Here is a 103,096-nt window from a genome sequence, read left to right on the forward strand (position 1 = left end):
AATGTTTATTCTAAGTTTATCATGTAAACTACTCTTCATTATAAAACTCATAGGTATGTATGTATGTATGTATGTTCTTATTCACATATCAAGCATGAATGTTTTTTTATTTTTTTACTTGCACATTGGCAGGTGTTTGATTTAGTTTTAGATTTTTTTATATATATATATATATATATTTTTATAGCAGATACAGAGATTGAAATGGAAAATACGAAAAAACAATGAATAATAAATTCTGAATTCTTCAACAATTGTAAAACAAATCATAGAAACAAGCTGTGACACAACTGAGACCATTAAAGTTTTTTAATTGCTGAAAAAAAATCAAAGAAAAATAAAAATGAAAATACCAGAAGTCAAAAATAAAAAAAGAATCAGATTAATGCCAAAAACTAGCAAAAAAAAAAAAAAAAATGGTGTTTCTTCACAGATGATTTCAGTATGATAAACAATGAATTAGATGTGATATTCTTATGTTTATAGATAATAAGGCGAAATAACTATATATACATTTATACATAAAAATATTATTATTTAACCTTGAAATAAATGTATAAATGATGCATTCAAATTTACGATTGTCCTTGCATTATATTAAAATTTGAAATTGAGTTTAAATTAAGATGATCTCTACATTTTTATTAGATCTAAATTGTTTAAAAAGAATATTAACATGATATTAAAAAAATACATGTGTGTGATTATAAACATTATATATATATATATATATATATATATATAAAAATGTAAAATGTAAAAAATATGCAAATTACCAAATATAGAATAATAATAGTGAGATTGATTTTTTTATGAACTTAGTAAAAGTTTAAAAGTAAAATTTGTTGCTTTTTAATATTTCTTTGTTTATGAGAAGTACTCAAGTATATGAATTTCACTATTGATTTGGTTGGTGGCGAAATTTTGATTTTGATAGCATCATAGAAGCAACAAAACTTTGTTTTTTAACTTTAAGAAATAGTTCTAAGGGCACTCATTAGAATTATTATATTTTTACAAACCATTTGAGAAAACCAAACACTTTTGTAATAAAAATAACCATTTTGAAGTGAAATTGGATGTTTGGTATATAATTACACTATTTCATCAAAATGCAAATTATCATTGAACTGTATACACAATGTTGGGCTGGAAATTGATCTTTTCAATGCAAAAAGGTGGTTCATCCTTCACAAGTCAAGTGTACAGAATAGTCGTTTTTTTATCTTTCTTTTTCCCAGAGAAGTGCATCTTAGAGGAATAAATTCAAGAGATTTTTAACATGACGAGATTTTAAAAGATGGTCAAAGGAAAAATGTACTAAAAGTAGAATATGAGAGCAAAAGCAGTTCGTGTATTACATTCACTCTAGTGCTGTGCAACATTGCTCCTTTTAAGAAAGAGCGGGTGTCGAAATATGAAGTGTTAATCGCGTGGCAAGTTCTTAGTAATTTTATTTCATACATGTCATTCATGCTGTAATAAGTAAATGAATGACACTCAGATAAAATACACTAAGAAGCTCGAAGCCAGAAACATAGTAGATACACGATCTTTCAAAGGCTTACAATGCCTAGTCGACCAAATCCCTATTCACATATGCCTAATCAGCAGGTTGATTAGGAATTCACAGTTTGTATTGCTGAAACAAACCGTGATTTGTGAAAACTAGGGTTCGATACTATACACCGACAAAGAGTTATGCAAAAACGGTTGATTGAAGAGAGTGAATACTCTTTGATCCACTCACAAGTCATTCAGAAACTATCTTTTTCCGTTGCCCTTCTACAACGACCGATTATAGATACAATAAAATGAGGAAGATGCAGAAAACTGCAGGACTTGCACGCTGATTATTCCACACCTACATAGACATCGGTACAGACAGAATGAAGACGAAGGAAAGATCACGGGAAGCTATCAAGGGCTCCGGTGAAGAAAAGTAGTATCTGTTTGATGACCCATTCGTAGTCAGTTTGCTGGGACAGAGTGGTGAGGCCATGCTCCACAAGCTGCTCGGGCACCCAGAGCTTCTCCCGATCGTATCCCAGCAGCTTCTCCAACACCTCTGGATTGTGTGAGTATTCAGGGTGCCTGAGACAAACCGCCAACGTTTTTGTCAGTCTGGATCCGCTCACTTGAAGAGGTGAACCAGAAGAACATCGCCCAAATGAGCTCCTAAATCAGCATCACTGAACCGCGTTCATTGGAAGTGTCTCCAGTGATGACAAGAGAATGGTGAGTTGAAGGCAAACAAACGTGTGCCCAGGGGCGTGAGAATGAAGACTTACCCACAGAATGTCAGGAATTGCTGTCGTTTGTACTGCAGTCAAGAAAGAGTACAAAACAATTAGTATGAGCTTTGGCTAACATCCTAATCAGCTTGTAGCTCTATCTGGTAAGAAAGTAGAGAGGAGATAACAGCAGCTGAGAAATTGGAGGTGAACCCCTAGTTTTCGAAGACGACAAATCATGTGAGGGAAATGGAACCCACAGTTGATTGAAACTCTGTTACGTTGTTGGTCGCCAAGTTCAGAAAACCCGGTGGCAGCGTCAAGATGGCGTCATTGTGGTGGTAATGTAGGCGAAATTCTTTGAAGGTGGGCAAGAAGACCCTGGCCCCTTCTTTTGTCACTTGAGCTTTTCTCACAGAAACCTCCGAACCCTACAAGAACACAAGCATGCGCGATCTCCATAAGGAGACCAGTACAAGAGCGAAAACGCGCGTTCCTGAAGTGCCATTCGCGCAAGCAAAATTCGACACCGTAGTGTTGCGGTGAACCAATCCGATCATGGCACAATGGACAATACCTTTGGATTCCGACCTACGTGACCACCCAGTGCCTCCGCAATAGCTTGGTGTCCAAAGCTTATCCCCACTGTCTTCACTTTCATATTGTCCAATTCACGGATTACCTGCGGCAAACGATCACGTCCAAGTCATCCAACGCTCAGCTCCCTCTTCAGCACATCATCACGCACAAATTCTCCCTCCCACCAACCATTCCATGCGACTCCACAGCATGGACGTTCCTCCCACTCAATGCTACAAATCCCAAGCAAGAAAGAGTAACTGAAGAGGTGTCTCACATTTAACAAGCGCTGAATCCAAGCATCACCGTCATACACTCCACTCAAGGACCCGGTGATCAAAACCCCGTCAAACGCCAAGAAATCTTCAGGATACTTTTCGGCCTTCACATCAAATGCTGCCACAAGCAATTCCAAGCACACAACCATTGGGTCCAAAGAAGAAAACTCCAGCTGAGTGGGATTCAACCGCACAACAGCCGCATATCCAAATTGCACCAACCAGCAGAAACACCATGATAAGAGCACCCACCTGTGAAGGAAAGCGTCGGCGGCACAGTCATCTGGGGATGCAGAACCCTAGCAGCATTCTTCAAAACTTGGTTGAAGGCAGTCTGCAGCAATTTCGAGTAGCCATCACTGTTCCCCCCCAGGTAATTCTGTAATTGGTCGCATTCCAGCACCGCGAGCCTCAAGGACCCTCTCCCCATTTCGTCCCCGCACACACACACAATTATGCGACAGAAGAGAGTTGGGATGCACGCTGCTTGGATATGTGAGGGGGGTGTATGAGAGGTGGGGATGGTGATGGGGGGGTTGAAATCCGGATGGCGTTGCGGTGCGTTGCGATGTGCTGCTGCCGCAGCTGCGTTGCTCTTCTCGTGGGCGGGCGGGGCCTGGCCACGGCACTGGCTGGGAGAAAGCCGAGCCATTCTCGACTGAATCCACTTGTTGGTCCCCTGGATCCTGTTGGGGGTATTGTGTGCCACGTGGCTTCTCAGGATTGGCGCGGATGTGTGCGTTAGATATTATTGTTGGGATCCAATAAAAGTTTCTTCATTGAACTTTGCACGATTGCAATGTTTATATTTGTATGTGTGTGTGTGTATGTATATATATATATATATATACATACATAACTATTATACAAAACAACTTGGCATGATTTATTGAAGTTATTATGATTCTCATGTTGTTATCATGATTTTTATATAACTATTGTATAAAAAAACTTGGCATGATTGTAATATTTATATTTGTATGTGTGTATATATATATATATATATATATACACACAAATATATATATAACTATTATTTCTTTATATAAAGCAACTTAAATATAAGATAAAGAGATAAAGATACATTTTCATTAGTTATTGAAAAGGGAACTTTGAGAACTTAAAAAAATGCAAACTAATTGGAGCTTCAATATCTCCAAGAATTTGGTTCCTGGAGTTGTTGGGATCCAATAATAGTTTCTTCATTGAAATAAGTTTTTGTAATACAAAATTTGAAGTTGCAAGTTCTAATAAGCTTAGTGATTAGTTTTAAACTTGCACTAAGAGTAGTAGCCTCAATCTTTTGTCTTACTAGGGTTCTCACAAATATAGATCCAACAATCTTTCTATTAAAAACTTTGTTCTTGAGCCTCAACTCCACATCTTCCTCCTATACTAAGCAATGCTTTATGATCTATTATTAATATATTTAATGGAATAAGAGATGGAATAAATAAGTCACTCAAGTTGCATTAGTTCAGCTCTTATGTGCCCTTTATCTTGAATTTTTTCCTATATTTAGCCAATTAATTGTACATGTTGGTTGCTTGCATCATTCAAAGAACGATGTTGTATTGCACTAAGTTCCTTTCATAAGGTAGTAAGTTGACAATTTTTTTGATGATGAAATAATTCATGTCCTAATCCACATGACATTGTGTAATCTTGTGTTGCTCTTAGGTATACTTATCTCTTTTGGAAGATACATCATGACCTAGGACTCTCTAATTGGAGACAAAAAATTGTGAACATAGGATGCTTCTTCAATTGGTGAATTCAATCAACTTCTAAATATATGGAAAAAATCCTTGGGAGAATTTTTGGCAATCGACTTGAATATTTGAGATGCAAATGTGAAACATGACCAGATTCTCTAAGGTCTAAAATCTTACAAAATCCATAACAACAAAGATCTCAACACAATGTAAGTCCAAGCACACCAAAACAAAATTAAAAGTAATTAAATAGAATGGAATATGAAAGACAAGATTGAAAAAAAAAATAATAGAAGTAAATAGAACCAAACAAAATAGAATAAGAAAACCAAACTTTATTGAGAAAAAAAGATTGAAGCCATACTTCACTAAATGCCCAAATGACCTCAACTAGTCCTATTTATACTTTGTCCAACTAGCTTAGAACTTTTTAGAATTTCTCTAATTGTGGGCTCTATCAAGATAACTGCCCTTCTAAAAGATTCTAGAGATGGACTCCAATTACATATCTCTATGTGCAAATAATACAAATATCTTATCCATACCCTATTACAACTAATCTCCTTCTACTAATGCGGAATGTCTTTGTTTCACTTCCAATAGTATTTCCAAATGGTTTTTTGAAAATGAGTGAGGTTTTGTATAGGTTCTCATGTTGCATTGTAGATAGGATAACCTTTCCAAAGAACTTTTTACTAAAGTTGCAGACATCTATTGCCATGGCAAAAGTAATGAAGCTCCAATATACTATCCACTTCATATTCTTATTGGTCATCAATCTCAACTAATGGTGGTGGTAGTGGTTGGTGTTGGTTGTGAATGTGCCTTAATTCAACATGAAACTCCTTGAGCTACAAAATATGGAAGATTGAATGAACTTGGATATATGGCTAAAATTCAACGCAATATGCAACATCAGAAATTACTACAAAAACACAAAAAGGTCCAAGCCATTGAGGCGCTAGCTTATAGATTTGGGTTGATGTAGCAAGTAAAAGGTTGGCATTAGAGAGTATTATCTAATCATTATTCTAAAAGGTCTTGTGATGCAAGTGGTTATCAATATATTGCTTTTGTCAATTTTGTAGAATAAGCAGATGGTGTCATGCCTCTTGCAAGGTTATTGTAAGCCATTGTATAAATTCTTCTAATATCAGATTGTTAGTATCAATGGGAGAATAGAAAGTTGCTGGTATAATCGGATGCCCACTGGTGTTAACGAAGAATAGTGAATGATTGGTACTTGATGAATACTATCATTATAAGCAAACTCTAAGGGCATCAAATATTTATTTCAATCATTATGGTGAATTGCTACAAATATTTGTAGCATATCCTTTAGGATCTAATTTGCATGCTCTATTTGTCTAACTATTTGAAGAAAAGGTCATACACATGGCAAGTTGTGTACCCAATAGTTTAAATAAGTCTTGCCAAAAATTCTTTGTAAAGTACGGATTTCAATATGAAATAATGACACGAGGTAATCCATGGTGATAAAAGACAATGTCAAAGAAGATTAGTATAAGTGCTGAGGCATCAATATCAAAGCGCATTGCAACAAAGTGGAGTTTTTTTAAGAGTTGGTTTACAAAGATAGCAACCTTAGTGTAATTATAAGGTGTCTATGCCAAACACCTAATAAGATCCATAGTCACATACTTCCAACATACCATAAGTAATGAAATTAGTTGCAATAGCCTAAGAGATGTTGCATTGCATCCTTTGGTATATTGGCATGATTCATAAGAATGCATAAAATCTTAAATATCATGATCCAAACCTCCCCAAAATCATGTCTTTGAGATCCGTTCTAGAATCTTCTTACGCCCTAGGTGTCTAAATATTTGGATGTCATCTCTCTCTTGAAACATGCACGTTTAAAGTATAGCATCATCAAGTACATAAACCCGCTTCTTGCAATAGAACAAGCCATCATTGATACAATAATCTTGATATCATATATTATCTATCTTTAGTCGATTGATAACCATCTTGAAATAAGCATTGCAACACATAGCTTCTTTCTATTTTACTCCTTTCATTAAGTCTTAAATAATACTACTAATGGTAGCAACCTTTGCCTTGTCATCTGATTTGTGTTTTAACTCGGGTCTACGTGATAAGGTGTTTGACACATTGTGTTGTTGCCCTTGCTCATATTCAAGTTAAATGTTAAAGAACTGCAATTGTTCTTTCCAACAATGATGTCCTGATTTCATATTTTTCAAATGCAAATTATATAGCAAGGGTTAGTTGTTAATTTGATCAGTCACTAGCTTCTCCTAACAAATAATGTCATCACAGCTTTGTAGTATGTACAATTGCGAGTTGCTATCAATCATGTGCACAATGATTATGCTTTGCTTCTCATGGATATACATACATATTCTAATAAATACCTATATAAATAGGTAGAAGTAGGTAAAAATAGATAAAAATATGTTAATTTTATAATACCTTCTAGAGAAGTTCTTAGAAGCTTCATAGATGTTGCTTTGACTTTATATGTATTTTTAGTTGATTGGTAGGTTAGAAACTTGGTCAACAAGTTAACCACATGTTAATAGCTTGTAGAACAAGCTAATTATGTGGCGCACATATAGAAAACTTGCCTTGCAAGTTAAGATACATGTCTTACAAAGTCAATATGTTTTAAAGGTCCTATAGGACATTGCCATATAATTTCTAATTAAGAGTATATATGGAGGCAAGAGTGAAACCTTCTTCACTCTTATCAATGCCTTTTTAGTCCTTAGTCTTATTTTTAGACTTTCTAGTCTTCTTATTTTTGACAATAGTCATTCTATTTCAATATTATATCATCTTTCAATGACTTTCTAATTCTTTTCAATGACACAATAATGTATTGGAAATTTCTTTCTTTCAGATTCATATCCTTAATAGTTTGATAAGAGTAATAACTTAATATTTTTGTCTTATTTTAGAAATGAGTAGATTATCTCACTTCTATTGTTGTATTTGAAAGTTGCAAACTAAGTACCTTTAAACAAATAATCTTGTTTTCTTTAAAGAAAGTGGATTATTCTTCTTTGTAGAAAATTTCATTTGATATTAGAGGTTGTAGATTATCCTCTTCTAATTTAATTTTTTGAACTTATTTGAGTTGTCTATTGAAAGAAATATTATGGATGCTACTCTCAGCAAAAGTAAGAATAGATTTGAAAATATTGTAGATCTTCATGAGCTTATTAACACTCTAAGTATAAAAATCTCATGTATTTCCAATATGAATTATAGAGATACTATTCCTACACCTATAGAAGAAGTTCAGAGTCTGCAACAAGAAGTTGTACAATTGAAGGAAGCAAGTAAATCAACTTCACAACCAAATCTAAAGAATTTTGCTTCTACAAGTATGACAAGGACAAGGATTAGTATGTTTGAGAAGTTTGATGGAACAAGTTTATAATTTTGAGGATTTTTGCAATAAGTCAAGATCTATCTAAGGTTGCACCCCTTCCAATATCCCAATGGATTTAGTCAAGTCGGTCTCATAGACGCACTTCTATCAAGAAGTGATCTCTCTTGGTTTGCACCTTAAATAGAAAAGAGTTTATAACTTCTTTATGATTTGAATTCATTCTTAGAAGTATTTACAACCACATTTGGAGAAAGTGATTGAGAAAGAATAGTAGAGACCAAGCTCTTATCTTTACGGAAAAGTTCATAGTCAACTACCATATATACTATTGAATTCCAAAACCTAGCTTGCGTTGAGGATTGAAATGACAAAGCCTTCATCAATTAATTTCAATATAGGTTGAAGGATAATATCAAAGATTTCTTATTAACTATGCCAAAGGTAGAATCTTCAAAACATTTTATTATTCAAGCCATTGCTTGTAATAAGTGATTATTTAAAGATATGAAAAACAAAGATTTGGATAGAGAGGAATAAATCAAATAATGGTGGCTACTCCTAAGTTTTCAGAAACACATTCATCAAATTTAGAATCAATACAAATTAATATGATATGTTTTAAATCCCTCACGGAGCAAGAAAAGACTCGATGGTGTCAAGAGGGCTTATGCTTATATTGTAGAGAAGCTAAACACACTACTTTATATTGTCTAAAGAAACAACGCAACCACAAAATGAGAAGCATGGTTGCCAAAGAAGACAATGTGTCGAAAAACGAATTTCTCTAGTTACAATAGGAACTATGCAATTAGAATCTTATATAACTTCTAGCAAAGGTCCTATTTTCTCTTCAAATCTCTCACCTTGTTTTACAATAGAAGTTTATTTAGAACCAAAAAATCACAAAATATTAGCTTTGTTAGATTTAAGAGTCTCAACCTGTTTTATAGACAAAGATTTTGTTAAAAAATAAGAGATATTATTGGTCAAAAAAACTATACATGTACATATAGAAGTCATGGATGGTCATTTGCTATCTTTTGGAGATGTTATGTATGAAATTGTTCTTTTAGATGTAGCAATTAAAGATCATAATAGCATAGCAATATTTAATGTAATAAAAATCTCTGTCCAATCCTATTATTTTAGGATTATCTTGATTAAAAAAGTATAATCTTTAGATAGATTGGATTTCTTACAACCTTAATTTTTTTGATAGTTTAATCCAAAATCTCGTTAATTAAGTAGAAATACATAAATCTAGTACATCCAAACTCTTATTGATAGATCAATAGCATAGGTTTTTATTAATATTATATAAGACATCTTTGATATAATATAAAGAAATAACAAAGACTTTTGATTAGCCATAAATACAAAAATTTGAGGAATTCAAGGAACTTGGAGAATAAAGAAACATAGAAAATAGAAAACATGATAATGTGAAAACCAAAGAATATAGAAACATGGAAATATAGAAATTAGAGAACTTAGAAATCTAAAAATTAGAGAACATGAAAATGAGTGAATATGGATGAACAAGAGAATGAATGGATGTGTCAAAGATTGTAATTCTCAACATCATGGATTTAAACTAATATGTATATATATATATATATATATATATATTAAAAAAATTATTATTTGAAGCTCATAATGTGGTATAGGCTACTTCAACTTTTTTTCTAAGCTTGTATTACTAGCCATATCTTACACGTCAATAGTATCACATCATATTGCCACAATCAGTATTAAGATTAATGTATCTATATAATCCGCCATGCCTTTAGATTGTCATGCTATCATGCCTTTAGATTTCTTATCCTATCAATTATCAATATTGCTATGCAAACAAACAAAACAAGTAGTGTTTAAATTAAAATTTTATTTGTTTTAAATATTTTTGAATAAGTTAGTTTTATAAATATATTTTAATGATTTTTTTCAATTGAATTTAGTTTTAAATGGATCTAAACTTAAATTCTTTTGAAGAAGAAGATGTTATAGATAAAATCATTGTTAAGCAAATCAAAGCCAAAATTATTAAAACCATAATGATGCAAGATGACAACAATAGTAAAGAATTTGATATGATATATTGATAGAAATATTTCAAATATTTTTTTGTATAGAGATATTATTGATTCTTAATATTATTTAGAATATTTTAAATATACGTTTAAAAAATCATATGATGTTTTATTTATTTCAATCATTTTTTATGCATAAAAATAATTTAAATAATTCTTTTTTTTAATAAAATAATATTACAATATACTACTAATTCCTAATTCTACTGCAATTTAACATTCTTTTATTTTACTTTTAGAACCACACAACTTTTCTCCAGGAACTTAAAAATCATTATTAAAACAAGCATAAGTGTACTTGTCAATCAACTCCGAGTTTGCATTTTCTTTGCTTAAGCTTCTAATCACAATTATGGTTTACTTTGGTTTATTTGATGAAGCCATTGACACTTAATTGGAAGCAAAAACATAATGCAATGAAGTAAACAAAGATATTAATAGATTCCATCAAAATGAAGCATGACAATCTCCTTACCACCAACAATTGTACTATATGATACATATATTGCGACATTGTTTTTATCATTGAGCACAATAATATATTTCTTAAACATGTGATATATTGATTGCTTATAATTTATTACTTCCAAACATGTAGCAATACCAAGTCCAATCATTGATTCCATGGCTTGATTGCCCAACTATAACATATGTGCTTGCCATGGCCAATGTTGCCACAATTGCTACAATATTGCTTCTTCTTTGTTATAAGCTCAAATGCAAATGGCTAGGGTATTATCAATAATTTGGTTGTATTCTTTGTTCCCATTAGTTGTCATTTTGGCTTGTTTACTCATGGATTGATAAATATCAAGTTCTTTCTTGCACTCAGATCTACCACCTATGTACAGGCTACTATTTGTTCACTTGGCAACCATAACAAGTTTTTTTTTTTTTTTTTTTTTTCTTTTTCTTTTTTTTTTCTTTTTCTATCATACACAAGTGCTACTGAAATTATTTAAACTTGTTGTAGTCATTATCATATAATATGACAATATTTGGATCTCCAATTTCATTCAAATGACAATGTTGATGCATCAATGCAAGATTAATGATGCCATACAATGCCATATTAATTATCAAAGGCATATAAAAGGCCCATTGTCTAACAAAAAGTATTATAAGATATGTGTAATAAAGTTTTGGTTGTTACTCATACCAAAAGCTCTTGATGCTCTCTTAGCAACTTGATTATAAAGACTAGTATTTCTTTGACCAAATTAGGAAGAAAAAATGATATAGCATAAGGTGTGTAGAATTTGTATTTTTTTACTCCCAATTGTTAACTATAATTTTATAGCTTAATTAGTAATAGCTTGTACTGTCTACAGTTACATATTATGCAAGTCTCTTGTTGACACTTGTAAATATCTCTTTAATATAATAGAAATTCTTTCTATATATAATATCAAAGTATTGCTAAGATGCAAGAAATTTGTTATCCACAATGTTGCAAACTTTTCTTTGTACAATAACTACATCTCTTTAAGGTATTGCACATATTTTCATACATTAATAAAGCCAAGCTGATGTTCTTTATGTGGCATTAAATCTTGCCACGAAATTGACTTAAAATATGCATGTCGAAGTTTATAACAACTCCTACCATCAATCTTTAAATTTCCAAAACTTCTTATAATAGTAAGTATATACTTTTTAATGTGCCACAAGATTAGCAAGTATTGACTTTTTGAAAAAACAATAGCAATTGCTTTGATCAAGTTAAGGACTAAGTCTATAACAATGGCTTTTGTGACACTTTTGTTGGCTTAAAGAGTGCAAATGTAAGCAAGAGGCCATTTGTACTCAACCACATCTTTTCTATTGATGAAGATAAAACAAATAAAGAACATAATATTTAACCTAATTTGTGCCACAATATTCAAAATTGGCATTTCAAATCAATTCATCTTTTAAGTATAATCTATAAGCAAGACAAACAAATAAAGAGTTCAATCAAAGTGTCTAGTTTGAACCACTATTTAAAGTAGAAACTCTAAACAAGTAATAACATTAAAATGGATGGATAAATGAAATGACATCAAAACAAAGTGGAAGAAATATTAAATTACGTTATGAATGTTGCAAATTGAATATTTTGATGTTGAATGTAAAAAATTAAAGAAAAATCTTTAATAAAAAGAGTATTTTGTGACCAAAATCAGTAGTTCCAAATCAAATTTGAAAAATATAAACATACTATTAGATACTAAAAATAAACAAATAAAATAAGAATAAGAATAATAATTGCATATATGCCTCAAAAGATGATATAGTACATATTCACTTTTGATGAGTGTGATAGTGTCTGTTACACATGAAATTCTTGGAGACAGCCCACAATTTCAGACTTAAGTCATAAATCAAAAGCAATAAACATGCTTAATTACGTGAGAGAAATGGATGAGAAGGTGAAGCCCAAGAAATCATACAACATAGCTTAGCAGATGTGAAGGAGAGAGAATCTAGATAAGTAATAAAAAAATCGTTACACTCATTTGACAAGACTGGACAACTCATACGATATTTATTCAAATGATATATATATGTCAATGGGATGAAGTGACTTAGCAGCCGCTACTGTAAAAACTGGAAGAGGCTTGTTGTACATGGTTGTACTATGTTTTAAGTTGTACTAGAATTATTAAACATCAAAATTTAAATGAAAAACGGACAGAAAAGAGAGGCATCACAGCAGTACTAACCGATCATGATTAAACTCGTGGCCGGGTTGCGCAAGGTCTCAAGAGTGTGGATACCTAGGCGTTAGATGTAGGATATCTGGCGTTCACTGAAGGATTTGCTAAATGGCTGAAAGCAACGCAAGGCGGGCTAGGTATCCTGGTTAATGGCAGCCCCAGTTCCTCAAATCCTTCACTTGAATTCTGACCGTGTTGAGTAGTTTGTTGCAGAGATTGAGTACCAAGATATTTACTTAAGAATTTCGGTTCGACGCTTGAAAAGCCTACTGTAGGGTAAGCCAATCGGACTTAACTTGAATTCTGCAATGAATGGAGGCATGTGCAGGTAAACTACGCCGCATTGGCAAAGTCTCGAAAAGGTGAACAGAGGTTAAATTCGAGACGTTAATACCAAACACTTCGGGACTATGAATCTCTCTCCGATTGATATAACCTGATCTGAGTACATGGTTTCTACCAGCATCGAAGTGAGTTTGGGAATGAGTAGATTTTTCTGCACATCAAGCTCAGCTTTTGATCGCAACCCTAAGTCGGATAAATGGCAGCATCTCTGGAGGCATGAACAGCCGCAAGGCCAGAAATGTAGGCACTTGCGTAACACAAAGGCTTTCTCGACGAGAAATTAGTATTAATAAATCAATGGAATTGAGAGATAATTCCCTATTCATGAACACCCCCTGCGTTGGAATCAGATATGCTCAAGAGCCTGCTCTAAATCCTACTCAAGTTTGATACCATTAACATCTACGAGAGTTCTGGTCGAAGCACACATCATGAGCAACCGTTACTGCATAAAGAGCAATGCAAACAATATACCTCACGGCTTCACCAGCAGACCAAAAAAACACAAAAAAGAACAAGATACAAGTATAAGAACATTCTTTGTACACCGTAATATGTTCAGGACCTGAATTAAGTCTTATGACATAACTCGAAGCATGTGCTTTTAGGTTGAACGCATCAATGATACTTTGGTATGGTACAAAAGAGAATACTAGATAGATCACACTTCTAAGAGAATAAGATGAATTTAAACCAGTTTAATCTTTCTTGCCAGTGGAGAACTACCACGACTTGCCAACTTGGAACCAATTTTGTGGAAAAGAAAGACGAATAGAAGAGCTACAGCAGAAACTGTGAGTGTGCCCTCAGGTTGTCTCGATGGCCTTATAAAAGGATGTGGGTACTCCTGTGCAAAACAGCATTTTCCGTTTCAAAACCACCAGACTGCTTAGAATATCAAAACAAGAAGTTATCGTACCTCAGAATTGACATTCATGGAACAGCACGTGAGCAAAAGTGGATCCAAAATTACATCCTGCAATTTATTTGTGAGAGCAACTGTCCTAGTCCTCCCAGCAAACTCTTTCAAAGGATTTAAATGCGACATAACTCTTTCCAAGGATGAAAGCCCACCTCGTTTCGAGCTTCGCATACGTGCACCCAACACGTGTAAATGGTTCCAAATACGAGTGTCATATAAAGAGTCAGTCTCCTGGACCACCCATCCCACCCAATTCAGCATCAGAAATTGAGCATGAAAAGCATCAATATCACTCTCTAATGCATCTCACACAACTAGCCCAACCCTACCACAGCCTACAACAATATTATTTATGATTTTTCAACAAACTTGCGATAGCAACTAAAACACGCCAAAGAATGAATGTCAAATCAAATCGTATGCTAACATACAGTTGATGCCTGGTTACAAAACTAAAAGAAAAGCGCACAAAATATCCAGGGTAGCGCTCAAGCAGGTGGGCTCTGAAATGAAGCGTGACGCATTCCTATTTGTTGAATGGAAATGTGCTGCGAAATGCTAAACAATGAGCTACGCAGAAATACCTGAAATTACGCTCTGTAATGAGAATGTCAGCCCAAGAGATGCCAACAATTCCAATGTTGAGGACCAATGTTAACCACAAGGGACATCCTATTGACCTGCGATTGAGCAAAAAATTCGTTAGTTGCCATTTTTGAAGAATGTAAGTTCCCATTCGAAACACCTATCAATTTCTAGAGGTAGACCTAAGAGTACCACATAATATGTAGCTTGAACTAAAACTTCAGAGTCATTCCAGGACATGAACAGGAAAGAACTAAATAAGCCGGCTGGAAATATAAAGGTAGGATACATACAGTCCCTTTTGCAATGTTTTCCGTGCGGCTTTATCCCATCCCAATAAAAGAGGGTCTGACGTCCAGAAGGTTACGGCCCAGTACACTAGGGTGACAACATTGACTATTTCAAAGCTGGCACAGGACATATCATTCGCTGATCGCTTCAACACCTTCTCCTGTTATCAAATAGAAAAATCTTTGATCACGGATACCTAAGATGACTGACTGTTCACGCTACTTCGCAATTCAAAACTCGTGGTGAATATTGTACAAGGATGCCAACCAAGTTTGTGCAAATATGGATTTCAAAAAAGACCTGAAAACTTTACAGTTCACAATGATAGCACAAATCCGAGTAGTGACATTGACTTTGGAACCCACTGCCCGATTTCGAGACTTCACTCTCAGAGTACAGCCCAAATATCAATACAAGTCAGCCCACACAAATCTTAAAAATATGAGGATGACCATGATAGCTCATCCTTCAATAGAAGCTAATATTCTCGAAGGATTCCGTGTGAAATCATTCCATGTTGATGATGGCCTGCATACCTCAGGAAAGAGATGGGAGAGAAGAGAGGTCATTAAAGCGATCATCTGAAACGAGAAGCCGCAGAACGTTAAAAACTGCACAGACCAAGTGAATAACACCAAATTATTTAACACCAAAACCATAGCAAGCATCCTGAATGTGAATTACAAGAGATTACCATGATCTAAACGAAAAAGACAAAACAAAATATAAATATAAAAAAAAGGATCGAGTTTACGCATTTGCTCCAGCTTGTGCAAAAACATCTGGCATGCTGAAGATACTTCCTAAGCAAATCGCATGTTCAACGTAGATTCTAAAGACTGCCGTGAAATGAATACTTTTGATCCAAGAGACAACGTACCTTGAAGAACCAGCCAAAATCCCATGCTTGAGGCAACTGCGAAGCCTGTTTACCGAAGTGCCAACAGAAGACGAACATAGACCTGCTAGTCCAGAATTTCTCCCTAGTCAGAAATTTCTGTCACAAACATGACAAAGTGATTGACAATTCACAAAAGCGAGTACTGCCAATGCTTCATCCTTTCAACCAACACAAGATTTAATCGAACTCTGAAAAACACTTTCAATTTCACGCTAAGATGCTACATATTTAAGAGAAAATGTAGAACCCTAATCGTTGATAATTTAATGATTACATCATCCCTTCACAGAGAGGATTACTTTACTTGACCTAGAGCCATGGACTGATTCCTGACCAAGCTAACATGAACACGTGAGATCCCTGAGTATTTTATAAAAGATGACATTTAGAACGCAGTTCTATCATCGGAAACTTCTCCTTAGTCTAACACGAACCATAACGGCTATGGACATCCTCAGAAAGTCTCAAATTGTAATTGCAGTGGCTTTTCTCACTCGATCAGCCCTTCGGAACACCTTACAATAAACTTACAATCAACTCTGTAGCTAGAAAATAGTACCCTGACATTTACATCTCAAGGCAGAGATATTCCCAAGGCACACGACCCCAACGAGCGCATATAAATATGTATATATTCGCAGGTCATTTCGCACTCATCTACAGCAATGCACGTCACCCTCGATAGCCTTGAGAACAATAGACGGCTACTCTATCACCAGTTCTCGAAAATCGCAATGAAAAGATCAGTGACAAACTTCACTTGCCTCCCAAAATTTCTGCACAAATCGAATTACGCAACAGCTGCTGCGGCGCTACCAGAACTTTATATTATTTTATTCTAAATTTTATTTATATATATACACTTCAAAAATCCTGGCAGTCTCGATCCTCTACTGCAAAACCTCGAATGCACATATGGATTGCGCTTCATATTATTCTCTCGCCTGTAAATTGCAATACAACAATATAACCAATCGCGTCGCATATGAGCTGGCACGAAGCTCGAAAATATATTAAAAAAAAACCATGCGCCTACGCAACCCCAGGCAAGGCAGCAAGTAGGAACAGAAAGAGGGAGAAGAAGTGGATCACAGCAATTGAGCTACACAGATCCAAGTCAAACACTATTACTATCTGTCAACCAAGAAGAGGGACGGGCACTAATTCCGGGGAGAGTCAGCAATGTATTTCACGCTCGCGGGGGGGAAAAGGAAAAAAAACACAAGCACGGAGGCAGGGGAAGGCAGCGCACATCAAGAACGTGAGCAAGTGGAAAAGAAAGCAGGCGTTGGAAGTAGGTACGCCGGCATTGCCATGTCGGCCTCCTCCTCCTCCTCCTCCTCCTCCACCTCCTGCTGCTGCTCCTCCTCCTCCTGCTCCACCTCCCACGTTTCCGTATAGGTTCGCCATCGCCACCACAGAAGGACAACAACTACTACAGCTGATGCTGCTGCCAGTCCCGCGATAGGACTTACAATCCCAGGAGTTTTGTCTCTGTGGCGATGGCGATACCGCACTAGAACTGCAGCTGCTGCTGCCGCGACAGGCAACTCAAGTCAATCGCGAGGGGAAAGAGACTTTGAGAGCTCTCGGTGTTGGTGTTGATCGCATCGAGGTAGCTTCGCCATGACGGAGCCGCGTCGCAGCGTTAACCCGAAGGAAAGCACATCGCAGCAGCAGCAGCAGCCTTACCCTACCACCATCCCATGCTTGTGAAGCAGCTACACCTGTACCCGTCTCCTACCCCATGCCCGGCTCTTTCCAGAATGCTTTTTTCACCCTGCCCGGAACCCCTGTCCGACATTTCTGTAACACCTATAACCGTGGATCATGTGACCCAAGACGGCCTTGGGGATATATGGTCATAGGTGCCCCGGTGGGGAAGTAGGGCTCCAGAACTCAGGAGGCTGTTTTCTTAAAATAAGAATAAATTGGCAGAAATTGCTTCAGTTTTTGCTGTTGGCATCGGAGGCGTTGGATGCCGTTGTCAAACGCCGGCTGACCTGTGGAACCTGAATGGGAAAGAACGGTGAGCACAGGCGAAGTATGGGAAAGATGGGCTGAAACAATTCTGGGACGAATGAGAGCGGAAGGGAAAGAAATCAACGCAAACCCACCCCCCCCCCTCCCAAAAAAAAGCATGCACACACCAAAAAGTTTTCCACCTCGGGATCGATCGAGCGAGGTCAATCATGCGACGTTCAAGCCCCGCTCCACCACCTTCAAAAACAAGCTGCGCGAATTTCTACTTCTCTATTGGACCTGCTGTGCCTTGCTGGAAGGCACACGCTTGATTTGGGCCGTTGCTGCTTAGATCCGTCCACCTTTGCGCCTCGTCTTCCAGCGCTCAATCTCCCATTTCCATCCCCTCCCTGCTCTGTGTAAGCATAGGTGGGCCTGTCGGCTTCAGTCCTCTGTACTCTTCCTTTTCCTTTGAATCGTCTTCCCGTTTGTTGCTCCTGCATTGTGGCGAGAGAGTGGAGAGTGGATCCAATCTGGTAGGGGTTTCTAAAAGGATTTGGGAGGATTTTCGGAGTTGGGGTTTTTGGCTGCTAATTGTTTGAGATTTGGATTTGTGTACGGGGCTTAGATTCAAGGAGGAAAAAAATGACCAACGGGGTGCATGCTCTCGGTGACAAGGTGGAGGCCGGGCTTGTGGAGAAGGTAGTAGAGAGTGGGACCACTGTTGCGAAGGCCCCTGTCAAAGAGTTGAAAGTCGTCTTTGTGCTTGGTACGTTTGCCTCAAGCTTTTTGTACCTTTCCGCATCTTGCTTTTTTAGTTCTTTGCGTTTCATCGAATGGAGAGAGTGTGTGTGTGTGTGTCGTTTGGTGATTCACGGCAGAACGAGTTCGTTTTGTGGGTGTGTTGTACTAATGTCACATGAGTGTTGCAGATTATTGGGTATTTGGTTTTCTTTGTCCTTCGCAGAGAATAATGGGTGCTCTATCACATCTGAATGCAGGTGGACCAGGCAGTGGGAAAGGCACGCAGTGTGCCAAGATTGTGGATACTTATGGTTTTGAACACCTAAGTGCGGGTGATTTGTTGCGAGCTGAAATCAACTCCGGCAATGAAAACGGGTGAGCCCCGAATTTTAGAGGATTTGTCGAATGTGCTAATATCATTTCATCCACTTGAGACTGATGTGGTTTTCTTTCCCTTTTCCCTTGATCTTGTTTATACCACTTTGTATTTGTCGACAGTGTTCTTGCATCGTCAATCTGTACAACTTATTGTCTTGTAGTAAAATTTAGCTTTTCTGGTTTGAATCTCGCGGACGCTTTCGTTCTCACTTTAGAATTTACTTGTTGAAGAACAATGATTCAAAACATGATCAAGGAGGGCAAGATTGTCCCCGCGGAAGTGACTGTAAAGCTGCTTGAAAAGGCCATGAAGGAGAGTGATAATGACAAGTTTCTCATAGACGGGTTTCCCCGTAACCTAGATAACCGGAGGTGCTTCGACGAAGTGGTAAGCAGACGCACCGCAGTTGATTTATTATAGAATTTGCAAGCGTCTGACTTTGCTGAAAAAGTCTATCGCCCCCAATAATACCTTTAAGTTGGAATCCGAGACTGTCCATATGATCGAATGGCACGTTACTACCAGAACGCATTCTCTTAGACAGTGGTGGTCAAGTTTGCGGAGATTGTAGAGGATTACCAAAATGATCGTTGTCCGTCTGAGATCTGAATCGAAGATCTTATTGATTGTAACTGCAGACTGGCATCGAGCCGCAGTTTATTCTGTTCTTCGAATGTCCAGAGGAAGTGATGGAGAAACGTCTTTTGGGCCGCAACCAGGTTTGGACTTCCCACTTGATACAATCAAGTATTTGTTTCTACAATCTTTGAGCTGCTGGATTCGATAGGTACGTTGCTTGCAGATGTATTGTTGGTAGCTTGGAACAAGCGTATGAACAATTCTTTTTTTATTTTATTTTATTTTATTACTTACACCAAACCTCTTAGGGCCGGGTTGATGATAACATTGAGACCATCCGCAAGAGATTTAAGGTGTTTATTGAATCTAGTCTACCTGTTGTGAGCCACTACGAGGAATGCGGCAAAGTTCACAAGGTAAAGGTCCCACTGCAACTACATTATAGCCTTCGACCTGCACAAATTCAAGTCTGTACGTCGGATGGAGTAGTTGAATGTTTTGAATGGCTGCATGCCAGAAATTATATCGGTGTCTTTTCCTGAATTTAAGAATCCTTTGTGAAGATCCCCTCTAGCAGATACCCAGTTCTCGTTATTCTAATGGTTCTTTCAAATGTTTTCTACCAGATTGATGCCACAAAAAACCCAGACGAAGTGTTTGAGACGATTAAACCGCTATTTCAAAACTTCAAGCAGGTGAGACCGTTAGTTTGGTCTATGGTATGTTTCCTTTCTCTTCCTCGCTTTGTTATTTGCTGTAAGTGCACGTATTGGGAGCGTCATCAATATGTAGAGTCACTTGTGCAATTAACGATAAAGACCACTTCAGGGCTGGGTGAGACGTTGGAGTAGCTTCGTTTCCGCGTCATTCGACAAGGCATGGCGTTTCTATTTTTGCATGAGTTAACCAGTAAGAGATTATTTAAATTTCTGTGCAGAAAGATTCTGGGATCGAAGGAGAGCTAGTTGAAGCGATTAAGAAACACAATCTTGTGGACACTCCAGTTCCCATTTCAGTTTAGAAACCTCAGGTTTGTCGTCTATTTCTACCTCAGGTTTGTCTGCTACATTTGACTCTTGCACGAGTTTCTCATTAAATGATTGAGAATTTCTTGTGTTGACGTTAATCCACATTAATCTGCCCTTGCAGCTCCTAACGTCTGTCTGTTGGTTGACAGGACAAGGGCTTTTCTTGGTTATTGCTGTATCATTATCCACGTCTACATGGAGAGCAACAATCAGACAGGCTCTTTTCAACCATTCTTTCGTGTTTCCGTATGTAGCACTGATTGGTTCCAACACTCACGACGCTCCCCTCTTTGTGTTTGTCGACCATATTTACTTTCTCACTACGAGCATGTCTTAGCAATTAGTATGGAAGAGGAACTATCACGAGTTTATGAATAAATTCTTTTTAGGCTCCCAATTTTGGTGTTATGAAGACTGTCTCCAACCTGTCACCAAGTGCTCCCTCCACTCGAGCTGTCTGGGCGGATTCCTCATTGAGCTCATGTTTGAATGAAGCGACTGAAATTTTGTGACCAACATTCAGACAAATCTCACAGAACTGGGAATGAAATGGCACTTGAAATCGTTTCAAGGGAATCCCCTGCACATTCGTAGATGTAAATGGCAATGTTTTTGCTATCACACAAAATACCGCCCTTCGTATCTGCATTAGTTTAGTTGGAAAACAAACAAGAGGGGCTCTCAAGCTGAAATTCTGGGCAGCCGCAATCTTGAATACGGCTGATGGGCAGTCACTACCTCCACATTCCTCCACTTTTCTTCTTAAGTTCTCCCAGCTCTTCTTCCACCACAACGATCGTACACCGAAGTAAACCTGCAGACAAGTGATGGCTTGTCTAGAATATCATGTGCTGCCCATCCACATCTTATTTTAATATTTTATCCAATTCTTCTAGTCACTCACGTTGTTGATGGATTTTTCGTCGAAGCCCGAATACTTACTTCATCCTACAGATTGGAATTCTCGGCAGTAACGAAGCATTGCGTTGAATGGAACAGCTATCAATTCAAAGATTAAAGTCTGAACTGAGCCCCGTATGATCATGTCGGGCGTTGGTGCTACGAAGTACAGAGTTTGGGTACTTTGAGGTACTCCTTGAACAATTTTTGAATGCTGCTTCAAATAGTCATGTTGTCGAAGGCATTTACTAGTGTCAAATTCATCACAGTTTTTTCTGTTTTTTTTTTTTTTTTTTTTTTTTTCAATTACTGGGTGTCTGATTTTTCATGAACTTTGCAAGCGCGGAAGTAATGGCATGCCAAAGATGTACACTCAGTCACAATTGGCGTTGAGCTTGATGTTACTTGTAGCGCACGAGGTTTCCAATATATAAAAAATAAGAATAAAAATAAACACGTGACTAGGTTGATTTGCATAAGAAAGAAACATGAAAACTGTAAAGAAAATACACCCACACATGTGATACTCGACGACATTTCTGTTAGATGACACTTTCATGTGTTACTAAAGAAGGCAGATATAAAACAAAAAAAGAATTGCAATTTTATCTTTTATGAACATATTTAAGGTTGATTTTAATAAAAAATTAATATTCAATTGCAGCTTAAGATTTTATAATTATGATAAAGATGTTTTAGTTGTGTGTATATTAGAAAAAGAATGTTCCCTTGAATCATATTTGGCTAAGGCTAAATGTAAAATTTTAAACACAATAAAATTTTCTACATATATTTATACATACATATATCACATATCTAAGAAAATTTTATGTGGTTTTACAGTTGACCTAAGAAAGCAATATATCACATAGGCTTGTGTATGCAATTTTGAACTTTGTTAATTTAAAAGCCATAATAAAGGTGTAATAGATATTTAAATTTGATTTGATTATTTTATCATTTTATTCTTTAATCATTTTGTTAACTTTTTGTAGTGTAATTAATATTTTATCATTTTTGTTATTTTCATTATAGTCTTTTAAGTTGTTAAATTTTGATTTCATATTATGTAGATATAATAAAATTAATTAGCATTATCTTTACAAGTACGACATAATAAAATAAGTTTTAAAACAATTTTACTATGCCTAAGTTGGAACCCACATCAGCTAAAGTATTTTGTAATTGTTAAATCTTGAAAAAATGGCATTAACATCATATTAGACAAGAATAAAATGACCATTATTTGATATGCATTCTATGTTGTATCTATATTTGATTCTAATCTGTTGAAACATTTGTTTATTTATTTACATATTAGGGTATAAGAATGATAATTTTCAATATTTTTGGTAGATAGAAACATAATTTATTGCAATAAATTATATTACTAGGAGATAGAAATGGATATCATAGTTTAAATATTTACAAATATAAATACATATATATATATATATATATATATATATATTCTGGCTATATCAATATATTAAAAAAAGTTATAATGGAATGTACTCTAGATCACATATTTAGATTTAACTTTAGTTAGGTAGAAGTACAATTATCCAGATTGTATATAATAGTATTGTATTCTTATTAATAATTAAAACCTTTGTATTCATGTGCATTAACTACTTTTAATCTTATATGCTACTCTTATCTGTATGTGAATCTCATGTCGTTTATTAAATATTGTATGATTATTCAAATATAGATTATTTGTTTCACATATTTTTTACATATATTTTTAAAATTTTATGCTTTTATATTATTTTTTAAACAATTATCTATATATAAATGTAAAATATAAAATTAATAAATTGTATGATATAAATATTTATAAATATCACATGTAATGCTAAAATATTATCTCTCATACTTGTAAATGTATAAAATTATTAGCTACAACCTAAAAATAACAATAGTAATAATAATTTGTTCTAATTATATAATACATAAAAGATATTAATTCTTCTATTATAATTGTGATTGTTTTTTAAAAAATCATATATTGTTAAAAAAATTACTAACTATTTCAAATACATAAATATTAAACACTTTTTAGCTTTATGACAAGTACAACATTCATAAAATTATATATGTATTTTTATAATTTATAAAAATCATTCAATTTTTTTTTAACATGATCAAACTTGTTAATAAGAATGGATCAGTCTACAATGTAATCTAAAATTTTATTAAATTAAGTTTAAAGATATCTATAAGTATTTCTAAAATTATCCTATTGACCAAAAATTAAATTATATATATATATATATATATATATATATATATATATAAATTTTAAATATTTTAATAAAATTTTATAGTACACAATGCTCGTTTAATTTCTTGATTTTTAATTATTATCACATGACATGTTCTAAACACAACTTATATTTGAACTATTATTGATGAAGACAAAAAAAAAGAAAGAAAATAAATCAGCAATAACATTTTTTTAAACTTCAATTTTTTTAACAAATTTGTATATTTTATGACCTACAATCTATGATTACAATTTGTAATATTAGAGTACCTATATTATTTTTGGCACATAAGCCACGACAAAAAAAAAAAAAAAAAAAAAAAAATGTATATGTAATCAAGTACACATAAAATCAAAATGTTTAATTTAAAATTAATTTCATATTATTATAATATTATCTTTAATTAAAATTTTATATAATATACATCAATTAACTAATGAAGGTGCTTTCTTTTTAAAAAATTATTTTTATAGTCATTGATACCAATTTTGTATCTACTTCAACAAGTAATAACTATACTTTGGCTTTCTATTTTGTATTCATATATTTTAGGATCTATGAAGACATATTTTGTATGTTTGGTGAAATTGAATTTGCATTCACAAAAACCATCAATTATTCTTTGAATTATATATTTTTTCTCATTTTCCTTTGTAGATTTGTTTTAGGGTTATTTCCTACTAAGTCTTTATTTGACCACCAAATATATATATATATATATATATATATATATATATATATATAATTTATCTATTTATATAGTATTTTGACTTAATTAAAAATATATATGATATTTTAAACATTTTGTGTTGTTTTTTGTGATTACATTTTGTTTTATTTCATGTGGTTAAAAATTATACTTGTTTTTAGTTAGTGTATTGTTTGTTGATTTTTGACATTTAACTCAATGCTTAGGCTATAAGTACACCCCAAAAGAGGAGAGGAGTAGAATCTGCTATGGGACAAGGAAGAAGGAGAGGAGGTTCAAGATCTATGCTAGGACAAGGAAAAAGGAGTCTACATCAGCCAATTAAAAGTCATGAGTCATATAGTAATTTGGGTTGTGCTTGTAGCATGAGTGTTATTTAATGCTTGTTGCTTAATGACATATATTACATTTTTATATAAAATTTCTAATTTATTTTTTAATTGATAAATAATCATTTCTAAAGATATTAAATATTTTAATAGATGTAATGTAATTCTCTTTTATTAAAAGGGAATTTTATAATTAAAACCAAACATTTAAATAGGCATTATTCAAAAAGAAATCAAATTAAAATGCGAGTTGGCAGAATTGTATGCGGCTGTGGACTGCGGATCAACCATCCCGGTTGCCCAAGTGAAGTTGCAACCAGATTTTGGTTGTAAGATGCTTTAGGGATGCGACTGTGAATCACTGTCATCGTTGGTTCGACCATTGGCATCTCCGCGTTTTTAAGAAAACCTGCATTCGTGTATCAGACCCTCAAATTGAACGTTGATGCTACCCAAAGCAATATGCGCAATTGGAGCATAAGGTTGATGCGAAGGGTGTAAAATGTTACCAGTTCATGTGAATCGTTCCTGAAGACAAAGACAGAATTATAGAAAGCTCAATTACTGTTTAGAAATAGTTATGATATTACTCACTTCTGTTGTGTTTTTCCCCCAATGGAGTATGGTTCCGAAGAGGCATCTTGCTTCCACATGGACGGAGCTGTTCATCTTGCAGGATTGCTTGCATGCATTGCTACTCTGAATTTCTCCCTGAGTCTCACAAAACCAAGCTGCCATTGATGGGATCTTCGTACAAATGTACCCTTCTGTCACAGATCATTGTTTAAACTTTCCTCTGGAGAATATCAGTCATTTTTGAACACCAATAGCGATGGCTTCACCTTACGAGCGTCTTTCGGGCCTCTGTGACTTCTCCCAGCAGCAATGATCAACACGACAAACATTGATTATCATGCAGAAGAATTCAGGTCTGGGCACTGAGACAGACCCCATTGACTGAGCCAAGCTCGAGTACTGGTACTGAATCGCCAAGTTTCACTGGCAATGGCAGTAATTGTTCTCTGTCCAACGCACAAGATGTGACACAATGGGGCTGATTTTTGAGCGGGCGGCGAGTTGCGGCCACTGTCGATTTTGCAATGCAGGTTGAAGGTCTTACTCAAAAAAAAATCCAACGCTCCATGTGCTCTCCGACTGTACCCAGTACTTGAGCAACGTCACCCAGATACCCACCCCACTCACAAAAAACAATTCCACGCATTCTAAAACTGAAGCGTTGCGACATTCAGGGCTCTGACATGTACACCACGAGCCCTCGCGCTTTTCATAGGGGGGGCGACGAACGGCTCTCGGTAATCGACAAACAAGTGCGCAGTCCTTCTCGTCGCTTGCCAATCATTTGCGTTTCTGACCGGGAACGGAACAGTCTGTGAAGGACGACCTTCCCCACCTCGTTTCTCATCCCTCCGTGCCGGGGACAAAACACACAACAGATTTAAAAAAAAACACAAAAAACACAAAACGCAAAATACGGAAAAACAAACAAACACACTAATAAACAAACGCCGCGTATCCACGAAGCTGTGTGGATTTTCTCGCTGATGGCGTCTCCATACTCGCTCCTCCTCCACTAAATTCGCCCCTTCGAATATCGTGCATCCAACGTCGCGAGGAGGAGGATGATGAAGGATCCTTGCCATCAATCATTGACACAACCCACAAAAAGCATCCTCCAAGTCGAACCGCTTCGATTCTCCAACTCCGACTCGAAGGGCGCAACACGCAGGACTCCATCGCTGCCCGTCGTTGCCGCTCCGTCTAAACCCTAAAACCTGGTCGCTTTGGATTTAGGGTTAGGGCTAGGGTTTGGGTTAGACTGTTTCCGTCGTTGGCTGGTTTGGGGAGTTGGGTTGTGGAGTGGGATGCGTGTTTTTTCTTTTAGTAGCGAAACATGGAGCCAAAATTCTTACGAATGAAATGAATCTCTTTCTTTGCTACATTTAGAATGCTATTTGTTTACAACATTTTCATCATTTTGATTTTTGATGTGGAAATGAATTGGGAAATGAAGAATTTATGGGTAATGGTTTCTATAATAAGGTTGTTAGAGATGCAGAGTTGGGATACAAACATTCTCCAAGAATTTATGTTAATCTATTGAAGGATAGCAGGTTTTTGTCTTAGTGGGACCCCTAAAATTAATTTGTATTTGAAGTGGATGAAAAAAATTAATCATAAAAAGGATTGTAAAGTTTAAAAACAAGAAAAAGACTTGATCAAATGTGCTCCATATTGATCTAAAATCAAAAAATAATATTTTCTTCTTTATTACACTACTAACTTCAAGCTCTTTGGTTATATTCCTTCATGAAAGTCTATGTAAAAAGATCCTATTTATTGTACCTTTATTTAAATAAAATACTTCAAGTAATTATTTCCTTTTATTGTCTCATAATATAAAATAATTTAGAATATAAATTACCAAAATATGCACATGATAATATATTTTTTGACTTTTGGACCATTAAAAATAAATATATAAACTACATATTTTAATTGATACTAATCAATTTTTAGTTTTTAAACATGTATATTAATTTTTTGTGGTGGTATTGATAATGGAAATACTTGATGTTATATGTTACACATGATTATTAAAATAAATAAATATATCAAATTAATATCTATATGATAAAAGATTATTATTAAAATAACAATTTATATTATTTGGATATCATACAAAAAGGTATGACTATAATGATTTTTTAAAATGTCTTTAAGTTAATAGCAAATAATACATTAAAGAAACAAATCATATGTCTTAGAACTATAATAGAACCTTCAAAACAATCAAAATAATCAACATTAAAAATTTCAAGTGGTAACATAAAATAGGTACTTTTTTATCTTGATTTCTTTTGTAAATCATCACAATATCCAATAGAAGTCATGAAACAACATTGATAAAATTAGATCCCCATTATTAGTGACTCTTACAAATTTAGAAGTTGATGAATTATTATGCTTAAATAAGATCTTTTGTGCAAATGATTCCAATTGTATCATATTCAATCATTTGTTAGTATGATTTTTATTTTTATTTTTGGTTGTTTATAAATTTCTCTCAACCATTCATTTGTTAAATTATGTATGTATATATATATATATATTTTTTTTAATTTTTTTTAAAAAATATGATTTTAGTTTGAATGTGATTATTGGAGGTAAAAACATGTATATATATATATATATATATATATATATCAATTTTAATTTATTCCTTCTTAATTATTGTAAAAAACAAAATCTTGCACTCTCTTTTACTTGATTTTAAATGTAGTTTTAATGTTAGTAAGCAAAAAAATTAGATTTATTAAGCTTTGTCTTTATGCATTTTCAAATGATCTTATGTTTTGAAAGTGAAGAAGAGTTGGTTGTATTGATTTTTGGTTTTAACTTTGGAAATTAAACATTAAAGTAGTATGAATTTTACTACATCCTTAATATTTTTAATAACTTGACAAGATTTTTTGTATAGCCAAAACTATTTATAGGTATACATTGTATTTTATTTATTTATTTTTATTTTTTATTCTTTTAATTCAATTATGTTGCTCAAATAAAAATTGTAGTATTGCAAGGTTTGTGTATGTGTATAATATTTTTTTAAATAAGATCTCCACTTCAATTCCTATTAAAAGTTATATTGTGTTTATAATTTGAATATAACCCACATGCAATTGTGAACTACCTTTTAAATAGATACCTAAAAAAGAATAGAGATGTAACAGAGAACGAAATCAAAACAAATCAATAGTTGATATTACACCATGGTGCTAAAATTATATTAATATTTCATAAACTACATAAAACAAATAAACTTCCAAAATAAAATCTAATGATTGAAAACTTATTTTACAAAAAACAAATCTTGTACTCAATAAAACATGTAAAATTTTAAAAATACGTTTTGGACAATAGTCTATGAATGGATTCTGAAAACGAGAGAATATTGATAGCTCAAAGAATTTAAAATAAGAGATATATATATATATATATATATATATATAAAATTGAGAATAATACATATTTTAAATCAAATATTTAAATAAATTTTCCTTTTATTGTATATATCTCGTAAATATAAATTCATATTATTTTAAAAAAATATTAATTAGTTAGTAGTTTTAATGTTTTTGGTGATTTATCATCATAAAGCAATTTTTATGAAAACTTGGATTAAATAAAAAAAAAAAAAAAAAAAATAATTATGTGATTTAGCATAAAAACTTTTTCTCACATTGATAGAAGTTTATTATTTACTCATGAACTATAGAATGATTCATTTTGACAAAAATAGATAAATTAAATAGATCTTAAAGTAATGACACCAATCCAGACTTCACATGTTACTGAAATATAGTGCAAGTTTTTAAGTGAACCCTTCAAATTATAATTGATGTAAGTTTACCTGTTCCTAGTAAAAATTCCTCAGAAATTTTGAGTTATTTTTAGTTATTATTTTTTAAACAATTCATAGGGATATATTATTTTTCTCAAATAAAAAACAGATACATATATATATATATATATATATATTTGTATATATGGGAGAAAATTTATTCTGATTTAATATTTTTTAAAAAATCATCGGATAACTTTATGATTTGTTTAGTAAAATTCGATTTTGTTTTATACAAAGATTCTGATTTTAAAATATAGTTTGGGATCTTTGTCGAAATTGTTTTTTGGAATTATTTTATTTGGTTACGACAATACATAATCAATTAATTTTAACATTTAATGTAAATATAGGGCCTGGCAATGTAAATATGTATTGATAAAGCCGATCTAAAAAACTTTATCAATTATTTCAGATTAAACCCACAAAGTCCACTCTTTTTAAGAAGAAAAAAGAAAGGTCTGAATGCAAGTGTTCTAATTATTTTGGTTTTGACTAATTTGTATTTTATTACTTTCTCATCAAATATTGTAAGACTTGTAGGGAAATCATTTTTAGTGTTTACACATGTATGTATACAAATATACATATGGAATTCAATTTTTCATATCATATTATACCTAAAATCATAGTAAAATAAGATGAGAAACTTAAACGTTATAAAAATGTCTTTATGTCAATACTTATTATTAATTGATAGTGTGGTACATGTTTAACTATTGTCTTAGTATATCTACAATGATAATGAGAATTTAACTAGCAATAAAACTTTATCTTAACATATTATGGTCAACATGTTTTATTGTATTATGACTAAATAGAATGTTTAAAATACTGGAATAATAATCTAGGATATTATGTGTCTTGTTTGCACGTAAAAAAACGTCTAAATTTAGATGCAAGTAAATTTGATAGTGTATTTTCTTAGAATTACGTACAATAATGTATTTTATGGTGCTTACAACTATTAGTTTCTATGGCAGAATAAATTTAAAAAGTAAACAATTATACAAAAAAAAAGAAGAAGGATAGTTTATAATTAAAATTTTGATATTTTTTCTATATTAATAAGTTTTGTGTATTTTTTTCAGTACTACTAAAGTTCTAAAAAGTATGAAAACTTAATAACAAAAAAGATAACAACTACAATTTTATTTTGTGTAATTTAGATAATATTATTTATAAAGATGATTTTCATGAATTTTAATTTTTCTAATTTGTAATATCTTATCTATTTGAATAACAATGTTTTCATTGTTAATATTTTTATATGTAATGTATTATATAAAATTATTTGTATCAATTTATTGTACCTAAAATCAATTAAGCTTTTAAAAAGATGAATTACCTATATTTAATTTTCTAAATTTAGATTTTAGATATTGTACTCTTCAAAAGAAGTCAATAGTTTATAGATAACAACTTCAAGAATCATGACAATAGTAAAATTATAAGTCAAATTGAAGAAATAGTTAAACATATTCCAAATATCTTGCATAAAGTTTTAGCCTAGAAAAACAATTTGACAATCTACTAGTAGTTAAATGTAATTCTGAGTACCTCAAAGCCACTTTGATCAAGGACATTGACAAAATCAAAGACATCAATTCCTCACAATAGAATTACAAAAAGCTTTTGTAACAATTATAACTTTTGATTTTTATCACAAATCTCTGATTAATAATTGAGAATTAGTAACGTTGGACCTGGTGCATGTATAAATTAACAAATAAATTTATAAATAAATTATATATATATATATATATATATATATATATATTCCACGAGCAAGAAAGCACCTACGTTCTTCAATACTACCTGAAAACATATAAAAGCTTATATTTGGAGGAAATTTTAGAAAAAATATTAGCAACAGAAATCGAATTTGGATTTTATACTCAAAACATTCTTCAGTAAGATTGTTTTTGCTCTATTCATACAAAGAATTCTTTGATGCAATAAATTTTATAAAGACTTTGGATAAACAACAAGATTTTAATATTAATAAAACCATTATTAAGTAGGGCAATAAATGGTTCTTTTACAAAATTCAAAAGAACAAACTAAAAGGCATACAAGTGTTATATATAAAATGTTATGTGGTCAAGTTTAATTGATAAAAAGTTAAATACTACAACAAAATCAATATGACAAGTGAGTGAATAAAATTAAAAAGAGTGATTCCAATTGTATAACATCTGATTGTATATGATACAGATGATTCCAATTGTATCATATACAATCAGATGTTATATTGTTATCAATATGAAAAGTATTATATCAGATGATTGAAGAAGAGCAACACTTACTAAGTTGATTGGATTCCAAAGACTTTTTGTTACCGTAATAAATTCTGCAAAGGGATGAGGAATTGAATCCTAGTGAATTTGAATGTTGCTGTCATTACATGTTGGTGTTCATGTATTTGAACATTAATTTGTAAAAAATAAAAAGTAAATAAAAAACCAAAAAACAGCTTTTGTGTTTTGCAAGGCAGTTCCACATTCATGCAACATGTATTAATGCAATCTAACTTTGATTTCTTGCTTTTCCTTGTCAAAAACACTAACAAAATAGACTTTTGCTCTGTGTGTTGCATCAAAATCACAGTGTAGAATGAAACCCATAACATGGTTTTGAAAAACAGAAAGCTTTATTGCCCTTAAACAACATTAGAGTCATTTGATGTTTACAAAATCATATGAAATGTTTTCGGCCAAGCTTTCACTTCAGAGCATGTAGTTTATGGTGAACCTGTTTTCAAACAATACAAGAAATTTAACCAAAGAAATTGCTAAACAGAAAAAAATCAAAATCAAAATCAATATTACGATTTTCTACCATCAACACAAAAATGTCAACACACATCATTTCTACCATTAAGTTTTCAGATACCCTACATTATGCAAAAATAGAGTCTCATTTTTGTTAATTGAATCAACCTAAATACAACAATGTGAACAACAACAAAGTAAAAAATAAAAATGAAAATAAAATAAAATAAAATTAAAGAATACAAAAATGATTTCTCCCAAAAATTAAACAAGATGATACGATTATATATATATATATATATATAATTAGTTTGTTGGTTATTTGGGATCAAAGTTGGGTAAGACGAGTGATACAACACAACTAATCCGGAGTGTGAGTTTATGCATCCACACATTTAATACATGGAATCTCAGGGGTATATTCGAATGGATGTCATATATCCCTTTTCGTCAATCGCCACTCCGACGGATGATACCGTATCCTACCCAGATCTATTCACGCCATACGGATGGAAAGTAACCACGCGAGGGAGAAAAAGCAAAACGGGCGGAAAAATGCAACTGGGGTCCGATAAAAGTAATAAAGTGGGCGGGGAGGAAGGGAAAGGGAAGGGAAGGGCGGGGGGGTGATGGGGATGAAATTTGAAGAGTGGCGCGGGAATGTGCCCCCCTCTCCCGCGTGATTAGGACATCCAACGCAGCCTTGCCCTGTTCCCCGCTCTGCCCGTCCCTCCTCCCCGCTTCTCGTGCCTTTCCCCTCGCGCCCACCTTTCTTTTTCTTTTTCTCATCTTTCCTTTTCTTTCCCGTTCGTTTCCCCTTCTTTCCCTTCTCTCTCTCTCACTCGCTGTTCTCTCCCTTGCCCTGCGCGCTTTATTCTGCTCCGCCTCGTCGCTCCGTCTCAAACCAGGAAGATCACTCTCTTCTGTTTCTCTTCGCTGCGCTTTGGCTTTGGCTTCCGCAAGTGTATGTCACTCTGCAATCCTGAATTCGCCAGCCCGCACTCTCCCGCCCGCCGCGCTCGGGTTTGGCTGAACTCTCAAGGGGGGGCGTATGTCGAGGTGCCAGTACCGTGGCTGGCCGTTCGACGAGACGCGCCTTCCTCTATTCTTGTGTGATGTGATGGTGGTGAGGAGGTGAGCGGAGGAGGGAGCATAGGCAGGGGAGCAGGCCAGGAGGGTGAGGTAATGGTGGTGGGATGTGAGGTATTGCTGTAGGTGTTGAGAGGTGAAAGGGCGGAGGAAGGTCTGCATTGTGCAAGGGATGGTGATTTGGCGCGGGTTGGTGAGGATTAGAGTAGGAGAGGGGGTCGGGTGGGAGCGATTAGAGGCGAGTAAATCGGTGGCGAGATTCGTGTAAGGAGGGTTTGAGTCGGGTTTTGGATCGGAGGTGGATCCGAGGAGGTTGGAGCGTGGAGGCTGTTGTGTGAGAGAGGCGTGAGCGGGAGGGTGAGACAGGCAAGTCTGGTTTTGTGTGGAAGCTGGCGGATCTTGATGTGGTGATGGGAGGCAAGAGCAGGGGGAGTATTGCGTGGTGAATGATTGGTTGTGGTGATGGTGTTTTGAACGCTGACATGGGGGCCTGGTTGGATTGGCCTCTTTAGTTGGCAGATGTAGTGCGTTTCATTACGTTGGAGGAGGTTTTATGGCGTACAGATGCGTAACTTGCTACCTTCGGAGGGAATGCAAGCGTGCTGGCTCCTGGCATTGATTGTGTGCTAGCGTGTTTTGGGGCTTACATGGTCAACTCCAGTGATTATATCCGGGAGAGTAGAGATTCAAATTTGTTTGGCATGTCCATCAAAGAGAGAAGGCTACTGGTTATATGACGTTCGAGGACAGTGCTAGTAGGGAGGGTGAGAAGAAAGCTTCGGTGGTCGAATAAGAATTGGGGTGGTCGTGGCGGAGAATAAAATGGCCTCGGATGCATCTCACGTCAATGATGTGAGAGTGGAATATATAAGGAGCAGGCGACCTCCCAGCTCTATCAATGGAACCCCTATTAGGGTGCCACCAAGTACCGATGACCTCGACATGGATAGCGACAATGGCTCGTACGTTCATTTTTTTCTTCTCTTTCTCCATAATTCTTCTCATCTGGCGGTCGCGTTGATTCTCTCCTCGAAACCTAGTCATTTATCTATGGTGATGCAAAATTGCACTGAAAATGAGCTTGTTTCGGTGGCAGCTTCAGTGGTAGAAGCTCCCGATCGAGTCCATTTCGAAGTCATGCTCAGCAACAAGATCAAAGCGAAGATGCCAGAGACGGAGGGTAGTGCTCTTGCACCCTTTCGATAAAAAGAATGCACGATATCCTTATCTTATCAGTAGACTCTCGATAATTACTGTTCACAACTATCTCCCTGTAGAAGCACAGCTAACTCTAATGGGTTTCGCGCCTCACATTATACTTTATGATCGAGGACGAGTGGATCTCCTCCTAGAATATTGTTCAAACGTGAACAGGACTTCTTATAGCTACCTGTAATGTGATGTTTTTTGAACCACAGATTTTTTTATAGTTCTCTGTGCGCTTGAGGAGCAGATTTTGATAGGAATCAATGGTGGCATTTAACTTTCTGTACGCGGTGGAGATGATGACAAGACGCTAGAGGATCGATTTCACTTAGTTATGGTCGTTATGTCTTAGTTATCAATTGCGACCTAGGACATTTGAACAGGGAGCATTGCTGACAGAATCTGTCTGATCTCGTCCTCAAGTACGCAGTTAGAAGCGTGAAAGGACAGTTTCCTGCTTGCGTACTGTGTTCGAATTAGTATGGAGTTTTATATCTGACTCTCACAGTGATCGATATCTTCTGTTCGTTGCAGCCAGCGACATACACTTTTCTTGTGGTCAATCATCCTTAGGTTTCCTATTTTTGGTGTTAGTGGGCCTTGCCTCATGAAATGGATTGACTTGTGTACAGGCCTAGTGCATTGTCGGCTTCAATGGTTCCGGAGATGTCAGGGGCTTCACAGATTCTAGAAAAGTATCAGGTCGACTATGTCTCTCTTGCCTTCACCTTCTTCTGGTCAATGTTTTCCACCGTTTGTTTATGATACTCAAGATATTGCAATGTGGCGAGAACAGAGTCCAATTTTGGCTATTGATACCGGAGTTCAAGGTTTTGGAGCCATACTCTCGATGTTGATAGTTTACAGCATTTTGCAGGTGGAAGCTTTCCTTAAAGCCATGCACCGGCAGTTGCAGAGTGGGGGGAAAAGGTCGTTCTTTGGGAAAAGGGCTGTTGCTCCTCAAGGCCGCGACAAGTATACAGTTGAAGATATGCTTTGTTTCCAGCGGGTACAGCGTGTCTTCACTATTCTCATGAATTCATGCTGTTATTTCGTTGTTCCCTTCGCCTGAGTTACTAATGAAAAGATGTTTTTGTTCAGGAACCGATTCCGACGTCTCTCTTGCGCATAAACGCGGACTTCATGAGCCGTGCTGTAAAACTCTTCCAGGTAATTTTACAAGACCGTACATGGTGCATTTCAGATGGACTTATCATCAGACCCGATTTCTCTTACTATCCATTTCTTGTATATTATTAGTACATCACGTGATGTCCTTTCATGTTACCTATTGCAGGTTGTTCTTAAGTATACTGGTACAGCAGAGGGAGGGCCTTCAAGTCCACCGACTGGACAAGAGCAAATTGACCTTCTTAAGAAGCTGTACAAGCATACGTTGAAAAGAACCGAGCTTCGTGATGAACTGTTTGCACAATTGACCAAACAGACACGCAATAATTCGGATAGGTGGGTGTGAATGTACGGGTCTATTTAGTCAAATAGACACGTGATGGTTGTGATATATTTGCATTTGTTGGTGGTCTGAAACGTCAATTTATATATTTTTGATAGCTTTTCTTGGTTATGTATGTTTATTTTGTGATTGAAGAGACATAAATAAATAGCGTCTGATTACAGAAGCCCTTACAATTATGGTAGTTGCATGGTCTCTGATCGATTAGGACGCTATTTGAACTTAAATATATTTGAATACTTTATCGACGTGTATAGCTTTTCATGGTAATAGGGTAAGCCTGTTGAAGACATGGGAACTATTATACATGTGCTCCTCAGCAATGCCCCCAGGCAAAGAGTTTGGTGCGTATTTGTCGGAGTATGTGCATGAGGTAGCCAACTCACCGTCAGTGGAGAGTTCTTTACAAATTCTTGCTTTGAACACATGGAACGCATTGAAGCGCTCTGTAAAAGGAGGGCCTCGGCGGGTGGATCCAACTCAAGAGGAGATCGAGGCTTTGTTAGAAGGACGTAAACTGACTACCATCGCCTTCTTCTTAGATGAGACATTTGAAGACATTACATATGACATGACTACAACTGTTTCAGACGCTGTCGAGGTAGAGAAATTTATTATTGTTGTTATTATTCTTGTTCAGTGATTGGTTTGTTCGATTCCTTGGAGGAAAGTAAAGCCTTTAGCAACTTCTCTTAGTTCTTATTCCAGGGTTGTTCTGGTCTACGTCCTGTAAAGCCTTTCTGTAGACGTAGTTGATCGTTATCTGATGGTCGTGTGGGTACAATCTTGGGTGTTCATCATTGGCAGCATCGAAAATCGATTTTGTGTTCCAAAGGCTTCCGGTACCCACGCTTGGATAGGGTCAACTGACCTGACCCTTTGCTTTTTCTGTATACGTGAACCCAAGGTTTGTGTTGTTTTTCCAGGAATTGGCAGGCATCATCAAATTATCTTCTTATAACACTTTCAGTCTTTTTGAATGCCGGAAAAGTTTGAATGGTTCAAGAGCTCTTGATGCTGCGATTGGTATGTATATGTAATCTCCGGTTTGTTGATACTGCCTATTGATGCTTTGAGTGGTTTGAACCGGGATGCTTGTTCTCCAGCATGGGTTTGGACCTGAAGTATGACTGGGAATGTCATTGTTAGATTGCCATGTATTATTGTATTATTTTTGAATAATGGATGCATATCAAATGTTGTTTTTTCTTGGGTTTTGACATGCTTTGGATATGTTCAAATGAGGGTCGCAGAGGAACACGTAGGGCTGGATGATAACAAGTACATCGGAGACATTGTAGCAGAATTTAAGTTATCGCGAGATCGTAGCAAGGGCGAGCTTTTTCAGAGCAAGCTGCTATTTAAGAAACGACTTTTTCGAGAATCTGATGAAGCCATCACGGAGCCTATGTTCGTTCAGTTGTCTTACATCCAGGTATGCGATGATACCTGCAATTTCATGCGAAACTGTCTCGTTTAATGGTGCTGGTTATATCAAAATGATAATTAGGTTGTAATTCTTCTGAAATGGGTGATTTTGTGCAGTCTCAACATGACTACCTTCTTGGGAATTACCCTGTTGGTAGGGAAGATGCAGCACAACTGGCCGCACTACAGATCATAGCGGACCTTGGATGCGTATCGAATCCTGAAACAAACACGTACGTATTCACATTGGATGTCATTATCTTGTGTTCTTGGGAAGTGGGCAGGTGAAAACAATGTGTTTCTGGGTGATTGTTACCTTTCAGGGCTGTAGTAATTCTTGATTGTGTAAGCTGCAGATAAGAGATGGTTGGCTTGGATATGTTCAATTTTCCTTGAAGGGCCTTCTGGTCGTTACTCTCTTTGCCGTTTTGAGCCTAGATGGATTGTACTGAAGTGCCGTCAGAATTTTTCTTTTGCAGAGAATGGAATGCGATGCTAGATCGTTGTCTGCCCAAACAGGTAGCAGTAACTCGTAATAAACGAGATTGGGATCAGGATATACTGAACCGATATCGGGCATTGGTGAGCGCTCTACCTTGCAGATCCTTTTTATCGAGGATCTAAGAGCAATAGGATTTACACGCCGCAACTTTAAAGTGGGTGCAGATGATACGGAGTTAAGTTTGAGTAGTTAATTAACAATTGTTAAATTGGTTATCGTAATGGGATAAACAGGCACATTTCTCGAAGGATGACGCGAAACAGCAACTTCTCCGTATCTTGCGGTCATTGCCGTACGGCAATTCAGTCTTTTTTAGTGTGCGGAGAATTGAAGACCCTATTGGATTGTTGCCAGGAAGGATTATCCTCGGTATAAACAAGCGAGGGGTAAGTTGTATTGACTCGTTCCTAAGTGGATAGCTTTCCTTAGTTTTAAGTTTTTACACCATCTACCTAGCTTGATGAATTTTCTGCCATATCGAGCAGTCTTTATAATTTTTGCTAAATGCTTCTAAAATGTACATCTAATTTTATGAGGAGCATGAATGTTCAGAATGCACCTTCTGTATCCTAATCTCTGGTTTTCGTACAGGTGCACTTCTTCAGGCCTGTACCAAAGGAGTATCTGCACTCTGCGGAGCTGCGTGATATCATGCAATTCGGCAGTAGTAATACTGCCGTTTTTTTTAAGATGCGTGTTGCTGGAGTTCTTCATATTTTCCAGTTCGAAACAAAGCAGGTATTTATAAATCAAGTGTAAGTCGTACGGTCATATCCAAGCTGCTGCGGTGGTTTTATGAGTCATTTATAACTTGGTAATTTATGATGTGTGGGATTGGCTTCAAACAGGGAGAGGACATTTGTGTTGCATTGCAAACGCACATAAATGACGTTATGTTGAGAAGGTATTCTAGGACACGCAATGTGCCCAATGGGCAGGCGCAGGGCGCGGAGCTGGTTCCTGCTGCAGTGGCAGCTCCTAAGCCTCCAGGTATCGAAGTGTATGAAAAACACGTACGAGAGATGTCCAAGTTGCTGGAAGAATCGCAGAAGAAAATCGATCAGGCAATTCACTTCATCCCTTGTCTCTTGAAGCTTTTTCTACTAGAAGTTTGGCTTCCCTGCCATTCCACCCAATGAATGTAATATTGGTATGTGTTTGTAACGCCCTTGTCGTTTTTTTCTTGCAGCTTGCAGAAGAGCTTCGACTGAAAGAGAAAAGAGAGACACAAGTGATGGAGGAGCTAGCGGGACTGCGTGACTCATTGCGTGCAGAGGAACAAACAAGATCAGAGCTTTCTGAAGAGAGAGAGAGACTGTCTAAGCAGCTTGGGGACTTGGAAGCTGCTTTGCAGGTTTTATTTATTTATTTATTTATTTTTTTCTCGTTATGCACTTATCATGCCTTGAGTGACGTTTGTATCAGTTAGCAATTGAGTACTTATAAATCTATGCTCTGATGAGAAAAATGGCGTTGGAAATGGAATGACAGATAGCGCAAGCCGAAAAGACTATTTTGGCATCAGGTTCAAGCAGCCAGGCTAGCGAAGATGTAGCATCTGATTTTGGTACAGATGTGGATACACCTAGAAGAGTAGCGCCTGGAACTCCTCGAGGGATTCGAAGAGATCGAGATTTACCACCTGCTGGACTGAGAGACAAAACCAACGAACAATCTCGAAACTTAGAGATCCAGGTATTCTCAATAAGACAGCTTGTACGCTAGTCAACACTTTATACGCATGTTTACTTCTGCTTGTGATTTCGTTCTTTAACACATCTTACATCATTTTCTTACTCTTTGCAGTGGTTATCATTTATTTCACTATGTCTGCTTTTGAAGTTGGTCATGGTGTTCTTTTCTGATCTTAGACAAAATGCGTTTGTGGGATGATATATGTCGAACTTCAGATTAAGGAGCTGCGCAATGAGTTAAGACAGAAAACGGAGGAGTTACGGAACAAGGAGGAAAGGGTCAAGAACCTTACTAGAGAGAAACAGCTTCTTGAACAGAAGGTTTCTCGTCTTGAGAGGAACAAAAGTGAAGAGGTAAGTGATAATTTCTGAGTTAGTGAGATGCTTTTTCATGGCTTCAATGCCCTCGAGTCTTTTTGTTACAATTTCCAACCGTGCAGAGTACAGGTATCTTTCAGGAGTGTTGTGATGGCTGGTCATAATTTGAACACCTTCCTTTTTCAAATTTTATTTCAGACTAATTCTGTTATTTCGGCTTCACTATTCTATTGAGGACATATCTGTTGTACATGTATAAATTCTTCTCACTTTTAAGTGCAGAAGTTCTCATAATTTCTTTTTGTCTGGATTTAGACACGTCTTATGGAGGAAAAGTTTGAGTTTGAAAGAGATGATTTGAGGGGACGACTTGTAACTCTCGAGAAGAAATTAGCAGAGCGTACCCAAGATTTGAGTCTTGCAGAGTCTACTTTGGCAACTCGTGAGGGTGAATTCGAATCCCTGCAAAGCAATCTAATGGAGCTTAATGAGCTCCGGGAGATGAAGGAGGTAGGAAAACATTATGTAATTTGAATGACATGGAAGTAGACGAGTTTCTTTATATGTCCTATTCACATCATTTTTTGAAACTCAAATTAGTATAACCTGTATTTGTGTAGTATTCACTGGGTTTTACGGAGAATGACCCATATTCTCCTTTTCTTTTCAGGATATCGACAGAAAGAATGAGCAAACAGCAGCTATATTGAAGCGACAAGCAGACCAGATAACTGAATTAGAAACTCTTTATAGGGAAGAACAAGTCCTTCGAAAACGATACTTCAACATGATGGAAGGTACACTCTAATTACAAGTTTATTCTGTTCACATATATGGTTAATCTTCGCATATCACAATCCCGACGTAGTTGATCAGACAGTCTATATTTACCCTGTTAACTTACTAAAACGGGAGTGCAACTTATGGAATCGTTGTGGTGGATTGCAGACATGAAAGGTAAGATCAGGGTATATGCTCGGTGGAGACCCCTAAGTAGTAAGGAGGTCAAAGAGCGGCAACAAAACGTGTTGATAGCACCTGATGAATTCACCATCGAACATCCTTGGAAAGACGACAAACCCAAACAACATCAATTTGATCACGTTTTCGACCACCATGCGACCCAAGAAGAGGTCTTTGAGGATACAAAGGTATAGTTGGTCAGAGTAATTGAGTCAATCCGTGCAATCTTTTTATCATGGAATGGCTTTGGTTGTAACTACTGATCCCGATGAGAATAAAACCAACTAAAAGACCTTGATTAGATCGACTTGTTTATTTGGTATCATTGAATACTTTGTCTTCTGCGCGTCTAACGTGCTTTAATGTGTGCAGTATTTGGTCCAATCAGCAATTGACGGATACAATGTCTGTATATTTGCATACGGGCAAACTGGGTCAGGCAAAACGTTTACGATTTACGGTTCTGACAACAACCCAGGTCTAACTCCACGAGCTACCAAAGAACTTTTTGGCTATCTTAAGCGAGACGCCAATAAGTTTTCGTTTGCTCTGAAGGTACACCATGTTTTGCTTGACAGAACTCGTATGTTTGAGGTCTTACAGTGCTATTTATGCATGTGTTCTTAGTGTGAAAAATTAGCTATAATTGCAGTATTTGATCTGAGTTCTCCCATTTACGACGTTTAGAAGTTTTATTATGATATGAAAAGATCGCTTTGCTACATAAGTGTCCCTTTGATTTGCAGCGGCTTGCAGTGGACGTTTCAAGCCCTTGAATTCTGCATAGGCCTGAACTCAAAGTGTGGAATTGCATGACTGTAGGTTTACATGCTTGAAATATATCAAGATTCGCTCATCGATCTGCTTCTACCAAAGAGTGCTGCAAAGCCACGAAAGCTTGAGATTAAGAAGGACTCCAAGGTAATCAAGGCTCATTGCTTTTAATTAACCTAGACTTTTCTAGTGTGATGGGAGTCACCATATGTTTCGGACCCTCTGTGTTTATGTTCGAATTGGATTGGCAGCATTAATCCTGTCAAGTTGATTAATTTCTCATTTTCATTGACGTAATCAATGTAGAAAGATACGCTTGAGTAATTGCGAGATTCTCAACAGTTAACATTCTGCATGCTTTTGCAGGGAATGGTTGTCGTAGAGAATGCAACTCTACTGCCGATTGCATCCCATGATGAACTGCAAGCCATTGTTCATAAGGGTCTGGAGAGACGACATGTTTCGGGCACCCACATGAATGCGGAGAGTTCACGGTCACACCTCATTCTATCAGTAATCGTTGAAAGCACCAACCGACAGTCTCAAGTTCTTGTGAAGGGCAAGGTTTGCTGCTCCTCTCAAATAGCCGCTGATGTATTTAACGGTTATTAATGTTTATGTTCATCTGTTCGGGTTATGCACTTGGGCAAGATTTGGAAAAGTCTTATTTTAATATTACCAAATTTTCATGTCGATTTCAAGAATGGTGTGCCTTGTTAGTTTCGTCACATTTTGTAATTAGCAATTGCACTATTTCTTGGTGAATTTCTGAATTTTATTTTGGACTTCTCTGAGCAGCTGAGTTTTGTGGATCTTGCGGGCTCTGAAAGAGTGAAGAAATCTGGATCCAGTGGTGAACAACTGAAAGAGGCCCAAAGCATTAATAAATCTTTGTCAGCACTAGGTGATGTCATTAGCGCCCTTGCAACAGAGGAGCAGCATATTCCTTACCGTAACCACAAGCTAACAATGCTTATGAGCGATTCTCTCGGTGGAAATGCGAAGACCCTCATGTTTGTAAATATCTCACCAGCAGAGTCTAATCTGGACGAGACCCATAATTCACTCTGGTGAGGAACGGACTATTTCTTGAGTCCTGTCAGTTCACTACTAAAATTCAATTTGATGTTTCTCGATACTCCAGAGAGGTAAGAAGGGGGTTTCCAGTCATTAGTGATAAGTACGTAGTGATTTTTTTGATTGACCTTTATTGTTGGTGTATTGTAGCTATGCCACAAGGGTAAGATCCATCATCAATGAGGCCAGTAAAAATACTACAACGAAAGAGATACTGCGACTGAAGAAACAAATCGCGTACTGGAAGGAGCAAGCGGGCAGGATGGGAGGGTCCGAGGATCTGGAAGAGGTTATGGATGATCGTGGAATCAAAACTGCAGATTAAATTAAAGATTCTTGTAGCTGGGATCAATCTGATGAAGTCGGTTGGTTCTAGAAGTGCTTTTTAATTAGATCATGCATAGCGTTGGGGTGTGAATATTCAGCTCAACCCGTGGACGATGTGATCTTTCTTTCGTGCCTGGTTGTTTGGATTTATGAGTGTAAGCCAAAAGTTAGTTGAGTGCAAAAGGATTGGCTCTTCCTTCACTTTTATTTAGAGGGTCCCAGATCTCAATTTATGGGATTTGCTTAAACGAGGGATATCTTGTAGTGGATTATCTTGTAGTAGAACGTGACTGGTGGGTGGTTCACTGCTGGGATTATTTTTAGGTTGATACTCTTCAACGCCAGAGAACTGATTCATTATTACCTTGTTTAATTTTGGTCATATGAGACCTATTGATTGGGGATGAATGCCAGAACATCACGGTTTTTGTTAGAATTGTTCAATCCCAGAATCGCTCAGCAGGTTAATGGTGGCAATTCCATCGCCTGTGAATCAGAAATTCACTTGAATGTTTCCACCTCTTTTGAGTGGTACCGAAGTGGTTGCATCCGTTCAGTCACGTGTACAGCTCTCCGCAATCTTGAGTAACTACGATACAGCAGCAGTGGACGATCCTAAAGGTAACACTTCCAGACCAATACCCTCTAGTCTGATAATCTGTTCTTTCTTCAAGTACTGGTCTTCCAACTAGCTGACAACCTGATTGTAACTGCTTCAATGAAGTAGGATAGCGTCTAAATCGGTCTTAATTATTGTGCACAAGCACTCGTGCTTTTTATTCAGTATAGATGAGGGCGTTTCCATGATTCGGCAATTGATTGTCAGTGAGGACATCTGTGAAGAACTTTCATAGGATCAATGGTTTTCAGTGCTTTTGGCGCGTGGCACTCTGCGTTGTTATTGTTGTTGTACATTTTGTTTTTGTTTTCTTCTTTTCATTATGAGTTGAAAGAGAAAGCCTCGCTACTTGAGATCGCGACCCAGCAAAACTTGCAAAATTGGTTGGAACTCGGAATATCAGCATTCCACTGTCGGTACAATCGGCAAATGTAATTTCTAAGGACACCCCAGTTTACTCGCGAGGATCATTCGCAATCGAATAATCCCTCCGCCATGAATTCGTTTCTGAAACCCCCTAATTGAACAATCTGCTGTACTTTCAAACATGGCCTTTTCGGGTGATATTTTACCCATGATGCAAGCTCAAAGTATCCAGTGATATTTCGAATTATCATTTGATACTTCACCAAGTCACCCACCTTGTAAGGGTGGGTGATTTTGAAATGGAAATATCAAAAGAGGGGTAGGTCAAATATCAATTACTTGATTGTTTGTTGAGGGTAACAATCAAGTTATTGATATATGACCTACCCCTCTTTCTCTCTTTCACTCCAAAGGGGTACTGAATGGTGCTATTTTGGATTTGATATTTCTAATGATCCTGGAAATATCAAGTGCTGAATCCTAGTTATTTGGTTTTGCGAAATTGCCATGTTTGAAACCCTCTATTCACAGAATGAGCAATATATCCTTCAGGAATCGATCCAGACGCAATCGACCCTTCACTGGGTAACCAAAGTGCTAACCATTAGCAATTTTAAAGAGCACACAAACTGTTTAATGCCACAGAATCCGCTTAGTTCAGATGCCATATAAATCGACGTAAAATGGAGGAATCTTTGTCTCGCCTCCGCCAGGTTTTGACGTCGTTCGTCGAATTTCGGGTTCTTCTTTTGACACAAAGTTATCGTCCTGCTAATCTCGCAATCCAACAATTATTTGAGGAACCCTAACAAGTGACGCCACTATCGACTGAACGAATCGATGATTATCAGTGTGAGCTTTTTCAGATCTATTTGTAGCATCCACCAAGTACGCCTCGTTAACGTGTTCTGTGAACAGAGTGCAGAGATGTTTGGGGACTTCTGGGATATCATGCAAATGCGTGGGTTTAGGAATAAGATTGCGTTTATGGCTATCGCTGAACAACTCATAGTCTGCCACAATCTTGTCTGGAATGATAATACTGGGCTACTGCGTTAACAACGAAAACAGTGTGGAATTGCTACTATTGTCAGAGGAAGAAGTGCTGGAAAATGTACTGGGTCTTGCCCTAACGGCACCCCCAGGAAGCGGTTTAGATCATCTCCACTGGGCCATCTGAACAGCGGCAGAGGCTTCAATTATGAAGTTGAAAACAGTGCCCACGCCGTGAAAACTCTTTCGCACGGAATCGTTTTGAGGCGGTGGCTGCCTCTGTTGGGGGGGGGGGGGGGGACGCGTAGAGGCAGCAGAAGAAAACCTGCTATTAAACAGCATTGAAGCAGACTGGATTATTTGATTCTGTTGGTGATTGACAATGTGTGAAAACGCCACGATGGCTAGAATCATGCAAAATCAAGATACAGATTCTTCCCCCGATCTCCCCGCACAAATCTCTGACATACTCATTGGCTAATCAATCTTTGGTTGATCATTAGAATGGCTAGGCCTGTCAAAGAGGTCATTGAATGCTAATTTTATCCTCTTAAACCCTAATCCTAACCCTAATCTTATATGTCCGCCGATTGTGCTGGGCATCAAAACTGAGACCGATCCTACAGAAATTTCGTTACATATCCACTGAAAAGAGGCTCACCTCAGTGTCTCTTCATGGCATGATCTAGTTGTCAAGCTCAATCAATTTCCCCAAGCTGCGAACGTTTCCCAACGCACCTCGTGTTTTATGAACTGTCAGAAAAATCGATAAGAATTACTTGCATTATAACTACAAAAAGTGTCACGGTTTTGAGATGTATGGATCTTTTGATTCTAGTTGCTCATATTATATGTATTTTTAGAAGATTTGGTTTTACATTAATACTTCATATAATGTTAGAAGTGGATTATTAAAAAATGATATGCTATATTGGAATATAGACATTAGTGTAATTTGCAGTAAAATATTTGATAAAATTATAAGAATATTAACTATTATTTAATATTTTTATTATTAAAAGAATTAAATTTCTCTTAATGCACTAGATCTAATAGGTTATAAATATGTAGCAAAAGGTGGAATTCTGATATTTAAAAAGCTTTTGTGGTAATAAAGAGTAAGAAGATTAAAAACTTGTATGAATTTATAGGAGACATTGTCACAAGTAGAATTGCTATTGTGCCTAATCAAGAAGAAAATTTAGTAGATATGACTCAATTATAGCATATAAAATTGGATCATGTTAATGATTAAGGATTTATAGATCTTTACAAGTGCTAATTCTTAAAGAGTATGTATTCTTGTAATGAGAATTTTGTAAGCCTTACGTATTTAGAAACAATTACAAAGTAAGCTTTGATTTTATTTTTCATTGTACTAAAAGTATGCCAAATCATATATATTTAGATATTTAAAAGCATGCATTGATTATTTCAAAAGTTGAAGTAGTATAATTTACTATTTTTATAGATATCTATTCAATTTTTTCTATGTATACATATATATAATTATAAAATATTTTTTGTATATTAAAATAAATAAAAAATATTTTAATTTTCACATTATAAGAAGGTGAAAATTTAAGTAATTTGATCAATAATATAAATGTAAAGGAATTATCTAGTTTTTTACAATCCCAAGAACTCCTCAATTTTAATAGAATAGCAAAGAAGTTGAATCATAGGTTTTTAGAAAAGAAAAAAGCATGTTGAAAAATATTAGGTTAAAACAAAGCATTTGGGCAGAAGCTATCAACATTAATAGTGTTTTGACAAATTTCTCTTTACTAACTATTATTTAATGTAAGACATGTAAAACAATGTGGTGTTGTAAACTAGAAAATTATTCATGGCTTAGAATTTTTAGATTTTTAACATATGTTTATGCTCAATGAGAGAGAAAAAAGAAAAAGAAAATAAGAAGGATCTTATAGTTAAGAAAATTATTTTTTAGATAATAATTTTTTTGTAAAAAAATCTAAATTTTGAGACCCAAGTATAAGTAATATCATTTTAATAGGAATGTAAATTTTATCAAACCTCTATGTTAAAATATGGTTATTTATATAAAGCTAAAATCAATTAGATTACATTTAATATTCTTAAGGGAGAAGTTGACGTTTTTAAGTCTCAACACATTACTAAAAAGACTTTAGATCCTATTACACCTAAAGTAGTTGATAATAAAAGAAATTCAAACTAAGAATTACAGAAGTCAATTTAAATAAAAATAATTCTTTATATGTTTGGCTATCAAATTACACTAGTAATTTTTTCAATTGAAAAAATGGTGATTATTTCATATTTTACAAAATATTAATTATTAAAAAGAAAAAATAGAAAAAATAATGGATAGAGAAAGAAACCATCTTTATCAAAAATAGACATAGAATACCATATAATTACTTTAAAAGAAGTAAGAAATTAGTTGTTTTTTTAATATGAAAAAATAAAAGACTTCTTGGGATAGGTGAATCAAGATATAAAAGTATTTTGGTAGTATAATAATATACTAATTTTTTTTTTTTTATCAAAAATTAATATCAATTTTTTAATATCAATTTTAATTCCAAATTATAGTTGTATAATATAATGTGGAATTAGAATAATCTGGATGTTACTATGAATTTCTTATGTAAAGAATTAAAAGAATAAATTTATTTACATCCAGCTTAAGGATTTAAAAGAACAAGAGAGAGAAAGAAAAAAAAAAAAAAAAAAAAAAAAAGGAGAAAAAAGAAAAAAAACAAAAAACAAATACCTTGTATGTAGGCTGAAAAGACACTATAAATATTGAAGCAAAGTATGTAGCATTGATATAAGAAATTTGGTGTCTTTGATGAAGCAAAAAAATAATTGCATTGATGTTGGCTGTTGTGCATATTTCAAATAACTATAAAAGTTTGGCTTGTACAACTATGTCATACTTGATTGTATTTCAATAATATTTTTATCAAAGTAAATATATAGGTATATAAATAAATAAATAAATATATATTAATATAATTAAATGAACTAAATAAATATATTTATATGATATTAATTTTTATATATATATATATATATATGTATATATATTATATCATAAAAGAGATAAACTGAAAACTTCTTAATGTATTTCAACATAAGAAAAGTCCAATTAGTAAGTACTCTTCTTGAATCTCTTTTTAAATAATCTTCAATATAATATATTAGTATTATGAATAAAATTTAAAAAATGTCTAGTATTTTATATCCAAATATAATAGACAATCTTATGTATGCAATAGTATATATTAGATAAAATATCTCGTAAGTCATAAGTGTAGTCAACAAATGTATCAATGCATTGTAATAGTTAAAATAGTATATTTCTTGCAAATATTTGAATATATTATTTCTAATTAAAATACATAGATTTTGACATCATTACATTTGAGATATTATTACTAATAGTGAAATTTATTTTTAAAAACTAGTAAAAATGAAAATACAACAAACATATTGACAAAACCAATATTCATTAAAAAGTTCAAGTCATGATTATGCTTGTTGAGTGTGGAATGTGTTTCATAGAATAATACATCAATATGTAGTATATATCACATTAATGCTTAATCATACTTATATAAATAAAATTAACTTGTATTTTACTTGAGATAATATATCTATTATGATATGCTTACTTGCCATGTAATCAAGTTGCTTTCATGGAAGTTCTATAGAAAAGATAGAGACATTATTCTAGTCTTTCCTTTGCAAGAGAAAGCATGATCATCAATGTACATAACATAGTGTATTTTTTATTTGGTAGGCTTTTAGAATATATTTTGAACAATCTCTGAAGGTTTTAGCATCTCTAGTACTTAGCCTTGTAAAATAAAAATTATAATCCTATATTATTTGGAATCTTCATAAAATAAATTTTTTATATGTTATTTATTTTTTTATTTTTTATTTTTTTATTTTTTGTATATATGATTTTTTTTTTGTTGTTTTGGCAATTATTTCTAATTCATCTTTAATTGATCTTTGAATTTAGCATTAAATTTATAAATATAAGAATATATATATTATATATATTTTTATATACATAAAAATATTTATTGTATAATTTTTAAAAATCGAAATAAATGTGTGTGTAATAATAAATTATAATTTTTATTCAATTTAGTGTTTTAGACACTCTGTACAAGATTTATCATTTGTGTTTTAAAATCTTTAAGTTTTTTCAAATGTTTTAGATTTAAGGAGTCATAGAATTTCGAATTTGTGAATATAAAGTATATTAACATTTGTTTATAAAGAATTTTAAATTATTATGTGTTATAATTAAATAAGTATAGATTAATAAAAAAGATAATTCCTAAAACTTGTAAGAGCCTACATCTTGAATAATATAAAACTATTCTTGCAATGAATAAGTTACTGTATTTTATTTATTTTTTATTCTATCAAGCTCAACAAACTTACACCATCTAATCTGTAAAAAAACATTGATCTGAACAAAAAATTGATATATACATACATAACAAGGGAGGTAGACTTTAAAGCAAAATCATTATGATACATGAAAGTAAAAATATATAGTAAAAGATTTATATTCATGCATATATATATATATATATATATATACACATATATACATACACTAGAATTTTATAAATTTAAAAAAAATTCATAAATCTATTAGAATATTTAAAGTAAAAAATAAAAATATTTTGAGATTTAAATCTTCTAAATTTTGCAAGAGATATTTTTAATATCTTAATCAGAATTAATAATTTTAATAGTGAATAAAGGTATTTATTTTATCTTTAAGAAAAATATTATATAATATATCCAAACTTGTCACATCAATAGCAATGCTCACTTATTGCATTGCTTAAAATTTTGGTTTGTTTTATGTTCTGAAAGATTTGTCTGAATTCTACTAAGATAAAACTTGATAGAATATGTATATATGTATATAGTTAAGCTTTTTCTCATGTAATTGAAGTATATTTTTTTGGTCATGAAGTTTTTGTTTTTCAACCTTTACATATCTAGTATAATGCAACTTTATAAATAGAAGTAATACAAAATAATTTTAAGTCCACATAAAAGATTATTATGTATCAATATTAATATGTTAAACTATAAAGCCTCTGTAAATTAACATAGATTTTGATTTTTTAAAAAACATCAAACTATTATTTAGCCTAAATGTGATGTGAAAAACCCTTTTTTAAAGCATTACATATATACATATACACATGTAGTTTTTTTATTTAATTATTTTTTATTAATTAATAAAATTTAATTATAAAAAATCATTAAAATAAAGGAAAAAGAAAATATAAATTTGTTTTACTAAAGTTTTAGTATAATTTATTCTTTAATAAAAGAATTATATAATACTAAATATAGTAATTTTAATTTATATTATTTATAATTAATATTTTATTTATTTATTTTAAAGAGATGAAAAATACTAAATCTATATTATGATCCATGACTATTAATAATTTCCTATAGTGATCATGTTCTTATGTCTAAACACTATAAAAATCTCCATCTTCAATCTTTTATTTAACTTAATTTATATTTGTATACATTAAGTATCTATATATATATATATATATATATAAATATATATAGAATTTCTAATGTCACCACAATTTTTACTACTGCTATAATCCATCATTTATTTGACATATTATTTTTAGTTTCTTTTATTCCAAACAAAATAATTATTGATATTTCTTATATGATTTCTTTTCTAAAAAATACATAGGAAATAAATTTAATTTTTTTAAATAATTAAATATTTAATAAAAACAAGTTGTCGTGGCAATAGCAAAAATAGTGGTGACATTAGCAAAATCCTATATTGTTTTCACAACCTAGTTGTTGCTATAAACAGTTTGTTTATTCTCTAATCTTTATGTCATAAGAAGATCATCATTTCACAATTAAATTTTTTTTAATCTCCTTTCATGATTATCTCAAAATGGTTTAAGCATATGACTTTCTTTTGTATTGTTGTTTGGATTATAATAAAATAACGTTAAATAGGAATTTAATAAGAATATTTAAGAAACAAAATAATGTGACGATATCTCATGGACTTGATAGAGTTTTATATTAAATTTTAAATTTTATTTTTTCATTTAATATTATTAAATTTGGATAAGCAAAGTAAAGTTGAGGAATAAGACCAGATCATTCATGTATTACTTCTTTATTGCAACTAAGTCAAATTTTCTTTCACAAATATTGTTTTATGAATGAATTTTGCAACCTCTCCCCTAAAAACACAAACTCATTTCTAGAATTTAAATTTGTTAACTAAGGTCACAGCTTTAATTAGCTCTTATTTTTCTATAGATGTTTTTAATTAGAGGCTACAATTTATCAACAGAATGGCTCCAATTAGTAAAAAAGTGTAACTTTAAAGTTATATATATATATATATATATATATATATATATTCTATTGCATGAAGAAAAAAAAAGTAATGAAAGAAGCAGACAAAAAAGCAGGTTTTTTGTACAAATTTTAAAAGTGGGCCCCGTTAACTCGGAAAAAAAAGGAGATGAATTGCTTGACGTTGATCTTAGGAGCCTCACTATAATGTTAGAAAAAGTGATTATTTATTTATTTTTTTTTTAGTTATAAAAATTTAACATAAGTTTTATTTAGTAGGAAGATAGTTATGATAATTCTTCTTGGAAAATAGGAAAAAAAAAGAAGAAAAAAAAATATCACATGTTTATTCTAATGAAGAATTTCACACCATCCAAGGAGAGGACAAAATTGTGTTTTGTTTGTTTTTTCTGAAGAACCTTAGTGCATTGAATCAAACTAGGCAAAAAATAGCTTTATTTTTTCATCTTTATTCTAAATTACTTTTAGCAATTCTCTAATAACTGTTTCATTCTTCAAATATATCAAGTTAGTTAAAATTCAATGAAAATGAATCAGTCCTCAATAATTTTTCCCATACCCTTTTCTCTACTAATTTCCCACACTTCATTGCACCATGTGAAGAAGAAAAAAAAAGGACAAATAAGAAAACTACCCCTTTCAAAGGAAGTTCATAGTACTTCATTCTTCAAGGGCCATCAAAATACATCACACTCACTAAACTTTCATGCAAACAAATCTAAATCCTTGGAGAATGCACTCTCTTCACCAATTCCCCACTCCCACAATTGCATGAGAAAAAGACCAGGTTTAGGGTTTAGGGGGTAAGAACAAGGACGTAAGGCCTAACATTAGGTCAAGATACTATTATTAAAAGTAAAAAAGTAACATTAATAAAACTATTACACTATTATTAGTAATAGTAGTAGCAGTCACGGTGGGGCTGGGTGCCGACGAAAACACTACAGCCACGTCGGATCGAACGGATGAATACATTGGATGGTCAGAATCTCACTGAAACACGGTGTTCATCTAAAGGGTTACTGGGGGATAACGCTGGAGGGTCCCACCGGCACACCCCACGCCTAATTGGTGTGTCTCCTTGTACGTTTTGACTTCTCGCTTCTATTCGCCGAACTGGTGCGGCTTTGCGACGCTGACTTCGAAGTGTTCACATTTGAGGCCACAAGCAGTACGGTTACAGCCGTGGAAGGCTTTTGTTGCCGCTTTCTGTCAGTGGTGGGATACTATCCTTGGCTCCCCCCTAACCCCCGCCAGCGACGTCTTGCCATGCTTGGGTTCATGATTGGAATTCGGTAGGTTTCGGTGAATGTATTACCAACATTCGGTGGCCGATTGCGGTGGGATTGTGTGGCAGTGCTGCATCTTACCCTAGCCCCACCCCACCCCTCTCGGAGTTGTCATTGACGTCTACGTGAGCATTGGGATTCCGCACCGCGTAGGATTCTGGAGAAGGGATTCGATGACACTTTGCGACGCAAAAATGATTAGCGAAGATAATGGTGCCGATGGATTCCCGCACGTAGCCTCCTTGCGCTTGGGTTCTGCCGGTGCCCCGGTGAACGAACCCGCATGCCCCAAAGCCTGTCATGTGTGCTGTAATTGGTCAGTCATTGCCTAGCAGCTCGTGAGAACTGCAATGCGCTTGATATGTACTTGCAGTACTGCAGATATCCGCTTGGTGGGATTTGAGGAGATGCAGAAGACTGGCGTTTTTGACTCCGTGGCACGCGATAATCGAAAGAGCATTGGTTCTTCAAAACGCATAATTTCAGAAGAACGAGAAAAAAGAAGAAGTAAAGTCCAGTTACTTTCCTAATCACAAACTTAATTAATAATTACTGTTGAACTTTTCAGGCCAAATTTCGTTGTCATGTCAATTACTAGATCAATGCTTTCATTAATCATTCTTAACCATGAACCTAGAAATTGAGTTATCTATAAGGTTTTACCCTTGATACATAATAGTTTTCGCCGGGATACTTTGGTCTACGAGTGTTCAAGAGATTCTCGAGTTCTTCATAATGGCAGATAATGGGATGTAATGGAATTGGAGTGGGTTCCTTGTGTTCAATGTGATCTGCCTACACCCGCAACCAAAAAGACGCTGCGGAAACTACCAATAGAATGACGAGCCTGGCAGTGGCGGGAGTTGCATGGCTGCGGCAACTTTTAGCAAGGCTGCTGCTTTGACGTGTTGCAGGAGTTATAGGTTGCTGATCTACGCTTGGTCGTCTCAATTCCCCACTATGGAAAGTCGCAATGAGTCTGTTCACACCATGGGTGGAGATGCATAAATGTGGCTCCAAAGCTCTTGGATGCACTAAAGGCAGGTGGGGCCGAGAAAAGGATAAGGGCAAAGGGACCTTCGGTGGTGTCACGGCTTAGCGGAGGAATCGTGAGCGATCGTAGCTATGATCGAAGGGACCTTGGAGCCCGAAGACTTGGTCTAGCGAGAGAAACGTGCCCACGGAGGGAATGTGGGAGTGGGAGAGTCAGGAGAAGGCAAAAAGTTACAGTTCACGCTCCGCTTGGAAAAGGACTCAGAAACCGAGTGCGGATCTTGGGTGTCGTTATCGGGCTATACTCGCCTATATTTTGCACCGCATACATGGCTTTCTTTGTCCAAAGCCCACACTTCACACGAAAGATCTCCACATTCTCTCAAACGCTATACCGCAGCCGCCGCATTGATCTGGGTGATTGGTCGGATTGGCGATCAACTTAAAAGTAAGTTCGGTTCAATGAGCTCAACGTCTTTGTCACTTAGCATTACAAAGCTATTGAACTGGGACTGAAAATCCTTGTAGATAGAGGTTGTGTGCCCCCGCAGCTGAAATTGCTCCTAAGGTCATGAGTTATGAATGGTGGTGTTTTCATCGAATCGAAACCGTCAACTATTTGTGCACGTCGTTAATCACTGCTAGATTGTAAGTACATTTAGTCTTCTAGTTTCAAGACATCAAGGTATTATTGCTTGTCTACGTTAAACTGTGAGATATTCATGTTGACAACGTCAAAAAAAAAAAAAAAAAAAAAAAAAAAATCGTTTAGATGAGTTCGCTGGGTGTTTTATAAGCTCGCGGTGATTGTGCTTTTCTCAATAGTCGTCTCCTGTACAGCAAATCGACCTCATTGCTGGTACTTTCTAAGTGAGTTTGAGGACTCGATTTTCAAATTTCAGCTTTCATGTTAAATTTGATAACTAGGAATCTTGATCGACATAGAGTTTGCAGAGATTTCGGTGAAATCTTATCTTTTAAGCTTCGCTATCCCATCGCTACATTAAGTTAATATTCTCACGGTTCGGTAACTCTATCGGATCTGTGTTCAGAAATCAAGCAGCCTGAATATCTGGCTATCATCTCTGGCCTCTCCTGATATCGTTCTCGAGTCGAGGTTTCGAGATAACAAGAGATGTCGGGCAATAGTAACACGAGGTACCGTGGTATTCGAATGAGGCGCTGGGGAAAGTGGGTATCGGAGATTAGAGAGCCTCAGCGAAGTGGTTCGCGAACGAACCGCATTTGGCTTGGATCATTCCGATCAGCGGAAGAAGCGGTACTACACTATCCTTCGAAGTTCAAGAATGGGTCGTCTCTTACTGCTGGTATGATTTATTCTGTCAATTCTGCTTAATCACGAGCTGAATATTGATGGATACTGATGGAATGTGCTGGCTGTTTCTCAGGCACATGCTTACGACGCCGCCATGCTGTGTCTCCGGGGTTCGACTGACAATCTGAACTTCCCAAACTTCAACTACAGGCTTCCGCCGGGCAGCCCTGGGCGCTACAGCACGCGTGAAATCCAAGCCGCTGCAGCCGCCGCAGCTGCACAATCTGCGGGTCGCCCCTTCTCGTACAACAATTTCATGTCGCCTGGCTCATCTTCTGACAGCGATGAAGAGATCGAAGACATTACCTACACAGGAAGCTCGACCAACACACATTATGGCACTGAATCACAGGCTTCCTTCAACGACAACTGGCGTAGCTATGACGATGACCCCTACAATCAAGTGCATGAGATGGCTCGAGGAATGATGATGCAGCCTCCCAAAAGTGACTCTGATGACAGCGATGAAGACAGTGACGACGGCGATCCGCCATTGTGGTGATTTACAGTTCAATTGTGGGTTCTCACCGCAGACCAACTATTGAACATCCTCTACCTCTCTGAAGGGCGGATCTGAGATGTTCACATTCTATATCAACCTTCACCTAGTATACGACTTCCGAGACTTAGTTGTAAAGTGCTTGTATAAGTAGTAATCGCTAATCAGATGAGCCGCATGCGATATTAATCTAGACAGGAACGTTTGCTCCTTTGCCAATCTCGGGCCGAGGAAATCAGCCTTACTGAAAAGTCATTCCAGCTCCATGTACGCATTTCGAGCTCGATCAGTTAGCAGAATTTTCTTTACATGTGTACCAGTTCAATCCGTAACAAGAATCACTTGTATGCCTTTCCAGTTCTTCACCTTTGTTTCCTCACTAGGTTGCAGTATCTCACACAAGCATTCGTCAAGCTCAGTGCACGTCGCGATCCACGAGCCACCAGCAGTCAGTCCAGCCGGGGTCGATGATCCGCATCGTCGAAACCCCGTCGCGAGATGTGGAGACTGTGGTGCAGTTCAGGTCGATGTAAGGAAATGCTTGGTTTCGTGCGAAAAGCACGTGGATAATCCACTACAATGGAGCATGAAACTTCCTTCCTTCTGTTTTGTCGCATGCTGTCCCTGGTTGGCGGCACCTGCTGCATCAGGAAGTTCCACTGGGCTTTCTTGCTATCCCAGGAGAAGCTGCTGGCCACTGTTAGTACACAATGAATGAACTATTAAACGGTGGAGAATATGAGATTGTCAGTTGTGGGGTCCATAAGAACTCCAAAATAGATAAGAAACTGTGGAAAGAGGAGGACCCAGAGGAGTAGCAACGCCGTTGTGGTCACATGTGAATGGGGATGTGTGGTTGTGAGATCCTCCTCCCTTTGGCCTCTTCTCTCAGCTGGGGCAGAATTTCCCCCTACAATTGTACGATGGCACTTTTTCTTCTACATCCATAACAGGATATCAGGCCCACGCCCTCCAGCAAAAACTGGGCCTAGAAGAATATAAGCCACGGCGGCAAAGGAGGGAGAGTAAGGAAGAAACCTTCTTTCTAACAGGTTTAATGAAACTTCTTTAAGGGCCTCCTTCCGCTTTCAATGGATGGGCAATATTATTCTTGGACTTTGCCTGCACCCGGTGATCCCTGCAAAGTAAAATCCACCCAATTTCAAAATTTGCACTTCCATGTATAAGGGAGTGAAGCACTTTTTGAACTTTCATAGGAAGTTAAAAAAAACCAAATGACTTCTTATTGCAAGTCAAAAGTCCACCAATTCATTGGTAGACTATTCCACCCAAGTTTTTTTTCTGCCCAAAATGGGTGAAGGACAAGCTACTGGCCTCATTACTGAAACGGATGATGTGTCAAAAATTGGAGGAGATTTTTGTATTTTGATTACACTTTTGCCCACCAATCAAGCATAGGAGGTCCTAAAGGCATCCTTCTATGGTCAATGGATAGGCAATTCTATTTTTGGACTTTGTCCACACTTGAGATCCCCTCCAAGTACAATCCACCTAATTTCAAAATTTGTACTTCCATGTAGAAGGAAGTGAAGCACTTTATGACTTAGGACCTACTTACAAAATATTGGAAAGAAGTAAAAAAAATGTTTGAATTTTTTTCTTATAAGATTTTTCATATAAGCTCATAAAAAGACTTAATGAATTTCTATTGCAAGTCAGAAGTTCACCAATACATCAGTAGAAAACTCAACCCACCTTTTTCACTCCTCAAAGTTGGTTAAAGACAATCTGTTAACCTTGTTACTAAAAGTGATGATATGTCAAACTTTTGGTGGAGAATTTTGGGCTGTAGCTATATTTTTTTTCCACCAATTGTACATGGAAGGAGGTCCTAAGTACTGAAAAGAGTGGTTTTAAAGTCATACAACATGTAGCGGTAGCAATCAGACTCAAACACATACCTTGCGCAATTCAACAAAATTCTTTAATCTCTATACTAGCATTTCTATGACATGAACTTCTATATTGATTTAATTCATTTAAAATTGATTTGATGTTGCACAACTCATTGCCTGTTGGCTACCTTAAGGCAACATGCACTAAGAACATTATGTGGATGGAAGAAAATATCATATCATTGTATGAATGATATGGTTCTTAGGAAAATTTTACTAAAGTGTGTTTTTTTTTTCTGAATCTTCTCACAAATTGACCTTCATTTTTCACTATGGAACAAGCACCATTCTCTTCTTACTTTTCATTTTTCAACTTGTTTTTTATTGTTATATCTTGTGGCAAATCTTCATTCACTTCAAGTTGAGGAATTTGACTTTTGAATTAATAGAATTTTCAATTGTGTATGATTTTTTATTTTTTAATTTTTAAAATTAAATATTCAATTCTTAAAAATTAATTAAATTTAAGAATATAATTCTTTTGTTAAATTAGAATTCCAAATCATCTGAAACTTGCAAACATCGACATTCTGCATAAATGTTTGCATGTTTTGTCTAAGCTATATCCACAAGCCTAAAATGTTTTTAGTACAATATTATTACTTTTATTATTACTATAAACATATATATATATATATATATATATATATATATACAAGTACACTTTGCATGATTTAATACCAATTCTTGATTTTTAAATATTTTTTATATTAATTGCCTATTATCTTTATATCTTGTATATTAAGAACTTTTAAAGATGTTATTACTATTATGGCTGTATGTATGTATGTATGTCTATATGTATATATATATATATATATATATATATATGTATTTATATAATCAGATAATAAAATTATTAATAATTATAGATAGATATAATATTCAAAAAGAAATATTATCAGATAACACAAATTTAAATTCATCAACTATCATTTTGCTAGTAACTTGTATAATAGCTTTAGAAATATATTTTTTGTAGTCATATTTAAATGTGATTTTTATTTCATACTTATTATAATAATATAATGCATAAAAAAGACATAATTATATTTTTATTAATTTTTATTATTTTAAATATATTAATAAATTAAAATATAAAAAATTATACATCATCAATACATTAATAGTGACTTAAATTTACCTTATAGTTTTTTTTTTTTTTTTTTTTTTTTATTCAAATAAATGTAAATTTTATATTTAATATTTATAGGAATTCTTATTTTAGAAAAATATTTTTTATATATTGAATTAATTACTACTCTAAAGTAATTTTTAATAGCTAAATATTAATAACCCTAATTTTAATATTTCACACTGTATCTATATGTATACTTAAACAAAAATATTATAAATAAATATATATATATATATATATATATATATATTTTAAATTATTTAGTTTACTTAAGATTTGTACTGTTTTCAATACATTAACTATTTATAAAGTATAATAATATTTATTGACCAAACTTATGTCAAGTTAATAAAAAAAATACTACATAATTATATATTAAAATAATTTTATACATTTAAAAAATTATATTATATTACTAAAATTTATTTATAATTTTGATTTTTGTAAAATTGTATTTATCCTTCAAAAGAACTTAATTTTATTTTGATTTAAAATTTTAACTTTTTGCAATACTAGTATTTATTATACATATATAAAACTACTCATTTGTTTATTTTTATTCCTTAAATAGTATTTTTAGCAACTAATATTTTATAATCTCCATCTAAAACAACAATTTGTGCATTAAAATTTAATTATTTTCTAGCATGTGATCACATCACAAATAGTTTTTTTATGTTTTATTTCTAAATGTTTTCTTTTAGCATATGTAATACAGATATATAATATAAAATTTTATAAATAATTTTAGTTGTATTTAGTATTTTTTAAAATATCAATAAATATTTAAAAAATATTAGGGCATATTAGTTGTGCTTTTAGGAATTGAAAAGTAATTATTTTATCTTATTTAAGATTCAAATGCAAGAAAATCAAAAAATAAAATTCAATATTTAAAGATTTCAAATTAAATGCCATTGACATATATACATGTATGTTGAAAATATATGTATTTTTTATAGTTCTTTCAATAAATTTTGTTCATCATATTATTTTATAAATGTGGTTAACTACTATTTTAAAAGTATATAAAATACTTATGAAGAGTTTTATCATTTGATTAAGTTTTAAATTAAAATTCATCTATATTATTTTGATGTTAAGAGAATTGAAAAAATTATAGATATAAATTAAAATATACATACATACATACATGTTTGTGTATAGATGTATGTTTGTATTTAGTTATTATACATTAATATATTTCTTATATTTTATCATAGTAAAAACTAAAAATATAATTTTTTTTATTTTTTAACAAAAATTAAATTAAATTTGGAATAAGTAAAATTAAGAAAATAATATTTTTTCTTCTTAAAAATAATAATTATTGATTTCTTATAGAAACTAACATTATATTGTTGCTTATATAAGGATCCAAAAGAGACAATAAATTAATAAATGAATAAAAATATCAAAATTAAAATTTATCTATTTAATAATTTAAAAGTAAGGTTTTATGATTAAATTCATCTATATATTTTGCTTCATAATTTTAGTTAACATATAGTTTTATTTCATTTATGTCTATATTATTACCATTTATTTTGTTTTCCTTGCTTTCAATGAATAATTAATTTTGTTATAAAGAGTAAAGAATTGCCCATTTAAGAATAATATTTTATATTTACCAAAATAATTAAGTAAAAAAATAAAATGTTGAAAGACATCTTATATATTCAAATAATATCATTATCTTATTATTACAAGTTAAAATATCAACTCAAATTTTACAAGAGAGTTGTAAAAATATTTTTCAAAAATAAATATTTAGAGTTTTTAAACTCTAAGCTTAAGAGATATTTTTCAATTAAGAAAGAAAATAATTTTGACATAGTTTTTAAAGTAACAATAAACTAATACTTTTGTAAATAGAATTGTTTTATTGCACTAATTGTTAGAATAATAAGGATGCTACATATATCTTAGTACCTAATGGAAACAATTAGAAGCTAAAAAAACATAGTAATCTATACTTAAATCTTTAATTCTATTTTACTTAGATTTATATTATAAAACCATTATATATGACTCTAGAATCCAACATATTGCCATTTTTCTTCTTAAATCAAAACCATTTTTAAAATTCTTTCTTGATAAGGTTTCCACATTATTCTAGTATGGTCTTGAATCCTTGTCAACAAAGCTTTATTAACATTGGTATTGCTCCACAATTCATTGTTCAACAAATTTGTATTATATTAAATCTTTATACATCCATATGCACGCACCTCTAAGTAATGACCATATTCTGATTTATTTATTTATTTATTTATGTTTAATTTGGGGAATAATTTGACCACACAAGTTGTTTGTTGGATACGTGGATACTTTCCATGGTCCCAATTCACGACAACTAGCAAAAAAAACCCTAAACCCAACATAGAAGCCAAGCGCACAACAAAAATTCACGAGAAACGTAGATTCCTTGCACACGTCAAAAGCAACTGGCTTCCACTAGATCCTTATCCGTTCCATCCTGCGTGGACCATGACACGTCGGATGGGCAATTCTGGCAGGAGCATTTGCATCCCGTTGACCTTCTACGTTGCGTTCACACGGGCAGGCACCTCCGACGTCATTTGGCACCAACACGACGAAGGCGTGCATAAATGGGACTTGAAACGTGGGCTAATTCGGTGGATTGTGGATCACGTAGAGGCTGCCACCTGGCAGAATGATTCAGATCGGGGTTGTGTCTTTTCCGACCCAGTCGGGGCACCGGGGCTCTTTTTGTGATTCGGCAGCTGTTCGTGCGACTCACTTGCATGGGAAATGTCTCCTTAACGTAGAATTATTATTATTCTTCGTTTTCCTAGATAGCGGGGCACCAAACCATTGCCCTTGGTCCATATTAGAAATAAAACTAGAATTAGTTTGTGAATTCAAAGCATTGAGTTTTAAGATGTATTTTTCATTTTTTTGAAGAGGGTGATCATGGGAAAACATAGATAGAGAGGGAGAGAGCTAGAATGGTCTATTAATTCATAAAAATAATAATAGAAAAAAAACACATCCATTATATGAATTTTTGCACCTATTTATGTGGTTTTCATCCATTTCCAAGTATAAGTAGTAGGGGAAAAGTTTGTAAAGGGTGAGTTTGAATCTAAAAAAGGCTTTGGGTGGTTAACAAATGTTGACATGTTTCTAAAAGTAATGTGAACAAAATCTTATTATATATTTCAAATTAAATTAGAAATGAAACCCACACACATTGGTGTGAAGTTTGAAGAGATGTTATGGTAAGCGTCAATATTATGTATGAATTTGTGCAAATTTATATGGAATTTTGAAAAAGAATTTCTTAATATTTATATATTTCTATTGTGTGCCATGTAGCAAAAATTTATTGTGACAAATTCTGTGGAATCATAACATGGTCTTAAACAATTATTTAAGAAAAAATAGTAATTTTATAAATTTTTATACATTCTTAGATCTATACATATAGATATGTCTTTTAATTTATAAAAATATTTAATATACCTTCATAATGGCCAAAGAAAATTTTAAGATTAATTTATTTATTCATGATCAGCCTTCTTTTGAAACCTTTAAAATCTTAAAGAATATATTGTGCTAGAAATTTTATACATTTACGTTTCCAACATTTTTTTTTTTTTTTTTTTTTTTTTTTTTTTTTTTTTTCCTTGGATTTGGACATTTTTTCATGAATTAAGATTTTTTTTTTAAATTTTTTTTTAAAAAACTTTAAAAAATATACTTAAACTTGAAACCTGTAAATTTATAACTTTTGGAAAATATCACTAAAACTTTTCCCTATTTACAGAAATTGATTTAAAAAAATATCTGCATTAAAATATTTAAAAGTGTAATTAGAACATTTGGAATATATTATATAATGATTAAATGAATAAAAGTATGTATAGTTTTATGATATATGTAAAATTATATTAAAAAAAACATCAATTAAGAGTATAGTTTAATAATAATATTTAAGTGAAAAAGACCTTAAAAAATAACATAATAGGTGTCTTTGTCTACAAAATTTGTCACACTCAAAACAACAATTTTATTTACCAATGTGAGTCAATGCAAGTGTGTATACTGTGACTTACAAAATTGAATATAAGTGCAGGTTTGTAAACGTTAAGAGGCATTGCTATCAAATGTAGATGCAAAAATCTCCAATTCAAATATGAAAAAAATAATGTATAAAGTCCTTGTCTTTTTATTTTTTGTAATAAAAATAAAAAGACAAGGAGAGAGGCAATGTTGCATGCCTTTTTTTGTCATTGCAACAAAATAACTCTATTCTTGTGTACATGAATAGAGAAAACTTTATTTGCATGGGTGGAAGAGTGTTTGAGATTTATAAATCATGTATTGTAATATTAGTATTCATTGTTCCTACAAGAATTTACATTACAACTTCACTACCAAGTACAATGCTATCTTCGATGTATGTCTCTCAACGAACAACAATAGCTGTTTATTTGCAAAGATTGTGAATACGGTACTCTAAAACAATAAGACTGATCCATACTACGACACAATTTCCATCAAATCCTCAAACTCGAATATGTGCTCCACAAACGATCCATTCCTCAGCCAGAAAAGCATGTCGGGCACAAGTCCCAGGATTCAGAAAAAGTGCCTACGCGTGAAGTACGATTTTACTACACCAGCCCTCCGATGATCGTAGGATCCACTACGTCTTGCTGTTGTCGTCCCTGCTGGTCACCATGGCGAGGTCTGTGAGTTTCGCTGCCTCAATTTGGCGCGTCTTGAACGACGAATGCTACGAGCTGCACAGCCACAAGTATGAGGGACGTGTTGAAGTCACTTTGAGGGTTAAGATTTCACGACTAGAGAATTATTCGGTTCCCTGAGGGATGCAGCAGCGGAGGCAAGACGTTTTTGTTCATTCTCAAGAGTATTAACAAACTTGACGGTATTTAAGAAGTGACTGAGCTGGTTAATACTGTAGGTTCATGTTGTGTGCTTGTTGTGAACCATCCTTCAATTGGTTCAACACTGACTTGTTCAGACGCACTCTACTTCCGAGTTCGTTGAGGCAAATACTGCGGTTTTGCGTTGTCATCAAATGGGATGCAGTCATCAATTGCTTTTTCTATGGTTCCCTCGGTGCAGACACATGTGTCTCTTTGAAGTCATGCAGAATCGGTGGAGGAACTCCATAACTGTTCGTGTTTTCCGTATTATTCCTACAAACAGAGACAACCCAAATTCAACAAAGAAAAAGACAGTTGCTCTTATCACATGCTCTCCATTGCACACACCGAACAGCCACCTATAACACGTGCCAGAGGCACCAGCTCTTCCTCATCTGGCTGCATTGCTGTAGACTTTGAATTTAGCGCAGTGGTGATTAGATGGTTTGTGGATGGTGTACTTGGACATGTACATGATTGACTGTGCTGGCTGGAGGAGTTAGAGACATGAGGGAAGTTTAGAGATGGGTGGACTTGTGTTGGCGAGGAATTTCGGGGTTGTGACATGGGGTTTAATTCTTGCGTTGTTGATAGTGAATGTAGTCACTGCGGTTCCACTTCCTCCGCCGGAAGTTGCAGACTGTTGCAACAGCGAGGAGCGGTGCTGCATGCCCTTAAGTGGGTCAACCTGCACACCAATTCTACCCGGACCCTGAGCTCCCCATCAGGATCAGGCGCCCCCTACAATTGCTCACCGATGTCGATGTGCCAGTAGGGTTTGATCTGTCGGGAAGGATTTTGTCCATTCTATGCCGCACCTCGAAGCGTCAAGCTCTTGGGTTGTGTTCTTTTAAGTAAACCTTCAATTTTTCGAAACTGGTTTGGCTACTGCGCATTCCTTCAGCTCTTGGTTGAATTACATTGCAAGTAAGATTTCTAGCCACAGCGATGCGACTACAGTACTCTTCACCAAAAATATCTCTCTCTTTCTCTCGCTCTCTCTTTTTGTTTGATACTAAGTCGAGTTCAAGAGGTTCCTAGAGCTTTGTCAGTGGAATTCCAACGATTTTTAGTGTCCCCATTCATTGTTAAAAAATTGTGCATATCAACTTGAGAGATCATCATTTAGATGCAAACTGATATACAATTTGTTTGTATTCCATTCAACTTTTGTTATAAAACCGTCCCAGCATTTGTCTTTGGCAGTGCGAGATTCATGACTTTGAGCAGCGCTGAATCATCGAGCTGTCATGGCAAACATCCATTTTACTTTGTTTATCTACCTGTCGAGAATCGGCTGCTGTGGCACTGGGACATTCGAGACCGCAATTCTCTGCAACGAGGCATTACTCGGCACCTGCACAGGTCCGTTCCCGTATGTCTGGTGGGCCAGTTTCCATCCCACCGATCATGTTTACAGTTTGATCGCAGTAGATTTGTTTAATCAGGCTGAGCCTGTATTCGATGGGTCACCCCCCCCCCCCCCCAGCCCTAAACACTGCGATAGTTAGTTAGTTACGTTGAAAGCGATCTCGGATCATGTGGTCCAAAAACAGTCAATCACACATCCGAAGCCCATCTCATACAATGAATGGTGTTGTCACCATCCCACGTCGACAAGAGTTCAGAGCTGCTTCACAAGACAATGCGTACATGGCAAGCTAGAACAACAGTTCGACACCATTATTGGGTGGGAAAAAGCAGAAGAGTTTTCTACACCATTCTAATTCGTTCTACAGCCTTGAGGGGCGATCCCAATTTTGATACTCTAGTTGCTGCAATCTATCCACCTAAAACACATGCCGCATACATTTTCGTGAGGTGCCCGATATGTGAGGAAAAGATGTGAGGCCCAAATCAGTGCGGCTCGCGCTTTGGGCGCCGGTTTAAACTAAAAAAAACAGGAAGTAAATAGATTATCACACTTTGAAGGGCAAATTTGTAATTATCACAAAAGGGAGGAGTAGATTTGATATTATCAATAATACATGGAATAGGTATTCTTCATATTTCCGCAAATTTCAGGGGTATGTATGATATCTTCCCTTGATTCAATCTTGAAGGACAATAAACATGTACAACAAAAGATGCCACTTATGTTGCAAAACGATATTTTCACTTACACAAAAAATGACAGCATTTTTTTAAAATTTTAGGAAGATGACACCAGAAAATAGTTTTAAAATAAAACATCTTGCCATTTATATCTATAGTATAATCATTAACAACCAATAATATTAATTTAAATTATTTTAATAAAAACTTAAACAAAGTAAGCTTTTTAATTGCAATAAAAAAATTTAATCAAATTTAAGATATATATATATATATATATATATATATATAACATTGAAGTTAACCCTTTATCAAGAATCATGACATAATATTTTACTACTTATTTTTTTATTTTTTTATTATTTATTTATATGATGAAAACATTATGGTGCAAATACTTTGAGTAAAAACTTGTATCTAAATCATCTAAATCATCTATAATATTTACTGAAACAATTTTCTGTGTAAAATAAATCTTATAAATTTAATTTGAAATATTTTTTTAAAAAATATATTTTTATCAAATTTCAAATTCCAATAAAATCAAAAGAATGTCAACTTGTTTCAAATGAACCTCAGAAGCATTATTATTTTATTGTTTTTCTAAGCATAAAAACTATTTTTCAACATTCAAATAGAAAAATAAAATCCTTGGTTTTTATGTTATTTTTCTGTTAAATAAATATAAATATAGAACAATGTTTATACATAAAAACAAAAAATCATAAAACCAAAAAATTGCCTTAGATTATAATTCAATTTGGTTTTATATATTATCCCATTATTTCAAAGATATCAATTTCTATTATTGGTGTTGTGTATTTTAATAGTCAAATATGGCCTTGCCCAAAATATATAACACTAAAAGTGAATCTCAGTCATTTATAAAGCCAAAGGTGCATAAAAATAGAGAAGTTTGTCTCACAACTTTAAAACAATGAGATACATAATTAATGATATCTTATCTTTTTTTGAAAAGGTAATTTCGTTTTCCTATACTAAATTTGAAATTAAAATTTAATATTAATATTATTTTTAATTCATTAAAATTACATTTTAAAATGAACTGATTAATGTATTTTAAACTTTTGTATTAAGTTTTTTAGTAATCACTAGAATATTACATCAGTATACAAAAAATGTTTTTTAAATGTGAAAAAATAAATAAATTATAAAAATTTAATATAAGTATAAATCAACCTTACAAGCTATTTCATCTTTTATAATTTATTTATAAGGATATATTTTAATCTAAAAGATAAAAATATCGATATTATTTTTTTAATATAAAGAGATTTTGAAACATAAATTGAGGTTTTGTTGTCAATGCCTTACTTAAATAAATAAAAAGTAGAATAAATTTGCCATTAAATTATTACAATACATTAAATTTTATGTATACCACGTAATTTTAGAATGAAAAATGAATCTTTTTCTGCTTATTTAGAAAATTATAGCCAAATTCTTTATGCCAAATGTGAACTTCTAATTTGATAAACTCTTTTATTTAAAAATTCACATCTTAGAAGATATATCAGTGTTTAAAAGAAAATTATAAAAGTCAAATGAATTTTGATACAATCTATTATCAACTCTAATTAATAATACATAATTGATATTTGATGATCTTGTGTGGTCATGATTGCTACAAAGTCAACATTTGAGGTTATATCTTTACTTTTTTCACAAGATAGCATTCCAAGTAGGAATCCTACAACAAACAAATTTTCTTACCAAACATCTTTGCAATCTACACAACAAAACAAGTCCAAGTAACTTTCAAATCTTGCATAGTTTTTAAAAATTTGAGAAATTTTTTTTTAGAATCAAAGTTATGGATGTAAATAACTTTTTAAAAAGTAGAATAAAACTCATGCTACTTCATACAATCAACTACAAGATATTCAACTTAATTCTCATCTATGCTTCTAAACTAATAATTTATCAATTATAAATTATATGTATTGACTTTAAATTTTGCAATGATTTAAAAATAACATAACATGTTTTTTTTGTATCTTTTTAATTCAAAATAATAGAAACAAATTTGTAAAAAGAAGGAAAAAGATCTAATTTGATTTTATGGCACACATACATTCAATGCTTTTGGGACAATCTTATTACCCACTTGTTTATAGATACTACAAACTCATCACAATAACATAACCTTTTACAATTCAATATGGGTTACTTGCAAACATGATACATATAATTTGGTTTTTACTTCTAAAATGTATAAAAAATCGTTTTGAACCATACTACAAAAACAGATCAAGAAGACTTGTGACAAAGACCTCAACATCTGAATGAAACTTGATAAACTTTGAACTAGAAATGCTTTTTTCTACAACAAAGATGGACCAAGAGTATGATGAAATTCTAATGGATTCCTTCTGACCTAATTCTCTAAGATGCAGAACATTCATAGTCGCTTAGTATTGAGACCCAGAAAGTTGATGATGGTAAATAAAATTCCCCTTCAATAGCTCAGGGGTTGCATATTTTGATACAAAAAGAGAGATTAAAAGTTGAAAATTTTAAAAATTGTATACATCGATGCAGATAACGTTGTTTATTCCAGACAAGAATGTACATTTATGATTCTTTGTTAAAGAACACAGTGCCAGTACATAATTTAAGGTCAGGAAATGTGACGTTACAGTGTGCACTTGATTCTACTTTTAACATTGGAATACACTCGTGTGTGTGTGTGTGTTTGTGTAAGTATATGCAGACTCCGCATATTCATCAAACTGTTTCATGACAGTTGAAAACCGCCGCCAACACGAGCTGCGAGCAAAACTCCATCAGGATAAAAAGTCATCGTTGTGATAATAAGTTACAATAAATAAAGCTTTTAAGCCACATGTTCAGACTTTGCTTCAGTATCACCTATTGAACCATTACCTGGTCCACGAATACAGCACTGTGCCCTGAATTCTACGTTGATATGCTAACTACAATTAGGATTCGGGATATACATAAATGTCACTCCCAAAGTCTACGCCGTTAACTCGTAAACTTAAGAGGATTGGGACATGAAAGGTATTAACAGGTTTAAGGTTCCAATGAGGATTGATGACACTCTCAAAACAAACTCTGCAGAGACATAAACCGTGTGATTTAACATGACAAATTGAAAGAATGATCCTACCTATTCATCAGGCATGCACCATTACTTGCTGCACGCTGCTCTCCGCAATCAAATGAGTGCGAACCATGATACAAAGGCATCCAGTAGCACAAGCATGGCCTATGCTCCAGTGTGTGTGGCATACCTTTCTGTGAGAACCTAACTCATGTTCATCATGTAGCTACAATTCTGGCACTGCCTTGCAGCACATGGAACAAAAAGAATCGTGTGCCGTTTCATGGCACTAGAGCCTCGATGCTTCTCAAACAGGACCCAAAAAAAAATCCTCCCCGAAGACAACTATCAGGAGTAGGAGAAACCTCTGCAGTGATGCAATACTCTAAGATTGGCGATCAAGGACAGTGAGGCAGTGGGCTTGCGAGATCATCGTTGTCACCTCAAGAGAATGCAGTCGTTCAGCCTCGTCAAGAAGCAACACGATGATGATGTGTTTAACATTTCCTATGATTGTGCGTGACAAGGGTATGATGTTCGTTGGTCCGTGAGCCAAGACTGGCTTGGCGTAGCAACTTTTGAAACTCAGATAGACTGATCTTGCCATCACCGTCAATATCAGCTTCAACCAGTATGCTATCCATCGATCCATTCAGTCCTGTGGCCTGTCGGAACATGCAGACGATTATTAATGTATGTCCTGGAGCTAGAAAATTTGCGATAGATTTCAGATGCAGGAATGGCCTAAGCAGACAAACGGAACGAAGACTAGGTGGATAGATTCCTACAGGGAGTTCAAGAATCTGTCCAACTATTTTATCATAGTGGTAAACGCTTGCACTTACAATCTTCAGCTCATCCGCGGTGATGTAGCCGTCGCCGTCGAAGTCGAATTGACTAAAAGCAGCTTGTGAGCGGCTCTGCCATTTCTCAGAGTCGGTCTCCTCCAATTGGTGCACGTGCAAAGTGGCAGCAACAAATTCGTCGAAGTCCACCAAGCCGTCACTATTACTGTCCATCTGCACGAAAACACAGAAGTGTATGAGCCTCATGGTGGAACCCAACTACACACAACTGCAATCCGACTGAAACGTGCCATTACTCCGCCTTCCAGAGGCGAAACACAGAGAGCACTTACCGCTTGCAGGATCTCCACAATACGCGACTCCTGTATTGACCAGGGTCGATCTTTTTGTAAAGCCTGATCACATTAACACAACATGAAAATCAAATGACAGGTACAAATAACTACACACCAGCAAGAAACGAAACAAATCAGAGTAGCCTCAAATACAAAGGGGGTCACGTCAAGTGGCACCAACACTAACCTCTCTCATCTCCTCAAGCGTTATTTTGCCATTCCTATCGATGTCAATAGCATTGAATTGATCTTGCAAATCCGCAATATCCGAGCTATCAAGAGTACTCGCCAGAGCCTGCAGTCAAATCAAGGGGCATGATGTGACCAAAGAACACAGACTGATCGCCTAAGACAAATTACCGACTAGGATTCATTGTAGAAAATATTTGGGAGTTCATACCCTAAGAGCGAGTTGCTTCAGACGGCTGTATTTTACAAACTCCCGCATGTTGGATAACACCGAGATGTCCAACGGAATGTCCAAGGCATCCCCTCCTTCTTTTGCCCAGGGATGAGCTGCATACATGGAAGATAACAAAATCAGCGAACATGTCCCAAATACAATCTACTCCATTCTTACGACTGTCTGATCTTCGTAAGAACTCATCCCTATCAAATACTTTTAATATCGCGTAACCGTGAGATTCTGTTGTGGAAGAAAAAAGAGGTCAAGCATAAATATCGTCCACTTACACAATGCTTGAGCTGCCGTCAGTCTTGCGGCGGGATCCTTCACTAGCAGCTTTTTAACGAAGTCTTTGGCACTAGAACTGATAGTTGGCCACGGCTTCTCCCCATAGTCTGGGTTCTTCTTCAAAACCTGATGAAGGAAAAAATGCACGTTAAGAATGCAATGGCCATTTCATGAACACTCCAAACCCTGCTGTCTCCTCGAAAGCAGCAAATTTCCTAAGTGACAATCAGAAGACGAACCTCATCAAAGATTCCCTTCTCAGTTTTGTCCCAGAAAGGTCGCCGTCCACAGAGCAAAATGTATGTTATTACACCAATACTCCACACATCAGATTCAGGACCTGATTTTTTCTTCAAAACTTCTGGAGCCACGTAGTACGCGCTTCCGACTACGTCATGGAATCGATTTCCTGCAAGAAGAGGCATGCCACAGGTGAGGGCAAGCAGTGAACTCAAGCAACCAATTCTAATCATCATTAAACCCAAACCCAGAAAGAGAAAGAGAGTTCAAAATGTCCAGAAGCAGGAAAAGCAGAGCGTTACCTGGCCTGATGTAATCGGAGAGTCCGAAATCTGTAGCTTTCAGAGGCGAGTCTTCACTGGTTGACTTGAATAAGAAGTTCTGAAGAGAATATGGTAACTCTAATCAGCTCTCCTATCCACGAAATCACAAATTCAAAGCACAAGAGAAAGAAACGCTCTTATGATCCTTGAACCCTAATTTCCTACACAAGATACGATCATTGAAAAGACTACATTGCGATTGTGCTCTTGGCGATACGCGTCGAGCCCAAGTCAGGCAGAAAACTTGCTATATAAGCTTAGCGAACTAGGGATAGAAAGAAAGACACCTCAGGCTTCATGTCACGGTGAACCACTCCGTTGAGATGACATCGAGCGGCAACATTTAACATCTGCCTGACAATCTTCGCGGCGTCCTTCTCACTGTATCGACTATCCTTCCTGTAATACAGCAGCCACCCATTAAATCATGTGTCCTGCACATTGGACAATTCATGAACGAACAATACTAGGAGTTCCAAATCACTGGTATGTTATATGTAGCCAAAGTTCTACTAATTGAAACAAACTAGCATGTGTGGAACTTCAGAAAGTAAAGTCCAACGGGGTGGAAAAGATTGGCATTATTCTCAAAATAGCAGGCTTACTTGGCAAGGATTCGATCAAGAAGCTCGCCTCCTTCACACAATCTGAACCGCAAAGATTCAAGTACGAATTAGAAAAACAAGCCCGTCGTAGCAAATCTGCTCCAAATGCTTACCACCTCAGGAAAGAGGTAAGAGCAAAACCTAGTACTCTACGAGTGTGGACCTATTGTGATATGTGATAAGGATCATCAATTCCTTCCAGAAGCTAAACATGAGAACGGAGAAGGGTGTGAATGGGAAGGAGGGAGTGTGCTGACCGAAACAAGATAAACGTGTAAACAAAAAAAAAAAAAAAAAAAAAAAAAAAGAAAAAAAAAAAAAAAGGGGGAAGTTGACGAAGACGTACTCCATGACGATGTAAACAAGGTCGTCATCCTCAAACGATGCGTAGAATTGGACGACATTCTCATGACCTGAGAGAGTGCGAAGGATCTTGACCTCTCGTTTAACGTCCTCGACCGATATGGGAAGAGTCATCTGCCAATGCGAGTGTAAGATTCATCGAACATGAGCAAGAACCTCTCATGCCCTACCAATAAACTCCACTTCTCCTTCTAAGGATCGAAGTCAGGTTGCAAACATTGAAAGGTGCGGCGAGTCATAGACGAGGGTGTAAGGGTGTGATTACCTGCTTCTTCTCTATCGTCTTCACAGCCACCCTGCTGCCTGTAGATTTTTCAATGGCGACATAAGTGTACCCAAATTGGCCATGGCCGAGCAGCTTGCCGAGAGTGTACTTGCTCTTGAAATCTCTTCCATAGCCGAAGTTTGTCCTCTTCCCCAGCGGTGCCATCTCTTTGTTGTCTTTCCCATTGATGGCAGCTCTGACGCGGGGCTTCTTTTTACGGTCAGCAGTGGACTCTGGAGGAGATTTCCAGGGTTCTGGTTGCTTAGATTCTGCGAGTTTCTCAACTTTTTTGGAGCGATTCCGACTATGCACTACCCCCGGCGGCGGCTTCCGACTTCGAGGTTTTGTATGAGTGGCCCCATTCTGAGGTTTTTGCTGGTGCGTCTGCGCGCTCGGCTCATTCTTCGTAATCCATTGCTCCGGGGCTTTGTACTTTCTTGTCACCTCCTCTGCTACCGAGCTCTTCTTACAGCAATTACCCATCTTAAGCTCCCAAAATCATGCCGATCCGAAACGCCTCGGGGTTACGTCCCGCGTGCAATTCGTCCCAGACACTCCTTTGAATCTACCGGGAATTCGAGATGTTGCTGCTACCCCGTGTAGCTATTGCTAGAGAATTCGCGTCCACCCTAGTACTCCCTGCTCCCAAACTACACGAATTCACATTCTAAAGGTCCTCAATTGTACATCTAGATAAACCTGGCATTCCACTGCGTACAATCTCCATCGCTACTCATACACGACAATTCAAGATATTCCCAACGCCCTATATGGGCTTGTTTCACAAAATTAAACAATTCAGGACGTTCGTGGAGCTTCGCCACTGCGACCATACACAGCTGTGCAGCGGAAAGCGCACGAGAAGAACCTGTCCAATTCTTCCACAGATAGTAAGTGATTGCTAAACCCAACTCGAGTAACTCAGGTACCAATAACCACCCCAAACGAGCACTCAGCCCATTCCGACATGAGTCCCTTCGCCTCCAAGGCACACCAAAAGCCGGTCTCCTTCGACGGCGATTGAGAGAACAGTCACCAGATTTGAAAAAAACGATGACGGCAGCAACCACAACGGCTGCGCCACACTGATCCCTGCGCCGGTATGATCGGAACCGCTCCCGAATTCTCTCACAACATTGACAATATCCTTAATTAACATCTCCAGCGCCCAAACCGGGCCTAATGCGGCAATTTGTAGAATTCGCAAGCATCCGTCTCACAGTGGAGGGAAACATCCGTCAAAGTCCCTGGCCGACTGGGGCAGCTTCTGTCAACCTTCTCTGAGCGCTTCCAGCTTGAAGACACGACTTGCAACTCCGACTGACACGATAACGATTCGAGCATCTCTGCAGTCAACGTGAGCAACTTCAGTTCGAAGAATCGGATGCTTCCACCACAACTACCCAGGTTCAGGATCCCATCCTTGTCGCCACACCACATTCACAAATTCACTTTCAGGGTAAAAGTTGGACGTTTCAGTGGAGAATCCCGCAAACGATCTTACTTACTCTGTTGCTGACGACTATAGAATTGTTGTTGCGCGCCTTGATGGTGACGCCATCTACCGAGTCTCGTTCGACGCGTTCAGGTTGAGAGACTCTAATGCATGCGCTTTTGCTTCGTCGCCCTACGATTCCCCAATTTCTCTCCCTCTCTCTCCTTATTTCTAATTCCTCGTCGCAAGGCCCAGGATCTTGCTGCGAAGCGTTCGTCGAACGCTCTAATTTCCACTTGCGGCGCAGAAAAACGTGCCCAAATTCGTCGATCCAACCTCCATCTCGTTCGTCGCGAGCGAGCGAGGACAGGGTCCACGACGCGCGATCCGGTCATCGCAGAATCCGCGACCGGATCCACCGGCACGTCACCATGTGGTCGGTGCCACGGCGGCCGCCACCTCAGCTGGCTTCGATCTGACGTGGATCACTTGCTTTTGTGCTCCGAGTGGTGCTTGTTAAGAGGTAATTAAGTTGGCTTTCGAATAATCAGCCTAATTGTGTTGAGGATATAATATGTGGTGCAGAGAATCTCTTTTCTACATTGTGTGAATATTTTTATTTCCTAAAATGTGTGGTAAGTCTATTTTAAAACATGATATCTATATATATATATATATATATATATATGTGTGTGTGTGTGTGTGTGTGATTGTAAAGTTCGATTGTAAAGTTTTATGAAAATTTATTCAAAATAGTCATTACAATTAAGAAATTGACTATATTCATGAAATTTGTTCGGTAAGGAGAGAACATTACTTGAGGTTTGTAAAGTGCTAACAAAAATGTTTCTGAAGTACTAAAAACTGGTACTAAAAAAGTGGTGTTAAAGATCTACTAAAATATATTTGTAATAAAAATAATGTATGGCTAAAAACTTTTATATTTTCTAAAAAAATCATTTTATTGGTATATATGTACAAGTAAACTAGACTTATCTATTTGGTAGACCTATTGATAGGTAGTATCTATCTGCATAAATGAAGTTGGATTATAAATAAGATATAATTGATTAGAATTTTCGTTTTCTCTAGTAGTATATTAAGACTTTGTAGTTTAGCATTTGGCAATAGACCAAAATATAAGCATAGTACCTTGTTGTTTTCTTTTTGTAAATTAATGTAATTATTAATTCCAGCATTATAATTATTATAAATTTTGTACATATTTACACAATTGGCTTTAAAAACTATGTGATGTAATATGAATGAGTAATATTAGGTTAACAAGTAACTAATAATATAAATAAATTAGAGGTATCAACTCTATAAAATTATGAGAATAATCAATGAAGTTTCTATTTGTAATATAAAAATATAATTTGGAATAAATAAAAGCAAGCCAATAGTAAAACAAATTGTATCATTGAGGTATTATGATATAAGATCTATTGAAAATAATTTTTATAAATAATGTAATTATTATATAATGATATTGAAAAAATCAATAAAATTTTATAAATTTTTCTAATTTCTAATTAATTGAACATAAAATGGATTTAAAAAAATAAAAAATAGGAATTAAATGCATATATATTTTTTAAAATAAATACTTGTAAGAAGTTTAAATGATTCTAGAAATTAGTAGCTTTTGAGAATTAATACTATTTTTAATCTGATTGATTTTAAATAAAAGTATGGATTAAAATATTAAAATAAGTAACTTTATATAGAAGTAAGGATAATTATAAGAAAGAAAATGTGGCTATAGGAAGTAGATGGGCCAATATAATTAGGTAGTGAGTGTTTTATTGTTAAATCATTAATACAAGTATATAAATAAAATACTAAAAAAATACTTAAATATAATTAAATATAAAACTTTATTGAAGATATTAATTAGAATTATGATAATTTTAAAAATTAAACAATAGATTATTAGATCATATAATAATTATGATTAAGTAAGAAGAAAAATTAATAAGAGAAAATTTTAAATAAATTAAATGAATCAAATCACATAAACAATATTAAAAATTACCAAGATTAAAGAATAGTCTATAAAAGATTACATCTTTTGAAAGTGAAATGTAATTATTTGAAATTAAAAGTAAAATATTTAAAAAAGATCATCAAAAAATTGACCTCATTTGATAAAAGAGTTTGGATACATAGTAAATAAGAAGAAAGCTAAATTTGGATTAAGGATGTATAATAAAGTCTATAGCCAATAGAATAAGCCTTGAGAAGAAAAAAAATTCAGTTGTGTTTTTCAATTTTTTTTTTATTCATTTTTCTAAAGCTACAAGTTGATTTATAATAAATTTAACAATAAAATATATCTTTTAATATATATATATATATATATATATATATATATAAATAATTCAATAAATTGTTACTAATAACTTTAGATTGTGTAGACAAATAGAGCTTAATATGGGTATTGATACAAAGTATCTAAAATATAATATAAGATCTTTTTGTGGTAAAAAAAATCATTATAAATTTATAATTAATATAATAAAATTAAAAATATTTATTCATTTATTTTTCATTTGAATTCTTTATAAACTATATGTTTAAAAAAATAAACAATTGAGAAAAATATATTATTTTTTTCTTTATGTTTTAAAATAAATATCACTATTTTATTATATTAAAAATGATAATCATTATAATTTTTATATTTAAAATAAGGTTAATTTTTTTATATTTTAGATAATACAAAGGAAGCACTCCTTTGTAATTTAGTTGTTTTAAGTGTTATTTTTATCTTAACTTGAAAAATGGTAATGTAAATTTAAATGATTTCTTTTGAACTACACTATATATATATATATATATATATATATATACATAAATACATGGAAATGATAAAGTGACCCAAATTTTTACTAAAGCGATCCACTCTATCTTAACTATCATTGCATCCTAGCATGTTTCCAACCATTCTCCATTCCTAACCATTACTAAGAATGGGATAAGAGGTTGGGAACATTGGGAACGGGGGTGACAATTGAAAACAGGGTAATGGCTAGGAACAGGAATGGAGTTGAAAAGGTACAATGATGGTTTAAACATGTGGGTCAATTTAGCAAAAAATTGGATCACTTTATCATTTTCCTACATGCATATGTATATATATATATATATATATATATCTGATTTTAAATATGATTTTTAAAGCACACCCAAAATATTTTAATATTTTTTTAAAAAAACTTTGACACAATTGTAAGATGCTATCATAAAAATTATTGTATAATTTCTTCAACTTATATATTAGTTACAAAGTAAAAAGAAGCACAATAATAAAAAAATTATGTAAATTACTGTAAAAAAATAGTATTATTAATATCATAAAGAAATAAATTTTAAAAAAAAACATATAATAGACCTATTATTTTTTAATACCAAAATAATGTTTAAAAAAACAACCGCTAAAATAAAATCATATCTACAAATACTTGTATTATATTTTTTATCACCTATATCAAAAGTTTATTTATATTTTATTTAATTTTAAAAATAACATATAAAATCACTATATTTAAAAAAATTAATAACCTTATACTACCAAAAGATGACATATTAATACAAAAATCCTAACATTGCTTGAAGAATGTTTGCATGGAAATCAAATCTAAATGATGTTTCAATAAATTAAGAAAAGAGAATATTAAATTAATCCATTCATTTGTCATCATTTATAACATTAGGATTAAAATGTCATTGAATCACATTCAGATTTTAATAATAAGAGAAATAAAACAAAGATACAAGGTCAAGGTCTTTGTTAAAATACTTGTGTTTCATAATTTAACTATGCAAGATGAGTTTGAAAGCATACTGGTATATGCTAAACCAACAACATTGATCCTCAAATAGAACCAGTCAGCAAGTAGTGGTGCATCACAGTTGGGCACATCAAACATCGAGGAAACAGCACAAAAAAGAGGTGCCAAACCCAATGCCGAGTGCCGTTAACAGAGATTCAACCTGATTATTGAATGGAGGACAAACAGTATAAACGTTATCCTGCACATTTTCTTCAGAGTCCCCGAATGTAAGAATCGCAGAAACTTGACACAGAATTCTTCACCGTTGCAGAGGGGAAGTATCAAAGGATTTACTCCATTTTTGAATTCACTTCCTTGCCTCGAACTATCAGTTGCTGTAGTGCACAACTTGACCATGACTAAGTTACTACGTTGAGGATGCAAGGATCCATTCCTGGCGAGGAACACGACGAGCTGGTTAAGTTACTAGATCTTGCAATGGAAAAGTTGGGGTGTGGCTTCGTGGAAAGCCACTCCGCGTACTCGTGCACAAGAACCTTCCAGTGGACTCAGACGGCCCCACTTCAACAAAATTTGTCAGAAAGAGGGGACGAGATATTGTAGCTGGGGATGCCAGTGGGTTTCATCACTAGAAAGATGGCACCGGTAATCTGGGGACCACTACACTATTTGCACCGACTTCGTTACATCTTTGACAATTACTCAAGCAGCTGGTGTTTCAATGAGCGCATCTACGACCATAGGCAACATTCAGTGCCAGAAGTTGCTGTCTTGCGAGAAAGGCTCGCAAAGGGTACTCGTGCTGAATGGATCCTGCATAGTGGAAACTAGAAATTGCTATGCGCAACGAAAAGCAAGGAGGGAACGGAGGGAGGTCGCTCCGTAAAATTACGGAAGCAGCCTAGAGCACTGATACCCCGTCAGAGGCCTTCACAGGCCCTCTGAAGGTGCGATATTTCTCGATTATTTTAAACGGAAGGTGATAGAATATCGCGGAACAAACACTGGATGACGCGTGCGATTCAAGGAGGTTAAGCAACGGCAACTTCAAGCAAAATTGTGAAGTATCACAAAACCTTAAATTTGAAAATTAGTTTGAATTGCTTTGCCTTGTTTATTGCTTTCCAGCATAGAACAATGATCAGTCCTCGACAGTGGTATAGGTATAGGTATAGTGTAGTATAGGTATAGGAATTGGAGGTATCCCCACCATGGATGATACCATTGTACCTGCCCGCCTACTGGTCGAAAACAACAAAGGCGGTTAAGACTTAGCAATATCCTCCCTGATTTAAACTCCATCCTATGCTCTCACTGGACACCCTTGCTCTTATAGAAGAAGACACCCATGCCATGTCAAGGGTGGCTTTTATCAACTTTGCCTCTACCAAACACCCTTTGAGATCGGAACTCCAAGCCTAAATTAATGTGAATTTCATAGTTCCTTTGATAGTGGTGTGAAGAATTTGGATGCTTAAACATGGTTACGTTGTATTGACTTGTGTTTCTAAATCAGGGACAAGAAAAGCTCTCATCCAAAGCCTCCTCCAAATCAGCAAGCACTTCATATACCTGCAACCATGGCAACCACAATTTAACCCACATAAGCCAAAAGGGATCAAAATCTCATTGTAGATCAGATTCTCCAAGCTTGACAATATTTTCTATCAAGTTCTATCTTTTATATGCTCATAGATTAGCAAGGCAGTTTGATTGGGATTTCAAGACAATTATTTAAAAAAAAATCTTCTACTCTCAAGTTATATATCCTAGTCTTGGATATCAGTTGATTCCATCTTTTATTACATTCTTCATACCATTCACCAACAACAAAGTAGAAATCAAGGTTGAGTATGAAAGAATCCCTAGACAATGCAATTTTTATTTAAAAATTGAATACAAAGTCTCTCAATACCTTAAAAAGTCTCCTCTAAAAACTAAAAATTATAGTACCAATATAAAATCTAAAGCTATAGTGAATCTCCTATTATATCAATCAACATCAAACATCCAAATCAAGGCATCTAATAACATGCAAGATGATGTGGCCATGATATCAAAACTAAAATAAGCTACTATAGCAACCCTAAACATGTTGGCTATATATTTGAACTACACATATCCTACTGTAGATCTTCTTTCTTTTCTTCCTCCATCTGATATCTCATACTAGAAGGTGATAGAAAATAAGGAGAAAGCTATAAAAATTACAAACTATTCAAAATACATTCTTCACGCTTTATTACCCAATAAAAAACGTCTTGAGTTATCAAGTTCATTTGAAGTCCAAATCTAGGAGCTTCTAATTTTTTTGTCTATCTTTAAGAATATAAAAAAGATTCTAAAATTGGCCTATTATCTATATCTTTAATTCAAAAAAATAAAAATAATACATGAGTATTATGTAGAGAAAGGTCAAATGAATAAGAATCTTTGTTTCTATAAGTTCCGCCTAAACCATTGATATTATTTGTATGAGTTGTTCAGATCAAATTCAAATGGATCTCCTCTACAACTACAAATTCGGCTTCAAAATCCTCTCTTCACTACGATGGGACTCAATTTAATCAAACACCAATAGAAAAATTATCTAGATATCAGTGTAGTTTATAATATTCTTGCTCAATTCAAGATTCTTATAAAAGACAATTTCTTTTATTTTCATGAATTATAGTTCCAATAAACTAATGTGGAGGATGTGAAAGTATAGATTCATCTTAGGTAGGATATGTAATCCAAAGACATGTTTTCTTTTACAATGCTTGTATCATATTGAAGAATCAAAATAAATCTAATTAAGCATAGAAAAGCCTATATTGATATATTAATAGACATAGATGTTTCTAATTCTTTTTGCATAAAAGAAGTCTCTTCTCTATGTCCTTCTACAAAAAATAGAGACACAAATCTAAGACATTGGTATTAGTAAAAGTTCATTGAAATGATTCTCATTGAAACAAGGCTATCTATAGCATAACAAATAAGGCATACTTCTATGCCCTTGATTTCAACAAACCAAAAGAAGATTAGTATCCTAGACTCTCTAAAGCTCTTTTTTTACTCTCTTTCTCATATTGCATGTTCACAATTTGTTCTTAAAAAGATGAGTGTTACAATAATCTTATGTGTTGCTGCACATCTAGTCATGAATTATATTCTAGTAATTAAAGAAAGAAAAAACCTAACATGACTATGGATTAATCATGCTACTAATTAATATAGAAGTGGCACAACCATAGTACTCATGATTGCTCTTAAATACATAATAATAGATTTTAGAATTTTAATAATGGATAGAACAAAATAAATTCTTTACAAATTATATTCCAAAACCTGTTTAATTATATCATATCCTACCTTGATTGATTCTCTATTAGACATTGACATACTCTTCAAAAGGCTATATATATATTCTTACTAAATTCAGTATTTTTTTTAATTACTTCTTCATTCAACTAGAACTTAGAAGTCACCCACAGAACAAAGACATTCTATAGTCATTTTACTTCAACATTGCCATTTGTGAAGAACATGAGTCTCGAAGAAAGAAAATCCTCAATGCACTCTTATGTCACTGAAAAGAATAAAAAGTCACTCAATGATGATATATTATTGAATTAGAATGGCTATTGCCAAAGCAAGAAGACTAGAAAATCTTGGCATAAGACAAAAAACTCGAAAGGCATTGACAAGAGTGAAGAAGGCTTCACTCTTGCCTCCATATATATTCTTAATTAAGAGCTATAAGACGATGTCCTATAGGACCTCCAAAACGTGTTGACTTTGCTAGCCACATGTCTTGACTTACAAGGCAAGTTATCTATATATATGCCATATAGCTAGCTTGTTCTACAAGCTATTATATGAAGTTAACTTGTCCTACAAGTTACCAATATGTGGTTAACTTGTTGGCCAAGTTTCTATCTTATAAATACATCTAAAGTCAAAATTGCATCTGTAAAGCTTACAAGAAGCTTTTTTAAAAGACTTTATGAAATTAATCTATATTTATCTATTTAATTATATAAGTAATTATTGAAATAAATTTATATATTTGTGACATTACCTCCCTTTTTAAAGATGAGTTCCACGAAGAGTGTTCTTCATATATTGAGGAAGTCTAAGATGCATCAAATTGTATTTTTCACATACTCTAATCTTTGCTCTCTTTAAAGATGGTTGATAGGCCATCTCAACCATCAATAATTCCTATAATAGGATGAGAAGACCACCTTCTTATTTGGTTGTTAGTGAGGTCTTTGTAGCTTTCTTCAAATAAAATATTTGGAACACAATCAAGAGTTGTTCCTACTTCTAATAAAATCACCAAACAGTGGGAGTCTCTTCCAAAGTCGTGATACCAAACATGTTGTATCTTGCCATCTATTTGAGAAAGGACATGTCATTTTTGAGGATCTTTATCTCCATCTCATCGTCTTGAAGGTTGTGACAATTATAATATCTCATGTAGTAAGTCCACAAATGAATATTTTGAATTAAATCTATTGGTTGTTAGTTCTCTATCTCTTTAGCATCACAAATACACATAAGCTATAAAGAAATATGGAAGATAGAATGTTATCTTTCTTTGATCTTGTTTCCTTTATAGCAAAGATTTGCTATTTTTCATCTTCATTTTGATAGATTTTCTTGATGAAAAGCTTCAACTCTCTTTGTTGTATTTGAAAGATTCTTTGATGGCTTCTATGTGCATTCACTAATGTCATATCCGTATGAATGAATAAGGTATTCTAACCTATTTCAGTACCGCCTTGAGTCTAAGACTTCTTCTACCTCAAACTCTTGATTATTATCCACTTCTATAGGAAGATGTGACATTTGTCTTCTTCCCAAAATATTCATTGTCTTATATGGCTTAAAAAGAGACATGTGAAATACAAGGTGGATCTTCATAGACTTTGATGGATGTAATTGATAAGCAATATGATTGATTTGTTCACAAATAAAAAAAAGTCTCGGCCTACAATAATCCAACTTATTACAAAGATGAATAGTCTTGATATAACAACAAAGTAACTATACTTTGTTACCTATGTTGAATTGTGGTTGCTCCTTGTAATAGACATCCGCATTGGTCTTTTGCAATCCTTGAGCTTCTTTTAATTGTATCTTCATTGTTATATGTAGCTTTGACAAATAATTTGCTAAATCTTCCATCATATGGTTATCAACTTTTGAAAACTCAAAAGTATCAAGTCATGGATGATAACCATAATTAGCAAAGAAAAGTGTTTATTGAGTAGAAGAATATATTGAATTATTGTATGCAAACTTTGACAATGGCAAAAGAGTTGTCAAATCATCTTAATGATAGTTGATGGTATGCCTCAAATACTACTCTAAAACTTAATTCACCTGTTTTGTTTATCCATTAGTTTGAGGATGAAAAGTCGAAGAAAGTTTTATATCCACCTTTAGAATCTTGAATAGGATTTTCTAAAATCTTGATATAAATTGAGTCCCCCTATCTGATATAATATCCTTTAATAATTTATAATAAAAATAGATATTGTCAATAAAAAGCTTATATATTTTTTCTTTTATCTAAAATAGATTTTTTTACATAGTATAAAATGTGCTATTTTGGTGAAGCGATCTATGATTATAAATATAAAATTATATAAATCTGAGATTAGAAGATCCATAATAAAATCCATAGAAACAGAAGACCATAGTTGTTTTGGAATTGATAATGGTTGAAGAAGTCCATAAGGTCAATGGCAAGGAATTTTAGATCTTCAACAAGTATCGCATGATTGTACAAAGTCTTTGACTGCCTTCCACATTTTAGGCCACTAAAAATCTCTTGATAGTAGCTCCAAAATCTTCTTATATCCAAAATGTCTAGTTGTTGAAAAATCATGATGAGCTTGAAAGATATGTAATCGTGCCTCATCTTTTAGAATATATAGGCAATCTTTGAAATATAGTAGGTTATTCTTAAACTCAAACTTTGAAGTGTCATAGGACTTCGAGGAAGTATTCTTGATATCATGAACAAGAAGATTAGAGGACACACTTGATTGAATTTCCTTCATAAAGGTTGAATCAACTGTCCATCTTGATTTTATTGCTCAAAGATAAAAATGTTCAGACTTCAAGAAAATTATTCTTTGTTGATCAAAAGATGCATTTCCTTCTTTTGATGCAAGATAAGTACATTTAGAAAGGGTTTCTAATAGACCTTATTGTTTTTTGGATTAATAAGAGATCTTGAAATTGAATCTAGATAAAGATATGCTCCAACGAGCTTGATGACGATTCAAAACATGTGTTGACATGAAGTACTTGAGGTTCTTATGATTGATATATATGGTGACTGGACTTGAGGTGCTTTCTAAATAATGACGCTATTCTTCAATTGAATTCACAATTGCAAAGAACTCTTTGTTATAGATCTCATAATTAATCTCGATTGCTGAAAATTTCTTAGAATAGAAAGCTATTGAGTAGAATTTGTCATATATTTCCATTTGTGACAATATGGCACCCATAGCAAAGTCTGATGCATATGTTTCCACAAAAAATGCCTTAGAAAAGTCGACCCAATACAAGATTGGTGCAAAAATAATTTTTTTCTTTAAAACATCAAATGATACTTTTGCTTCTTTATTCTACTCAAGTTTGACTTTGCAAGTCAAATATGTTAGGGAAGCTGCAACTTGAGAAAAGTTTTTGATGAAGATTTGGTAGTAATTAGCAAAGTCTAAAAAGCATTGCACGTCTCATATTGTTCTTGGAATCTTTCAATCTATGATATTTTGGACCTTCTTAGGATCCATCATAAGGCCTTTGTTAGAAATGATGTATCCTAAAAAATCAACTTGAGTAGTATAGAATTCACATTTTTTCAACTTGGTATTTAATCCTGAATTTTTAAGTTTCCGTAATATGCAACAAACTTGAAGATTATTTTTTTCTATGTTCTTAGAATAGATTAGAATGTTGTCTAAATAACAAACAACAAAATCATCTAGAAATTCACAAAAAATATCATTCATAAGATATTGAAAAGTGGCTAGTGTATTTATGAGTCCAAAAGGTATGACATTATCTTCAAAATATCAACACCTACTTCAAAAAATAGTCTTCCATTCATCTCCTTCTTTAATATGAAGTAAGTTATATGCTCCTTGTAGATCTATTTTGCTATAGATCTGTACTTGATTGAATTGATCAAGAAGTCTTGAAATCAAAAGTAAAGGATGCCTATTTTTGATGGTTATCTTATTGAGTCCTCGATAATCCACTCACATCCATAGAGATCCGTCTTTTTTCTTCACAAATAAGATAGGAGTCCTAACTAGAGATTTAGAATGGCATATGAAGTTCTTTGTCAATTTCTCATTAATATACTTTCTTAATGCATCTAATTCATTCTGAGATAAGCTATAGATTGGTTCAAATGGTTGTTGAACTCTTTCTTGTAGATTAATTAAACAATCGTAAGATCAATGCTCTTGAAGAATATCTGCATTTTTCTTTTCAAAAACGTCTTTGAATTCTTGATATTAGCTAGGAATACTACTTGATGTTTTTCCATTATTAAAAATGGGCATAGCATATATAGCAAAAAATAATCCTTCTTTTGTAGCACGGATGAAAGTTTTTGCATCTACTAGTAAAAGTTTGGATATATTAGACTTATGTACTTCTACTTCACTAACGCAATCTTGGATTATATTACTAAAAAAGTTAAGATTATGAGAAATCTAATCTATTTGATGATTATATGTTTTTAGCCATGATAATCCTAAAATAATCAGATTGAAAGGAGATCTTATTACATTAAATACTACTACACTGTTATGACACTTTATTTTCTTTAATAATTATATTCTTCATTTTGTAATTGTATTGCTTCTTTGAATAATGTTGAGCAGTATGCTTAGCTTCTCTACAATATAAACACAAATCTTCTTAGCAACATTGAGTCTTTTCTTGCTTTGTGAAAGATTTAAAATGTATTCTATTAATTTGCATTGATTTCGGCATCGATGAATATGTTTTAAAAAACTTACAAGTTGTCGCTATTACTTGACTTGTTCTTCTTCAGCCAAGTCTTTGTTCTTGATGTCTTTCAAATAATTGATTGTTGAATACAATGGCTTAAGCAATAAATTGTTCCAAAGATTTCGCTTTCAACATTGTTAATAACAAATCTTTGACGCTATCCTTTAATCCATATCAAAATTTATTGATAAGTGCTTTGTCATTCCAGTCTACATCATAAGCAAGGTTTTGGAATTCAACAGCATATGTGGTGGCTGATTGTGATCTTTATCGTAAAGATAAGAATTTGTTCTCTTCTACTCATTTTTGCTAAGTTTCTCCAAATATTGCTGTAAACACTTCTAAGAATGAATTTAAATTATAAAGAAGTTGTGAATCATTTTCCATCAAAAGTGCAAATCAAAAAAGAGCACTTCCAAATAGAAGTGTAGATGTGAAGGCGACTTAAGTATATCCATCTGTATATTGGAAAGGGTGTAATCTTAAGTAGAGTTTAACTTATTGTAAAAATCCTCAAAATTTTTATCTTATTCTATTAAACTTCTTGGATATATTAATTCTTGCCTTTCTTGAGCTTTTAGATGCAAGATCCCTTAAATTTGGTTGTAAGGCTGATCGACTTATTTTCCTCAACTGTACAACTTCTTGATGTAGACTCTGGACTTCTTTTATAGGTATAGAAGAAGTGCTCCTATGGTTGACATTGGTGATACTTGAAATTTCTGTCCTAAGAGTATTGACAAACTTGTGAAGATCCACAATAGTTGCAAATCTATTCTCACTTTTATTAGGAGTAGCATCCATAATCTTTTCTTTCATAGACAATTCAAACGAATTCAAAAAATTAAATTACAAGAGAGTAATTTGCAACCTCTAATAAAAATTTCTATAAAGAGTGATAATCCACTCTCTTTAAGGAAAAGATCAATGTTAAAAAATAATATTTTTTGTTTAAAAGTGGGTAGTTCGTAACTTTCAAAATACAATAATAGAAGTAGATTAATCCAATCACTTTTTAAAAAAGACAAAAATAGTATGTTAGTACTCTTATCAAACTGTCAAGGACATGAATTTCGAAAAAAAAAATCCTCAATGTACTCTTATGTCACTGAAAAAAATTAAAAGTCACTCAATGATGATATATTATTGAATTAGAATGGCTATTGCCAAAGCAAGAAGACTAGAAAATCTTGGCATAAGACAAAAAACTCGAAAGACATTGACAAGAGTGAAGAAGGCTTCACTCTTGCCTCCATATATATTCTTAATTAAGAGCTATAAGACGATGTCCTATAGGACCTCCAAAACGTGTTGACTTTGCTAGCCACATGTCTTGACTTGCAGGGCAAGTTATCTATATATATGCCACATAGCTAGCTTGTTCTACAAGCTACTACATAAAGTTAATTTTTCCCACAAGTTATCAATATGTAGTTAACTTTTTGGCCAAGTTTCTATCTTATAAATACATCTAAAGTCAAAACTGCATCTATAAAGCTTACAAGAAGCTTTCTTAAAAGACTTTATGAAATTAATCTATATTTATCTACTTAATTATATAAGTAACTATTGAGATAAATGTATATGTCCATGACACCATCTTCTCAAACATATACATTTATTCCAATAGTTACTTATATAATTAGGTATATGAACCGTTGAAAAAACATATGATAAAGTTAAATGGAAATTTTTAGAAGAATTAATACTAAAAATAAAATTTGATATAAAATAGATTGATTGGACTCAAGCAATATATATAGATTCATGGTGCTTGGTATGTATCAATAAAATCAACAAATCTTTTAAACTCACTAGATTCATCAAGCAAAGATGCCATTTAATTCTTTTTTGTATCTTTTTATTGTAGATTGCTTAGACGATGTACTTAGAAGTGATATTAATGTACAAAGCATTAGACTCTCAAATTACATCAATAGCATTACTAATCAAGAGTTTGCAAATGATACAAATTTATATCTTGCAAAAACTCATGACAACTTAGAACAAACAAAAACAATGTTATTGATATTTTCTCTAGTGGCTGAGGTCTAGATTATTTAAAATAAATTCTATACTATGTGGGTCTTGTAAGAGCCATAGAACTTCATGTAAAGGGAGTCAATTTACTTTTTTTGGCTTTTCCTAGGGCAGACAATAGTCTATTTAATATTTATGGTGGGGCTCCAAGTTTCTTCTAAAATGCACTTCAAGGCAATACTAAAATTCCTAAAAAAAAGCTTGTGTACTAGTCAACAATGAAGCTTTTTCTAACCAATTATATTTTGATAGCTAATCAAGTTCCTTTGCTTGATATGATACATAGCCTTGTATTAGTGTCCGACCTTCCATACAATCTATAAAGTGCATTTTCTTATATGTAACTACATTTGCAGTGGAGAGGATGATGAATGCCAATGTAAGGCCAAAGTAGCTTGAAATTCTTTGACCCTTCTTCACAAGCTTGATAGCATTAAATTAATTAATTTTGAGGTATAAATACAATTACTAATAACAAAAATTCTTATCAAAGGCTTATTCCTTAGTTTTGTCTTATAAAATATTTTTATATTTTATTGTCTATAAGTTCTTAGGCCAAAAAAAAGAGGCTTGTGGCTATTACATATTTACTTTATGTTCTTTGCAATTTACATCTATGGCTTTATTTTAAAGTTATTGTAGGTGATATAAAAGATATAGACACACATTTGTTACAATCTAGCTATTCAATATTCTACTAGTGTCAAAGCTACTACACAGCAATGTATTTTTTTAGAATGATAAAATTATAATTTTTAAAATTTTGTGCTTGATGATATAGCTTATTTGTATAGTAACTCATGGATGTCCAATTAGATTACTCAAATGAAGGAAGTATAGAATGAATCTAAAAGATCATGAAAATCTACAATGGATCTCACTAATAAACTATGCTATCATATCATAGACCTTTATTGTTTAAAAGTTTTTGATTCTATACCAAGTACATAGAATATGTTCTAATCTCTAGTTTTTTAAAAATATGGATGGGTAACCACTCTTAATATATACAATAATGTTAACCAACTTCAACTCGGAAAACTAAATAAAAGAGTCAAATTTTATTTTTCACAATTGAGTACATATACTACAGCTTCTGAGGATACAATTGGCATAATAGGTTGGATCCTATATTGATCATATGTTGCAACTTCTAAAGGCAACTTACAGCAAAAAATCCTAAATCAAGCAATGACATACTTCTAATTCATTCTATATACAAGAATAGTCCAAAATCTCTCTTTTTATTTTTATTAATAGAAATAGCATGCAATATCTTTCTTTTTAGAAGCCATATTTTTGAATTACTTTGCAAAACAAGGTATCACACTATAATGGAGGTAAATCACCAACCATTGTGTCTCTATACCAAATAAGCTTGCCTCAATTTAACTACTGAAGAATCCAAATAATCCATTAAGTTGATTTAGAATCTAAATAAATTGACCAAATTCCAAATTTTGCTTTGGCTAAATAATTCAGATGGCTTGCCTACTCGCAATTATGGCACAACCTTGGAATTCCTCAAAGAATGTTGATGTAATCTATGGATTCTTAAACTTTCAAGTATTATCTCAAATCATATAGAAAAGTCATCACTTTGGCTTTGTTTAGACCCAATTTAGGCACTACTTTCAATTATCCTAGAAAGAAATTGTAATAATAAGCCCACTAGATGCAAACCTACCAAAGGACATGATACTTGACTCTTGAGACCCACAAGGGATGTTTTACAAGTTGCCATACTCTAGCTATCTTGGTGTGCCTAGTATAAGAAGACTTTCACTAATAAATCAATAGACATTTTTTTGGTTATCCATAGGGCATGGCACAAAACCATCTTTGCATGCATGGCCCAACTCAACAATCTCATGAGTCTACTTGCCCTGTGTAGTCCAAGCAAAAAGGCCTACCTGGCAGCTGAGTTTAAAGTAGTATAGTGTCACAACCAAGTTTTTTGCACCTACTACTTGTTCTCACCTCAGTGGAACCTTTCGCCTAGACCAGTTGACCTGATAACCCCATGAGGGATCAAGTAGGACCAGGTCCTACTTGTATTTCTTTCTTTTTAACTACACACCGTTACTTTTATATATAAAAAAACAAAAAACAAGACAAAACAAAACAAAACAAAAAAAACAAGCAAACAAACAAACAGACAGAGATGGCTATGCGAGTCTCTTCATCCGCGCCTAATCAAGGTTACTGATGAATGTTGTTCGAGCGAAGATTTCACCTAGAGAATAGCTCAGCGAGAATGAAGACGAGTAGCCACTCTTGTCAGTTCCTTGCTGGGTGCTGTAGGGAACCTCATACTATTTTACTGAGGATTTCAAAAAACCTTATTTCAAGTCAAAAAGCAAATATACCTCAAGCCTCCTCCATCAATGCTTGGATTCTCTTATTATTTTATTATTATTTATAACTTTTAGACCTCACACCGACAGAACAAGATTACTTAGTTGGCCAGCTTTTTTGATGTTCTAGAAGTGTATCTTATAACAGTGTATTCGTGGCAAGTCGCAGAGCTGTAAATGTTATCCACAGACAACATCACATTTTCACACTTTTTGACTCTATTCCGCATTTGTGGTTCAAGCTCTAGAAGAAAGGGCAGTGGATCAAGGCACCACCAACCTCGACTGGCTGTAGTAACACATGTTCTAGATAGTTGCTGATCATGCAACAAAATTACTCCCCTCGCTGGGTTGCAGCATACTACCTCCGACGTTAAACCCAAACTCAAGGTAGTCCTCTAAGCGTCTCTACATGGCTTTGAGGTCGAAGCTTCGATAAATTGTTATTAATTGTCCAATCATAGCCTTCCCCTTGGAATACTCCCCCGGGACGGTGGAGGATGCGGCTGTAGAGAGCCCTGCTTACCTGCAGGAGAGGTTGCTAGCTGTGGTACACGTAATGGAGCATTGAAATCGGGTTGACCTGTGCTAGTGACACAACGATGGTACATAACACTGTTGGGGTCCACCATGCGAGGCTTTTTGATGACAATGGGGATGGGTAAGAAACAGTAGTGTGTGTTGACAACCCCTATTGTAATGTTCGTGTATCCTGCGAAGGCTCCATGAACCTGCTACCAGTAATCAATCAGACAATTTTGAAGATTAAATCAGGCTGGAAATAGAATTACCTTCTCTGGTCAAATATAAAGTGAATCACTGTATGAATTGTATCGCTGTAGCCAGTAGTTATTTTACCGCATTTTGGCCGAGTATACTGCAAAAGATGTGATCGCCTGAATTACAAACCCTGGCTCGGATCATGTAGGTAGGGTCGATGTATTTGGCATCGATTGGTATTTTCTGCGTTGCAAAGAATTCCTTCACCTGCACGTCACAACCCACACTAAATTTTCAGTTTCGGTGTTCATCTTGAGCGAAGCAAAAGATTCAAAACTAATTTACGCTGCGAGATCTATGAGGGTCCAACTCTTTGACAACGGGGATAATTGTGTGCATATTGAGATCATTTGGTTGAGTTTGACTATACTTTGCCCGTAAACCACTTTCCAAAATCGCCAAGAATAGGATTCCCGGAAGCATCGAGGCCCCCGACACCTTCCAGAAGGTCCTATACACCACCATTTCCAGTTTCATCACTGTATGTGCAGAGATGGAGACTCCACTGTGACAATAATAGAAAAGCCCAGTTACATCACATGAGATGTAGAAACATTCTAGATGATGAGAGATATCGTTCAGAGTGGAGAATTAATTACCTGTCCAGCACCTTCTGCAACCACTACGACACATATGCCATTCAATTCAATTTTTTGCTTCATATATTCAAGAACTCCATGTTTCCCACCCATCGTAAAAGTCACCTGCAGCAAGGGATTTTGCCATTGTCATCACTAACATCTCGAATGAAGCCGGTAAAAGGTTCGAGAAAAATGAGGACAGGTCAAATGCTGTGAGTAAAATCTCCTTGTGAAATCCTATGCACCTCGGGTATCAACACAATGTCTACTTGGCCACTTGCAATTGTTGCATACATGGTAATGTATCCACTTTGCCGACCCATCAACTTCACGATACCCACTCCATTGTATGCACTGCTTGCCTGCACTTGCATCTTCAAAAATTAACAAGTAGCTGGTATTTCTTTGAGGCCCTTAATATGAGAAAGATCATGTCTCTAACCTATGGAGTTGAATTTGAATAAGAGAGAAAGATAGACCTCAGTGTAAGCAGCGTTGATGGCACGCTGTGCCTCTTCAACTGCCGTGTCAAAGCCAAACGTCTTGTCCAGAATTTCAATATCGTTGTCGATTGTCTTAGGAATCCCCACAACCACCATTTTCATCTTCCTTTTCTCGCACTGCTCAACCCAGTATGGACATCCAATCAATACCATTGCAGGACATTACTGTAAGGGGTAGAAAAGAGGAAAGAGTGATATCGTAACTAGTTTTTAAAAAACCAAATCCGTCACAATTTCTTAGGCTAAAATATGCAAAATTATAGATACTGAAACATACGTACACAGTCGTAAACATAATCATTCACTTAGAATAATATCAAATCCTGCAGTAACCTGTTCATAAATAGCAGTTGCGCCTGCATGAGATCCGTTTCCCCCAATTACATAGAACATGTTGATGTTCCATTCCTGTCAATGTGCATTCAGCGATGGAGCAGATTTAGAACCAGGAAGAAACAACGAAGTAGATTTAGATAGTCTCCAAGGCAGTCAATAGAAATAGTTGTTGCGTCGCATTCCATCTCACATCCGCAACTAACATGCTCCTGAATCACAATGCTGAAATCGGAGACTGAGGAACATAGTTGTAGATAACAAGGACCTCAAGTCTGTCCACAATGTCCTTCAGAGGAGGACAACCTCGCGAAACGCCCAGAAAGCTGCCCCCTTCCATGTTGATGGTTTTCACAAGTTTCCGACTTAGCTGCATTCAACGCAAAACCTTTTGAGTTTCACAGCTATTCAGATTGAAAACTCTTTGAAATTTCGTCGTACACTTCAACCAGCAAGCAAAGTTATCAAATGGTTGAAAGTGACTACGAAACACCTTGATGGGTGGATAATTCTTGTCAACAAACCCTTTAAAGCCGTACTGAATGCCCAGTATGTGATTCACTCCATATGTTTCCAATGTGAATACTACCTGGAATCATTCACATTTATCTTGTGTCAGTTACAATGCTAGGCTGCCCCTATTATGGCAACCCAGAATGATTTGCATTAATTTGATAGTTATGAACATAGCAGAAAGGGTGAGAAATGGGAGCATTACTTGGCGGATAACATCATTTAGACCTGGACATAATCCACCGCAAGTCACAATGGCTGCTTTGACCTGCACACTCATAGCCACTTTCACCTCACTGTCTTAGATGATAAGCCTAAATGATCCTTTTAAAACTTTAGGTAAAATCACAAAACTTAGTGTGCCAAAGCATGATCAGAGAATCGATGCATACCTGTTCGGGATTGAAATATATCCAAGCACGCGGGCCGGCACGCCTAGCCCTGCGCTCACTTTTCTTTTGTCAGATTCATCACATAAACCCCTATCCGTCTGTTGCTACCATAGAATCTGAGAGTTCAAGAATTTTTGACAATGCCGTCCGCAAGCAAACACGCAGCTTGACATAAAAACAAACTGTTTACCATAAAGGCCGAAATTGCCAATTTCCATTCTCATCGTATTCAATACCCACAGAGCTGGGGTGTCCAAAATGAACAATCTGTTTCCTCATCAAATTTGCAGATGCATAAGAAGACGACGGTGAGAAGTTTGCATTTGTCACATCGTATTAGGTCTTGTATGCGCTCATCAAATCCATTCTACATCATGTTTCATTCTGCTTCTTACGACACGCATGTAACAATGGTAGAGTTGAGCCGTGTGGACCTTGACCAGTACACGATCATCATCGTGCACGTAGATGCGACGCATATCGTTGGCATCCACCTTCGGACTCGCAGATCCTTCAATAGAATTGCCCCTATCGCAACAATTCGCAGCAGCACCATCAGGATGCCTATCTATCAAACCAACAGTCACTGAGCTGCAGAAACTTCCGAGATTATCAGATAGAATTTCAAATGAGGAGCAACCGAACCCGCTCTTGGTGCGATAGTTCGATTCAATTGCAGGCATAATGAGCCGGTCGCTAATGTGAGGGAGAGCAAAGGGGTCATTGAACGGTGGGGAGAAATGAAATGCTTGCGGATTGCTCGCACCGCTGCTGCCTCTCCTGAAGCAAGAAAAAAACCCCACCATCTTTGCCCTCTAATCTTCTTCCCTATCTCCGCATTCCCTCTACCCCAGGGTTCCTGCCTCACCACAGCCAGCTAATCCTCCTCCGAACTCCCATCCTCACAATTCAACATCTCCTTCCCAACGTCAACGACGAGTCTGATTGTAGGGAACCCTCTCCAAATCTCCCCCATCGTCTTCCTTCAACTTGTCAATCCAATGCACCCAGACTTCCCCAATTGGCGTGTCCTTGTCCTCATTGCAGCGCCACAATTAGCTGCTGCAGCCAAAATAATAATTTCCTAAACCGTACCCACGATGCTTATTCATTCCAATTCTGGGGGATCAATTCTGTAATTCACAACCCACCATCGCTCTCTCTTCTTCCTCCTCCAAAGCTGGCCACACCCTTCGTGAAGAAGCTCCGTTGCCATCCAAGCTTTCCGATTGCGTCCTCCCCAATGGACTCCATCCTTCACAGAATTCCCCTCTGCAACTGCCTTGAGTAACAACTCAAGCCCATGCTGCAAACTCTGGCAAACACAATTCCGCAAGAGCTACTTCAGCGGACTAGGAATCACAAAGGAAGAGCGAGAGATTCAAAGAGAGCTCGAAACGAGAGGACGTGTTCACACCTGCGTTTCCTTTTTAGAGTCCAAACCTCCACGTCATCCAGGTCTCACTGTTTGGGGATCTCATTGTGTAACTGGGCAATGCGGTGTGGTGTGAACGCGTGCGTGGTGGCGAAGCCACTCAACTCCGAGGCCAATTTTACATTGAATTGGGTTTGAGTGTGTTTTTAGCCCTCACTGAGGACAGTACTCCATCTGATAACTGTTTCCCTCGTGATAAAAATAAAAATAAAATTGAAATTAAAAAAATAAGGTTTGAAGCTACAATTAAGACAATTTAGTGGAACATTTAAGGTCAAGAAAAAAGTGTAAAAAATACGCTGTTTGAGATATATTTTTGAAAAAAAAAAATAATGGGGATTTGGGAAGAATCAAAACATAAAGTTGAGGTGTATTAACTTTTGTATGTACACATGTATATGATAACACACACACTTGCATTACTGCAAACAAACAAAACAAAATAATAACATAAAACCAAGCAAATTATTCAAGGATTATGATCAATGTATATTTGATGAATGTGAACATCATGCATTTTTCTTCGAAATAAGATTTGTGGTAATATGTATTCAGTAAATATACCAATATGACTTGTGGAACTTGTGGAATCCTATACTAAACAACCCAAATGGTTTCAAGTATTATTATGGAGTTTTGACTATTGATTTTAAAATTTCTAAATTCAATTCTTTTAGTAATAAAAACTTTCTAAAAATAGATTCATAAGGAGAAAAGAAGCTGAGAGGTGTTTATCTGCATGATTCAATTTTTGATTTTTAATCTAAAATAGAATAATTACCTAAACCACTTATTTTAAGAAAAATAGATTTTTATACAATGAAGTAAATACAGACTTAAAATTCAATAGAATGAAGTGATAATAAATTAAAAAAATAAAATAAAAAATTACACATAAGTTAAATTTCTGAAAAAATATTTTAGGTTTAAGAGTTCAAAAAAGTAATTACTAACTAAAATACTACTATTTATCTACTTTTTTTCTACTGTGACTTAACAGATTAAGTGAGTCTATACAGCAATCTAAACAAATCATGAAAAAAATGCAATTTCATTTCTTAAGATATAGACTTTAGGTTAGTACATGCAATTTATTATTCAAAAAAATCTTCATCTACAAATGATGTTTTGATACCTATTTAATAAAACTTTAGATCCTTAATATTAAAAAGAGTTATAAATATTATAAAATAAAGTTCTATTTAAATTAAAGCAAATATCCTATTGATTTATTGACTTTTTTTTATCAATTTTTTTGGCAATAAGTATTGTTTTTTAGTCATCCACTAAATGATTTAAATTCCGATTAATCTTGCAAATAAACTTGCATTTAATAGATTTTTTTTATTAGTTAAAATGTTTACTTTCAAGTCTTTTGAGAAGTAAGATTTTGTTTTATTTATTTTAAATAATATATTTATTTCACGACTTTAGTGAAAATAATCAATTTCTTGGTTCTTGAATTAAAAAATATATATGATAAATATCAAAATTACTTAAGACTTGTGAGCCATTTTTAAAATTATTAATTCTTAAATTATATGATTTTATTTTTTTACTTTCTTGTAAATAAGCTAACATAAGATATGGTAGAATTTTTTATAATTTTTTATTATTAAACTAAATTAAAATATAATAAATTACTTTTTAACTGATAAAAATTTCCAAATTTATCTTAATTTTTATTATTCGAATAAATTGTTGATTTAACATTTTTAATTTTTTTTTCCTCTAAAAACATATAAATTTATTTTTTTAGATTAAATTTAATAAAAGATTCATTAAAAACACATATATAAGTAGTTCATGTAAATAAATAAAAGTCATGTAGTAATTACAATTAGCCTAATCTGATTCCCACAAAAAATTAAAAATCCAAATTTGAATTTTATATATATATATATATATATATATATATATATATATGTATATATATTTCTTTTATTGAAAAAATCATCTATAAAAATGCATCTTATATTTTAATATGATATTGGATATGTCTGTTTTTCAATCTAACATGGTAAGATATGCTTGGAAATTAATTAATTAAATTATTGAAATACCATATTCTTCATATATTTGCTTAAAAGCTTTTTTTATATATACATATATATATTTTTGATAAAAAATGTTAAATATTTTTATTTATTTTTATTTTTGTAACTCTTTATTTCTTTTCTTTGTAAATAATTTAATGAATAAAGAATTTCCAAATTTTTAAAAATGCGAATTAATAGGATATTTATACATATATATTATTTTTAATTAATAATAATAATTAATATATTAATATTATTATTATTATATATTTTTAATAAAAAATAATATTATTTTATTATTTATGTTAAAAAGTATCAATTCCAAAAGCTCTATTGAATAGATAGAATCTTTTGCAAATACATCATATTAATTTATTCTTATGAACATAGCCTTTAAAACTTTTTATTTATAAATATTTGTTTAAATTTTAAAACAATTACTACAAAATTTGTGTGTAAGTTCTATTCATTTATAAAATAAAAGTTGCTAAATCTTGAACTCCATAGTGCTAGCTTTCTTCAAAATAACTTAAAAATATTATTTTTTTTTTAAATAGTTTTAGTAGCTCTAATAAACTTCTAAATTTTATATTTTTAATGAGAATAATTATTTTCTTTTTAAAACCACCATATTTGTAAATTTTGTTTTGAAAATTTGATTTGATCTTTTTTTATTAAATATCAATATTTTGGTCAGTTCTTTTAAATATTGAATGTTATTACAAAAATTAAGATATAATAATATGAAATGTTAAAATTTTTTAATTCTATTTTATTAATACTACTACTAATATATAATATAATTTTTTATGAGCTATTCAATAATTATATAATAAATTTGGAATTTGTATATTTTTTCTACAGACAAATCTTGCACAACTAACAATCATAGTTTTGCTTATATCTCTATAATAATTTATATTTGGTTAAATTTAATAAATTATTGTAATTTAGGTTTATTTATTTTTTAAGAATTTTTTATAATTTGGATTTATTTTTCTTATTGAATGGATTTTTAAAAAATTATAATATTATAAATTATTTTAACCTTTCAAATATTTATAAAGTAGATTTGTTTTTTTAGTAATTAAAAGATTAAATCTTGCAAACCACATTTCAAAAATCTTCTTAATTTTAAAGATCAATCTTTAAAATATTTTTTTATTATATAATAAAATATAAAGAATATATTATAAAAATAAGAATGTAATAATTTGATTACAAGTGATTATTTGATCTCATTGAAAGAAAAAAGATTAATAAATAATATAAACTGAAATTTAATTTTTATTATTTAAAACAAATACTGTATGACAAGAACTTTTAATAATCAATGTACTAAGAATTAATCTACTATTAAAGTCTAATTTATATAAAATTATTTATTTTGATTAGTCTCATAAATGCTTTAATAGATCATTATAGTTAGATGATAATACTACCAACTTATATATTTATATACATAAATATAGACATACACACAAATACACACACACATATATATATATATATATATATATATATATATATATATATAATTTAGTATTATATATATTATATTTAGAAAAATGATAAAGTGATCCATTTTTTTACTAAAGTGACCTACTCTCTCATAAGCATCATTGCATCTTTAGAGCCTTCATCCTTATTTCCAACTGTTCTCTATTCTCAACTATTGTTAGGGATAAAGGTAGGGAGTTGGAAATTTTACGAATAGGGGTGATAGTTGAGAATAGGGAAACAACTAGGAATGAGGAATGTGAGTTGATTTGGTAAAATTTTTGGTTTTTTTATCATTTTTTTGTATTTAAAGATACAAATTTATAATACATTTTTTATATAATTTTATTATTAACAATTAATATAATTTTATCTAATTAAAGTAATATAAAATTAATTTTTATTCTTGTGTCTTTCTAAACATTCTCAATACATACAACTACAATTGTTTTTCTTTGTCTATGAACCATTTTGTGGGCAATTTTAACAAATTTTTTATATGGTTGATTTTTTTCAAGAAAAAGAGACTAAAAGACAAGGGACCTTGTCAAGAGATATGGAGGGCTATAGCAAAGTGGCTGAGACAAGCAATTAAGTTCTAAGAGGAGTGGTCAAAATATAAATATGGTATAAATAGTCTTTTATATATCATGCACATGATTGGAGAATATTTTTATTCTTGTGTCTTGTGTTGAGAATGTTTAGAAATACACATACATAGATAAAAATCTATTTATCTGGTTGTGTCTTGTATACATGAAGAAAAGAGGAGAGGATAAATAATTTCTATCCACTACATTGTAAATACTGTATCTATAGTATTTATGATAGACTACAGTAAATATTGTGGAGAGCGCCAGCTACATTTAATGCTCTCAACACTCTTCCTCGCTCATCATAATATTTATATAATATAAAATTTGTTCAAAATTATGATTTACACTTTTATGTTATCTCGTAAGATCAATAATTGTTACTTCATTAAAACCTTATCTAGAAAAACCTTATTATATTTAAAGACAAAACCATAGATGAAAGAAAAAGAGTACAACATTATTTTTTTTAATTATTTAAAAAAATTATTTAAAAAAGTTCATTAACTTTCTTATTCAAGAAAAGTAAGTCGTTGCATACCAATGCCATAAATAAGTCGACAATGGTTGCACAATGAAAGAGCTTTGGTGCAGAGATCAACAAGATTGTTTGTAGATTCAATTTTCTTAATTATAAGTGCTTGATCAATAATCAAGTCATGGATATAACTAAAATACTTTGAATCAATATTCTTTGTCCTGTCGCCTTTAATGAAACCAACTTGCATCTGTGCAATACAAGCACTATTGCCTTCATGGAAGATAGTTGGAGAATCATCATATGAAAATCCATAGGTTGTTTGAATAAATTTATCAATTGATTGCAACCAAATACATTCTTGAGATGCTTCATGTAAGGCAATAATTTCTCCATGGTAGGATGAAGTTGCAATTATTATTTGTTTCACTGATTTCCATAATATAGTAGCTCAATGTCTTAAAAATACATATCATATTTGAGATTTAGCTATTGCAGTATCAGATTTATATCTTGCATCACAATATCCAACTAATTTTGGATCTAGAGATTGTGTATAGTATAATCCCAAGTCTTCAGTACCTTTTAAATAATGTAATAAATGTTTGATGCCATTCCAATGTCGTAGTGTTGGACGTGCACTATCTCTTGCAAGAACACTAACTACAAATGTAATATCTCGTCTTGTAGATGTAGCCAAATATGAAAGTATTTCAACCATTGTGAGGTATGGATATTGATCTTTCAATATTTTCTCTTCTTCCTCGCATAGACAGTATGGAACATGACTATCATGACCACGTCCAACCATTGGTATAGACAATAAATAAGCATCAATCATATTGAATCTTCGTAAGATTTGTCTACTATACGTTAGTTGATAAAGAAAAATGTTACTATTTGTAAGATGCATAATCTGAAGACCAATGCAAAAAGTAATTTTTCCTAGCATTTTCATCTCAAATTCATGTATAAGTAGGTTAATAGGTGCAACACATGTAGATTTAGTATCTACTAGATTAAGATCATCAATATATATAACAATGATCACAAAACCAATTTTATCTCATTTGATAAACAAATAAGGAATTAATGGATTACTTACAAACTTATTTGTAATTAAATAATCTTGAAGACGTTGATACCACATGGATCCAGATTGTTTTAAACCATACAAGGCCTTACATAATTTAATACCATGATATTTTTTTGGAGTAGGTCCATTTGGAGTTCTTGTTTCTAAGCCATGTGGAACTTTCATATAAATATTTGCATCAAGAAAACCATATAGATATGCAATTATCACATCCATCTGATGCATCTCAAGGGTGGCATGAACTGCCATTCCAATAATATATCAAAATATAATTGAATCCATGACTAGAGAATATGTGGATTTATAATCAATGCGAAGTCGTTTAATAAATCTTTGAGCAACAAGACGAGCTTTATAGCAGGTTATTTGATTTTAAGCATCTCGCTTTCATATTAATACTATCTTATATCCCACAGGGTGAGATGTAAGAGTGTCTACAATTGGACCAAAGACTTTCTTTTAATGCAAAGAGGCGAACTCCTCCTTAATAGCAATTTTCTATTATGACCAATCAGAGTAATGCATCGCCTCTTCAATAGTTTGAGGTATAAGATTATCTTTCTTGTAAGAAAGGGCTTCTATAATCATACATGTAAATGATTCATCTACCATAATAGATGGTGTGTCCCAAATATCATCTGTAGCATAATACATAATAGATAATTCTTTCCAACTTATTTTTATTCCTTCCAATTCCAAGATTATTTTTCACAGGAATTGAAGGTACATTATATATGGATATATCATCATGAATTGGTGGTCCCACATAATGAGTGGCAATTTCTTGAGAAATAATACCAAGATTAGTCAATATTATAGCTTTTTTCTTATGTAGTTGCTTATCTAGTCCACAAGTTTTTTTAGTTGTTGTTGTTGTAATTTGAGGTATTATACTCAATGGCACTACAATATGAGCATGTGCATTTTGAGCCTCATTAATAAGAACTCTTGTAATTCTAGATGCATCATTGAAGTTATCAAATATTTTATCTGTGATCTATTTTAGATGCAAAATCTTAACAATTTCAGTTTTTGCTCAAGATGTCCTAAGATCGGGATTCATTCTAAATATTTTGGGTGCTTCAAATACAAGTACTTTATTTCTTTGTTGATTGAATATTCCTTGAAGAGATGGGAATACATTTTCTTCAAAATGGTAATTTTACAAACGTGCATGTAATAATGTGCCAGTTGATGGATCAATAATACAAATAATGCTTAATGAATCAAAACCAACATATATGCCTTCTTGTCAATGAGCTCCAATAGTACGCCATTGAGGTTCTAGTACTGGAATCCAAGTATGGAAACCAAATACTTGTAAGTGAGATACATTTGGAACATGACCCGAAATAAGTTCATGTGGTGAAATAATTTCAAGAGAAGAAGGGTAGAGGCATATTAATACTACAGCATGTAAGACTGCATGATCCTATATAGATACATGTAAATTTGTGTGCAAGAGGAGTGACTGGGTAATGAGTTGTATATGCTTTATAAATGACTCTACAAGTCTATTTTGAACATGTTCATATGGAACACAATATGTCAACTCAATTCTTGCTCTAGTATAATAGTCTTCAAAAGACTTTGATGCAAATTCTTTTGCATTATCCATATCCAATGTTTTTATAGGATAATCAAGAAAAAGTGTCTGAAAAAAAATAATCATAGATATAAGATTGGCAAATACCATGTTTTGAATTGATAATAATGAAACATGTGATTGTTTACTTGATGCATCAACAAGGACCAAAAACTAACAAAATGGTCCCGATATTGGATTACTAGGACAAAAAATATCACCATACAATCTTTCAAGGATTGGTGGTAATTCTTATGGGACTTTCCAAATTGAAGGCCAAGTAATCATCTTATCTTACTCGCATGCACGACATAATTCCATAGAGTCTACAACCGCAGGCTTTAAATTATACTCAATTATACATGAAATAATCTTTCTAAATAATGTAGAATTTGGATGTCTCAATCATCCATGCCAAAGAAAAGCACGACTCTTTGTAATAGATGATAAAAAATTAAATATAATAGGAGATCGAATTACAATTTGATATAAACCATTTTTTGTAGTAAAAGCTTTTTCAATAACTTTATGATTCTTCGTAAGAATCAAAACCTCTTTTCTATTTAACATGATAGTCGAGAGGTGATAATCATTGATATACTTATCTCAATAGCTAATCAAACTCTGAGGTGCTAAGGGTGCAAACATGATATGTTTACATTTTATGATGGAACCCACAAATAATTTTACTATCACTGTGCCTTATTAGAAAGAAAACACATTTCCTCCAACCATGGTCATCATATTTTTAGTTTGCCAAATTGAATATTTTTCAATAAAAAATCATCTATCCCATAGGATAGTATGTGTTGTTGCAGAATCAATGAGTGAATTATTTGATTCATCATTAGAGGTTTTATCATTCATATAAGCCTCTAAGTCATCAGCACCAATTGAATCCATGGATGCATCCATAATATGAACTTCACGAGCCTCAACTCAAAATTTCTTATTTTCTTGGAATATTTTAATAAAATATTTTGAAATACGACACACATGTGCTAAATGTCCAATCATTCCACACTTATGGCACGAACATATCTTTGATTTTTTTTTCTACTATAATTAATAGTAGAACGTTTATTCTTTCTATATGTGTAGAAATGGTCATGATTATGACTACCTTGATACTTATGAGCATGTTTCCCATGTTTATATATATATATATATATATATATATATATATATATATATATATATATATATATTTTAGACTTTGAAATATTAAGTGCATGAGATTATGAAACTGTAGTTCCAATAGGACAAGCTTTTGCATTGCGCAAGAATAGCTCATTTTGCTTCTCCATAAGAAGTAGATAAGACATGAGATCGAAATAACTCTGAAATTTCATGTTCCTATATTGTTGTGCAAGCACAGC

At 33.8% G+C, this 103,096-nt stretch overlaps 7 protein-coding genes across 20 annotated transcripts; 3 read left to right on the plus strand and 4 right to left on the minus strand.

Moving 5' to 3' along the window:
• Positions 1-1,420: 1,420 nt before the first annotated feature.
• On the minus strand, positions 1,421-3,745 carry LOC112287124 (putative glutamine amidotransferase-like protein C13C5.04). The gene is made up of 6 exons (XM_024529844.3): positions 3,344-3,745; positions 3,091-3,209; positions 2,812-2,916; positions 2,495-2,665; positions 2,292-2,323; positions 1,421-2,094 (listed from the first exon to the last, which is right to left on the minus strand). Exons 1-6 carry the CDS (start codon positions 3,741-3,743, stop codon positions 1,908-1,910), a joined length of 1,014 nt encoding a protein of 337 aa, XP_024385612.2. The 5' UTR covers positions 3,744-3,745; the 3' UTR covers positions 1,421-1,907.
• A 10,081-nt stretch (positions 3,746-13,826) lies between these two features.
• On the minus strand, positions 13,827-17,586 carry LOC112286262 (uncharacterized). Of its 2 annotated transcripts, none has more exons than XM_024527989.3 (7): positions 17,277-17,586; positions 16,004-16,085; positions 15,660-15,734; positions 15,126-15,283; positions 14,832-14,927; positions 14,400-14,478; positions 13,827-14,172 (listed from the first exon to the last, which is right to left on the minus strand). In XM_024527989.3, the coding sequence occupies exons 1-7, from the start codon at positions 17,432-17,434 to the stop codon at positions 14,014-14,016; spliced, it is 807 nt and encodes a 268-aa protein (XP_024383757.1). In that variant the 5' UTR covers positions 17,435-17,586; the 3' UTR covers positions 13,827-14,013. The 2 variants fall into 2 exon arrangements, with proteins under 2 accessions (XP_024383757.1, XP_073392325.1); XM_073536224.2 differs by lacking the exon at positions 17,277-17,586 and adding an exon at positions 16,584-16,606.
• Positions 17,587-18,287: 701 nt separating this feature from the next.
• On the plus strand, positions 18,288-21,113 carry LOC112286314 (UMP-CMP kinase 3). 7 transcript variants are annotated; one of them, XM_024528065.3, is made up of 9 exons: positions 18,288-18,415; positions 18,615-18,755; positions 18,988-19,105; positions 19,340-19,496; positions 19,748-19,828; positions 19,997-20,104; positions 20,315-20,407; positions 20,626-20,742; positions 20,866-21,113. In XM_024528065.3, exons 2-8 carry the CDS (start codon positions 18,632-18,634, stop codon positions 20,707-20,709), a joined length of 765 nt encoding a protein of 254 aa, XP_024383833.1. In that variant the 5' UTR covers positions 18,288-18,415; positions 18,615-18,631; the 3' UTR covers positions 20,710-20,742; positions 20,866-21,113. The 7 variants fall into 7 exon arrangements, with proteins under 7 accessions (XP_024383833.1, XP_024383832.1, XP_024383838.1 ...); XM_024528064.3 differs by having other exon boundaries at positions 20,626-20,718; XM_024528070.3 differs by having other exon boundaries at positions 20,315-20,383.
• Positions 21,114-33,278: 12,165 nt separating this feature from the next.
• Positions 33,279-43,409, plus strand: LOC112286727 (kinesin-like protein KIN-14I). Of its 3 annotated transcripts, none has more exons than XM_024528907.3 (25): positions 33,279-34,172; positions 34,307-34,390; positions 35,049-35,118; positions 35,294-35,425; positions 35,518-35,586; positions 35,714-35,883; positions 36,164-36,491; positions 36,817-36,916; positions 37,144-37,325; positions 37,436-37,551; positions 37,798-37,900; positions 38,054-38,206; positions 38,412-38,558; positions 38,669-38,884; positions 39,010-39,174; positions 39,312-39,515; positions 39,731-39,868; positions 40,148-40,342; positions 40,503-40,629; positions 40,781-40,983; positions 41,168-41,350; positions 41,618-41,716; positions 41,936-42,133; positions 42,368-42,639; positions 42,797-43,409. In XM_024528907.3, exons 1-25 carry the CDS (start codon positions 34,033-34,035, stop codon positions 42,969-42,971), a joined length of 3,969 nt encoding a protein of 1,322 aa, XP_024384675.1. In that variant the 5' UTR covers positions 33,279-34,032; the 3' UTR covers positions 42,972-43,409. The 3 variants fall into 3 exon arrangements, with proteins under 3 accessions (XP_024384675.1, XP_024384677.1, XP_024384676.1); XM_024528908.3 differs by having other exon boundaries at positions 33,884-34,172; positions 34,313-34,390; XM_024528909.3 differs by lacking the exon at positions 34,307-34,390 and having other exon boundaries at positions 33,475-34,172.
• A 10,521-nt stretch (positions 43,410-53,930) lies between these two features.
• LOC112286547 (ethylene-responsive transcription factor TINY) lies at positions 53,931-55,827 on the plus strand. Of its 3 annotated transcripts, none has more exons than XM_024528501.3 (3): positions 53,931-54,089; positions 54,694-54,920; positions 55,051-55,827. In XM_024528501.3, exons 2-3 carry the CDS (start codon positions 54,777-54,779, stop codon positions 55,477-55,479), a joined length of 573 nt encoding a protein of 190 aa, XP_024384269.1. In that variant the 5' UTR covers positions 53,931-54,089; positions 54,694-54,776; the 3' UTR covers positions 55,480-55,827. The 3 variants fall into 3 exon arrangements, with proteins under 3 accessions (XP_024384269.1, XP_024384270.1, XP_090109481.1); XM_024528502.3 differs by lacking the exon at positions 53,931-54,089 and adding an exon at positions 54,112-54,511; XM_090253355.1 differs by lacking the exon at positions 53,931-54,089 and adding an exon at positions 54,112-54,289.
• A 12,468-nt stretch (positions 55,828-68,295) lies between these two features.
• LOC112286904 (calcium-dependent protein kinase 18) lies at positions 68,296-73,377 on the minus strand. The gene is made up of 12 exons (XM_024529289.3): positions 72,224-73,377; positions 71,942-72,072; positions 71,596-71,637; positions 71,278-71,389; positions 70,970-71,048; positions 70,667-70,836; positions 70,427-70,553; positions 70,134-70,249; positions 69,921-70,028; positions 69,731-69,793; positions 69,438-69,611; positions 68,296-69,257 (listed from the first exon to the last, which is right to left on the minus strand). Exons 1-12 carry the CDS (start codon positions 72,704-72,706, stop codon positions 69,090-69,092), a joined length of 1,773 nt encoding a protein of 590 aa, XP_024385057.1. The 5' UTR covers positions 72,707-73,377; the 3' UTR covers positions 68,296-69,089.
• A 16,541-nt stretch (positions 73,378-89,918) lies between these two features.
• Positions 89,919-94,381, minus strand: LOC112286452 (ATP-dependent 6-phosphofructokinase 5, chloroplastic). Of its 3 annotated transcripts, XM_090252918.1 has the most exons (14): positions 93,637-94,373; positions 93,426-93,519; positions 93,182-93,258; positions 92,992-93,040; positions 92,805-92,867; positions 92,580-92,675; positions 92,355-92,456; positions 92,087-92,161; positions 91,730-91,870; positions 91,496-91,612; positions 91,269-91,373; positions 91,040-91,120; positions 90,748-90,876; positions 89,919-90,620 (listed from the first exon to the last, which is right to left on the minus strand). In XM_090252918.1, exons 1-14 carry the CDS (start codon positions 93,795-93,797, stop codon positions 90,348-90,350), a joined length of 1,563 nt encoding a protein of 520 aa, XP_090109044.1. In that variant the 5' UTR covers positions 93,798-94,373; the 3' UTR covers positions 89,919-90,347. The 3 variants fall into 3 exon arrangements, with proteins under 3 accessions (XP_090109044.1, XP_090109043.1, XP_024384117.1); XM_090252917.1 differs by having other exon boundaries at positions 90,799-90,876; positions 93,426-94,381; XM_024528349.3 differs by having other exon boundaries at positions 93,426-94,375.
• Between the last annotated feature and the right edge of the window lie 8,715 nt (positions 94,382-103,096).

The sequence above is a fragment of the Physcomitrium patens genome, chromosome 9 (genome assembly GCF_059467195.1).
Source record: "Physcomitrium patens ecotype Gransden chromosome 9, ASM5946719v1, whole genome shotgun sequence".
Classification (NCBI taxonomy): Eukaryota; Viridiplantae; Streptophyta; class Bryopsida; order Funariales; family Funariaceae; genus Physcomitrium; species Physcomitrium patens.

What these genes read in the sequence shown, in the direction of transcription:
- LOC112286727 (XM_024528907.3), top strand. Translation starts at nt 34,033, where the DNA reads ATGGCCTCGGATGCATCTCACGTCAATGATGTGAGAGTGGAATATATA. An exon ending in GAAGATGCCAGAGACGGAGG is followed by an intron (nt 34,391 to 35,048) that starts GTAGTGCTCTTG and finishes ACTTGTGTACAG; the next exon opens with GCCTAGTGCATTGTCGGCTT. An exon ending in CGCAGAAGAAAATCGATCAG is followed by an intron (nt 38,885 to 39,009) that starts GCAATTCACTTC and finishes TTTTTCTTGCAG; the next exon opens with CTTGCAGAAGAGCTTCGACT.
- LOC112286314 (XM_024528065.3), top strand. Translation starts at nt 18,632, where the DNA reads ATGACCAACGGGGTGCATGCTCTCGGTGACAAGGTGGAGGCCGGGCTT. An exon ending in GAAAGTCGTCTTTGTGCTTG is followed by an intron (nt 18,756 to 18,987) that starts GTACGTTTGCCT and finishes ATCTGAATGCAG; the next exon opens with GTGGACCAGGCAGTGGGAAA. An exon ending in AATGCGGCAAAGTTCACAAG is followed by an intron (nt 20,105 to 20,314) that starts GTAAAGGTCCCA and finishes GTTTTCTACCAG; the next exon opens with ATTGATGCCACAAAAAACCC.
- LOC112286452 (XM_024528349.3), bottom strand. Translation starts at nt 93,797, where the DNA reads ATGGTGGGGTTTTTTTCTTGCTTCAGGAGAGGCAGCAGCGGTGCGAGC. An exon ending in ATGATCGTGTACTGGTCAAG is followed by an intron (nt 93,259 to 93,425) that starts GTCCACACGGCT and finishes ATGAGGAAACAG; the next exon opens with ATTGTTCATTTTGGACACCC. An exon ending in ACATTGTGTTGATACCCGAG is followed by an intron (nt 91,374 to 91,495) that starts GTGCATAGGATT and finishes CCCTTGCTGCAG; the next exon opens with GTGACTTTTACGATGGGTGG.
- LOC112286547 (XM_024528501.3), top strand. Translation starts at nt 54,777, where the DNA reads ATGTCGGGCAATAGTAACACGAGGTACCGTGGTATTCGAATGAGGCGC. An exon ending in TCCGATCAGCGGAAGAAGCG is followed by an intron (nt 54,921 to 55,050) that starts GTACTACACTAT and finishes GCTGTTTCTCAG; the next exon opens with GCACATGCTTACGACGCCGC.
- LOC112286904 (XM_024529289.3), bottom strand. Translation starts at nt 72,706, where the DNA reads ATGGGTAATTGCTGTAAGAAGAGCTCGGTAGCAGAGGAGGTGACAAGA. An exon ending in ACCGTGACATGAAGCCTGAG is followed by an intron (nt 71,049 to 71,277) that starts GTGTCTTTCTTT and finishes TATTCTCTTCAG; the next exon opens with AACTTCTTATTCAAGTCAAC. An exon ending in TGAAGCAACTCGCTCTTAGG is followed by an intron (nt 70,029 to 70,133) that starts GTATGAACTCCC and finishes ATTTGACTGCAG; the next exon opens with GCTCTGGCGAGTACTCTTGA.
- LOC112286262 (XM_024527989.3), bottom strand. Translation starts at nt 17,434, where the DNA reads ATGGCGAACCTATACGGAAACGTGGGAGGTGGAGCAGGAGGAGGAGGA. An exon ending in ATTTTGGCTGGTTCTTCAAG is followed by an intron (nt 15,735 to 16,003) that starts GTACGTTGTCTC and finishes TGGTCTGTGCAG; the next exon opens with TTTTTAACGTTCTGCGGCTT. An exon ending in TCTCCCATCTCTTTCCTGAG is followed by an intron (nt 15,284 to 15,659) that starts GTATGCAGGCCA and finishes ATTTGATAACAG; the next exon opens with GAGAAGGTGTTGAAGCGATC.
- LOC112287124 (XM_024529844.3), bottom strand. Translation starts at nt 3,743, where the DNA reads ATGGCTCGGCTTTCTCCCAGCCAGTGCCGTGGCCAGGCCCCGCCCGCC. An exon ending in GGATTCAGCGCTTGTTAAAT is followed by an intron (nt 2,917 to 3,090) that starts GTGAGACACCTC and finishes CGTTTGCCGCAG; the next exon opens with GTAATCCGTGAATTGGACAA. An exon ending in ACGTAGGTCGGAATCCAAAG is followed by an intron (nt 2,666 to 2,811) that starts GTATTGTCCATT and finishes GTGTTCTTGTAG; the next exon opens with GGTTCGGAGGTTTCTGTGAG.